Below are 122,377 nucleotides of genomic sequence, written 5' to 3' on the forward strand. Positions count from 1 at the left end.
ATTTATTCATTTATTTGGCTGTGTTGGGTCTTCGTTACTGCACATGGGCTTTCTCTAGTTGTGGCGAGCAGGGGCTACTCTTCGTTGTGGTGCGTGGGCTTCTCATTGCAGTGGCTTCTCTTGTCGTGGAGCATGGGCTTGAGGCATGCGGGCTTCAGTAGTTGTGGCTCTTGGGCTCTAGAGCGTAGGCTCAGTAGTTGTGGCACATGGGCTTAGTTGCTCTGCAGCATGTGGGATCTTCCCGGAGCAGGGATCAAACCCATGTCCACTGCATTGGCAGGTGGATTCTTAACCACTGTGCCACCAGGGAAGTCCCAAGACCCCATTTATTTTGAAATAAGAAATGTTATTCATACTTTCACCATAAAGACACCACAAAGGACTATTTTTAAAGAAAAATATCCAGAGAGGTTATATCTTTGTAAGCAACTTTGTAACAGTGACCTCATGAAAGAGCTTTCCGGTGGCTCCAAAATTGTGATTTATTACTAGGATACTGGGATCCCGGCATACATCACTGTTCCAAGTTGACATAAAAATATGAGGTCAACACAAATCTCTAAAATAAAAAACAAAATAAAACGAAACTGACAATTGCTAAGGAAACATCAAGATCAATTAGAGGTCAGAGGCCTTAAATTTATTAGAAGCCTATAGCTACCAGCAATGTAAAGGGAAACTGGAGATCTGTATCTCACAAGAGTAGATTCCAGAGTTAACTTTGTCTCTTTGGATGTATTAGAGATTTACCTTGAATTTTCATATGTGTAATTTTTATTTATTATGGTAAAACTCTATTTAAAATAATGAAAGTTTTAAAAAGTCATTGGAAGTGATTCATGTATTTGGGCAATTGAGTTTTTAATGCATACTTTCAATTCCTATTATGGTTAACTAACCTATAATAACTCTGCTGAGTTTGCTTTAGCCATATAGTATTTTAGCACAGGGAAGAGGTAATATTTGCGGTGCACCTACTAAGTGCTATGTACTTTGCATGATTTCAACTTCATTGCTAGACCCTGTCCTAGTTTGAGTTCCCATAAAAGCAGACCTTGAGACAAGATTCTAATGCAAATAGTTGTTTGGGAGGTGAAGGCAGAGTAGTGAAGAAGTGATACAGGGAAGGCAGCTAATAAAGGTTTATTTCCAAGCTGGCTACTACTATGAGTAACTGGATCTTAGTCTTGCTGGGAAAAAATCAAGAAATCATTGTAGAACACACTCCTGGGTTATCCCACATCGAGGGTAAGAAAGCTGGTATGTTGGTCAATGTTTAACAAACAGCTCTGGGAGAGGGTGGGAGAGTTTTGATTTGTAGCATTTGTTTATTCCCGTGGTGTAAATACTCCCATCATGGCCAATTTTAAGCTGTCAACGTGACATCACTGAACTTGGAGTTGGGAAGACATGTGCATTCCAGGTTCTCATAAGTTGGTGCAAACCACCTGTAGTAGTATACCCCTGCAACTTCCAACATTGGTTAAGGACCGCTCAGGATTGAAAATTGGGGCCCACTTCCAGCTGGCCACATGGTCAGCAAAGTGAGCTTCAGAGGCCAGAGAGATGCAGTGGCCAGCATGGCAATCTGGCTGCTGTGTTCCAAAGTAGTGGTAAGGGTGAGAGGAAAAGGGCGAGGTTCCAACAGTATAGCCCCGTATTGATGATGACTAAAGTGTGTACAGCTTGCCAAAGGTCACACAGCTAATAATGGAAGAGCAGAGATTCAAACAGAGACCTGGCTAATACTAGAGCCCTCTTGTCTCTATGGCATGCTGCTTCTCCTATAGAAAGCTGTAAGTATTACAATGCATTAGTGAACAAAGAAAATTATACTGTGTTACTTAGGGTAGATTAAACTGCTATAACAAATAGATCTAAACAAGTACACTAGAATTCTATTCCTTGGTCAGCAAAATAGATTTCTTTTTCCCTGGGAAGGAATTCAGGAGGTTGTCTAATGGGGCTGTCCTCTACCTAATCATTTGGGGACCCTTTTATTCTGTGGCTCTGCCATCCCATGGGGCATTATAGTCATCTGTATCCAGACAGTGCCGAGGCGCATATCCTATTGGTGAGAACAAGTTGCATGGCCATACCTAGCTGCAAGGCAGGCTGGGAAACATAGTCCCTGGCTGGGTAGCTGCTTCCCAACTACAACTATATGGTAATGGATGGAGAGAGGGAATTTGGTGGGCAGCTAACTTTCTCTAACACATCTTTCCAGAGAATATTTAGGCTAGATATTAATTTCCATTTCTTTGTATAATAAATTTAAAGATCTATAGTAATTCAAAGGTAATTTTTATGTTTGATAGACAATGATTTTTTTCAAATATAAGATTTGAAACAGCTTGGAACTTTGGGTTAAAAAATAATACAGAGTATAATATCCTTTTTCCCATTCAAAGGGATGTGTTAGTAAAGATCCCCATGGTAAAATTTTCACTTGAGATGCTTAAATCATTGGGGAATAAAAATTCCCCATTCTCACTGAGGCAAGAACTCTGAAAGATCTCATGAATATTTTTATGGTCACTAAGAGAATGATATCTAACCAGTGAAAATCAACAAATATATTTAATATGTTATATTAGTATATATATCCAATATCTATAATGGATATATATTGCATTTTTAAGATTTGAAGAACAGGCTGTGCAGCCAGAGCATATAAGTTCAAACCCCACCTCCACCACTTCCTGGCTGAGTAACCTTGGTTAAGTTGCTTAACCTCTCCATGGTTCAGTTTCATCTGGAAAATGCAAATGATGATAGTGCCTACTTCATAGGGTTATTGTGTAGATTAAATAAGTTAACATATATGAAGCACTTATCACCATACTGGCATATAGTAAATGCTCAATAAATCATTTATAACTATAAACTTCCTAGGATCCTGTTCCTACAAACTTTCAGATTTGTTTCATGTGTTACAGATATGGCTCCTTTTCTGCCATTCTCTTCTTCTGCATTTTAGATTCCCACTCCTCAGTTCTCTCTCATTTTCTCTCTGTCTCTCCCTTCTCTCCTTATGTCCCTCCTTCTCTCTCTCTCTCCCGCCCTCTCAATTATCCCCAATAAGAGACAATTAGAATGCATATAGAAATAAATTCTCACCTTCTTCTAAAGAAAGTGCAAAATTATATTTGCAGATGCATTCATATTCTTTTAAGGAAAGAGAACTTTTCCCCCATTAGGGATGGAATGTTGTGATTGAAGCTCAAATCCTAAGGAGTCTTGGACAGTTTGTGTTTTGTAACAACTGGAGTCAACTCCTTTTAATTGAGCATCTACTACATGAAAGGCACTGAGCTAGGGGCTCTGGGGAGACAAGGATGATGAAGAGGAGATGGTTCCTCTCTCCAGGGTCTCATGAGCTGGTGGAAAATGCAGACACGGACAAAAGTGGCTCTCCCACAAGGGCAGCCTCTGGAAGTTCTCTGAGGGAAAGGGTATCGTCTCACTTTCTCTACTCCCAGCACCTGGAACAGGGCCTGCTCATTAGCAGGTGCTTAGCAGTACCTCCCTCAGACCTGGGCTGGAGAATACAGTGCACCATGCATCACAAATCTGGAAAAACAAATGTATTAAAGAACACACAGCTACCCTGGTCACTCAGATCTGGTGTGCAGTGCTGGCTTAGCATGACCCATAACCCTAAACATCTGCTCGAGAGACCAGTGCCTTTCAGGCCCCAGGGAAACACTGCTTCACATGTCCTGTCCCATGACCTTGACGTGTCGAGAAGGTCTGTGGTTGTGCTCCTGCCGATGTTGGACATCAACATTAATTTGCAGTCGGGGAGAATTTCACTAGTTGAAGTGTTCAGTAAGAGAAGAGATAAGCTAACTTGTCAAATCTGCCCCTCTGATAACAGGAATGCAATAGATTCCTGTATAACAACGTGTCATATCCTCTTCGTTGGAGTGCTCCTGTTCTTGCTTCTCTTTTTGTTTTTTTTTTGCGGTACGCGGGCCTCTCACTGTTGTGGCCTCTCCCGTTGCGGAGCACAGGCTCCGGATGCGCAGGCTCAGCGGCCATGGCTCACGGGCCCAGCCGCTCCGCGGCATGCGGGATCTTCCCGGACCGGGGCACGAACCCGTGTCCTCTGCATCGGCCGCGGACTCTCAACCACTGCGCCACAAGGGAAGCCTTTGCTTCTCTTTTTGACCTATTTCATAGGTCCTGAGCTAGTCACCCGTTAGGCCAGTATTCACAACAGTTGCTCACAAATGCTGAGAAAAATTTTGCAGTATTAAGCAATATGTATGACTTAGACTTGTATTTATGGAGGTATAAATAAAACATGTGAAGTATGTTGCTATTCCTTACATTGGCAACTGTATGGATGTTGAATGCTAGGACTGCAAATAGTTTTATCCTAATAAAATATTTGATGACATTTAATTAAATTTTCAGAGTTAAAGGCTCAGCTTTATTTGAATAATTTTTATTTAACATTTTGATATTCATCAAATTTGTAGTTTAAAATAGAATTTTGCCTTTTAATAATAACAGATAATTGGATTGTCTCAAGTGATCAAATGCCAATTATGTGAAAATCCCAATTATAACAACATAATTAGTAATTTTGTTGAAATAAAAGTAGGAAGTTAATGTGTCTTTATTTTAGTCCTCATCCAAACACTCTCAGCCCATCAACGGAACACCAGATATAAATACAATTTATAAATATACAATTATATTTATATTATATAAATATAATTGTATATTATACAAGATAAAAATACAATTGTCTTTAATATTTTGTTGCCAGTCATATAAAAATCACAACTTTACATGTAACATTCAAATTTGTCTTTATATATATCCAGGTAGGAGCCTAGAACATATTTTATTTACTGTTGGTTTACAATTTGACTTTTAACTAATTTAAAATGTTGTATGGGGCCTTCATGTGTACTCACCCTGGCCCTCCAAATGTTAGGAATGGGCCAGGCCCAGGGGTAGTGGTGTCCAGACTTTGGGGGTGGGGTGGATATAAGGAAGTGTTTTCAGAAGAAGAGGGCTCATGGGTGAAAGCATGGAGGTAAGAGAGGGTGATCTGTTCCTAATCTGTGGCTGGAGCCCAGGCGCAGGACGGGGTGAGCTGTGTTGAGAACTGAACAGTCAATGGTGGAGGCAGAGGGACGTGGTAGACTGGGAGTGTGATAAGGGCAGATGGTAGGTCTACTCTGATCTCTGTGACATCCCTCGGCCTTGCATGGTGCCCAGCACATAGGAGCTAATGCATTTAATACTCACTGAATGAATGAAAGAAGGAATTTGGACCCTATACTGTATGTAATGTAGAACCACTAAAGAGTTTGAGGAGATGGGACAGAATCAGAACCGTAGTTTGGAAAGATAGCTGACAATGGTGCCTGAAATTTGTTTGAAAATTTAGCTGCTGGAAGTAGAAAGATTAATATACTTAGTTATAACTAAGACTATACTTAGTCTTAGTTAAAGACTAATATACTTAGTTAACTAATATATTAGTTATATGTTACCAATTTATATCTATTGTGATTCTTTATTTCCTGAACATATAAATGTGGATATTTAAAATTATACACTAATCTGGCCTAACCAGACATTTAATGGTCCATGAAACTCCTAAGTCTTAGGTACAACGGCTCTAGGGCTGTGCTGTCTGATAACACTGGCCACTATCTACATGTGCCCTTTTGAGCACCTGAAATGTGGCTCAAATGATGTTCAAGATGTTCTGAAGAGTAAAAAACACACCAGATTTCAAAGATCTAGTACAAAAAGAAATGGTAAAAGATCTCATTAGTAATATTTTACAATGTTGATTACATATTGAAATAGTAATATTTTGGATATATTGTGTAAAATAAAATATATTATTGAAATTAATTTCACTTGTTTCTTTTTAGTTTTTTTTAATGTGGCTACTAGAAAAATTTTAATTACATATGTGCCTTGCATTTGTAGCTTGCGTTATAGTTTATCAGGCGGCACTGTTCTAGTGGATGCCAATTTTGTATACATCTTTAGCAGTTTGGACCCCAAAACAATGCACATCGATTGCAAACTGAAGGTGCAAATGTTGCAAAAGATGCAGAAGTTGACTAAGCCACAGGAAGTGGTACTAAACTTCCCAGATTACATGCAAAGTCTTGTCAGCATAGGATTTAGCAGAGTTGGATCAGTGGACCACAAAGGAAGAGAAAACCAACAAGGACACTGATTCAAAGAAAGAAATTGAATATTACAGGAGGACCTTGGGGAAACACAGGAAGTCTTCAAATATTTTTTTGCAAAAATGATAGTCATGATTAAGACACAAAAGTTAAATGGAAAAAGAATATCTCATCATACATCAAAAAAAAGCAAGCAACACGGCTCATGCAAAGAATTCAAAGAATCAGTGCAGAGTTGTAAAGGTAAGCAGAATTTTGCTAACTGTGAGATAAATGAAACTTCATTAGTTGGAGTTGTATTTTTAAATATAAAAATCCCAATTCAACTGGCTTTCATTATTTACCATAAAATTAGTTTCTGATTTTAAATACAAGTAAATACATGCAAAATGTTTAGATGGCTGGTTAATAAAAAGGAATCTCATATATATGAATATATGTATATATAATATAAAATATTTTCTTTTAGCCTAAAACATAAATAACAGGGTTTTGTTTTGTATAGTTGGGGGGTTTTAACCAGTATTTGGCTGTAGGGCCTTCGTCTTTTGAGTGTGGGTCCACTATTCAGAGCCCTATGTATCTTTCTCCCATATCTCGTTGACAATTTTCACTTTTAATCTCTTTCAAGCAAAGTGAAAGCTGATAGATACGTGCAAAGTTCTTACAGATTTGAATGCTTTTTTTCCCCAATCTTTCACAATCATCATACCCACAACTAATGTGACAGAGATTCTTCTGTGTCTCACCTTCATTCATTCTTTCAAAGCATTTAACTTAATTTTCATTGGAACAACTTTCATTTTGCACTTACATACTCATGTTTAATAGTATTTAATTAAATTCCATAAGGATAGTTATAACAGGTATAGTCAGATTTGTGAAAAAATATGATGGATTCTCTTGGGGTCCATAACTCACCTGGTGTGCAGGTGTCATGAGCATTCATTGTGCTGTGGCATCCCTCTGCCTGCTGCACACCACACCAGGAATGACAGGTATCTGTTATTGGATGAGTCAGCTAAGTGAAGGCTTGTTAAGAAACTTTTTACTATAATGTCACCTACAGTGTACTTGTAGAGGGACAACTATCCCATAAATGACAAGATTTCCTGACTTAGGACATCTGGAAATACCTGGGAATTACGGCGTCTGGAAAGAGCACAGAGAAACCAAGTTCCAGCCCCAATTCTCCTGCAAGTATTCCATAATAATATTGATAACTCTGATAGGACACCAGCTTTTACTCTGTTCTCAAGGTTATCTTCTTACTCTCTATGACTACCTAAGACATAGATCTCACAGAGGAGTGAAACCACACACACTGATAGATCTGAAATTCTATCAGAGTCAGCCTGATAAATACCCACTAATAAAAATACTTGCAGATGGGAATGTTTTATTTATTTACTTTTATAAATATGAAAAACAACCAACAATATCCCCAGAGAAGAAGAAAACTTCTTGCATGTGCGTAATAGGTGTTTAATAAACACATGATGAATGATACATGGGCTGAAATATTTCTGCCAGTGCATATTAACTCCATTCATTCTAATATCAGTGATGTTTATGCACGATGAGGAAATGCACCAATATTAAACTGGATCCTCCAAATGAATGTGATGTAGGAACTGAAGTGTGACTTAGGGATCCCAGAAGCACTATGTGGAAGCAGTGATCTGTAAAGCACTGGCGTAAAGGTTACCATAGCTGTCATGGCATAAATGAAATCACTGCAACACGTGTACCTGAGTGAGGATAGAAACAAAGAAAATGAAATCACTGCAACATTTGTATCTGAGTGAGGATAGAAATAAAGAGCTTGGAAATAGGAACCGGAATTTTCAGTGTACAAGCAACCTTGGAAGAGACACCATTATGTCATTAAAGAAATCAAATTAAGGCAATTTGACATACGCCTTTATGCATTAATATAAAGCAGGCTCCTACAGCACCAAACTAGAACTAGAATCTTAACCATGCTTAAGCTGCAAAAACTATGGTAGCAATTCGATGGGTTAAAATCTCTTCAAAAATACGTTGTATCAACATATGGCAGAGGAGGAACACCCTTTTCAGTCAAGCATGTCCTTTGATTATTTTTCTACCTTAAAAAAATGTCTGGGGCTTCCCTGGTGGCCGCAGTGGTTGAGAGTCCGCCTGCTGAGGCAGGGGACACGGGTTCGTGCCCGGTTTGGGAGGATTCCACATGCCGCGGAGCGGCTGGGCCCGGGGGCCATGGCCGCTGAGCCTGCGAGTCCAGAGCCTGTGCTCCGCAATGGGATAGGCCGCAACAGTGAGAGGCCCGCGTACAAAAAAAAAAAAAAAAAAAAAAAGTTTGTCGGTGTATAGATGCATGATGACAACATGAATATTTACATAAAAGATTAAGGGGAAGGGTTTCCCTTGTGTCCCAGTGGTTAACAATCCGCCTGCCAATGCAAGGGACACGGGCTCGAGCCTTGGTCCGGGAAGATCCCACATGCCGCGGAGCAACTAAGCCCGTGCGCCACAACTACTGAGCCTGCGCTCTAGAGCCTGCGAGCCACAACTACTGAAGCCCGTGCACCTACAGCTCGTGCTCCGCAACAAGAGAAGCCGCCACAATGAGAAGCCCGCGCACCGCACCGAAGAGTAGCCCCCACTCGCCACATCTAGAGAAAGCCCGCTCGCAGCAACTAAGACCCAACATAGCCAGAAATAAATAAATAAATTTTTTAAAAAAGATTGATCTTCCCTGGTGGCGCAGTGGTTTAGAGTCCGCCTGCCGATGCAGGGGACACGGGTTCGTGCCCCGGTCCGGGAAGATCCCACATGCCACGGAGCGGCTAGGCCCGTGAGCCATGGCCACTGAGCCTGTGCGTCCGGAGCCTGTGCTCCGCAGCGGGAGAGGCCACAACAGTGAGAGGCCCACGTACCGCAAAAAAAAAAAAAAAAAAAAGATTAAGGGGAAAATGACTCAAAGTACCAAAAGCTAGATGAAAGACCAGCACTTAAGGTTTCTCCATGGTGGTGTGATGGATGGAGGTCAGAGAACTGTGGCTAGTTGATAGTGTTGTATTTGGTGCTCCTCTCACTTGGTTCCATTTTCATCACTGTACAAATGAAGAGGCAAAAGTAAATGTTTTGCTGGAATTCCATTTCCACTTTTCTACTGTGGCCAAACTTCAAAACTGGAACAATTTTGAAAAGCTGAAGGCGTCTACTTACTTTTCTCATTTACAGTTACCTAAATATGTGTGTGCAAATTTAAAGGTTTTCTGATCTAAATAGGAAAGAAAAAAGTTTATCCTTTCCAATGTAGGATTTGGTGGGTGTGGCAATCCGGGAAGACCTGGGAAATAACTACTGTTTTCTTTGGATGATACACTTGGCTACCGTTAAAAGAGTGTATAATTATAGCCTAAATGTAGACTTAAACTTTTAACAGATTTATCTAAAGTTTCAAAATTTGTGCCATTGGATGTAATTATCTAAAACTATCTTATGGCAGATGTTGCAGTACTCAAAACACTGAGCTAATATGAAATCTGAACCCGCTTTAAAAATCCCTCGGATATCACCATCCTCCTCAGTTACCATTTATAGCCAGGAAGGAGGTTTTCATTTTATCTATTTCCAAAAAAATCAAAGGAATTATTTTGTAGACAGTTTAGACTCCTGTCGAAATATATGAATACTGACAGGATACCGCTCTCCTTTCTGTTCCTGAGGAGCCCTCTGCCTCCCCCCCCAACCCAGCCCCCGCCTTAATTCCTGTTTCACAAAATAAATCTAGGGACTCTGCTCCCGGGTTGTGGGAGATTTCTCATCACAGACAAACCGGCTGGAGGAAGAAAGGGAGGGGAGAAATAAACGCGACACGGAAGCCTGAAGAAAGGTCGAAAATCATTAACATGTAAATGGTGCTTTTTCCATTCCAAAGCACCTTATCGCCAGACGCCCCCAGGGACTGGAAGGGTTCGGAACTCCGGGTTAGGCAGCTCGGGCACTGCAGGGGCGGGGGCGGAGGGAACCCGGACGGCGGCCCGACCCTGCTGGGAAGAGGGACGTGCAGCTAAAGGCATAGGATTCGGGGAGGGCCAGAACCTGGCCGAGGATGACAATAGCAAACACTTCCTGGTTCCTTCCCCAAACGTGCTCTCTGTGGTCCTGTATATCGCTGCCTTCCCCAAAGACACCGGAGGAAAAAATAGAAATCTATAGAGATCCCCCGGACCCCCGCCGCCCGCTCCTGTCTCTCTCTAGCCGGGGGCGGGATAGAGGGTGAGAAGAGTGTCCCAATCGGTGACTTCAGGTTTTGAACAAGATATTCCAGGAAACTTTTATTTGTAGCATGATTTGGGGGGTGGGGGGTGGGCAAAAGATGAGGAAAGCTTTTATAAAACTTGTTTTTTTTGGTGCGCGGAACTAGGGCCGCTGAACGTTGGGTTTCTTTCGCTTTGCAGCAGGCGACAGCCCTGGGCGCCACCTGCGCGCCCCGTACGGAGTGGAGGCGGGGTCGGGGGTGGGTTGGTCCGCGCCCGGGTTCCCCGACGCCCACTGCAACGAGCAATGCGAATGACAGGCTGCAGACCCTCTTGCCTGCGTCCTCTTCAACGGCCCATACACCGAAGTTTGAACTGCGGCTCCCGTGAGGCGAGCCCCGGCCAAGCCGGGCCGAGATTGCGGCTGAGAGGAAGCGGCGCTCCTCCACCGAAGCTCCTCCTCTCGCCGGTGCAGCCCGGGACTACCTGGCGGCGCGGCGGGTGCGGCGCGCAAACCGCAGCGCGCCCCCACGGCGGCCACCTCGGAGCCCACCTTGCCGGCCGGCGCGCAGGACGGAGCGCACAGCCGGCCCCCCACCAACCTGCGGCCGGCTGTCCTCCCTCCACTGAACCCCGCGCGCCCGCGCGTCAGTCCCTGCCGGGCGCCCAGAGGGCCGCGCTCACGCAGTTGGCGCAGGCGGCCTTACGCTAGAGGCGCAGCGCCCGCCCGTCCGCCCGCCCCCTGCACTCTCCCCGCCCCCTCCCTCCCTCGCAGGGGCCAAGCGAATGTAGCCCGCGAGAGAAAATGGCGGCGGCGGCGGGGAATCGCGCCTCGTCCTCGGGATTCCCGGGCGCCGGGGCGGCGAGCCCCGAAGCGGGCGGCGGCGGAGGGGCCCTCAAGGCAAGCAGCACGCCCACGGCAGCCGCGGGGCTGCTGCGGGAGGCGGGCAGTGGGGGCCGCGAACGGGCGGACTGGCGGCGGCGGCAGCTGCGCAAAGTGCGGAGTGTGGAGCTGGACCAGCTGCCCGAGCCGCCGCTTTTCCTCACCGCCTCGCCGCCGTCGTCCTCCACTTCCCCGTCGCCGGAGCCCGCGGACGCGGCCGCTGGCGGGAGCGGTTTCCAGCCTGTGGTGGTGCCGCCGCCCCACGGAGCCGCGAGCCGCAGCGGCGCCCACCCTACAGAACCGGCGGCCGCACCGGACAGCGGCGCCCCGAGCCCCGCGGGGGCCGAGCCCGGGGAGAAGCGGACGCCCGCCGCCGAGCCGCCTCTTGCGGCGGCCCCAGCCGGGTGAGCAGCGCGGCCGGGGGCGCGATGGGGACTTGGGGGGCGGGCGGGCGAGGGCAATGAATGAACCCCGGGCACTGCGCAGGGCGTCCCGGGGATCCGCGCAGCGAGGCTGCACGCCGCTCGCCGGGAGCCCTCTGGCACCCCCTTTGACCCTTCCGGCGTCGGGCGGCGCCCCGGACCTGGCCTGGGGTACGGGACGGGACGGGGGCCCGGGGCGGGGACATGCGGGAGAGTTTGTTATTGTTTGCAGACATGTGACAGGCGTGCGAGCCGCACTGCGGGTACCGGTTGAGATAAGGTGTGGGGGCCCGGGCTGGCTTTTGGGGGCTCCCGGAATCGGAACTCTCCGAGGAGCCCCGGAGCGGGACCCTGGCGTTGCCCTCCGGGTCGGGTTGGGAGGCGGGCAGCCGTGCAGCGGCGGCGACCTCGGACGAGAGTCCTCGGGGGCGCCGGGGTGAGGCCCGACCCTGCAGGCGGGCGGTGTAGGTGGGCGGGGTAGGTGGGGAACCCTGCCGGAGGCCGGGGGTGGGGGAGCCGGAGCGCGGCGGAGAAAGCGGTGGGGTCCCCGCGGCTGTGACAGGCAGAGTCTCTCGGCAGGTACTGGGGGCCGGGCTGGGCCGAAGGCTGCGCGCCCGGAGCGCGGCCGCAGGGGGCTCCGGGTGGACGGCTCCGTAACGTCTGTCAAAGCGGTGTGGGCTGATCGGCTGCAAATGCTCGGGGGCTTGCGGTCTTTTAGGACGTGGGGTTTTCTGATTGCGTCCCCCAATGTCCTTGGGAATGAAGACTGCACCACTAAGACTTGAGTGACTTCTGTTTGGAGTTTGAATTTGGCCTTTGAGGTTTGCATTTGGCGGAGTGGTGTAAGAGCCAGGACCGGATGTGTCAGCCATTCAGTTTCAAAGCGGTGGTGACTGCTCCCCGCAGCCTCTCCGGCGTGGTTGGGGACCGCGGCGCGGGTGCGGTACTTCCTGCTCCGTGCAGCTGCGCGGGCCGCCGCCGACTGCCGGCTTCCAGGGGACACAGTGCTGTGGCTCCGGCTCCGTAAGAGCCGTACTGCCTGTGCGCTACGGTGTTTATAAGGTAACTCAGACCAGCCGTTCCTGGCCTGACCCTTTTTGGCAACTGGAAATTTTTATGTTTAAGGAAGTTCTTTTGACTGTGACAGCCATCATCCTTGTTTTTAAAAGAATCTGACTAGTGTATGCAAAGCACAAGTTTGAGAGGTATTTTGAGTTGCTGGAAATGTTTTTGTGATAGTCACCCGTTTCCCTATAGGGTTTCCTGACCTTTATTCTGAGTATTTTAAAGACTGCCTTAGGTTTGTTTCCCTTGTGAAACGAATTTGACAGTAGGACTCATTGGCTTTGGTTAATTATCTAAAGTGATTTTGGGGGGAACTTGATTGTTTAAAACCACAGTTCGTTGATTCCTTGGAAGTTACCCCTTTCCCTCTCCTCGCCTCAACCCTCCCCCCCCAAAAAAAACCAACTAAAAATATGGTCAGCACTGTGCCATGGCAGTATTGATAGGAAAGATTTGTGACTGTGGTAGTTTTCTGTGTGCTCTTGTCCATGTAACTTAGTCTTACAGGGTTATTCCTCTACACTACTGCTCCTGGGAAGATTGGATTAAAACTTGACTAGGATAATTCGTTGTAGGCAATTGTTACTACAAGTGAGCTCCAGATAAAAATATTAAACCCAAAATTTGAGAGATTAATTTTGTCTGTTCTCATGAGACCGAATTTTTGGATACAGTAAATAGTTTAGCAAGTGTCAGCATTCTGGTCATCTTAATGAGCTATTGAATATAGCAGAAGAGGAACTACTGTAAAATTAACATATAGATGTTGTTTAGTGTTGTCTCCACACAAAATAAGAGGACGAAGGTGTAAGCAGATAGAATTCAGGTACTGAGTAATCCATGCTTAATTTTTGCATTTTGTAACCTAGGTTTTTCCCCCCTTTTGTTTAAGGGGTGGATAATAATTCCACAGTATATGAAATTATGGGCTAATCAGCATAATCATTTTTTAAAATGAATGTCACTAGCCAGAATGCTGTTTGTTCATCCCAAATCTTATACCTAAACATTTCATTTATAGTAAAATGTTGATTCCCTCTCCTCTTGAAATAGTGATTTTTTTTTTTTTTTACAATTTCCTTGTTAATGGGGTTGAAATTCATTTGATTCTATTGGTATAAACACTTTGATTGTAAGCAGTTAGTAAAATCTCAGTTGAACTTTACTTTTTTGACAGTAGTTGCATTCATACTTTCAGGAGGAAAATCTAACATTGAGATTTTGAAATATTTTTGTTTCAGTGGTACTATAGGTCTGGAGACCCCTTCTGTTTAAAGACTTATTGTATTCTTTTAAAGAGAATTCTGTGAGATTTTTAATTTCATAATTTCCTCCAATTTTTGATCTTCGGATGTAGAAATTTAAATTGTAGAAAATACATTTTTGTAGTATAACTTATATAAAGAATACTCATATTAAAACAAGATTTTAAGTACATCCCTCTTTTACAGGTTAGTAACTGAAATCAGTGGAAGTTTTTTGCCTGTAAGTGGCGCCCAAGGGTTTGGGATTTTTCCTTATATTACAGAATTAGGGGCTTTTTCTTCCTATTTACGGTCTTTGAAGAGAAATTACAGTGTTACTCTCCATTGAACAGGCTATTGTGAGTTGGTAGATATAATTACTCCATTCTATTTTTGTAACTTAAAAAAAAACTATCAATTTGCTGGCCCCATGAAAGAACAAGATATGCTGTACTTGTTAATGTTAGTTTTTGTGTAAAACTAAAGCTATTTCATAGGCTGCTTTTATATCCTCATAGAGCCCTTAGCTTTCACTTCCTTTTAGAAGCTGCTAGACTATAAATATAACTTAGTGAATTTTTACTAGAGGAGGTATAGGAACATTATTACCTAAAAACAAGTTTTTAAAAAAGTTAAGTTGGTGATTTTATAAAACAATAGAGGTAGTTACATAAGTTAGTCTTACATGAATTTGTAAGTTTTGTAATTATGAATTGTCTCCAAGTTCTGTTTTAAATTAGGTAAGGAAATTAATGCATTCTTTAAAGACTAACCTTATTAAATATTCTGAAAAAGAAATATCAGAACTAGAATTGTTGCCAACTTTTGTTGTCTTTTCATATCTGATTTTGGCAAGGGTGACTGGTTAACCAACATTCCTTAATATATTATCCCCAATACACTATAATAACTCCGTTTTGTTAGATACAAAAAACAGGAAGTAGCTCTGTTCATTTGTATTCTTTCACATCTCCTGTAGCACCTCAAGCATATGTTGCATGTTTTAGAAATGGTCGCGGACTTATTGACATAAAGATTCCAAAATATGGAATGAAAGGAGTGTTCTTTGGTTTCAACAAGAACAGAAGAACCAGCTACAGCTTGCCTAGGCTGTCTGCTGATCAGCCCTTGACAGTTGCTGTGAGCATTCCAGAAGAAGAAATGATGGGGTGGCAAGGCAGTTAATGGGGAGTGGATTCCCCTGAGGAAAAATGTAGGGCATTCAGAAGTGCTCTGAGTTAGAAGGCACAACTTTTGCATTTTGTACCCTATTTTCTTGGGTTGAGAGTTATTTCTTTATGAAGAAGGCAATAGGAGAACGTGGCATGGAAAAGTAATAGTCTCCAGAGGCTACTTAAGAGCTGCAGTATATTGCACTTCTAACCTTGAAATGCCTTGCTATATCAGATATACCAAGTATATTCCTTAGACTTGGTTGTTTTCCTCAGTCTTGGCCTCCTTTTATATCCTGAGTCAAAAATTAGAGCTACTTTAAAATGTAAACGGGTAAAAGATTAATGTGAGGAAATGTGCAGTATTAGGAATCAACCCAAGTTGTTTCTAAGAAATAATTTAAGAACATTTTTAAACACGAAAGAAATAATCAGGAACAGAATTAAATGTTCATTTACAAATGCTCATTGCAAAGCAGTGAGATGAGTTGGGTGTTCTTATTGCAAGAATATAAGAGGTTTTTTGCTGTGGCTAAACATGTACATTGAGCATAGAGATGCATTTAGATACCTTTTATATAGTCACTTTTTTTGCCTTCTGTGTGTCAGGCAAGTTATATATATTATCTCATTTCATCATCGCTGCAGCCTTCCAGTGCATTGTAGTTTCTGTTTTCAAGAGGTGGAAACTCATGTGCAATGCTAAAGCCCCATTATCATACAAGTAGAAGACAGGCTAGGATTCAAACCCAAGTTAGTCCCACTCCACAGTCCATTTCTTTTCATCACTCTCTAATGTCTCCATTTTCTTTTTCAAGTTAATAATCAGATTAACTAATGATTTTGAAGGAGAAAGTTGTTCTTCAAGAGTCAATAAGCAATTGATAGGTTTCTACCCAGTGCCACTGCTAATACATTTGTCTCCTGATGTGTATGTAATGCATAGCTTTCTGTAACCTGGCCTCATCCATGTAATACAAGTAAGCTGTGCTTAGATCACCTTAGCATGTTAGGCAGGGAGAATAATTGATTAGTGTTGAGTGTTTCTTAGGTTCCTTGATTTGTGCTGTTTACATCGTAAGTGGAAGGAAATAAAGAAGCTGAAATAATATCACATATTTATTTTTAATCATCACACATGGAGACAAGCTGTTGCAGTATAGCTAGACCCTATCCCTTTGTACTTGTTTTAGATTTCATGCATCCAGCATTTATGAACCTCTGCAAGGTGATGTTCTGGGTGGTAGAGAAAAATATCATCAACGCACAGCCTCTGTTTCTGTTGGCAGATTGTAGTATGAACATGTTTCACACCACCATGTTAAGCGTTGTAAGAGAGATAGGAATAGAGAGGGGCATCCAGATTAAAGAGTAGTGCTGTGAATCTCACCCATGACATTCCACACTGTATTCCTGCAGTGAATACAGTAGTACCTCACTAACTTTCTGAGGAATTAATTGACCTTCTAGGTTTGTAGTTAAGGGTGGTAGCTTTGTTCTGCTTTCTGCTTGTACATTTGGTCTGCTAGTTTTTGCTCTTTCCCTTTGGTCTCTTTACCTTTTCTTAGGACAGATATATGCTGTAGCTTTTCCATTTCCACAGCAATGGCAACAGGAATTCAGATACAGATTAGTTTCAAACTATTTCTGCCTACTCTTAGGAGGTATATGTATGGAACTGCAAGTTCAGACATGATTTTTGTCTTTCTTGAAAGAGAAAATTAAAATGGGGGTATAGGAGCAAGAAACCGAGTATCTACCAATGCTGGCTTTAGAATTGAGACTTTATTATTAGTAACAGCAACTCTGCTAGTTAAGAAAACAACATTGGGAAATGTAAAATATGCTCTAGGATGTAAGATAATCAAGAAGATACCCTTGTCTTCATTTACTCTATGACATATCCTGGTTGGTTTAGGTATGTTTGGTATGGAGAGGAGCTCTGTACTGTTAGTGATTGAGTCCTTTGAAATACTAGTCTGGTTAGTTTTGGTTTAATAGATTGAGATGTTGTAGACTGCCAAGAGCTCTTCAGGTTCTTAAGACCCACCAAGCATGTGTTTCTGTAAGTACAATCTGTCACCTGGGAATTATTGATGAGACAGTCAGACTTCTTGAAGACTGGAGGAAGTGCCCGGAGCTCACACAGTGCTGTAGTTAGTGTGTTTACTAAGTTTATCACATGTAAGCATGATGATGATGAATATATGCGGAGCAAGGAGAGGGTGGATACTGGGTGGTGGGTGGAGGTGGTACTCTTGACAGATAAGATGTGATTATTACCTTTCTTTATTGCTAAATAGCCATTCGACTGATATAGCATCAAATAATCTTCAAACTGGTCTTACAGCGTTCTGAATACTAAATATCAACTGCTAACAGACAAGGAGCTCTGTCTTATTCTTTGTCATTGCTCAGCACCTAGGCTAATGTCTAGCACCCATGAATATTGGATGCACATGAGTGTTAGGATGAATTCATTTTCCCAAAGTGGTTATTTTTACATAAGTGTATAAGAAGATACACTGACTCATGACTTACTGTGATGTGATGTGATTTTAATCATAATCTAGCTTGAGGCAGGTTTTGAAGGCAGGAACTATTTCTTATGAGTTTTTGTGCATTGCTTGGTATTTTGTAGCAGTAGTTGGTATTTAGCAAGCAGTAGTTAATAATAATGACCAGTTTTATATAATGTAAACCAAACAGTAATTAGTTCAATAACTAAGTGTAGTTACAAAATAATTGGAGCCATGTATAAACTGTCAGATATTGAGAAAATTGAGTTTCTGGTATTTGAGTGTCTAGTTATTTGGGCTGATAGGTAAGCCCTGCTGATTTTCTTCTTAACCCTGTGGCAACCCTTCCTGAATGGCTTCTCCTCATCTTCTTGAACATTAATATTAGAACATACTCAGGCCCAGGCCTTCTGTCATTCCCTGTCTTCCACCCCCACCCCAGGCTCATTAATGCATTTAGATCAATTTTTGGCCATTCACGAATGATTGCAGAGTTTATTTTCCTAGCCATGATCTCTCCTAAATGCCACACCTGTCTACATGACACATCCATACTCAGATATCTAAAACCAAATTTAGGATTTTCCCTGTACCTTGCCCTACTAATACATTCCCTGCTCATGAAATGGCAGAACCAGAACCTAGGGTTGTCCTTGACAACTTCTGGTCTTCAGGTGATTTCATCTATTATCACATCCCTAGTCCACCTTCCGTGATCTCTCATTTGGACTAATGTAATAGTAAGTAGCCTTCTAACTTGCTCACTCTCTCCTACTTTCTCCCTTCCAGTTGGTTCTCCATATTACGTGGCCAGAGTGATCATTTTACAATGTAAATCTTATTATAACAATTTTCCTCTAGAGAAGTAAATTAAATTGAATTTTAAAACTTTCAAATGCTTTCCATTTGGATAAAGAACACAGAATCCTTAACATGCCCCACAGAGTCCCTGCCTGGTTTAGCCTGTGCCTGCCTCTCCAGGCCCATCTCTGATCACGCTCGCCCTTGCTCTCTGCAGGATTGCCGTAAGTTCCTCAGACTCAGCACACCACCTCCTGCCATAGGGCCTTTGCACGCACCGCATGCGCCCTCTGCCAGGAGCACTGTGCCTAGTCCCGAGCCAGCTTCTCAGTGTTCAGGTCTTAGCTCACTGATGCTTTGTCAGGGAAGCCTTCCTTCCCTGATCTCCCAGACTGGCTTTGTAGCTCAGTGTCCCTACTGTCAGTGTTGTGATTTTATATTTGTTATGTCATTTGGTGAATGGCTGCCTTCCCTGGAAGACTGTAAAATCTGAGTGGGCAGAGCCTTTGGCTGGTAGCAACCCAGCACCTAGCAAAATGCCTGGCACAGAGTAGACCCTCGATAAATATTTGTTGACTAAATGGATGAGGGTAATAATGACATGGCAAGTTCAACCTAGTCTATGGATTATCTGTTCTTCCCCTTTGTCAGATGTAGTCTGGGACCTAGCTAAGACGGGGTTAAATGGCAAAAGCCTTGTCGGTTTGTGATAGATTCATTAGGCCGTATCTGGACTATTAAACACACCAAGTGCCTCAGGTGAAGTAGGACAGCTTAATGTGGTACAGAGGAAATAGCTATATTGCATGATTATATGCTGTAGGAAGAAGTGTTTGCTATGTGTATTTAGTTCTCCTGCTCTTACCAGGGAGTTGAGAGAGAGAGTATATGTGTGGGCTCATGTGTGTGTGCATATATATGAATAAATATACACCTGAAGGTGTTATGCATTAATATAATGATTCCTTCTTCCGAGTTCTCAGTGTTATCTAAACTTAGGGTACCACTTTTAGGATTTTTGTGCCAATAACCCTGCTTCATCCAAAATTTAATTTGTTATTGATAATAATTCAACTTGGGATAAATAGTTCACATTTGCATTAAAGAAGAGGTTTGCTAGACAAGTACTATATGAGATTTCAGGAGCCAAGAACCCACGTAACAGAAAACGATTTACCGGTGGTAACTAAACCTGGCAGCCTCCCTTATCTAGAACATGGTTTAGCACTAAGAAGTAAGTAAAAAAGGCTCTGAGCTGCCAAAGGGCCTGTAACAAAATCTGCACTTTGAAGTTCTTTGATTTTACACTTAGAAGAGTTCCAAGGGCATTCACTCAGAATTCACTGACATTTATTTAAGTTATTATTCTTGCAGTCTTGTCCATTTGGTGTCCCTAACATGCAGCAATTAAAAGCAGCCAATTAGAAGGCGAGTAGTGTGAGCAAGAGACAGGTTCCCTGAAGGCAGCATATAAGCAGAGACCTGACAGGTGAGGAGAGAGAAGGGAGGAGAAAGGGAGAGATAAGAGGACATTAAAACATTGCAGTTGGGGCCACCTGGTGTTTGAACGTTAGGTTCCACATACCTGGATTGCCTCTAAGATTATAAATTTATTAAATCACAGCACTTTCCAACATTACTTTTTGGGCATCAGCTTCCTTATTTGTAAAATGAGAGTGATCAGGGTTATATGATTGGCTTTGTTTTTTGTAATGCTGATTACTGTGGCTCATTATTGCAAGGTTGTTGTGTTTATAGTTTTAGAAAGTATTTTGATCCTGAGTGGTAAACATCTAAATTATCTGGAAGGGGTCGTCCTGTAGCCTTGATGATGCTGAATAAATACAGTGCTGTTTGGAATTACATGAAATTGGGTGCTGCTCATTACAAATGTCTTGTGGATTGGCTTTGTGGGAAAATCGTTTTGCTTTATTTGTTGGCCTGAGTCATTTTATATCCTGCAGTTTTTAAAAAATGCTTGATAGTTAATCACCACCACCAGTATGTACTGCCCTTTCTCCTAGCTAGACTTTGAGAAGTCAGGCAGTAAGCGCCAGCTTTGCAATGTTGACCAAGTTATTTAATTACTGCAAGGACTTTGGTTTAATAAGATGGCTACTTGTGAAAGGATTCTTGATGTTCACATGCTCTTAAGATGCTTAGTGTTTTGAAAAAGACATTTCACAATTCTTTTTTTCTCTTTCAAAATAATTAATTGGCTCTACCTGTTATTTATGGTCTGGATTTTATTGGTATTCTTAAATTCTTCTTGGGTAATAAATAAAATTATTTTCACTGAACCTTAGATTTTAAAAAAGATGTGACATATTAATGTAGATGTTCATATTCCTGGAGAAGGTTTAGTGTCTTAATATAAATTTATTTTGAATTTTGAAAATATATTTCAATTATTCTGGTACACTGGCACCTCCACACTGTTATACAAGGTCCTTATGATTTCTCTGGGATTCAGAATTTATAGAATTAAACTTCATTAATAAAATGATTAGACAGTCCTTTTGAAAGCAACAGAAGAATTTATTTTTTTACTTTATTTGTCTTTTAACAAAAGAACAGTATTATGTAGACTGCTATATAGTTTGCTTTTTTCTTAATAGTATTTTGTTCATTATCTTAATGATGAACATAGAGCTGTCATTTTCCATGACTGCGTAGATTCTATCATTTGCCTGTCTCATTAACCAGTTTCCTAGTTTTAGACATTTATATTGTTTTGTTGTTATATCGAGCTGTAGTGACTACCATTGTACCTACATTTTCATATGTTTGTGCATTTGATTTTGTAAAATAAATATTCAGAAGTGAAATTGCTGAGTCAAAGGACATGCATATTTAAAAATTTTATCATATAGCCAAATTGCCCTGTAAAACACTGCCAGTTTACATTTTTCTCATGGTGAGAGTGCGCATTGCCCCACGTTCTTGCCAGCGTTGGATATTATCAGTCTTTCATTTTTGCCAATGTGGTGGATGAAAGATGTTTTCTTATTTTAATTTGCATTTCTTAGCTTTTTAGCATCATAGTACAACTTGTGTTTATTAACAATTTCCTACTTCTTTTGTGTATTTCCTTTCACACATGGGAGAGAATTGTTTGTTTTTTCTTACTGATTTTTAAGCATCCTTTGTATATTAGAATATTAGCTCTGACATTTATTGGAATTGTTTTCTTCTACTTTTGTGTTATGAATTTCAATTATAGTATTTTTCTATAAAGCTTTAAATATTCCTTCAAATTTCAATCCCTTCCTTCCTTCCTCCCTCCCCCTCCTCTCCTCCCTCCCCCTCCTCCCTCCTCCTCCTCTCCTCCCTCCCCCTCCTCCCTCCCCCTCCTCTCCTCCCTCCCCCTCCTCCCTCCCCCTCCTCCCTCCCCCTCCTCCCTCCCCTCCTCCCTCCCCCTCCCTCCCCCTCCTCCCTCCCCCTCCCTCCCCCTCCTCCCTCCCCCCTCTCCTCCCTCCCTCCCCCCTCTCCTCCCTCCTTCCCTCCCCCTCTCCTCCCTCCCTCCCCCTCTCCTCCCTCCCTCCCCCCTCTCCTCTCTCCCTCCCCCCCTCTCCTCCCTCCCTCCCCCCTCTCCTCCCTCCCCCCTCCCTTCCTCCCTCCCTCCCTTCCTCCCTCCCTCCCTCCCTCCCTCCCTCCCTTCCTTGCCTTCTAGAGAGGGTAGGTTGTGTAGTGGTTCAGAGTACAGATGCCTGAGTTCTAGTCAGAGTTTCACCACTATCAAGTAGTGTATCTGGGAAGTTACTTAACTTCTTTGCACTTAAGTTTCCTCAACTATAAAATGAAGATACTACTTCAGAGTTGTTGTGAGGACAAAGTGTTTGTATAGTTCTTAAAACAGTGCTTGGTGCATGGCAAACACTGTATAAGTAATAGCTATTATTATTCCCTACTGCAAGATTATAAAAATTCACCAGTCTTTTCTAATACTATTTTTCTAGGTTTTTTAAAAAAAATCTCTTATCTGTATGAAGTTTAAGGGGTGACACAGGGCCCTAACTTAATTTTCTCCAAATGATTGGCTAGGTGTTCCAGCACTGCTTATTGATTAAAAGTTTCCCCTTTATCATATACTAGATTTTCAAATATTTCAAAGTTCCCAGATACATTTCTTTAGATCTTGTTCTTGCACCAAGGGCCTAAATTCCTATATAACCACATTTCAAGTTTTGTACGAAGATTCTAAAAGAATGTCATTGACTAGAGAGAAGAAGATCTATCAGAAGACTATTAGCTGTATCTTTGCTGAATCGTTCTTATTAATATTTTGGTGCCTAAAATATCTTGGCTTCAATGACAGAGCCTCTGGGATAGCTTCACCAGGAGGTACAGCTCTGCCAGGCACTGCAGCCGGCACAGTGTCCGAATTGAATCCCTGTCTTCCGCAGCCTCTCTGTCTTCCCCTTCAGATCCCCTGGTCCTTTGCGGTGCCGATGGTAATTCCTGTCACCATCTCCCTCATCACCGTGCTCTTAACTCCTCTGGCTTTCTCACCCTCAGCTTCCAGTCAGTGTCCAGTTCTATTGTTGCCAGTTGTCTGCTAGCCCTGGAATCCACCCACGCAGCTGCTAACCCAGGGTCAGGCCTCTGTCACCTTGTCCCAGTTCTTGCAAACCTTCTTCCTAACTAGCCTCTGGCTTTTGGACATGTTCTCCTCAGTCATTTCTCTACACTGCAGGTAGAGTGAGGCTTCTGTGATGCAAGTCTGATCTTGACACTTCAGTAGACAAAAATCTAATCTAGTCTTCTCATTTTAAAAATGAGGAAACTGAAACACAGGCTTAAACAGCTCGGATAGCTAATCAGTGGTAAAGCTGGGAAATCCCAAGTCCATCAGAAAGAATTGGCACTTTTTCTGGCATTCAAAAATAATTTCTTTTCAAATATATGCATAATAGATTTTGCACCTTGTGAGTGGTGGATAATTTATGTGATTTGAATTGCTGGTGTTCAGCATGCCTTCTACACACAAACTGAGGCCAGGAGAATGATGAAATGCTGTAGAATGAACTCCTGCTTACAGTATACTATACAGTTCAAAAGATGCTTTTGCATTTGCTGCCATCTAATTGAAATATATAGGTTATTATAATCTTTCAACCTGAAAATCAAGCAGTATCACTCAACTTAGATACTGTTAGTTACTTGTGTCATTAGTGTCTTAATAAATCTTAAAATCTACAATTGTTTCTCTTAAGATACTTATTCATGTAAAGGAAATGTAACAATTCAATTTAATTCCCCAACTTTATTCTGTGTTGATATTGTGTTCCACACTTTCAAATGGCTGTGTTCTATCTTTAGATAAATGAATTCAGAGAAAAAAAAAAAACAACAACTTTTCTTCATCCTGAGCATAAAGTCCAGACTCCTTAGTGTAGTTCAGAAGCTCTGGTAATTGGCTCTGCTCCCCTCTCAGCTCCCCCTTCCAGAACTCCCTGCTCCAGTCATTCAGTGCTATTTTCACATTTTTGTTTCCCCGGCTAACTCTTCTTTTCTTTCAATGGGCTAAATGTTGTTTCTTCTGTCTGGAACACTCATTTTGTCTCCGTTGTGAGATACTTTTTAATATGTTTTTATTCCCTCTGCAATAAAGAATTATTGGTATCCTACTAAATACAAATGTGTCTATTTACAGAAGTCAGTACTGTATTGTGAATTTTGCTGAACTCTTTGATTTAAAGTTCCTTGGTATCTGAGTTAGATATCCCACTTTTAAAACTTTTTAGTTTTTCCTCTGTCATTGCATACATAGTCATGTCTGACTGAACAAGTGTTTACGAAAAGTTCTTTTTAAATTATACATTATTGAAAAGTGAATCAGATTTTCTGTTAATTTGTGTTAAAATTTCAGAGGCAGGAAGATATTTTGGTGCCCAGCAGTGTACAGTCAGCCCTCCATATCTGAGGTTGCAGAACTCGCAGGTACCGAGAGCCGACGGTACTCAACAGTTTTATAGTATAAGGGCTTGAGCATCTGTGGATTTTGGTATCCGCAGGGGGTCCTGGAACCAGTGTCCCGTGGCTACTGGGGGACGACTGTATTGCTGTCATCCAGAATAATCCAAGACCATCTCAAGTCAGAGAACAAATATGCTCAAATGCTTCACGCACAGAGCTTGATTGTGGCCTAGGCACACCCATCACAAGGTTTATGTCAGCTGCGCAGCCTCCACGGGCAAGGTGCCGGGGAGCTGATAGGTTATAGGAAAACAAGCACATCAGATGGAGGGTCATTCCAAATCTTTTTGTCTGGTCTGTGGGTGCTCTTTCTAGAAAAACGAAAGGGCAGAGTAGTAAACATGCCAGGATGAATGCCCATGGTCAGTGCTGTCATCGCTTCTGACACGGGCAGGGTCATGCCTTCATGAACACTCTTGGAGTGACTGCTGTGAGCCAGGCTCCAAGGTGCTGGGGACCCAGCAGTGGGGAAGCCCATGAAGGAGTTTAACAAGGTAACAGACTGCCGGTGACAGCTGGGAACGAGGAGGGTATAGGGAGGGTTTTCTGGGAATTGGGAGGTCCACCAAGTTGTGAAGAATGCCAAGGAGTTAAACAAGTGAAAGGGACTTGGAGGGAGACTGTGGCCTGCGGGTGGGGTTGGGTGGAGAACACACACAGGCCCGGAAGTCCATGGTAGGCTTGCGCGCTGATAGGGAGAACTGTGAGTATAGTTCAGGTAGCCCTGTCTGGGTGGGAGCAGGGTGCAGACAAGGCTCAGCAGGCAAGCCTGGGGTAGGGTTCCTGGCTCTGGCCAGAGAACCATGCAGAGCTCCCTGCCTCCTCATTGCCGCCACTGGGCAATCCTTAGATCGCTGTGCCTGGGACAAAATAAAAAGCCTTTGTAGTTCGGTAAGTAACTACAGTGCCCTAGGAAGTCGGTCAGGAGGCCCAAAGGGGGAGTTACATCAAAGCTGGTGCAAGACAGTCTGAGTCTGAGATCACAGTCTGGGAGCTGTGTGGCTCTTGCATTTCCAATAGCTTCCCATAGTTTCAGAGGCTCACAGATTGGGAAATGTAATCAGGCAAATGAATTCCATCCACTCTGGTCATGAATGTGTTTTGGAACTGCACGATTACGTTTCAGGGGCAGCACAGGGTAGTGATGAGGATGCTGGACCCGAGGAGTCAGGTCCTCTTAGGCACTTACTGTCGCTGGACTCCAAAGAAGTCACTTAACTTCTCTGAACCTCACATTTCTCATCTTGAAAATGGGGTGAGTGGGGGTGATTAGACAGGATAATGAAGTCCGGTTCTTAACCCAGAAAAGCACTCAGTAAAAATTAACTGTCTATAATATAAGTGCAAGTAACTATGAAGACTCACTGCTTAAACCTTGACTGTACAGATGAGGATGAGGTAAAGAGACTCACAGTTCCCTTACTAGTTACCATTAATTTAACTAGTTACCATTAATTTATATAGATTGTGCATCATCTTGGGAGCAGTATATTTTCCTTATTATTTTGAAATTATTAACGAGAATAATGGAAAATGCAACTTTCAAAATTATGTGATGTGGGATAAAGCATGTCATCGGTAGGACATAATGAGGGTTCTCATCACTTTGTGAGGACCTAAGGCTGATCCCCTGGGTCTCTTTCTCATCTGTGAAAAGAAGAGGTTGGCTTACATAATTTTTTCGTTCCCTTCAAGCTCTAGCAAATTATATTCCAAAATTTTAATTTGAAAATTATTTCTTGTGGCTAAATTTAGTTCTAATTATTAAAACAAGTAGATTTTTGAACTTATAAACTCTTGAAATTTTAAAGCTGGGTACCAACTATAAAAAGAAATGCAAATGAAAAGCAATGAAGGCTCAGAAAAGAGATAATCATATTTATTACCTGACATTATATGATGAGAAGTATTTTTTAGAAAGCATATAACTGTCGGGAGAACAGTATTTTGCAAAATGGAGAAAATAAATTAGGGTAAGGTCATTTGCATGTTTGTGTTTAGCAAATATGCTTAGAGAGTAGTTTTGAAAATAACTTTTTACGCCTAATTTTTAGCAACTTTACTGCTGTTAAAAACTATCTTTTTTTCCTCAACTTTAATTATATAAGGAAAGGACATTCCCTAGGGATAGCCTGTAATAAGCAAAGCAATCCTTTGACTTTTTCCTATGTTTATAAAGACCTTTTTGTAAACATGCATGTGTATGCATACTCTTTTGTTTAACTAAAACTTTTAAAAGACAGTTGTATTGTTTCCTAATTGTGAAAATTCAGATTTCGTTCTGTTTCAGGAGTTCTTTTCACATGATTTATATAGAGTTGGCAGTTGCTGGAAAGTATGAATTTCACTATGAATTTTTTTTCTTTTTAATCTAGTAATTTGGGGCTCAAGTGGTAGAAAATCTTGAGTTTCAAATAGTTTTGGAATTGAACTTTTAAACTGATTTAATCATTGTGGTTACACCAATTTGAAGCATATTCACACAAAACTCTCTTGCCCGTCACTATTCTTCATATATAGAACTGAAGCTGCTTATAATTCATTGCAGAGCACCCGGACATCCAACAGTAATTACTGTTTTAGATTCCTGGTAGTGAAGAATACTTGACCCTTCCTCCTTCCATTAAAACCCACACAGCTCTCTAATTCTGATTGCTGTGATCAGTTATTCAGATATTTGGGAGCACTTACTGTATGCTACCAGCACGTGATTTCCAGACAAGGCTGTGATAAGAAATAGAGCAAAGTCCTTTTGAGCCTTGGTTGCCTTAGCACCATTCTTCCATCCTATCGTGACTGATTATGGTAACTGGCTATAGGTTTTGTCACCAATAAATACGGCAGCTAGACTGTCATTTGCACAATGCAAACTGAAATCATCCTGCAGTTTTATAAGTGGATAGTAGAACATTCCCTCCACTGCAAGAAGATTTGCTAGGAGAGTCGTAAATAATGCCCAAAACACATGAGAACAAAGCTTTCCCTTTTGGCACTTAGGTCCATAAAGGCAGTTTTGGCATCGAAGAGAAAAGGTTTATGTTCAAGAACTTCTTGATTTCTATTCTCCCTCTTACTTCCTAGGCCAAGTTTTGGTGATAACATATAAAACCATTAGTGTGTAAAGTCAGCTTATCTCTAAGTACAGCAACTTGAAAAAGAAATGTGTTCAGAATTACATTGTATAATATAATGCTTTATTCTTGTTGAAGATTCACCAAAATAATGTATTTTAATTACTAAAAACAAATTAGTAGAAATTTCTTATCTACGTAGAAAATATGGTCAGCCATGCACTGAGCCAAGATGAAATTGTTTTTTCTGAGTTGTGTTTTTGTTTCTTATTCCCCCAGTCCCCAACACATAGACTTGCCACCTCCCCCATACACACACACACACACACACACACACACACACACACACACACGTCTTGCTAAAGTACTGACTTTTCATTCCATGCTGACAAGTTGTGCTGGAACTTGCCATTACAGGGTCTTCAGTAAGCAACTTACACAGAATTCTGTGCTGTAGCAAGGCTCGTGTAGTGCCAGTGCATTCACACTTTTTCCTATATTTCTCTGTTCTTTATTAAAAATAAATCTCATTTTATAAATTATTTATTGAACATTTATAGGGTTTGCATTTTTTATCAAATCTGCTTTACACTTTAGATTACCTATACCATACTTTTACTCCTAGGCTGACTTCCCGTCCTTATACTGTTGGGTTACCCTTGCCCTGGTATATCATTTCTTGTGAATGTAGGGCATATACCCTGAAAAACCATAATTCAAAGAGAGACATGTACCACAATGTTCATTGCAGCCTATTTACAATAGCCAGGACATGGAACCAACCTAAATGTCCATCAACAAATGAATGGATAAAGAAGATGTGGTACATATATACAATGGAATATTAGTCGGCCATAAAAAGAAACGAAATTGAGTTATTTGTAGTGAGGTAGATGGACTTAGGGTCTGTCTTACAGAGTGAAGTAAGTCAGAAAGAGAAAAACAAATACTGTATGCTAACGCATATATATAGAATCTAAAACAACAACAACAAAAATGGTACTGATGAACCTAGTTGCAAGGCAGGAATAAAGATGTAGACATAGAGAATGGACTTGACACAGGGTGGGAGGGGAAAGCTGGGGCGAAGTGAGAGTAGCATTGACATATATACACTACCGAATGTAAAATAGCTAGTGGGAAGCAGCCGCATAGCACAGGGAGATCAGCTCGGTGCTTTGTGACCACCTAGAGGGGTGAGATAGGGAGGGTGGAGGGAGGCTCAAGAGATAGGGGATATGGGGACATATGTATGCATATGGCTGACTCACTTTGGTGTACAACAGGAAACTAACACAGTATTGTGAAGCAATTATACTCCAATAAAGATACATTTTAAAAAATACATTTTATTTAAAAGCCAGAGAGTTTTTAAATCTGTGGCAAAGGTTAGCCCAAAGACATAGAAAATTGCATACTATTAATTATTCATTTTTTAGATACCTAATCTAGGATTTTTTTTTTTAGTGTGCTGTGGAGATTGCCTACATTAAAAACATTGAAAATAACACACAAGTTTTGTAAAAAGTTTTTACGTAAGGAATAATATATTTAAAATGTTGATTCATTCTTTACCATATGCTTAGGCAGCCACGTGTCAAATCTTTTTAAATACAATACTGTCTTCTTTCCATAAACCATTGAAACTTCAGCATTCCAGCTCTGTCTTCCAACAACTCTTACCCATGAAAATGAGATAAAATTTTGGTTTCTTAGGATCATGTGTGTGAATTTGAGGTTCAGAGACTGTGGTCACTATGGTGATCTGACAGCCATCACCAGCTCTCCTCCAGGATTATGTCACCTGTAATTGTCATGGGGGAAATGGTGACATCAGCACTCTTAGCTGCTATAATTTCAGAATCACAGCCCAGTAACTATTTTGGAGTCACTCCTATAGGTCTGGGAAGTGAAACATCACTAGGCTCATGTTGGATCCTGGGTAGCAGAGGGATCCACTGCTGTGCTGCAGCTGAAGCCAGGGTGAATTCCTTGGCATGGATCATTTCAGATGTCTCTAAGAGCTGCTCCTCCTGAATAAGGCTGGCTCAACAGGATGCTGAACTGTTCTTGCCTGCTGGAGCATAGAAGCAGCCACCGGGACGTTTTTTAGGAGACAGGTCAGGAATGGGATGGAGAGCAGGAAGGGCGGGTTGTAGTGGCAGCTAGAAATCAGTCTCTAGAACCAGTGAACTCCGAAACCTCATCGGGCTGCTTCCAAGGTAGTTAGACTCTGAGAGAGGGAGGTGGGCCACAAAGACCTAGGCCTAAATTTGCTTTAACCCCTGATTTGTAACTTAAGTTTTCCTAGTTGTTCATTTTGTAATTAAAGTTTAATTCGACTAACCACCAAGTGGGCCTTTAGACTGCCATTTCAAAACATTGGTAGCATGCTAACTTTCACACTTATTAAATATTTAGAATCATTGACCATTTGTTTCCCTTAGAACTTTAAATATTAAAAAAAACACTTTTGAACTTTCTAGTCTATTCAAAATATCTATGATTGTTTATGTAGGACTAATAAAAAAATTAGAAACAAATGAATTCCATGAGAATTCTTTTTTTTTTTAATAACCATGAGAATTCTTTTTTGACCTCTCAGTAGTCAAGTAGCGCTACTTGAAGATGAGATAATGTGGATAATACTTTAAAAACCAAAATTATTCTGATGCAAAACTTCTGTCTTTACTGTCTCAGGTAAAATGAAAAGCCTACTCAAATTGCAGTCCAAATTCAAGAGTTCCTTATGGACATATCTGATTCCTTCTTTCTCCCTTGTAACTATTGGATAGGGAATTGCCAGGTGTCTTTAGTTCAAAGGTACTTAACCTGCTTTCCGACTGCTTATTGTGGTGGACTAAGTGTTGGCATTGGCTCAGGCCCATCAGGCCTGTCTCCAGTATTATCTTACCACTTCTGCAGGACATTGAGTAAAGTTATTTAACTGCTTTGAATCTGACTGTCCTCATCTGTGAATTAGAAATAATGATACCTTTCCTACTACCAGAATTTGAAAAGATCGAATGAGATGGTGGATATGAAATTACTTTCAAAGGGTGAAAATAAAGCCCTAAGGGACTTCCCTGGTGGTCCAGAGACTCCATGCTTCCAGTGCAGGGGGTGCAGATTCGATCCCTGGTTGGGGAACTAAGATCCCACATGCCACGTGGCACAGCCAAAAAATTAAATTAAATAAAAAAAATAAATAAAGCCCTAGGATTTATGGTCACAGTATTTTAGAATTCAAGAGTACAACCTCCTGACTCTTAGAGTGGCATTAGAGAGGTTCCGTCATTGAGCACTGAAGTGCAGTGTGGGGCTAGGGTGCCCCTGCGTAGCTCACCTTAGTCCATCCTAGTTTAGCTGCATTCTCCTGCTGTGCTTGTCTTATTGGAAATATCAATAGTAGTTAATTTCCTCTGTGCCTGGTACACTGGTACATTATATAGCTTGTCTCATTTTAAGCCTTGTACTATCCGTGTGAAGTAAGTGCGGTTTTTATTCCTATTTTACAGATGAGAAAACAGAGACCCTGAGAGGTGAGGTAACCTGGCACCTAGTGGGTGGGTGAAGCCTGGGTGTGAACCCTGGCAGTTTGACTCCAAGACTGTGCTCTTTAACCTTATGGTAATCTTTTATGCATATTTTAATATTTTTTTAAATCAGGAGATGGGTTTGAGTTATATCAGAGAACAAATTTCATTGTCTATTAACTCATTTTCCCTGTCTTGGCTGTTTAGGTCCTCCAAAATATACAGGAAGCATCAGTGAAATGTTTTAACATTTTTCATTGTTATGTGAAGTTCTTATAAAAGAAGACCAGTTGTAAACACAAATTTAGACTTCAGTATGTTTACTGTACCAGAAAAGAGAGTAGGCTCAGGGTGCAGATGTGGCTGAACTTCCTTCATGCGCACACCTTTGCCAGCAGAATGGGAGATGTGCTTGGAGTGCATGGTCAATGTTAACACTTGTGGAGCCTTCACCCTTTACAGAGTGCTCGCACAGGCTGTCTCATCCTCGCCCTGCGACACAGGCATCTTCCCATTTTACAGCTGGTGGGAATACCTCAGAAATGTTAGGGGGCAATAGGCAGAGTGAAAACTCCTGACCCTCTGCTCTGTATATACACACGCTCCCTCCTCTGGGCTTCTCCTAGGCTCACACCTGCATGTCCTATTGCATGCTCTGAGGTAGCTGCCTTGGGTAGCTCAGGCATTTAAAATTTGTTTACAACTAAACATAGCTGTTAGAGCTCTTAATAAATGGGTCATGAAAATAATAGCTAGTTTTCATTTCCAGTGGTTTCAAATTAAAGCTCAATTTAGACTTCGGCATTCTTTTAATTGGTGTGTTTTGAATGTTGGTTGTGCCTGTTTACTCATTAGAATAAAGATACTAATTTCTAAGGCACACATCCAATATAGCGTTATGCCTAAATGGGCTTCAGTTCATTTATTCTCTTACTGTTATTTGTTCTCTACTAGTAATATAAGTTAACGAATGCCTGCCTATCAAGTATTTTGTCTTCAGCAGCCATCTTCTATAATTAAAAGAGCTTAGTGGCTCTGAGAGAATTCAGTAATTTCCCTGACCCTATGCCTCCCCAACAAACAAAGGAGATTATCTTTGAGTTTAACTACAGAAAGGTCACTCAGGTAAAACTGAAATCTCCTTTAAGGCAAGATAAATATCTTTGCCCTTAACTGGGTCTCTAATATTCCATTATTTTGTTTCTTAAATAACAGTAGTAATGTGTTTGCAGTCCTAGAAATCTTACATATGTGCTGCTTCTGGAAAGTTTCACTATCATTCCAAACTCAGTAATGTTTACTGATATACCATGTGGCTACTACTGTTCTAGGAACTGAGTTATCCCCAGATAAGAGCTGGTAGGTAACAAGATAATTCAGTTCTTGTGTTCTCTAGCTAGTTACTGATTACCAGTAGCTAGTTTCATGAGAAACTCTTGGAGAAAACTGAGGAGTAGTTGTAGGTTCTACCTGGGTTTGACCATTTTCATGTACACGCTGGATATGAGACAACTTCATGAATGCTGCCTGTTGATTGTCCTTTTAGGGTACAAATGATGTAGGCAATGAAGAAAAAAGATGAAGAAAGAAATACTGTTGCGCTTTAAGAAAGCCCTCTTAATAAAAACGTGAGTTGACACCCCCCCAGAAAAAATCAAGAATGATTGTGTCCGACTCCTGAAAATGGTTTTATTATGTGTGTTGTATTTATATACAGCTTTTAAGAAAACAACTTGTAGAAAGTAAAATATGCTTAGCTTTATATCTTATTACATTGATAGTAATTCCACCTCTGGGATTGAAGCTTCCTGGCTGAGACGCTTCTCTTTAATGGTGCCTTTGCTCAGTTCAGTCTTGGGTTTCTCCGAATCTCTCACAATGGCCAAGAATTGAGGAATGAATGGGGACTTCCTATGGGCAATTTTGATTTCCTGATAGGCAGGCCCCGGCTTATATCCATACCTCTGAAAGGATAGTGGGGAATTCTAGCTCAGATTCCTCCGAGCAATGCCAGGATTTCCTGGAAGAGAGCAGAGAAGAACCTGCAGGAAAATGATACCTGAGAGGCAGAGGAGACTATTTTACCCAAGGAGAAAATGGTCAGCAGTAGTAATGCCACTGGGCAGGATGCAAGGGTAGCTGTGACTGCCTCAAGGCCAGAATTAGTGGAGTATTGAGCATTGGAGCCACTGAGCTTCCTTAAGGGATGGCAGGGCAGTGAGGAAGCCCAGGCTCCTCTTGAGAAGCTGGAGGAGGACGGAGTGGGAGAGAGGCAGAAGCCTAAGGATTTGCAAAAGCGGGGAAGCGTTTTGGGGTTGGTTGGGTTGGTTTTTGTTTTAAGGCAAGAAGGGAGGATGCTCATAGGCTGAAGAGACGGAGCATAAGAGGGGAGGTTTGTTGTTAAAGTAGTGAGTGTGCTTTCCTGGAACACTGACATTTCTTAAGGGAGGGGCTTGGAGGGTGCTTGACTGCATAGTGAATAGGAAGCCAGTCTGTGATGAAGTTTGCCATGGTTATGAAATACGTTGGTAGGGGTTTTCTCGGTGTTTAAATTATTATTGCTCATGGTGTAACAAAACATTCATCCACCTGGCAAATTTATTAAGAAGTGGCTACATGCCAGGCACTAGGAATATAGCAGTGATGAAACAGACAAAAATCCCTGCCCCCACAGAGATTATGTCTTCACAGAAACATGGTTGTAAGTATTCTTGGAATCCATTTCATGGTTTCTGCTTGCACTTTTTTTCATGTTTTATGGCCTTCCCTTAGAATGACATGAACACTAAAGTGACCTCCCTGCACCAGATGTTCAGAGGATTGCTTTCTGTCCAAGCCTTCCGGGTGGCTCTTGGATTTTTCTAACTTCTTCCTAATTGCTGTTAGTAGTTACCTTATGGAAATACTGTCCAGGTCCCATTTTAACTTAGGCAGCATGTGTACCTGACTGGTAGCCAGTCAGATTTTGATGTCGAAGGTGTGGGTGTGGCGATAGTCTGGGGAGGTAACCCAAGAGTACTTTCTTAGTAATAATAAAATATCAGAGTTTTAAAATGATTTCTTTTTAGAAAAATAATTTAGGACATATTTAGAAATATCCTTGTAAATATTGCTTATTATCTTGCATAACTGATAGACTTTCTTGGATGGAAAGTGGTAGAGATATGGCTGATGCTTTGGCACTTAGGCGGTTTATCTTTGCTTCAGGTAGAGGGTGACTTGTTACTTATATGTCGCTAGTGGTTGTGCCATTGATAAACATTTGTTTATGTCCCCTAAACAAATTTTTGAAGTTTTGTCATACATATGTGATCGTCAGGTTGTGGGAAAGTTGTTGAGAACAGCTGCTTTAGCTTACTGGTGAACATCCATTCGGCAAACTTCTGTTGAAGAGAAAGGACCCGGGAGCATGCTCTGCAGCCTGCCATTCTGGGAATGCTTACTTGGAACATTGAACACAATTGATTCAAGTCCCTAGTCTCATAGTTTACCTTAATTCATTTGAGTTTTATGTTTTAGTCATACTTGTTTTTTGTTTTTAGTTTCTTTTTGCGGTACGCGGGCCTCTCACCGTTGTGGCCTCTCCCGTTGCAGAGCACAGGCTCCAGACGCGCAGGCTCAGCGGCCATGGCTCACGGGCCTAGCCGCTCTGCGGCACGTGGGATCTTCCCAGACTGGGGCACGAACCCGTGTCCCCTGCATCGGCAGGCAGACTCCCAACCACTGCGCCACCAGGGAAGCCCCGTATTTGTATTTTTAACACAAAACTGTCACTGCACCACTCTCCCAAATCTTGGAATAAAATTGACATTCTAGAAGTAGATGCTTTATTTTTTTCATGCTTATGCTGTGATTTCAAATGCATCCTGCTAGCCGTATCCCCTCCAAACTAGGAGAATCCAGGTTTGAGGAGTCTGGATTGGGGGTTCTAGCGCTGTCCCTTCGCTGGAGACACCCCATTCATTGACCTCCTCAGCTAGTTCCCTTTCTTCCACTCAGGTTTCTTCCTAATAGGATGTAGTCTTGTCTTCTGCCTCGTCCCTCCCAGGCACAAAATCTTTTGGGATTTTCTTTAGAATTCTTTCTTCCTGTTAACTACAGGAAAATCAATAGGTATTAACAAAATTAGAGATATGGACAAGTTCCAAAGTTATGGAAAAGTTTTTTCCACTGAAATACATGTGTCTAAGCTTATGGTTTTGGGCTTCCTTTACTGACCATCTCAGTGTTTTACTGGGGGTGAAATCTGTCACTCTTACTACAGCTGGTATTCCCAGCTCTTCTCTCTTTCTGCAGTGTTCCTAAAACTTATGGTGGGGAGTTAGTTTACACAAAGGCCTCAGTGAAGCTTATTTACATCTTAGAGACCTTTCGTATTGGAAGGGTGTTACTTCCTCATCGCCTGCTGTGTACAAGTACCAGGCATTTCAGAGTCAGTACTGTTAGAGTGGTGGATGAGTAGGACATAGGCCTTGCCATCAAGAAAAAACACAGCCCGAGGGGAAAGATCAATCTGTTCCTTTATTCAGCACGTATTTATTGAGTGTCTGCCATATGCCAAGCTTTCTGCTAGGGCAAGGAGCATAAAGTTAAGACTCATTTCTGCTCTCAAGGATTTCACAGTCAAATGTTGGAGACAGACAAGTAAGAAACCATTATAACAGAGTGCTATTTGCTGAGTTGGGACTGAGGAAGGACCCCCCCGCCGCCCCCCCCCCGCCCCGACTGAGTTAGAGGGGCTGTGACCAGTGGGGAAGGCTGAAGGCAGCTTCTGGGATAGTTTCTCCAAGGAAGGGACGACCCTAGAACTTGTGATGAGGTGGGAACCACAGGATATACCTAAGGAAAATTAGACAAATTTTATTTTTATTTTTTGCTTCTTCTGTATACTAGATAAACTCACATTTTATTAATTGTCAACATTGTTTCTGTTTTTCAACGTAAAAGTTTTGAGTTTCAGCCAGAATGATAATGAATTTAGTCAGTTTTTTTGTTTGTTTTTTTGCGGTACACGGGCCTCTCACTGCTGTGCCCCTCCCATCGCGCAGCACAGGCTCAGCGGCCATGGCTCACGGGCCCAGCCGCTCCGCGGCACGGGGGACCCTCCTGGACCGGGGCACGAACCCGTGTCCCCTGCATCGGCAGGCAGACCCCCAACCACTGCGCCACCAGGGAAGCCCTTAGTCAGTTATTTAATTAAAAAGAATATTAATATGCATGCTTATGAAAGAGTTGCTGTCATGTTTTAAAACAGAAAACAATAATACAATTTATAAAGTACAAGTATAGTTCTTTGCCCCATTTGCATTCAGGTTATTCTTTTATAATTGAAGTCTTTAAAATTAGAAAATGGTTAGGAAGAATGGCTTTTGAAGCATATATTAGGCTAAACTGTAAGTCAAAACCTGCCAGTTTAAAATAAATGCGATTCTTTGGTTCTCCTAAATTGTAGCTTTTGCTACAGTGAAAAGAAATTAGCATATTTATGAACATCTGCAAAATTCCATTGAAATGAGAAGACATTATTCAGGTAGACAGAATGTAATGATTCAGACTGTATTTGGGACAGGATATCGGAATTAATGTGGCTTCTCTTTCAAGGTATTTGTGGGCAGATGACATCTTTAATATTAATAATTGCCTAAGTTACATTTTTAAGGAAAGAGTGCCACCTATTGAATGAAGGTTTTTTTCTCTCCTCCCATTCCATTCCTAGAATGTTCTGTTTCACTTTGAATCCTTGGTTTCTCCAACTGTGTACTATAATTAATTCCAATAGGTAATTTATGCCAGACAGTGAACAAAGAAGTTAGATTCACTCTTGATCCTATCTTCCAATGGATTAACTAGGGTGGCTAGTATTCTTAGAGGGAGTTTGTGCCTTCAAAACCAACTGTAGAAACAAAACCTAAACATAAGCATGATTCAGCTCTTTGCAAGTTTCAAAACCTTCCCATTATTTTAATGTATTCTCTAGCTGAAGGGTTTTTTGTTTGTTTTAAGATGGTGTATGGACACTCAGTGAATAGGAATTATTCCGGAATAATTGAAAGGGATTGAGGAATTTATGACATTGGTCAAGATCTACTGGGGAGACCTCAGTCTCCCAGGGGATATTAGTACAGAGATTGTTGGATCGCAACTTGGCCATAGGTCACTTGGGGAGATTCCTGAGGTTCAAATCCAAATACCTACTTCAAAATAAACCACGTGGTACTTTTCGGTAGTTCTTATCTGTGAAAGGCTGAGAACATGAACACTAGCAAACACACCAGTATCAGAAGTAAAAGATTTCATTTGAGAATTTACGTGGCCATTATTTGTAGTTTATTGGCACGTTTGTGGTATATCGGCTTAATACATTGCTAGGCATCGATTGTCTCCAGCTTTTCCACTTGTTTATTGGACTGTGCAAGTAGGGAGTGATTTTTTTTAAAGGAGGTGAACTGTATGCTAAATTGATTTATACTTGCTGATGTAGACAGATTAATCGTACAGCCCACTGAGGGATGATATTTTGTATTAAAATCCTAAAGTCAAAAACAAAAAAATAGGGCTTCCCTGCTGGCACAGTGGTTGAGAGTCCGCCTGCCAGTGCAGGGGACATGGGTTCGTGCCCCAATCCGGGAAGATCCCACATGCCACGGAGCAGCTGGACCCGTGAGCCATGGCCGCTGAGCCTGCGCGTCCGGAGCCTGTGCTCCGCAATGGGAGAGGCCACAACAGTGAGAGGCCCGCGTACCGCAAAAAAAAAAAACAACAACCAAAAAAATATATTGTGTAAGGTATTAAAATTCATTCCATATAAAATGTTTAAGTTGTCTAACCCAAATATGTCAAGCTTATGTCCTAAATACCAGATGTAATTAACCAAAGATGTCACTTTTTTTCAGTTTAAAGAATAAATTGCATCTAAGAGAGTAGATCTTAAAAGTAAAATAAATAAGTAAATAAATTGCAGTGACATCTATTCATGTTACTTAAATAAGGAGTACTAATTGGCTGAATGGCAAGCATTCTCTGAAAATATTATGATTTTCTAGTAATACAAAAGCAAAAAAATTTTAGCAGTAATTGTGTTTTCATATTAGCAGTCAGAATGACTCATTAAATGTTAACACTGTATCCCAGCTTTTCTCCATTTAAAAAAAGCAAACTCTCACCTCTCTGACTTGACACAGATTAAGCATTTCTGAAATGATGATACCACATTATGGGAAAAGCAGGCTTTGTGGCCGCAGAGAGCCCTGGACTCGGGAGTTAGAATTCAGATTGGAACATTGTCACAACTGAAGCTGAGACTTGGCCAGAAAGCCACCATGCTTCATTTCTCATTTCAGGCTACTACTTCACATCTTTTTGACTCAGAGCACTTAAATATGGAAAATGGTTATGTGTCTTTTAAGGAAGAGAAATCTGTGGTTCTTTCATTAAAAAAAAAAAAAACTAGAAAAGTTAATGTTTTCAGTGTTTAAAAAAAAACCCTTGAAATCCACGTTTTGTGGTCTCTCCTTTCTTGAATGTTTCTCCTAACGGTTGTTTTATCTTTCTGAGAGAGCTTTGATAGAGTCCCTTGTACATAATACATACCCTTTTAATAATTAGATTTGAATTGCTTTTATCATAGTGCCTATCGGGGGTACTGAGTCTAAAAGTTTAGTAATTTCTAGTCTGAGTTTTCACAGGGTCTGTGGATCCGTATTTGTTCTATGGTGTTGGTAATGTTGAGAAAGGATTCTCACATTTTAAAACACCAGGAGCCACTGGATTATAGATGTACAAAGAATATTTTATACAAATAAACTGTTGGGAGGTATTCTCCAGATACAACAATTAGAGGGAGTTTGTGGATCCTGTTGAGCTTTATATTTTTTGATATTATTTCTCCCTCACAGAACTATAGCATTTACATAGTGGCATTAATAAATGAATCATGTTCATTCTGGATGGCCCTGAATCTTGTAGTCTGATCTGATTTGGTAAATTCCTGAATTCCAGAAAGGTTGTGAATCGCTTAAAGATTATGTAGCTGGCTAATGGCCTAGTTATGACTTGGCTGTTAATCTCAAGACTCCCCAGTCCTGTTATTTTTCTTTGGTTTTGTGAAGCCTCCCACAGTGTAGAGAAGAGTAATTCAGTAGCACATGTTTATTTTTAAGGAATATATCAGCCATACAGAGGGAAAATATTAGAGCATAATATAACGAACAGCCATAAAACCGTTGCCTGTATTTAATAAATGTTAATATTTTATCATATTTGCTGCAATTGGGTATCTGTGCTTTAAAGAAACGAATATTAAAGACACAGTTGGAGCCTCCTCCTTTGTCTTCTCACCTCCCTCCTTGCACCCCACCGGTAGTGGGCCACGTAGTAGCCTTGTTTGGCAGTCTTCACATTCCAGATGTCTCTAATCAACATTGTTACCGCCTGTAACTAGAAAAAAATAGTTGTATTTTGCTATTTTCATCTGTTTTTCAACTAACATATTGTTAAAAGAAATTATGTGTAACATAGACTAGAAGGAAGAGCACAGGGCTTTGAAGCCAGAGAGACCTGGTTTTGAAACAAAGAATTCCCACTTACTGTGGATCCTTAGTCAAGTTACTTATCTTTCTGTAAGAGTTTCTTTGTCTGCACAGGGAGACAATGTGTCTTACTTAACGTTGTAGCCTCGTGTGAGAGTTGGAGCCCCTGTAAGGATAGCACCTAGCATGATACCCAGTTCAGAGGAGGTCTCCATAAAGAGTAGCAGATCATAAATAATGATCATAGTAATAGTTGTAGTAGTTGCATTTATTGTGTGCTTACCATATACTTGGCACTATTTTAAGTGCTTCATCCATGTTCATTCATTTTAAAACTGTGAGATGAGAACTATACGCTAAGGGCTTAAAACAGTGAAAGGCACAGAGAGGTTAAATAACTTGGGACAAAGCCATACAGCTAGTAGGCGTCAGACCTTGGATTTTAACTCAGACATTCTAGCTCCAGAGCTCATGCCACTGATCACCATGCCATCCATCTTGATGATGTTTGTGGTATGACTTCTTTATCCACCCTATCCTAGGAACATGTCCTTCAAGTTATGTCATTTCTGTTGAATAAGAAGCCCTTTTGATTTTGCTGTGTATACAACCAAGATTTTACTGGTTTGGGTGGCCATTGCCCCATCAATGCCCCTAACAAACCCCACCGCCATACTTTCTAAACTCCCCAGTGTGGGCCTGGCATGACTAGTGAAGGAATTTGGTCAGTTCCCTGTAGCCATCTCCGGACAGCTCTGCCTCCTCGGCCATTGCCCTCGCCTCTTTCAGCCACACTGGTCTCACTGCCTCTGCTGAGCACTGATGCTGCTTCTGCCCTCATCTGCTTCCCACCAGTCACTGCCAGGAGTGCTGTCATCAGTGCTGAAGACACACGAGTGCTTCCACTGTGCCAGAGCTCCAGGGGTTTGCAGTGAAGTGAGGACCGTGCCCCAGGCCCCTTTTTTATTTCAGATTCTGGGGCTTTCCTCTAGGCATATAGAGCTATTTAGAGCAAATGGCTTATCGGGTTTTTGGCTTTGTTTTTTTGGCTGATACCTTCTTTGTCCTCACCCCGGACCTAAGTCCTTGGCAGAGAGTGAGCAGACTGGGCCTGGGGCAAATCTTAGTGACAAACTCTGGCCTCTGCTAGTGGTTAGATTGGGCCACGTTTGTATGTCTGACATCCACTTCTCTTAAGATGAGTTTGTACCAGGTGAATTTACTCATCTCAAGCTGGCTGTCAGGTGATCTTTTTCCCACATATTTTGATTCTTGGAGGCTTAGTTGCACTAAAGACAATTGCTGAATTTTATGATAGCCCGTGAAGCCTTATATTAAGACATTAAAACAGCTGGTGTTAGTTTCTTCTCTGGATTTTTCTTCTTAGACCTATTGACTCATTTGAGCCAGAAAGGATATAGAGATGATCACATACACATTTCTCTCTAAGGACCACTACTACTCTGTCAAAGATGTTTTGCTTAAAGGACTTCTGTGCCAAATGAGTGCAAGGAATACTGTGTTACCTTCTTTTTTTTTTCCCTCTTGGAAAAATATGATGCACATAGGTCTTTAAATGAACGTGTTTATTTTAGTGTTTCCTAAACAGCAGAATCATAAACTGTTTAATATTCTATAGAACATTATTTTCACCAGAGCTGTTTCTTTTGTCAAGAAAATCTTTCAGCCTTCATTGGCTCCAAGCCTGCCAGTCCTGTTCTTTCATTAAATATTATTCAGGCGGGCTTCCCTGGTGGCGCAGTGGTTGAGAGTCCGCCTGCTATGCAGGGGACACGGGTTCGTGCCCCGGTCCAGGAAGATCCCACATGCCGCGGAGCGGCTGGGCCCGTGAGCCATGGCCGCTGAGCCTGCGCGTCCGGAGCCTGTGCTCCACAACGGGAGAGGCCACAACAGTGAGGCCCGCGTACCGCACACACACACACAAAATATATATATGTTATTCAGGCATCACCTCCTCTGTAGATCTTTCTAGGACTCTCCTAGATAAAATTAAGATGGAGATCCACTCCATGCTTGCAACTATTCATGATATATTAAAATACATCTATTATAGCAAGGTTGGCATCTGTTTTCTCTGTTCTGCTAGACTAAGCGCCTAGAGGGATAGAGATCCTGTCTTACTTTTCTTTATCCCACTTCGTATTTGTATCTCTGTTGCCTAGCCCAGAGCTTACACGTAGTAGGCGTGCCAACATTCATTGAACAGAGTGGTTTTCTAGCATTAAAAGCATAGAGAAGAAAAGCTACATTTGTCAGGAAGTCATTCTTCCTCATTCTGAGCATCCCAGTTAACATGCCTTTCCACCAGCTAGGAGGAAGTACTGTAGAAATAGTGCTAGCTGTTCCACGGGGTTTGAAAGAAATCATTCTCCTAGCAAAAAGGCTGTAAGAGGGCTTTGTGCTCTACTTCAGCACTATATGCCTTCTCATCCATTAATCTGGGAATGTTAAAAACAGTCCAAGGGTTTTTATTAACACAGAAGGTACTCAAAATGTTACATTTTTAACTTTAAACCACTTTTCTTAAACTGTGGGAGGGAAAATGTGCAGTAACATACCACTTTTGCAATTATTAGTTTTGTTCATTTGATCTTTTAGAATATTCAAACTGAAGCTGCCACATTTCTTTCAAGATAATTGACTTAGTAAAAATGTAATCACACACCCATTGGAGAAGGTTCCAAAGAAAAACATACATCAGAGCCCCCCATAACACTGACTTGGGAGCTTTTTGATGAAAACCAAAATGGTGAAGGAGCAGCCATCTTTTCCCCCTGGAATACCTGCTTTGTGCCATGGATTATGTACCAGCGCCCTTAGATGGAGGACAGGACACATTGCTTTTCTGAAAACTGCCCCAATAGTAGTAGTGTAGGGAGTTCCGATATACTTCTGTAATGTAGTATAAAAGCTCACTTACATTTATGCATCAGTTGTCTTTTACACATTCCCAACCCTAGGTTTGTCAAGTAGCATGAAAGAGGAATTCTTGAAAGCAAATACACCTTTAGCCAAATACTGTAAAAAATTAGCATCCTTTTCCTTGCTTACTGATCTATATTCAACAATTAAAGAAGAGGATGTTCATACGTCCCATTTTTTCCCCAAAGTTTCTAAAGGTTCTTCGTCAGTTATCAAGGACACAACAGAGGAAGGAATAAACAGTGGAATTTTTAGCACTGAATATTAAAAGAATACAGGCTTACAGAGTAAAAAGTATTTGAAGCTTTCATGGGTTTTTATTGGAAAGGAACAAATGAGAAATGCAACCATATTGGTTTTAAACTCCCCCTGTAAACAATGACTCTTAAAAAATAGTTTACATTAAACCTGTAGATTTTCTTGAGTTCATGAGTGAGAAGAAAAGAATAGTGTGAATCTTATCCCATAGGAAGATGGATAGAAGAATAGTACTACTTAGAAATTTTGTTACAGAAGTGATTACTTTGATGAGTAAATAAAGTATTTTTGTAAAATATTTAGTTTAAGTAACCTAGCAACTTTTCAGTCCATTTGTTTTATCATTGGTAACAGAACTGCATTCAGTTTTTCTGTCACTAAGATATTCATATATTTTGTGACACGATGAATCTTACAAAATCACAAAACTCATTTCTGTCTAGTTCTATTTTTATAATTTTCACTTGTCTGCATAAATATTGCCATCAAATTTCAGCTCATAATTTGTGACAAGTCAGTGAATTTCATTGAACTTGAATCATAAGACATTATAGAACTGACGTGTTGGTTTCACTTTAGTCTGATTTGTTTTCTTTTATGCCCACACATGAGGGGTGTTCACTTGAAGAGACACCTGCCCTCACCTTCTCTGGTTTTCCTCCTTGACTACTTTTTAAAAAATAATATTTTTTATTTCAAATTGCTAAATCTTCTAGGATATTCATTTCCTTACTAACCTAACTTGATTACTGACTTGATTCATCTTATTTCCTTTAATTTTCTTTAAATTTCTTATCAATTTTAATAGTCATTGCATATACTTGATTGTCTCTACATAACTACTTCCCTCCTGAATTTGCTGTATGTTTGAGCTGTCTGAATTATCTTTTCCTCCTGATGAGTTTTTTTTAAAAATTTATTTATTTTATTTATTTTTTGTCTGGGTTGGGTCTTCGTTGCTGCCCACGGGCTTTCTCTAGTTGTGGCGAGCGGGGGCTACTCTTCATTGCGGTGCGCGGGCTTCTCCTTGTGGTGGCTTCTCCTGTTGTGGAGCACGGGTTCTAGGCATGTGGGCTCAGTAGCTGTGGCTCGCAGGCTCTAGAGCGCAGGCTCAGTAGTTGTGGCGCACGGGCTTAGCTGCTTCGTGGCATGTGGGATCTTCCCGGACCAGGGCTTGAACCCACGTCCTCTGCATTGGCAGGTGGATTCTTAACTACTGCGCCACCAGGGAAGTCCTCCCAGATGTTTGTTGATTTGAAGTGATAACCAGCTGCTCTGACTCCAAATCATTGGTTGCTTATCAAGTCCGTGGCATCTGTTGCTCTGGGTGCTTTGTTTGTGGCTGCAGGACATGCCAGGGGAAAGGACCTGCCCTCAAAGAACTTGCACTTTCCTTGTCTAGGCTGACCTAGGTCAGCTAGAGAGCGAGTATTTGCAGTATGATTATCCACTAATTTTTTGGTTTAATTTTGGTTAATTTCAAACATACTTATCACGATTCTATACCATGTTCTACTTTTCAGAATTCTGTAATTTTTAGTGGAGAATAATTATAATCTTAAAACTCAAATTGGGTGATATTTTAATAGAAAGGAATCCTTGATATCAGGTAAGTTGATTTTTAGTATGTGCAAGACAATTTAGAATAATTTATAAATATGAATCAATCAGAATAACTAAGGTGGTATTAAACTGCTGGTAATCATTGTTGATAGTAAGCTATATTGTCATCTTTGTTATTTGACCTCCATATTATTTAATTTTTGATGTAGTTAACTAGAACGTGAGCTTTTTGAGGATGAAATTCTGTGCCTGTATCCTTCAAAGGACTAAATAGGAAGGTTTGCACACAATACTAGAAATAGTTTTTCTCACCCTGATGAAGATTTCTGATAGAGATTCAACATATTACAAAACTGATTATACCATGGCCATACCCATAGTAAGAAATCAACAGTCCTTTGTTGTGCTAAAGAGAGGATATTTACTCTGTATTGAGGGAAAAAAAAGTAGTTGCCTGTTTATTGGTAAAAATAAATAGGAGTTGTGCCATCTTTAGTTCTTAGGGCCAAACATTACTGAGCACAACCTGGAATGAAATCTTCTGGGGACTAATTTTCATAATGTGAGCCACTTTTATGTATTATTTCTTATGTAAAATTAGACATGTTGTAAATGTTGCATTACATAAAGATGGAAGGGTTGGCCTTACCAATGATTTTATCTAATCCTTCTTGCTCAGAAGAGGGAAAAGGCCAGCAGTTGCCAATGACAATATATCTCTGGAGAAATTATCTTAAGGAAAAACAGAGTTGTTCCACCACTGAGATACAGATTTTTTGGCCTCAGATCTAGGTGTATGAATTTTAAGCAGTTGTAAATACTAAGTTTGCTTTTGCCCTGGAAATCATTCATATCTGAGTTAAATCCAGTATTTTTCACAGACTTTATCACCTTGGACACATAACCTCCCTGCTTTTTTTCTTATCTGCCAGTGGGATAGTTAAGAGTCCCACTCTCATGAGAATTGACTGAGATGACCCACTGTTAGCACAGTGCCCTGTCGATGGTAAGGGATGGTTAGCCTCTGTTGTTAGCCTTCATGCTTCACCACATTCTCGTCATCCTTTCCGAAGTCATTCCTTCTCTTGCCTTTTGCCTGGCAACTTAAATTTTAAGGGTCCCAGAGTGGTCTAGTTTTGTTTTGGGAGATAGTTCCTCCCTTGCTCTCTCTCCTCTTGGTAACAAAGCTTGTGGGTTTTAGTATGTGAATTCCTGCTGCTAAGGTAACTTCCCAAGCAGACCTCAGTTGGGTGGCTCTGAACTGTGCCTGTCCCAAATAATTCAGTGCATTTTCCAGGGTTCTTTGAGATTGCTTGGACACTGAGAGAATTGAGATTCTCCCTAAATAAAGTTATCCATAATCTAAACTGTTCTGGAAATCTTTATGTATACTAAGGTTAAACCCCATTAATTTCCAGAAGGGTTTCATATAATCATTATACTCTTTGTTACTCCTATTACAGTGATGTACTCTACTAATGAATAAAATTAATGTGCTTCTTTAATTCTTATAACAAAAGTCACCATTTAAAAAACTTGTTTAAACTTCTTTGAATCCTCATCAAGTAGATATCAACTTAGATATCTGATGCTGACTCGCTGTAAAGACAAAATCAGATTTGACAGTGACCTGCTAGACCAGTGAAGAGCACAGGCTTCAAAGTCAGATTGAGTGGGGTTTGAAGCCTGTTCCTACCACTTAAAACTGTGTGACCCTGGGCTTGTAACCCAGCCTCTCCAGACCTCAGATGGTAAAGACCTGATAGGGTTGTCGGGAAGATGAAATGAGTTAATACCCGTAAAGCACCTAACACCTTGCCTGACACATAACATTCACTTTTTCTGTTATGACATAAGTCTGGCAGTTACTTCTCCAATCACTAGTTGTTGACTAACATTATATTTTCATGCTAAAGATGAACCATTTAAGAAATACCTTAAAGAAATTATAGTAAACTTGTAGGATTCTGTTTTTCAGTGTTTATCGAATGTCCTCTGTGTGCCAGGGAATGTGCTGAGTTAGTGTTTTCATCCGGCTCTTCGGGGTTGCAGGGAAGAGAGACATGTTAGGGTTTATTTCAGTGCAAAATAAAGGACCCGTGAAGTTTCTGCACATACATGTGGCCTCTGGAGAACATGGTGATTCACCACGTGGGGAGGTATGTGTAAAAGTAGCTCCAGCTGGCTGACATCATGGACAGGGACCCAGGTACAACTCTTAGGTTCATTGCTTATTCCCTTCTCCCTGTCGCTAACTACATCTTCCTTCTGACTGATTTCTCTCTTCTGCCTTATTTCTGTCTCATTGATCCTATTTACTACTTTGCTCTTTTTCTCTATTTTGATGCCATTCTTCCTGTCATAACACTCTCCATGTATCTTGTACTCAAACTCCCATAGAGAGAAGGTCTGGTGAAGATGTATAGCACCATCCAGCGTAGAGGGTGTTTGGATCAGGGCACATTCTTACACCAGCCAGCTGTGGACTTCAGGATGGGTTCAAATATATAAAGCATGGTGCCCCGGGTGTCAGACACCACCCTGGGAAGAGGAATTGGCTATGGCTGGATAGGCCCTCTGGCTTCTTGTAGGGTGCCTTTTGTGGCCTGTCCAGGACATTTGGCACTGATGATAGAAGAATGAATAAGATGTGGCAACCTGTCCCAGAAGAGCTCCCAGTGTGGTGAGGGAAGCAGATATTTAAACAAATACTTGAGTTTATGCTGTATGATAATTAATACTAGCATACGGGGAGGGAATGGCTAACTGCTGTAGAATGGCGGTAGGAAATTCTTTACTGAAGGCATATGAGATGACAAAAGGCGTATTCCTTTCAGGATATAAATCATCTGCAAAGACAGAGAGATGTGAAATATCTTGGTGTGCTTAAGAAGAGAGTATCTTAGTGCTGTGAGAAGAGGGCAATGGCTGGCATTTAAGGGGTTCCAGGAAGAGGGTTTAGTATATGATACCAGTGAGGCTAGTCAGAGTGTTAGAAACAGAACTAGGGAAAAATCATCTCCTAGAAAACAGGTGGGGGAGAGCTACAAGAGTGGCAGTCTCATCAACAATGGCTGGTACCACAGTGGGTCAGATAAAGGCAGGACTGAGTGGCTTCACTGAGAAGGGGCCATTGAAGCATCTCGTTTTATAGCAGGTAAATTCTGTAGGTCTAGGAAGAGTCTAAACTAGAAACCTAACCTCAGGGGAAAAAGGTTTTTTGAAGCTCTAGGTCAATCACAGATTCATTCTGAGGAATGTTTAGAAACCAAAAAATGCAAGAAACCTCATGTTTTCTAAATAAATAGGAAAGGAGGATAAAGCTTAATCTGTAACAATGTTAAGTTTCTCATAGTTATCTGAATAAAATTTTATTAGGTCTTCAAAGTAGTTTCTCAAAATATATATGTTTGTTTTGCTAAAAAGTCAGAAATATACAAGCTACTATTTTAGTTAAAATAAGAAGTATGGTTCTAGGTAATAGATAGGGCAAGAATAACTCTCTTATTCATGTTTAACCAAAATGGATTAGAGGCCCTCTAATCTCGCAGTGATTTTACAACTATCTGTTTAGATTAGTTTGTGTTTAAAAAAAACAAACAAACAACTTTCCTGCTATAGCTATGATATTAATTGGATAAGATGCCTAATCACTGCTATATACATGTAGACATACACACATAGCTGGTAAAAATAAAAACCCTGTTTATGTCTGATCTGTGAAGACTATATGTTAAGGTTATAACAAAACGGTAAGTATGTAAGAAAAACTTGTTTTTCTTCCCAGTTTGGTTTTCTTTTCAGAGATAAATGAAGCTAAGTAGGTATGATTTTTTTTTTTCTGGCATGTAGAATAGAATTTACTGTATATTTCATTGAATCTAAGATTCCATTGGTTATAAATTGTACCATTATTTTCTATACCATGAAGAAATTTTTAAAACCCTGTCCATTAAATTGTAACAGCATTTGATTCTAAGAGGCATTCAGATTTCAGAGATATTAAAATGTGAGGCACAGGCATGGGAAAGTTGAACTAAGAAAGGAAAGTTTATACAAGTTTATTGGAGATGACAATGGGGCCAGGGACCAGGTGCCCCCATGGCAGACTTGGAAGAGCCGGGGCTCCAGGAAGACACGCTGAGGGTCCTAGCTGCCTTCCTTAGGCGGGGTAAATTTTTTTTTTTAATGTGAAAAAATACACATTTTAGAATTAATGATATATAGTTATTACTTACGAAGACATTACAAAAAACACTTAGGTTTATATTTGCAGATCAATTTAGGAACAATAAAAATTGTTCTACTGAATAAGATCTAAATTACAAACTGAGTCTTAATTAAATACAGAACTGTAAAAAGATTAACATGAGTAATCATTAAATTTTAAAACTAGGAAGATCCTTACAGCTGCCAAAGATGTTAGTAAATGATCATTTAATATTTATTTTAATACCTACTGTAAGCCAACATTGTTAGATGGTTGTATAGCCATGGATGAAACGTGCCCTCCCTTTGTGGAGCTTACATTTTGGGGAGGGGGTGGTTTATAGGTTTGCAAATTGCAATGAGCACTTTAAAGCAAAAGTACAGAGCTGTGAAAGAGTGGAACTCGAGATTCCTAATTTGAGATTGGGAAGGTCTGTAAGGAGTTGAAGAAAAGCCAAAGAGTGGGTAGAAATGAACAAGGTAAAAAGTAGACAAGTAAGAAACAGCCTGTGCAAAAAACCCGAGCAGGAAAGATGTTGGAGCCAGTCAGTGAAAGAAACAACAGAAGGGGGTGGGCGGTCCGGGTGACTTCAGTTGAGGTAAGACTGGGTGATGCAGGGCCTCACAGGCCACAACATTCTGGATTTTAGTCTAAGCCCAGGGGGAAGCCACCAGAGGGTTTTAATGGGGGAGGTGACCTTGGCTGCTCTGTGAAGCCTGGATTGGAGTAAGATTCAAAGTGAAGAAGCTGTTGCTAGTTCAGACCAACTAAGTTGGCAACTTGGCCTGGGTGTTTTGAATGGAAGATGTTTTCTTGAAAATAATTTGTCAGTATTACCTGAAGGCTTAATTTTGTGTACATTTGGACCCAGCAGTTCCACTTCAGGGCATTTATTCTAAAGAAATAATCTTAGATGTGTGCAGAAGTTGAGCTACTAGTATGTTTATCCTCTATTATTTATAATAAGAAATTGGTTGGAAAGATGATAGTATTTTGAAAACAAGTGGAAAGGAAAGAGGAAAATCATACTGACTTTAAGGAAGCCACATCATCCAGGAAGATTTGTTTAGATAAGGAGAGTTCTCTGTGTGTTTGAGCGGGTACTAGGGAAAAGACACTGAAAATACAGAATTGAGAAGAGATGCTCATAAAACAAATTTGGGGGAGGAGAGACATCTAGGACCAGGGGAAGATAAGCATCTTTGTCAGGGAGTGCTGCACCATCTGGTGTAAAAATGCACTGCAGTTCTACAACGGGACTTACTAACCTGGGAACCTAAGCCATGCCTTGCAACATTGTTACAGGGGGGAAAGTGCTTTTCAAACCAGAGTTGTAAGTGAATTTGTAGTATGCAGTCAGCCCATGAATTTGATTGCCTATAAATCTGAGCTTCCCTGGGTAAGTACTGACTGAGCAGGATGAATTTTTGAGAGTATTGCTCTGTCTCTACCCTCCCCGCCTTCTTTCCCTCTCCCTTACTTTCCCCCTTCCCTTTCCTCCCTTCCTTCCTTAGCCTCTCGTCCCTCCCTATTCCTCTGACCACCCCTAACATTTACACTTCATGATATATTTAGGGAAGGAATAACAGCCAAACACTTAAGTGTTTTATTATTTAAGTAAATAATAAAATCAACTTCCTCCCTCCTTCCCTCCCTTCCTTCTTCCCTCCCTCCTTCCCTCCCTCCCTCCCACATTGCCTCTTTCTTTGTGACAGTTTTTGTACCTGTGTGGTGGAAATATTTTACTATACGGTCTTAATGCCCCTTTGCAAGTTTCAAATGTTAGTGTTCTTTGCATTACTTAAAAATATCTAGGCCAGTCTCTGGCACAGAGGTATTTAACATACTGGTTTTCACTCCCCTCACAGTGTTGATGCTTAAGTAAAACCAGTTAACTGTTACTTCCTTTCTAGTGCATATTTAGTTTTAAGTAGGTTTTTTTTGTCTTGTTCTTTGGGTTGTTTTTTTTTTCTGGTTCTTTGCAAATACTGCTGCTTTATGGTTATGATTAGCTGGAAAATTCCTAGAGGAGTTTAAATTTGACTTTTTGGTAAGCTTGCAGTTATCATCTCTGGTATTTCCTTGAGTATTTCCTTTTCCTATCAGTGTAAAGAAATAACTATTCTGTAGCTCTACAGAATTTCCAAAATAGTTACTGAAGTTAGCTTAGTATTTTTAAAATTGTTACTTCTCCCAGAATGCAGTTGCTTTAACTCTTTCCTTATGAACCAGTTTTAAAACCCATGGCTGTATATATTGTGTGTTGCATATATCCATGTATGGATATGAGTGTATTTTGAAGTTAGTGGATGTTTTACCTATTAGGCTTTGTAGAAATAGTTCTCAAAAGTTACCAGCCTGCAGGTTATTTTATTATGGTAACTCCACAATATATTATGGAGTAAAGGTCAAAATGTTTGTACCAGGTAATTTTTACTATTTATATATGGAGTACCCCAAGTACTATATCATGTTCTGAGAAAACAAATTTAATCATTGAGGTGTTGAAAAAATATTGTGGGATCACAGAAGATGTGGTTAGGTTTCACCTAGCTTATTAAATATTTAGCTGATTTCAGCAAATGAGCATATCCACCAGATTTTATCTATATTGACTTAAATTGTTGGAATTCCTGGGATAAATAGTAGTAAAATACTCTTCTAAATATTTGTCTGTTATATACTTGAGTATGTTAGAATGGTGTAATTAGAAACAGTGCAGTTTTCATGAATGTATTTGTTAATGCAATGCTTAATGTCTTAGGATGCTTTTTATTAACTACCTAGAAACAAAGGTCTGCAGTAATATTACTAGTAAGCCTGCACCTTCTAAATAGAACCTTTCTTTTTTTTTTTTTATAAATTTATTTATTTATTTATGGCTGTGTTGGGTCTTCATTGCTGTGTGCAGGCTTTCTCTAGTTGTGGTAAGCGGGGGCTACTCTTCGTTGTGGTGCGTGGGCTTCTCATTGTGGTGCTTGTTGCAGAGCACGGGCTGTAGGCACACGGGCTTCAGTAGTTGTAGCATGCAGGCTCAGTAGTTGTGGCTCGCGGGCTCTAGAGTGCAGGCTCAGTAGTTGTGGCACACGGGATTAGTTGCTCTGCGGCATGTGGGATCTTCCCAGACCAGGGCTCGAACCCGTGTCCCCTGCATTGGCAGGTGGATTCTTAACCACTGCGCCACCAGGGAAGCCCAGAACCTTTCTTTTTAAAGGCTAATATTATTGAACTCATGTTATCAGGCAACATTCAACACTATCCATGTTATAATTTCAACAATATAATGTGATTCACAATGGTATTTTCATATCTTGCTTAAATCATTTAGGGGTTTTAACAGTTATCTTTTTAGTTACATGTCCATTGAAAGTATGAAATAGAACCGTATTGTTCTTGGAAATTTTTTTTCATATATAAATCTCATTCTCCTTCCATTTTAGTCGTGAGATGGAGAATAAAGAAACTCTCAAGGGGTTGCACAAGATGGACGATCGCCCAGAAGAACGAATGATCAGGGAGAAACTGAAGGCAACCTGTATGCCAGCCTGGAAGCACGAATGGCTGGAAAGGAGAAACAGGAGAGGCCCTGTGGTGAGTGACTGTGGGTTACCTGCTAATAAGGAAGAAAGCATAGGAGGAAATGAAAAATTAAGCATAAATAGATCCTTTTGTAAGCTTTTTTTTTCCTTCTTCATTTTATATGCAGTGGTTTTATTTGCCTTGATATTTTCTAGACAATTGAACAAAACATAGCTAAAACTATTCTCATTAAGCAACTTAAACTGTTCTAAGAACTAATCCCTTTGGTTGAGTGGGAGAGGTAATGCTTAAAGCAACACTGCCCTCTAATGTTAGTATCTAAAATCCTTTAATTAGAGATTTCCATTGTACTTAAAAAAGAAAAGCAATTTTTCCAATTTTATTTTGATGTTTTATCTCTAAGGTAGGATCTAAGGATCTTAATTCCAAATCTTCTAAAATCATGTATGACAACATTTTAAAATGTATTATGTATTATCAACATTTAGTTGATAAAGCCTAAATGACTAAAATCTGTGTGGGTAAAAAATAGTCTTCATTTATGGCTTAAAGTAATAATAAAGAGAAGCTGATATATTGTCTGTTGTATTTGTATAATACTGCATAATAAAAAACTCACTGAGCTCATGCCTTAGTCTGATGTTCAAATTTACTTATTTTTTTAATTTTTTAACTAATAAAAATATTGGCATTTTAATTTAGGTGGTAAAACCAATCCCTATTAAAGGAGATGGATCTGAAATTAATACCTTGGCAGCTGAGTCTCAAGGAGAAGGCCACGCAAGCGCTGCTTCCTCAGCTCCCAAAGGCCGACGCAGTCCTTCCCCTGGCAGCTCCCCATCAGGCCGCACAGTGAAATCTGAATCTCCAGGAGTAAGGAGAAAAAAAGTTTCCCCAGTGCCTGTAAGTTGATGATTTAGCAAATATGTTAAGTTTCTACAATCTTTAAACTTATTTATAACACAGAAAAGATTGGCTAGCCATCTATTAGAACAACAATTCCCAAAGTATGGCCCACAGACCCTTCCTTGGGGGAACCTGCCCTGAGATGCTTCCTGTGGGTCCATTAGGTCAAAACTAATTTTGTAATAAAACTGAGATGTTATTTGCCTCTTTTACTGCATTAACATTTACAGTGGTGGGTAAAACTGCTGGTGAATTTGCCTGAATTAAAGCTATGACTGTAGAAACTGTATTCTTCACTTGGGTATTTGGCGAACATTTTCCTTAAGAAGAATTAAGTAAGACTCACTTCAAGGAAAACAACTGATATGTTTCTTCACTAGTGGTAAAATTTGAGATTTCAAGCAAAAATTAAGAGTTTTGGAAAACTCATATCCACCACTGTAAGCTTGAAAGCTTCCCAATACTTAGACTTTTCTATAGGCCAGTGATATTATCAAATGTGATTTTTTTTGTATATTGCACAATGAAATGTATGAACTTTTTAGAAGATCTGCATAACTTAGTGAACCAGAATTTTCCATATGACCAGTGAATGATGAAACAAAATCATTCTTTAGTAAATGATCCATTCCAAGTATATAAAATAAACCATCGAGATTTAATGTAACAGTAGGAAAAGTTTGTTTATGTGGTTTCAGATTCCACATTACAGCCTCCTTTAAGGAAACCACTCCTTTGATGTAGTATCAAAGAAGAATATTCATCATTATTTGAAAAGGATTTTCCAAATACATATCTGTGTGAGGCCAGATTTTCTTCATGTACTTTAACCAAAACACCGTTATCACAGCAGATTGAATGCAGAAGCATAGATGAGAATGTAGGTGTCTTCTGTATTGAGCCAGACATCAAAGAGACTTATAAAAAGATAGGTGCTAACCCCTCTGAGAGAGACAGACAGACTTCCACTGGCAGAAAGCAAGTTAAACATTCTAACCTTGAAGAACAAATGAGTGAATGGCAAAATGACTGAGATATAGTGACCACAATGGGAGATTTGGTTTTCCTCACATCCGAGGTTGTTAAAGCATATAAATACTTCAAAAAGTAAATTTTAAGTAAAAATTTTTACAGTAAAGCCCAAAATTCTCAACAGTATTTATTGGCTTTATGTGGACACACCTTTAAATTAGCTGCTCAAAACAGGATCTTATTAGCTCAAGAATCTACAAATTGGGCAGGGCTCAGCAGGAGTGGCTTATGTCTGCTCCCCATGGCATCTGCAGAAGCTGGAATATCCAAGACTGCTTCTTCACTCACATATCTGGTGCTTCACCTCGAACAGTTGGGGGCTGTTGGCATCTCTTTCTTACAGTATGGAAATTGGCTTGCAACAAGTGTTTCAAGCTAGGAGAGCACAAGGAACAGATTCTCTCTCACAGCCCTCAGAAGGAACCAACCCTGCCAGCACCTTGATCTTGGACTTCAAGCCTCTGGAACTATGAGACAATAAATTTCTAAGTCCAAAAAAAAAAAAAATATGATTCAAGAGGGCAAATCTCAGCGTGGAAGCTCTTATCAAGCCACCACTTGCATCATGTTTACTAATGCCTTATTACCCAAAGCCGGTTACATGCCCAAATCCAGAATCCACGTGGTAGAGGACTACAGAAGGGTGTAAATACTGGGAGGTGTCGTTCAGGGGGGCCATTCAAAGTAAAAGTCTACCACAAGTAAATACAGAATTGTGTCTCCCCTCCCCCTACACCTATTTTGGGATATGTGCTAGACAAAGTTACTTCCTCATTCTTTATAACAGCTACCTAACATTTCATTATCGGGATAAATCATGGCTTATTTGGTGAACTACATCCTAATGGACATTTATATTCCTTCTTAACTTCCATTACTAAAAACAATGGTGCAAAAATATTTTTTATGCATACATCATTTTGCACATCTTTGAGAATATCCATAGTCTGAATACTTAGCAAGTCCAATAGCAGATGCATGTGTACTTGTTTTTGGTTTTGTTTTACTTTTTAGTAATTGCCTGTTAAAAAATAATGGTTTTATTAAGATATAATTCATATAATGTACAATTCACCTGTTTAAATTGTACTGTTCATTGAGTTTTGGTATATTCACATAGTTGTAGCCATCACTACAATAAATTTTAAAACACTTTCACCACCCCAACAAGAAACCCCAGGCTAATTAGCAGTCTCTCCCCAGCCCTAGGCAACCACTAATCTACTTTCTGACTATATATAATTTGCCTATTCTGGACATTTTATATAAATGGAATCATATAATATGTATGGTCTTTTGTGACTGGTTTTTTGCATTTCGCATCATGTTTTCAAGGTTCATCCGTGGTATAACTCCATTCATTTTTAATTGTAGAATAATATTCTATTGTATGGATATACATATTTTGTTTATTCACTTATCAGTTGATGGGCATTTTGTTTCCACTTCTGGCTATTATGAATAATGCTACTGTGAACGTTTCTGTACACAGTTTTGTGTGGACATATCTTTTCATTTTTCTTGGGTATATACCTAGGAGTGGGATTGCTAGATCATATGTTTCACAAAGCAGCTACACCATTTTACTACACCATTTTACATTCCCACCAGCACTGTATGAGGCTTCCAATTGCTTTGTTTTCTCGCCAACTTTTATTACCTTTTAACTATTTAGTTAGGCATCAAAAAGAACTAGAATTTCCAGAGGGCACTGATGGAAAGACCAAGTTCTAGGGGAATCAGTGAAGTGGAGTGAGAGCGACATATATCACCCTCACCACAGGAGAGTTTTTATCAGCCTCCAGTGAGATGTCTTAATCTGGGAAGAGTCACTTGCCACTAGTTCTCTACAGAGTGTACCGTGGGGGGAATTCCATGGAGCTGTTTGTAAATTACCAGTCACAAAAGAGCATTTAGTAATCCCTTAAGTGGAAACCAGGAAATTGGATGCTTAATTTTTATCACTAGAAACAAATCATTTTACCTGCTTATAAGGCGAATTTTCTGTGCTTTTTATTTTGATTTACATAATACTTTTCAAAGAAGTCAAGTACTTATGTGGTAATTCGTAAAATTACCACATGGTTGTCTCTCTAGGCCAAAGATTTATTATTAGTTACAGGGATGACAGATTTTAGAAGTTTACTCATAACGAGTATATCAAACAAATGCATTTGCAAAATACATTTTGTCCCATCATATTATATATTAGGCATTTTTTCAGAATATGAAAATGGTGTCGGCTATGACCTTTTTTAGGTAACTTTTTTCTAATGGAGAAGTGAGCAATTTACCTAATTTTTATTTTTTTAAAGCATTTCTTAATTTTTTAAAAAATTTATTTATTTTATTTTATTTTTGGCTGCATTGGGTCTTTGTTGCTGTGTGTGGGTTTTCTCTAGTTGCGGCCAGCGGGAGTTACTCTTCTTTGTGGTGCGCAGGCCTCTCATTGCAGTGGCTTCTCTTGTTACGGAGCACAGGCTTTAGGCGCGTTGGCTTCAGTAGTTGTGGCACGTGGGCTCAGTAGTTGTGGCTCGCGAGCTCTAGAGCTCAGGCTCAGTAGTTGTGGTGCACGGGCTTAGTTGCTCTGCGGCATGTGGGATCTTCCCAGACCAGGGCTCGAACCCGTGTCCCCTGCATTGGCAGGTGGATTCTTAACCACTGTGCCACCGGAGGAGTCCCCTAATTTTTAAATGTTGTGAAGTTTCAGAGCGGGAGAATCACGCCACCTCGAAGAGCCCCTTCACCAGATGGCTTCTCACCATACAGCCCTGAGGAAACAAACCGCCGTGTAAACAAAGTGATGCGGGCCAGGCTGTACTTACTGCAGCAAATAGGGCCCAACTCCTTCCTGATTGGAGGAGACAGCCCAGACAATAAATACCGGGTGTTTATTGGGCCTCAGGTAGGAATTGTCACCATTTTACTTTTTATTGGGATGTGGTACTAACTCTATGCACTGTAACATTCTTAAATTTAGATCAGTTGTGTAATTCTCTTTAGTAAACTAAAGAGAATTCAAATTATATTTTGGGAACTAATAAACACTTTTACTTAATGTGTTTATGAAGGGTTTTACTATGATTTAATGTACTTCAGAATACAAATTTGGTCTTTTTAAGAAACCAAAAATAAGAGATTAATTCATGGAGATAGCTGTAGGCTTTTCTTGCGTATCCTTATATATCTTATTATATAAGGATAATGAAGAAAATTATAGAAAGTTTAGTATAATAAACTTGGAAATATTTAAAAGTGATCAACTTAGGAGTTCTAATAGAACACAGATTTATTAAACTATAGGTTTGTGTTTTTTTTAAACTCTTTAGAACTGCAGCTGTGGGCGTGGAACATTTTGTATTCATCTACTATTTGTTATGCTCCGAGTGTTTCAGCTAGAACCTTCAGACCCAATGTTATGGAGGAAAACTTTAAAGAATTTTGAGGTAATTTTTTAATAAATGCTTTATAGTAAAATTGTCAACAGATTTTTATGATATTCCTGACATTTTTCCATGAGCTTTAAATTTAAATAGACAGTGGTCATTTTAAAGGTGTGAAGGTATGTAAGGATTACTTGATGTTTGTAAATAGTTCTCTTATAGTCTATTGACTAATTAGTTTTTTCTTCTAGACTAAAAAAAAGTAAACACTGACCTGCTGTAAAAATACTATCCTTAGTAAGCTATATGTATTCTTATTTTTGAAGCCCTTAAATTGGCTTTGTGAAAAACTTAGAAAATAAAAGGCAAATAATTCAATCTCTAGAACTCTTCATATGTATATTATGGCACAAATGTCATTGTTACTGTCTTTTTTCAATGTTAGGTTGAGAGTTTGTTCCAGAAATATCACAGTAGGCGTAGCTCAAGGATCAAAGCTCCATCTCGTAACACCATCCAGAAGTTTGTTTCACGCATGTCAAATTCTCATACATTGTCATCATCTAGCACTTCTACATCTAGTTCAGAAAACAGGTTAGTACTTTTTAAGGAATTAAAAGCATTAATCCAGTGTTACTTTTTAATTTTAGGGATAATTTTTATATATATACTTGTTAAGTTGCTCTAAAATGATATAATTATTGAATCTTGGCTTTCAAGGTAAAATCAAGGGTAAAAAATAGTAAAGGTCATCTATATATATTTGGATATTTTGTCCTGAAAACTACAGTGTTGAAAACGGCACCTTAAATATCAGAATATAATAAATGTCCATTTCACAAGAAAAATCAGGTGGCAGGTATAAAAAAAGTGGCTACTGTTTATCAATCATTACTTTGTGCCAAACACCTTATATGTTGGTCTCATTAGGTAGGCTTTATCACTTTTGCAGATAATGAACCTGAGGCACTATATAAAGAATATGTCTATAATTTTTTGATATAAATAAATTATGTACAAGGCAAAGTGGTTATCCAGAATCACTTTCAAATATAGGATGTTTAAATTTCATGACATCAGTACTTCTCTCATATAGATACTCTCAGGGAATCCTCATTACAGCCTATTTTACATGTGAGAACATAAGCAGGCTCTTCTGAACAAAGAGACTAATAAGCTGTAATTAAGAGATACAGTAGTTGTTAATCATAGTTGTTAATTAAAATCTGCAGTGCTTCTCAAACTTTCCCATTGCTTAGTTGCTGATAAGAATACTCATGAAGGATCTGAGATGTAGCCCAATATGACAGGTGTGAAAAAATTAAGAGTATTATCATAAAAAGTCATGTCAGTTTTCTTTCTTTTCCAAGATTTCTTTATTGCTTTAATGAAAAAATGAGGTTCTTAAAAATTACTCCAGAACGGAGTGCTGCTTCTCTTAGGAGGGCACCCCCTGTGTGTTCCCAGGAACCTCAGTCTGAGAAGCACTGGTGTAAGTGCTTTTAAGTCTCATTCTCATCCCATCAATCTTTTAAGTATTGTAACTACTTCAAAATTCATGAGGAATAGAAAGTGATGATATCAGGACAAGGGCATGATGAAGTAAAGAATTGAGAGAGAAGTTTTTTCATCTATGGAAAAAGTAAATGTTTGAATTTTATTATTTTATATTAAATGAATTGATTTTAGAATGAGAATTTTATGAGTTTTTTTGGACATTAGAGATTTTCCAGTTTACATGGTTCAGTGATAAATAAAGCCAGAAGAGGTCATTTGAACAAAGGCAGAACTGGAACCTGAGTATCCTGATTTCTAGTTCAGGGCTCTTTCTCTTACCTGTTATCTCTTCTAAATAAATGAAAAAATTAGCTTTACTTCTCAAGCTTCCTTACCCAAACTTCTAGAGCCTTTCTCCTTTTGATTGATATTTCTGTAGCTTTTTATTTTGGAAAAAAATAATAACTGCTTAAAACCAGGTGGCCAAAGTTAAAATAGAAAGTCTCTCTCTCTAAGATGAAAAAAAGTACCCTTTCAATATGGGCTGGCCATAATTTGGGGGTTTTATTGATTCATTTGAATTTTTTGTATCCAAGGGGGGAAACCAAAGAAGTTGTAATCTTCCTAAGATTATACTGTGTAGGTAAGTAGGTTACTGTTACATGTAATCACAAATTTTTATGTCTAAAATAAATATTTTAAGACTAAAATTAATAAAAAAAATTATCTGGAGATCTTATTGCAGTATATTAATTTTAAATGGTATATAAGAAACAATGAAAAACAGAATTGGGACAGATTGAATATGCATATAAAAAATAATTAACAAAACCTTACCAACGAAATAAAAGCTGCAAACAGAAACCTATGGTCCAGGACATAAATGGGCAAAGGACGTGAAGAGAATTTCCACAAAAGAACAATTTCAGGGTGCTGACAAACATGAAAACTGTTCAGGCAACCTAATAACTAAGGAAATGCTCATTTAAAAAAAATATATATATCAGATTTATTTACAGAATTAGTAGATCCTTTGTAATGCGACAGTTCAGTTCTTATAAGATGCTTTACTGTATGTAGTGGTATAGCCTTTCTGGAAAAAAATAAATGTGACTTTTTAAAACGTTTATAGTCATTGATCCAGTAAATGTATTTTTTTTTTAAGAAAAAAATTTTAATTTGAGAAATGTACAAGACTTACATATATGGCTGTTTCTCACAGTACTATGGTGAAAAATTGGGAACAACTTAAATATCCAGCAAATGAATGGTTAAAATATACCTATATTATGAGTATTTCATGCAGCCATTAGAATTATGCTTTTGAAGAATACTGAGTGGCATGAAATAAAATCCAGATTATAATACTGTCATGCATGAACCCATTTTTTATATATAAAAGGTATTATAGGTACATAAATATTGAAATGAATAAAAACATTAATGGTTATTAGTGGGTGGTATTATGACAGGTGACATTTTTATACTTTAAATACTTTGGGCTTTGAGGGTCATTGGGTCTCTGTCACAACTATTCAGCTCTGCCCTTGTAGCTGAAGTAGCCGTAGACAATATGTGAATGAATTGGTGTGGCTGTGTTCCAATAAATCTTTACTTACAGAAGGTTGACTAATTTGATCCCCCTTTAGTTCACTAATCCCTGCTCTCTACTTAAGTGATTTTACTTCTGAAGAAACTGCTAGAAAGAAAATCTGAAATGTCAAAAAAGAGGGCACAAAGAGGTTTCTAACGGTTTCTTAAAATGTGGAAACAACTCAAATGTCCAGCAATAAGTGGGTGCTTAAGAAGTTAGGATCTGTCTAATCAATGAAAAATTATGCCACCACTTGAAGAGTTTAATAAGTAGAATTTTTACGATAAATCTCTTAACATGAAATTGTACATGTATATAGATAAATGATCTGAATAATGTTTACAAAATATGTACTTGGAAAAAAGGCAGAAAATACCCCAGAATGGAATATTTTTAAGTCAGAAAAGCATTTAAGAAATAAGTTGCACTTGCAATTTGACTAAATTGTGGAACTTTATTTTTCCTGTATTTAAGTCTTTTGAATAAGCTAATTTTGGTGTAATTATTTGAAAAATTATTTGATCTTGGGTCATCTTTGCCATTAGTATTTTTATTTTAGATTGTTGTGTAAATCATTTCTGCAGTGTTTCGTTAATTTTTGTCATTAATACATGCATATTTTAATAGCTTTTCCCGCCTCCTCATAGCTCCATAATTATGAAAAGAGATAGAGAGACAGGATAGATAAATGGGAGGGAGAGAGACTAGTAAGTGTGCTTCAGCTCAGGAATCACACATCGTGACATTGATGACATATTTGTTCAGCTTTCAGGGAAGTTTTTTGGGGAACTGTTATTTGCTGTCAGTCACTCAGACCTGTTTTTCAGGAATTATAGCTTAAGATAGTAGAAGTGTAATATTGAGCCCAGGGGAAAGCCTGAGCTTAGTAGAAGCACGAATTTGTAGGGATAAGTAGGTTATGGGATATTCTCCTCAGGTTAAAGCCAAATGATAGATTTGCCACGAACTGTTCTGTGATCTTGGGCAGCTTACTTATAATACCCCAGAATCTTGTCTTTATGTTGTAATGGAAATATTGTTATTTTATTTTTTTTCTTTTTCTAACATCTTTATTGGGGTATAATTGCTTTACAATGGTGTGTTAGTTTCTGCTTTATAACAAAGTGAATCAGTTATACATATACATATGTTCCCATATCTCTTCCCTCTTGCGTCTCCCTCCCTCCCACCCTCCCTATCCCACCTCTCCAGGCGGTCACAAAGCACCGAGCTGATCTCCCTGTGCTATGCAGCTGCTTCCCAGTAGCTATCTACCTTACGTTTGGTAGTGTATATATGTCCATGCCTCTCTCTCGCTTTGTCACAGCTCACCCTTCCCCCTCCCCATATCCTCAAGTCCGTTCTCTAGTAGGTCTGTGTCTTTATTCCTGTCTTACCCCTACGTTCTTCATGACATTTTTTTTTCTTAAATTCCATATATATGTGTTAGCATACGGTATTTGTCTTTCTCTTTCTGACTTACTTCACTCTGTATGACAGACTCTAGGTCTATCCACCTCATTACAAACAGCTCAATTTCGTTTCTTTTTATGGCTGAGTAATATTCCATTGTGTATATGTGCCACATCTTCTTTATCCATTCATCTGATGATGGGCACTTAGGTTGTTTCCACCTCTGGGCTATTGTAAATAGAGCTGCAATGAACATTTTGGTACATGACTCTTTTTGAATTATGGTTTTCTCAGGGTATATGCCCAGTAGTGGGATTGCTGGGTCATATGGTAGCTCTATTTGTAGTTTTTTAAGGAACCTCCATACTGTTCTCCATAGTGGCTGTACCAATTCACATTCCCACCAGCAGTGCAAGAGTGTTCCCTTTTCTGCACACCCTCTCCAGCATTTATTGTTTCTAGATTTTTTGATGATGGCCATTCTGACTGGTGTGAGATGATATCTCATTGTAGTTTTGATTGGCATTTCTCTAATGATTAATTATGTTGAGCATTCTTTCATGTGTTTGTTGGCAGTCTCTATATCTTCTTTGGAGAAATGTCTGTTTAGGTCTTCTGCCCATTTTTGGATTCGGTTGTTTGTTTTTTGGTTATTGAGCTGCATGAGCTGCTTGTAAATTTTGGAAATTAATCCTTTGTCAGTTGCTTCATTTGCAAATATTTTCTCCCATTCCGAGGGTTGTCTTTTGGTCTTGTTTATGGTTTCCTTTGCTGTGCAAAAGCTTTGAAGTTTCATTAGGTCCCATTTGTTTATTTTTGTTTTTATTTCCATTTCTCTAGGAGGTGGGTCAAAAAGGATCTTGCTGTGATTTATGTCATAGAGTGTTCTGCCTATGTTTTCCTCTAAGAGTTTGATAGTTTCTGGCCTTACATTTAGGTCTTTAATCCATTTTGAGCTTATTTTTGTGTATGGTGTTAGGGAGTGATCTAATCTCATACTTTACATGTACCTGTGTAGTTTTCCCAGCACCACTTATTGAAGAGGCTGTCCTTTCTCCACTGTACATTCCTGCCTCCTTTATCAAAGATAAGGTGACCATATGTGCGTGGGTTTATCTCTGTGTTTTCTATCCTGTTACATTGATCTTTCTGTTTTTGTGCCAGTACCATACTGTTTTGACTACTGTAGCTTTGTAGTATAGTCTGAAGTCAGGGGGCCTGAGTCCTCCAGCTCTGTTTTTCGTTCTCAAGATTGCTTTGGCTATTTGGGGTCTTTTGTGTTTCCATACAAATTGTGAAATTTTTTGTTCTAGTTCTGTGAAAAATGCCAGTGGTAGTTTGATAGGGATTGCATTGAATCTGTAGATTGCTTTGGGTAGTGGAGTCATTTTCACAATGTTGATTCTTCCAATCCAAGAACATGGTATATCTCTCCATCTATTTGTATCATGTTTAATTTCTTTCATCAGTGTCTTATAATTTTCTGCATACAGGTCTTTTGTCTCCTTAGGTAGGTTTATTCCTAGATATTTTATTCTTTTTGTTGCAGTGGTAAATGGGTTTTCTTGATTTCACTTTCAGATTTTTCATCATTAGTGTATAGGAATGCCAGAGATTTCTGTGCATTAATTTTGTATCCTGCAACTTTACCAAATTCATTGATTAGCTCTAGTGGTTTTCTGGTAGCATCTTTAGGATTCTCTATGTATAGTATCATGTCATCTGCAAACAGTGACAGCTTTACTTCTTCTTTTCTGATTTGGATTCCTTTTATTTCCTTTTCTTCTCTGATTGCTGTGGCTAATACTTCCAAAACTATGTTGAATAAGAGTGGTGAGAGTGGGCAACCTTGTCTTGTTCCTGATCTTAGTGGAAATGCTTTCAGTGTTTCACCATTGAGGATGATGTTGGCTGTGGGTTTGTCATATATGGCCTTTATTATGTTGAGGAAAGTTCCCGCTATGCCTACTTTCAGCAGGGTTTTTATCATAAATGGGTGTTGAATTTTGTCAAAAGCTTTCTCTGCATCTGTTGAGATGATCATATGGTCTTTTGTCTCCTTCAATTTGTTAATATGGTTTATCAGATTGATTGATTTGTGTGTATCGAAGAATCCTTTCATTCCTGGAATAAACCCCACTTGATCATGGTGTATGATCCTTTTAATGTGCTGTTGAATTCTGTTTGCTAGTATTTTGTTGAGGATTTTTGCATCTTTGTTCATCAGTGATGTTGGCCTGTAGTTTTCTTTCTTTGTGACATCCTTGTTTGGTTTTGGTATCAAGGTGATGGTGGCCTCATAGAATGAATTTGGGAGTGTTCCTCCCTCTGCTATATTGTGGAAGAGTTTGAGAAGGATAGGTGTTAGCTCTTCTCTAAATGTTTGATAGAATTCTCCTGTGAAGCCATCTGGTCCTGGGGTTTGCTTGTTGGAAGATTTCAATTTCAGTGCTTGTGATTGGTCTGTTCATATTTTCTGTTTCTTCCTGATTCAGTCTTGGCAGGTTGTGCATTTCTAAGAATTTGTCCATTTCTTCCAGGTTGTCCATTTTATTGGCATAGAGTTGCTTGTAGTAATCTCTCATGATCTTTTGTATTTCTGCAGTGTCAGTTGTTACTTCTCCTTTTTCATTTCTAATTCTATTGATTTGAGTCTTCTCCCTTTTTTTCTTGATGAGTCTGGCTAATGGTTTATCTATTTTGTTTATCTTCTCAAAGAACCAGCTTTTAGTTTTATTGGTCTTTGCTATCGTTTCTTTTTCATTTATTTCTGATCTGATTTTTATGATTTCTTTCCTTCTGCTAACTTTGGGTTTTTTTTTGTTCTTTCTCTAATTGCTTTAGGTGCAAGGTTAGGTTGTTTATTCGAGATGTTTCCTGTTTCTTAAGCTTGTATTGCTATAAACTTCCTTCTTAGAACTGCTTTTGCTGCATCCCATAGGTTTTGGGTCGTTGTGTCTCCATTGTCATTTGTTTCTAGGTATTTTTTTATTTCCTCTTTGATTTCTTCAGTGATCACTTCATTATTAAGTAGTGTATTGTTTAGCCTCCATGTGTTTGTATTTTTTACAGATCTTTTCCTGTAATTGATATCTAGTCTCATGGCGTTGTGGTCGGAAAAGATACTTGATACAATTTCAATTTTCTTAAATTTACCAAGGCTTGATTTGTGACCCAAGATATGATCTGTCCTGGAGAATGTTCCATGAGCACTTGAGAAAAATGTGTATTCTGTTCTTTTTGGATGGAGTGTCCTATAAATATCAATTAAGTCCATCTTGTCTAATGTTTCATTTAAAGCTTGTGTTTCCTTATTTATTTTCATTTTGGATGATCTGTCCATGGGTGAAAGTGGGGTGTTAAAGTCCCCTACTATGAATGTGTTACTGTCGATTTCCCCTTTTATGGCTGTTAGTATTTGCCTTATGTATTGAGGTGCTCCAATGTTGGGTGCATAAATATTTACAACTGTTATATCTTCTTCTTGGATCGATCCCTTGATCATTATGTAGTGTCCTTCTTTGTCTCTTCTAATAGTCTTTATTTTAAAGTCTATTTTGTCTGATATGAGAATTGCTACTCCAGCTTTCTTTTCGTTTCCATTTGCATGGAATATCTTTTTCCATCCCCTTTCTTTCAGTCTGTATGTGTCTCTAGGTCTGAAGTGGGTCTCTTGTAGACAGCATATATATGGAAATATTGTTATTGATTTTACAAGCTGTTCATCACATCATGAAGGTTCAAACAAAAATCTGTAAAATAGAAACAAGCCTCCTCCCACTCCAGTCTCGGCTGCACACAAAATGACTACTGTTAACAGTTTTTAATACATCTTTTAAAATTATATAAAGCAAGGAATATAAAACTCTTCTCTGCATTCTGGGTATGCAGACACACGCACATCCCAATACTTCTCTCATCTTTCCTATTGTTAAGCAATATAGTCATGACATATATTTTGATCTGCAACTTGCTTTTTAAATTAAAAAAAATTTTTACTTTATATATCAAGAACATTTTCCTCAATACAAAAAAATACACTACTTCAGCTATATAAGATTGTATGGATGTGACACAATATATTTTGCCATTGCCATAATTAATGGACATTTAGTACACCTAATTTTTTGTTGGCCTATTAAATGCAATAAATTTTATATTTTTTTGTTTACTTAAAATATTTCTGAAGGATAGAATTCTAGAAAACAGGTTTTTTTAGGTCATGGATATATACATTTAGTATTTTAAGAAATACTAGCAAATTCCTTTCTAAAAATTTCAGGGTTTTTTTTACTCCTACCATTCGTGTATATGAGAGCCTGTTTTCCTATGCCGTTATCAACCTACTTAATTTTTGTCAATCAGATTATCCCATTCCCCCCACAAAGACAAATAAAATAAGATAGAGCTTTATTAATTTAACATGTATTTTGTACTTCTGTTTTCACATTTATTGGCTATTGGTCTTTTTTATTTCAACTACCTTTTTATCTTCTTTGCTTGTTTCACTGTTGAGTTGTTAATATTTTTCTTACTGATTTTATATTCACTTTGTATGTAATAGGAATAGTCAAATATATACAGTATAATTCAGATACACATAATAAAGTTACAATTTTGCCATAAATGGAACCATTCTATACAAGTTTGAATTCTGTCAGGTTATCTGCTTTTTTTCACCATATGGTATATAATGGATATTTTTCTTTGTCATCATTTATGGATCTCTGATCCTTTTCAAAGGCTTCATAGTGTCTGGGTGTACCATTTTTTTAACCTTCTTTTGATGTTCCTTTGGTTGATTTTTTTCCTTATGCTAAATAGTTCTGCAGTGAACATTCTCACACATATATCTTTATTATGTCTCTTTATTTCCTAGAAGTCTAGTTGAAAGGTTGTGTGCATTAAAAATGTGACATACTTGTTTCTAGGAAAGTTGGACTATACATGCACCAAAATTGTCTGAGATGGGTCTTCATACTTAAGGATGTGGAATAGATGAGTTCTACAGTCCTTCTAATACTTGAAATCTTGAAACTGTTGGCATGTAGTATGTTTGTACATAGTCAAATCTTATAGCAGTTTGTTTATTCAAAAGGTACAATAACAGAATTTGGGGGATACATATTTCTCTAAGGTTGTAGTTCATATATTGAATTATATTCATAGCAAGGAAAGGTTAAACCATATCCACAACCTATAAATACGTGGTGGTATGAGTCTGATTCAAAATTACTGTATATGAATAAGAGAAATATTTCTCAAATAGTTCATATACAAGACGCTCCTAAACAAGAATTTCTAATTAATTTTTTCATAGTCTAAAGAAGCCACAATTGTTTTTAGCATATGGCATTAATTCTGTTCTTTTGTGGTTAATGCTTTTGTTTCCCCTTCTTTATAGTATAAAAGATGAAGAGGAACAGATGTGTCCTATTTGCTTGTTGGGCATGCTTGATGAAGAAAGTCTTACAGTGTGTGAAGATGGCTGCAGGAACAAGCTGCACCACCATTGCATGTCAATTTGTATGTGGCTCTTTTTCTCTCTGTGCTTACTCAACATGGTTACTCTATCAGCTAACTATATTATTTAGGATTTTAACGTGGCCTTCAGCGAGACTGGTGAGAGAAGAAAAGAAGTATACCTAGGCCCTGTAAGAAGTTTTCAACAAGTAGGAGTTTAGGATCTCTTAGGGATGAGCAAAGAAATGTTATAAAGTGTGACGCATGGTAATGGAAGGCGTGCACAGAATTAGAAACAGTTCTGATCTGGAAGGTGCACATGGAGGGAAGGAGGTGGAAGAAGGTCTGGGCAGGCCTTCCAGAGAGGGTAACGCCAAAGCAAGTTTTGGAATAACATTACCAGGTTATCAAGTGGGCAGAATGTTTTGAAAAACAGTAAACAAAGTACATGTTATATATAGCATGTTTAATAAAATAGCATTTGCAACAATTACAAGCATCAGAATAATTTAACCTTCCGTGTTTGCCTGCGTTTAGGTAAACATATAACGTTTTGAGGTTCCTTCCATATAAATCCTATACTAGCCATTGTGAACAATTATTACATAAATACTTAATGGTAAACATTTATACTTTTCTAAGTTTTTTTCCATAATTTTTCAGGGGCAGAAGAATGTAGAAGAAACAGAGAACCTTTAATATGTCCCCTTTGTAGGTCTAAGTGGAGATCCCATGATTTCTACAGGTAACAATTATGACTTAATGATTTGGGTATGTGTAATAAAGAATAAAAATGCTCTCAAAGTGTTATTCAAATCTGTTAATTATTTTTAGCAAGCTTTGTTAATTTTTCATTTAGCCACGAGTTGTCAAGCCCTGTGGATTCCCCTTCTTCCCTGCGAGCTGCACAGCAGCAAACCACACAGCAGCATCCCTTGGCTGGATCACAACGAAGGAATCAAGAGAGCAATTTTAATCTTACTCATTATGGAACTCAGCAGATCCCTCCTGCTTATAAAGATTTAGCTGAGCCATGGATTCAGGTAAGTAGTTCTGATTCTTCATTTCTCAAAGAAACATTTATAGACTAATTAATGTAGTTGTCTCCCCAGTTGTTTATAATTTAAGAAAGTACTTTTGCTTGCCTCCATCATGACTCGTATTCCATTGAAAATTTTAATTTTACCTTTGATGTTAATACTATGCCACTTATTATAGAGCTTAAACTTCAAAATTTCTTTGTAATCTCACCTCCCATCTCTAGAAACATCTTTCTAAACTAACAGACATAAAAGGTTATTCAAGGATAGACACTAGAACCATTTAATGCTAAGTTGCTCCAATGTTTAATCCTGCCAAGAATTTGTCATTTTCTTATTTGTTGCTATTTAAACTCAGTTTCTCCTATTCATATTCTCATGGCATATGTTAGGTACTCAGTAATTGCTGAGTGGATGAGTAAGAAAAGAATGTGGTATTTACCTTGTATTAGTAATTTTTATTTGTAAGGACAGTTTCCATTCCTTTACTTTCTCTTCTGCTTAAATACTTTTTCATCCTTAGTTAATCGGAATTTCGGTTGGTTGGTTGGATTCTAATGATTTTCTTTGTTGTTATCTGCTTAATCCATATGTAGAATCCAAAAGCAGACAACATCTCCAGATTATAGTGAAGTAAAATGTTTTTGATAATCTGGTAAATTCTATTAAATTCGTTAACAGACACAATAACTCATTAAGCTTATACATCAGAAGGATTTATCTCCTTTTTCTTTTTGTGACCATTATAGTCCTGCAGATTTTGAATTCTTAGCATGTTAACAGCCTAATAGGAATCTAATAAAATTTACAAACTTAATAAATATATTATTTATTTTATCTAGTTCATTAATGGTATTTAACATAGGCCCTCACCTGCCCCTTCATGAGTCCTCAAGAAAACTCTCAATTTGATACTGAGCTATTGGATGCCATTTTTTCAAGGCAGTGGTTCAAGTTTGTTTTGCTTAAGCTTTAGGTTGGCCTAGGCTATATATTCCTAGTTTTTTAAATTAGGAATATCATATAAGACATAATTAAGACTTATTGATATGCTGTTTAACAGTGCCAGGCATACAACAAATTCACTATACTCTAATTGATTTATTCTCCTTTACTATCACTTTAAAACAGAACACATAAAAAAGTCATGATTTATTTTCCCCAAAAATGTGTTTATTCATCCCTAATATTTAGAACTTTTTCAAATGATACATTATCTTAGATATTAAGTTTACTTTTGGCTAACTGGTCCATAATGTCAAGACCATGCACTCTTTCTTTTCTTTAGGGATTCTCTGGCTTTGCAGATGTGATAATGATGACTATAATCACATGCACTTTAAGTATTTCATTATCCTTTGCTGATTTGAACACAGTGTTTTTCTTTAGTCTTGATTTTTCCACTCCATTCATTATATTTTTTCTAATTAACCAAATAAGAGCCTTTGACTTACTACTATCATTGGTAGGAGAAATACTCTTATCTCTTGAACACCTGCCCCAGTGCCTTTCTTGATTTGGCTTTTTTTAATCTTCAGTTTTTTTTCTGTAAACTACCTTAACACAAATACAAATTTGAGGTTCTTCACAGATATGTTTATTTTGTTTTGTGGTAAGCGCCGGAGTACAGAAATGCATATATATCCATCTGATTATTTAATGGTGTTCACTCTTAGTTTTACTTGAGCTAATAAATGTTAAGGAGTTTTGCTAATTACCAGTTAAACTTGAGTATGTTCTTACGGACACAGTTGAAAATTGTATAGTATGGTGAAGACTTAAGAAATGTCCAATTTTCCTTTAGTAACCAAAAATCATACTTAATTCAAAACACTTCAGTTTTTCTTCACATTGAATTCATTTTGTTTGTCTGATTATAGGTATTTGGAATGGAACTCGTTGGCTGCTTATTTTCTAGAAACTGGAATGTAAGAGAGATGGCTCTCAGACGTCTTTCCCATGATGTTAGTGGGGCTCTGCTGTTGGCAAATGGGGAGAGCACTGGAAATTCCGGGAGCAACGGCGGGAGCAGCCCAAGTGCTGGAGCTGCCAGTGGGTCTTCCCAGACCAGTGTCTCAGGAGATGTGGTGGAGGCATGCTGCAACGTTTTGTCAATGGTCTGTGCCGACCCTGTCTACAAAGTGTACGTTGCTGCTTTAGTAAGTAGCTTTATTCTACAACCATAGCGTTATGGGTTTCTTGGGTTTTTTTTTTTTTTTTTTTGACGGTTGGCAGATATCATTTTTAAGATTCAGTAAAACTACTTTACCTAATTTAATTTTGGAAAATCCAAAATTTTTTTTTATTCCATAATCCCAGGAAATTGCAGTCTTCCATTTAATCTCTTCACTTGGATTTTACTCGTTTTAACCTGGTCAAGATTTCTTATATGCTGTTTACTTTCCTCTACTCTAAAGTAGCAATAGTAGGACTTCCCTCATGGCGCAGTGGTTAAGAATCACCTACCAGTGCAGGGGACACGGGTTCGATCCCTGGGCCGGGAAGATCCCACATGCCGCAGAACAGCTAAGCCCTCGAGCCACAACTGCTGAGCCTACGTGCCACAACTACTGAGCCTGAGTGTCTAGAGCCTGTGCCCTGCAAGAAGAGAAGCCACTGCAATGAAGCCCCTGCTCGCCACAACTAGAGAAAGCCCACACACAGCAATGAAGACCCAACGCAGCCAAAAAAAAGCAATAGCTTGCTATTCATACCTTCACGTTTGCCTTACATTATACATGACCAAATTAAAGATTCTTTATGGGATAGCAAAGTAACCAGAGTTACTTTGATTTTTTTTAAATTTGATATTAGACATTTATTTTTTATTAATTTGATATTAGACATTAAGAAGAACTGATTTGGGGGACTTCCCTGGTGGTCCAGTGGTAAAGAATCCGCCTTGCAGTGTAGGGGACACAGGTTTGATCCCTGGTCAGGGAACTAAGAGCCCATATGCCGTGGGGCAACTAAGCCTGCGTGCCACAACTACTGAGCTCACAGGCCTCAACAAGAGAGCCCATGTGCTGCAAACTACAGCTGACACACCCTGGAGCCCGTGAACCACAGCTAGAGAGAGAAAACCCACATGCCACAACTAGAGAGAAACCCGAGCACTGCAACGAAAGATCCCACGTGCCTCAACGAAAGATCCCGCGCGCCGCAACTAAGACCTGACACAGCCAAAAATAAAATAAATAAATATAAAAAAAAGAACTGATTTTTAATGAACGTTGTATGGAAATTCAGAAACCTTTTCACAAAAGAGGATTCCATGACATAGATTACTGAGTTGTTTTTCTAGTTTAACCTGTTAGAAGTTGTCTTTCATGAGTGAGATGGAATGACAAGGAGGCTGTTCTGTTTGTAATTTTGTATGCTAAAATTTGACTTTCTCCATTACGAGTATATATATCTTTACAACAGGGTTTCTCAACCTCAGCACTTACTGACATTGACACATAATTATCTGTTGGGGGCAGGGGTGCTGTCTTACGCATTATAGGACGTTTAGTAGCATCCTTGGACTATACCCACTAGATGCCAGTGGCCACCCTATCCTCCCGTTAGTCATAACAACCAATAATGTCTCCAGGCATTGCTGAATGTCCCCTGAGGGCCAAAACTGCCCCCAGTTCAGGACCACTGCTTTATTTATTTATTTTTACAGCAGGTTCTTATTAGTCATCAATTTTATAATTTTATCCACATCAGTGTAAACATGTCAATCCCAATCTCCCAATTCATCCCACCACCACCACCACCCCGCCCCCCTGCCACTTTCCACCCTTGGTGTCCATATATTTCTTCTCTATATCTGTGTCTCAATTTCTGCCCTGCAAACCGGTGCATCTGTACCATTTTTCTAGATTCCACATATATACGATAATATATGGTATTTGTTTTTCTCTTTCTGACTTCACTCTGTATGACAGTTTCTAGATTCATCCACATCTCTACAAATGACCCAATTTTGTTCCTTTTTATGGCTGAGTAATATTCCATTGTGTATATGTACCACATTTTCTTTATCCATTCGTCTGTCAATGTGCATTTAGGTTGCTTCCATGACCTGGCTATTGTAAACAGTGCTGCAGTGAACATTGGGGTGCATGTGTCTTTTTGAATTAATGGTTTTATCTGGGTATATGCCCAGTAGTGGGATTGCTGGGTCACATGGTAATTCTATATTTGTTCTTTAAGGAACCTCCATACTGTTCTCCATAGTGGCTGTATCAATTGACATTCCCACCAGCAGTGCAAGAGGGTTCCCTTTTCTACACACCCTCTCCAGCATTTGTTGTTTGTAGATTTTCTGATGATGCCCATTCTAACTGGTGTGAGATGATACGTCATTGTAGTTTTGATTTGCATTTCTCTAATAATTAGTGATGTTGAGCAGCTTTTCATGTGCTTCTTGGCCATCTGTATGTCTTCTTTGGAGAAATGTCTATTTAGGTTTTCTGCCCACTTGTTGATTGGGTTGTTTGTTTTTATAATATTGAGCTGCATGAGCTGTTTACATATTTTCTAGATTAATCCTTTGTCCATTGATTCATTTGCAAATATTTTCTCTCATTCTGAGGGTTGTCTTTTCGTCTTGTTTGTAGTTTCTTTTGCTTTGCAAAAGCTTTTAAGTTTCAGTAGGTCCCATTTGTTTATTTATTTTTTTATTTCCATTACTCTAGGAGGCGGATCAAAAAAGATCTCGCTGTGACTTATGTCAAAGAGTGTTCTTCCTACGTTTTCAGCTAAGAGTTTTATAGTGTCCAGTCTTACATTTAGGTGTCTAATCCATTTTGAGTTTATTTTTGTGTATGGTGTTAAGGAGTGTTCTAATTTCATTCTTTTACATGTAGCTGTCCAGTTTACCCAGCACCACTTATTGAAAAGACTGTCTTTTCTCCATTGTATATCCTTGCCTCCTTTCTCATAGATTAGTTGACCATAGGTGTGTGGGTTTATCTCCGGGCTTTCTATCCTGTTCCATTGATCTGTATCTCTGTTTTCTGCCAGTACCATACTTTCTTGATTATTGTAGCTTTGTAGTATAGTCTGAAGGCAGGGAGTCTGATTCCTCCAGCTCCTTTTTTTTCCCTCAAGACTGCTTTGGCTATTCGGGATCTTTTGTGTCTCCATACAAATTTTACGATGTTTTGTTCTAGTTCTGTAAAAAATGCCATTGGTAATTTGATAGGGATTGTATTGAATCTGTAGATTGCTTTGGGTAGTACAGTCATTTTCACCATATTGATTCTTCCAATCCAAGAACATGGTATATCTCTCCATCTGTTTGTATCATCTTTAATTTCTTTCAACAGTGTCTTACAGTTTTCTGCATACAGGTCCTTTGTCTCCCTAGGTAGGTTTATTCCTAGGTATTTTATTCTTTTTGTTGCAGTGGTAGATGGGAGTGTTTCCTTAATTTCTCTTTCATATTTTTCCTCATTAGTGTAAGATTTCTGTGCATTAATTTTGTATCCTGCAACTTTACCAGATTCATTGATTAGCTCTAGTAGTTTTCTGGTGGCATCTTTAGGATTCTCTATGTATAGTATCCTGTCATCTGCAAACAGTGACAGTTTTACTTCTTCTTTTCCAATTTGTATTCCTTTTATTTCTTTTTCTTCTCTGATTGCCATAACTATGACTTCCAAAACTATGTTGAATAATAGTAGTGAGAGTGGACATCCTTGTCTTGTTCCTGATCTTAGAGGAAATGCTTTCAGGTTTTCACCATTGAGAATGATGTTTGCTGTGGGTTTGTCGTATATGCCCTTTATTATATTGAGGTAGGTTCCCTCTATGCCCACTTTCTGGAGAGTTTTTTATTATAAATTGTTGTTGAATTTTGTCAAAAGCTTTTTCTACATCTATTGAGATGATCATATGGTTTTTATTCTTCAATTTGTTAATGGTGTATCACATGATTGATTTTCATATATTGAAGAATCCTTGCATCCCTGGGATAAATCCCAGTTTATCATGGTGTATGATCCTTTTAATGTGTTGTTGGATTCTGTTTGCTAGTATTTTGTTGAGGATTTTTGCATCTATATTCATCAGTGATATTGGTCTGTAGTTTTCTTTTTTTCTAGTGTCTTTGTCTGGTTTTGGTATCAGGGTGATGGTGGCCTCATAGAATGAGTTTGGGAGTGTTCCTTCCTCTGCTGTTTTTTGGAAGAGTTTGAGAAGGATGGGTGTTAGCTCTTCTCTAAATGTTTGGTAGAATTCACCTGTGAAGCCATCTGGCTCTGGACTTTGTTGGAAGATTTTTAATCACAGTTTCAATTTCACTACTTGTGATTGGTCTGTTCATATTTTCTATTTCTTCCTGGTTCAGTCTTGGAAGGTTATACCTTTCTAAGAATTTGTCCATTTCTTCCAGGTTGTCCATTTTATTGGCATAGATTTGCTTGTAGTAGTCTCTTAGGATGCTTTGTATTTCTGCAGTGTCTGTTGTAACTTCTCCTTTTTCATTTCTAATTTTATTGATTTGAGTCCTCTCCCTTTTTTTCTTAATGAGTCTGGCTAATGGTTTATCAATTTTGTTTATCTTCCCAAAGAACCAGCTTTTAGTTTTATTGATCTTTGCTGTTATTTTCTTTGTTTCTATTTCATTTATTTTTTCTCTGATCTTTATGATTTCTTTCCTTCTGCTAACTTTGGGTTTTGTTTGTTCTTCTTTCTCTAGTTCCTTTAGGTGTAAGGTTAGATTGTTTATTTGAGATTTTTCTTATTTCTTGAGGTAGGCTGGTATTGCTATAAACTTTTCTCTCAGAACAGCTTTCGCTGCATCCCATAGGTTTTGGATCGTCATGTTTTCATTGTCATTTGTCTCTAGGTATTTTTTGATTTCCTCTTTGATTTCTTCAGTGATCTCTTGGTTATTTAGTAACGTATTATTTAGCCTCCACGTGTTTGTGTTTTTTATGTTTTTTTTCCCTGTAATTGATTTCTAATCTCATAGTGTTATGTTCAGAAAATATGCTTGATATGATTTCAGTTTTCTTAAATTTACTGAGGCTGATTTGTGATCTATCCTGGAGAATGTTCTGTGTGCACTTGAGAAGAAAGTGTAATCTGCTGTTTTGGGATGGAATGTCCTGTAAATATCAATTAAATCTATCTGGTCTATTGTGTCATTTAAAGCTTGTGTTTCCTTAGGAATTTTCTGTTTGGATGATCTGTCCTTTGGTGTAAGTGAGGTGTTAAAGTCCCCTACTATTACTGTGTTACTGTTGATTTCCTCTTTTATAGCAGTTAGCAGTTGCCTTATGTATTGAGGTACTCCTATGTTGGGAGCATATATATTTATAATTGTTACATCTTCTTCTTGGATTGATCCCTTGATCATTATGTAGTCCTTCCTTGTCTCTTGTAACATTCTTTATTTTAAAGTCTACTTTATCTCATACGAGTATTGCTACTTCAGCTTTCTTTTGATTTCCATTTGCATGGAATATCTTTTTCCATCCCCTTACTTTCAGTCTGTATGTGTCCCTAGGTCTGAAGTGGGTCTCTTGTAGACAGCATATATATGGGTCTTGTTTTTTGTATCCATCAGCGAGCCTGTGTCTTTTGGTTGGAGCATTTAATTCGTTCACGTTTAAGGTAATTATCAATATGTATGTCCCTGTGACCATTTTCTTAATTGTTTTGGGCTTGTTTTTGTAGGTCCTTTTCTTCTCTTGTGTCTCCCACTTAGAGAAGTTCCTTTAGCATTTGTTGTAAAGCTGGTTTGGTGGTGCTGAATTCTCTTAGCTTTTTCTTGTCTGTAAAGCTTTTGATTTCTCCATCGAATATTGCCAGGTAGAGTAATCTTGGTTGTAGGTTCTTCCCTTTCATCACTTTAAATATGTCATACCACTCCCTTCTGGCTTATAGAGTTTCTGCTGAGAAGTCAGCTGTTAATTTTATGGGAGTTCCCTTGTATGTTATTTGTTGTTTTTCCCTTGCTGCTTTCAGTAATTTTTCTTTGTCTTTAATTTTTGCCAATTTGATTACTATGTGTCTCGGCGTGTTTCTCCTTGGGTTTATCCTGTATGGGACTCTCTGCGCTTCCTGGACTTGGGTGGCTATTTCCTTTCCCATATTAGGGAAGTTTTCGACTATAATCTCTTCAGGTATTTTCTCGGGTCCTTTCTCTCTCTCTTCTCCTTCTGGGACCCCTATAATGCAAATGTTGTTACGTTTAATATTGTCCCAGAGGTCTCTTAGGCTGTCTTCATTTCTTTTCATTCTTTTTTCTTTATGCTGTTCTGAAGCAGTGAATTCCACCATTCTGTCTTCCAGATCACTTATCCGTTCTTCTGCCTCATTTATCATGCTACTGATTCTTTCTAGTGTATTTTTCATTTCAGTTATTGTATTGTTCATCTCTGTTTGTTCTTTAATTCTTCTAGGTCTTTGTTAAACATTCCTTGCATCTTCTCGATCTTTGCCTCCATTGTTTTGCTGAGGTTCTGGATCATCTTCACTGTCATTATTCTGAATTCTTTTTCTGGAAGGTTGCCTATCTCCACTTCATTTAGTTGTTTTTCTGGCGTTTTATCTTGTTCCTTCATCTGGTACATAGCCCTCTGCCTTTTCATCTTGTCTGTCTTTCTGTGAATGTGGTTTTTGTTCCACAGGCTGCAGGATTGTAGTTCTTCTTAGGACCACTGCTTTAGAATAATTCTTATCTGGTCTGTTTTTATTTTTATTTTTTATTTTGGGGGTAGGAGTTTATTAATTAATTTATTTTTGCTGTGTTGGGTCTTCGTTTCTGTGCGAGGGCTTTCTCTAGTTGTGGCAAGCGGGGGCCACTCTTCATTGCGGTGCGTGGGCCTCTCCCTATCGCGGCCTCTCTTGTTGTGGAGCACAGGCTCAGTAGTTGTGGCTCACGGGCCTAGTTGCTCCGTGGCATGTGGGATCCTCCCAGACCAGGGCTCAAACCCATGTCCCTTGCATTAGCAGGCAGATTCTCAACCACTGTGCCACCAGGGAAGCCCTCTGGTCTGGTTTTTTTTTTAAATTCTTCCACTTCATTTTTAAAATTTATTTATTTATTTGTTTTTGGCTGCGTTGGATCTGCGTTGCTACACACACACACTCTCTCTAGTTGCAGTGTGCGGGCTTCTTGTTGCAGAGCATGGGCTTTAGGCGTGCAGGCTTCAGTAGTTGCAGCACACAGGCTCAGTAGTTGTGGTTCGCGGGCTCTACAGCATAGAGTCAGTAATTGTGGCACACAGGATTAGTTGCTCCACGGCATGTGGGATCTTCCCAGACCAGGAATCAAACCTGTGTCCCCTGCATTGGCAGGAGGATTCTTAACCACTGTGCCACCAGGGAAGTCCCTGGTCTGTTTTTAAAACTCATTTCATTTCTCTGCTTCCACTCTTAATCTTTTTCTAATCCATCCTGTAACAACTATGCCTAGCAAATCTTCTTTTTGAAAGGTAGTATAGTATAGTGTTTATGAACATTAGTTTGGAGTCAAAATTGAGTGACCTCATAATTTATCATCCCAACTGGGATACTGGATAATCTGCTAAACTGGGCCTAGCCTAGGCAATCTGGATATATGGTCAAAATCAGAGGGACTTTGATTTGAATTCTGGTTCTCCAGTTTGCTAGCAGTGTGACTTTTTAGGACTCTTAAACTTCATCTTTTTCACCTATAAAATAATGAAAATATGTACCTCTTAGGTTTGAAATGAGATTGTGTAGATACCTCTAACTGTAATGTCTAGTACATTGTGAGAACATTGAATATAATAGTCATCATTATTCCTTAAATGCCACTTTATTCCCCAGCTCAGAAACCTATAGAGGTTTCTGTTTCTTCAACAGCATTTCCTAAGGCATATTCTGTGGAAGTTTGGCTGGATTATGAAAAGTTCCTTCCCTTTCTTCCCTGAAGAAAGAGTTCTGTGTTCAGTTAAAATTGGTGAATACTAAATTACATGAGGTTAAATGGGTCTGTTCACTGAAAGTCTTCTAGGAACCTTCATAAGTTAATATACATTGGGAATCTCATCATGGCATAAGATGCATTATTTACCAAATTTATCTTAACCGTGGTCTTTTTTTTTATATAGCATCTTGAGGGACCAACATACTATAGAATACTATAGAATAAAGACCAGCATACTGTAGAATAAAGACCAGCATAATATAGAAAAAAGACCAGTGTTCTTGGCTCAACTTTTTACCTCTTTCTTCTTACTATTTTCCAACACAAACCTTCAGACATATTTGACTGTTCAGTATAATGCCTTACTATCTGGTTGTTTATGCCTTACTATCTGGTTGTTTATTATCACTTCACATGGTTTCCCAATGTGTTCATGAGCTCCTAGAGTGCAGGGACTCTGAATGATACTGTATTCTGATTCCTCTACAGTTGTTTAGCGTGCCAGGCACAGTGAGGGCAGACATGGTTCCTGCCCTTAGAGCTCTCCCTTCCCTTTCTCCCCTCCCTCTTGCCCTTCTTTGTTTTCCCTTCCCCTCCCTCCCCACATATAATTTTTTGCTGAACAATTTGAAAGTTATGTGCAGGCATCATGACATTTCACTTCAAATACTTTAGCATGTATCTCTTAAGAATAAATAACATTCTTCTGTATAATCACCATGCAATCAGCAAACTCTGAAAATTTAGCATTAATTACAATATTATTATGGACTATAAAGTCCATATTCAGATATCCCCAAACTGTCCCAACAGTGTCCTTTTCAGCTAAACTACAGACTTTATTCATATTTCACCCATTTTTCCATTAATGTCTTTTTCCTCTTTTAGGATCCAATCCAGAATCTCACATTGCACTTAGTTATCATGCCCCCCTAATTTTCCCATCTGTGACAATCCCTCAGTCTTTACTTGTCTTTTGTAGACCTTGACACTTTTGAAGTGTATTGGCCAGTTATTTTGAATGTCCCTCAATTTGGGTTTATCTGGTATTTTCTCATGATTACATTATGCATTTTTCACAAGAACACCAGAGGTGATGTGCCCTTCTCAGTGCATTGTTATCAGGGGGTATATCATGTCAGTGTGTCTTATTATTGGTGATGCCATCCTTCATCACTTGCTTAAGGTGCTGTCTACTGGGTACTGTAAAATTACTATTAATAAATGTCTTGGGGGAGATACTTTGAGACTATGCAAATATCCTGTTTCTATTCACAGATTTTAGCATTTGTCAGTGGATCTTGCCTATAGCAATGACTACTGTGGTGTTCTAATGGTGATCTTCTATTTCCCATATTCCTCCGTTATTAGTTAATTGGAATTTGTCTATAACGAAGAGCTGTCTCTTCTCTCCCATTTATGTATTTATTCAGTTTTTTTATTTCTATCACCATAGACTCATGGGTATTTATTTTATTCTATGGGTTATAATTCAGTACTATCATCATTTACTTTGTGCCCAAGTTATTCCATCTTTAGCCATTGGGAGCTCTTTCAAGTTGGCTCCTTTCCTCATTTTCTTTTTAAAATAACTTTTTATTCTGAAATTAATTCAGACTTTTAAAAATTACAGAAATAGTTGAGAGTTTCTTTCTACCTTATCTATTTATTTATCCAATTTTTTATTTGTATCAGTATCAACTCATGGATTCTTATTTTATTTATGGGTTATAATCTGTTCCTATCATTATTTTATTTCTCAAATTGTCTCAGATTAGGCCATTGTCTCTGATGCTTTTTAAATGTAGTTAAACTGACCTTCAGTTTTTTTCCCCCAGAAAACGTTGAGAGCCATGCTAGTATATACTCCTTGCCATAGTTTGGCAGAAAGAATCAAACTGCAGAGACTTCTCCGGCCAGTTGTAGACACCATCCTAGTCAAGTGTGCAGACGTCAATAGGTAAGGCCCTATAAATGAACTGCTTCAAACCGCCTTGTCCTGAAAGCCTAGCACAGAGCCTCAAACCTAGTGAGTATTTGATACATACTTACTAAATGAGGCTTTGAATACTGTTTTATAATGTGAGATTTGAAAGTAACATGTAACATTTAAAGCTCTTAAGGACTAGGAAGAGCTAATGGCAAGTAAAAACCAGGCTAACAAAGTGCGTGGACCTCCACATTATTGTATGGTGATTGATTCTCTTTTATTTTAAAGTAATATTCTTAAAACTGAAGTCCAGTTGATAAGAACAGCAGGTGATATATGAGATATTACTCATTTTAGAGAATGAGTTACACAGGATAGGAACCAATAAAATCATTATACATGCTTTGCATTATCAGGACCAAAAAAACAAAAACCCCATTCCGTTATTTTCTTTGTGATGGAATTTTACTCTGTGATAGTTGTGTCAGATAACAACAACAACAATTCCATATATCCCTGCAATACCCTTAAAAATCAGCAAGGAACGAGAACAGCCCTAACTGGAGGTAGAGAAATGAGGGTATGGTGATAGGGAAAATGAGCACAAGCTATGCTTTTATTAGACCGCTGGTTCTCTCTCTCTCTTTTATTTTTTCCCTTTCCATAAAGTGGGAGGAAAAGACCACTTTTCATATAATGAGCATAGCCACAGTAAACACTTTTTTGGCAGTTCTCATCTCTTCGTGTCCCAGCAGATCTCAGGTGGTAAGAAGCACTGACTCTTCCTTGGTTTGCCTCTGCCATTACCTCCTTTTGGAGCTCTTCTAGTCCAATTTTGTCTTCCTCCCTAAGTCACATGATGTAGTCTGTAGAGGATCTCAGAAATTAAGCACTTAACTTTGACTTGTTTCTCATCTCATAAAGTATGTCTTTTGTCTCCATTGTTTCTCTACACAAGCCTACAGATTGTAAGTATTAGAGGTTTTCTTGTTGCTTAGAGAGAATACTATAAATATCTGAAAAAAATTAACAAGTAATTTGAAAAATGCATAGAAAAATCATTTCATTTCTTAATATTATAATAGGGTTTTTTCCCCTAAGAATTTCAGTGCTTTTATGGCATTTGTTTTGTTGTCCACTTTCTGAAATTCTAAAGTTAGGTTGTTTACTTTGTCACTTGAATGACTGAACATCATAAGAAATATGGTAAAGAGATGTTATGATATTTAGAAGTCATTCTGGCTATATAAAGAGAATATAAAGGTTTTGCATGGGAAGACTTTGTTTTTAATTCAAGAGAACTTAATGAAAATTCAGAAATCAAAATGTCTTAGTCTTTTCTTTCTTATTTTAACAAGATATGATAATGAAAATAAAGCCTTTTATCTGGTTTCATATTTAATACTTGCTGTTTATAAGAGCCAGTAGTGAAGATTCTGTGCTTAACACAGAAGATAAGGTAAAATTTATGGAATTAGACCTAATAATAAATATTATTACTTACAGTGACATCATTAATGCAGTTTTAGTGGTTGAGAAGCAAACACTCCTAAAAACATTTTTTCCCACCTTTTCACAAGGCATTACATTACTACTCTCCTTTTAATATGTATTTTGTCCAAGATTAAAATCTGATGTTGCTTCCTTTCATTTTTAGTCGCACAAGTCAGCTGTCTATATCAACGCTATTGGAATTGTGCAAAGGCCAAGCAGGAGAGTTGGCCGTTGGCAGAGAAATACTTAAAGCTGGTAATAACTTTTTACTTAAAATTAATATAGTATGTTTTATCATTTTCCTTAGACGGACTAATCTCATAATCTCTAATAGGGCAGTTACAGGATTTTGAAATAATTTTGTAAATTGACTCAGCTAACATTAGAAATAGGAATTAATCTAAAAGGGAGATTCTTGAAATTAATATAATTCAAGTATTTTTGTTAACCTTAAACCATTTGATCATGTTTTGTTTTAGATTTTAATATCACTGTTTTTCATTTATTTTTACTTTCCTTTCTGTAGGATCCATTGGTATTGGTGGTGTTGATTATGTCTTAAATTGTATTCTTGGAAACCAAACTGAATCAAACAACTGGCAAGAACTCCTGGGCCGCCTTTGTCTCATAGATAGACTGCTGTTGGAATTTCCTGCTGAATTTTACCCTCATACTGTCAGTACTGATGTTTCACAAGCTGAGCCTGTTGAAGTCAGGTAATTTTTCTTCTGAAAATACACTTCTTTCCTCCTTTTACCTACCCCATCCCACCGCCCCCCGCCACACCCATCCAAGAAGGACACATTTTAGATGAATGAAAGACTCAAATTACAGCATACATGTAGGTTACTGATACCTTAATATTTGATTGGCGAACACCTGAAGTCTAGGCTATTTAATTAAAAATTTTTAGATCCTTTATACTGATTTTTTTAAATGTAAAAGTTGTGAATTAGTACCATTTTATTTGTATATATTTTGCAGTAATTTTAATTTGTTTCATAATTGAATGTGTTTTTTCTTTCAGGTATAAGAAGCTGCTGTCCCTCTTAACCTTTGCTTTGCAGTCCATTGATAATTCCCACTCAATGGTTGGTAAACTCTCCAGAAGGATATATTTGAGTTCTGCAAGAATGGTTACTGCAGTACCCCATGTATTTTCAAAACTGTTAGAAATGCTGAATGTTTCCAGTTCTACTCATTTTACCAGGATGCGTCGTCGTTTGATGGCTATTGCAGATGAGGTGGAAATTGCTGAGGCCATCCAGCTGGGCATAGAAGACACTTTGGATGGTCGACATGACAGCTTTTTGAAGGCATCAGTCCCTAACAGCTGTCCAGAAGCCACAGAGAACAGTTCCTTTGAGCGCACAGACCATTTAGAGAAAACTGGAAAAGGATTGTGTGCTACAAAATTGAGTGCCAGTTCAGAGGACATTTCTGACCGACTGGCCAGCATTTCAGTAGGACTTCCTAGTTCAACAACAATGGAGCAGCCAAAGCCAATGGTTCAAACAAAAGGCAGACCCCACAGTCAGTGTTTGAACTCTTCTCCTTTATCTCATCATTCCCAACTAATGTTCCCAGCCTTGTCAAGCCCTTCTTCATCTGCCCCATCTGTACCACCTGGCACCGTAACAGATGTCTCTAAGCACAGACCTCAGGGGTTTGTTCCCTGCAAAATACCTTCTGCATCTCCTCAAACACAGCGCAAGTTTTCTCTACAGTTCCAGAGAAACTGTTGTGAAAACAAAGACTCAGATAAACTTTCCCCAATCTTTACTCAGTCAAGACCCCTGCCCTCCAGTAATATACACAGGCCAAAGCCATCTCGACCTACCCCAAGTAATACAAGTAAACAGGGAGATGCCTTAAAAAATAGCTTGACACTTGATTTGAACAGTAGTTCCAAACGTGATGACGGCTTTGGCAGCAGCAGCAATAGCAGTAATGCTGTTATACCTAGTGACGAGACAGTGTTCACCCCAGTAGAGGAGAAATGCAGATTAGATGTCAATACAGAGCTCAACTCCAGTATTGAGGACCTTCTTGAAGCATCTATGCCTTCAAGTGACACAACAGTAACTTTTAAGTCAGAAGTTGCTGTGCTGTCTCCTGAAAAGGATGAAAATGATGATACCTACAAAGATGATATGAATCATAATCAGAAGTGCAAAGAAAAAATGGAAGCTGAAGAAGAAGAAGCTTTAGCGATTGCCATGGCAATGTCAGCATCTCAGGATGCCCTCCCCCTAGTTCCTCAACTACAGGTTGAAAATGGAGAAGACATCATCATCATTCAACAAGATGTAAGTATAGTCTTTAAGAGGTTAGAGAGTTTCCTCGGGCCGTGCTAAAATAAAACTAATTCAGAAATACAGCTTTTAACATGAGTTAACTGTTAGAAGCAGAGTTTTCACATAGAATTAATTATACAACAATTTTTGTATCATTATTTGAACAGAAATACTCATTGCCTATTTCAGAGGCCCTTCTGGTTGATTCTACAGTGGTGATCACTTATGCGTTTGACATTGGTCACCAACACTGTCCACTCTGAGGTCAAGTTTATAGGTGATTTGGGGAAGCCAGACTGAACAAGAGTAATATTTTGCCAGGCTGATTTCACAAACTCTTACTCTTTTAACTTAACAGTAAAAGGATTGCTCTCATTTAATATGCAGACACCAGAGACTCTACCAGGACATACCAAAGCAAAACAACCTTATAGAGAAGACACTGAATGGCTGAAAGGTCAGCAGATAGGCCTTGGAGCATTTTCTTCTTGTTATCAGGCTCAAGATGTGGGAACTGGAACTTTAATGGCTGTTAAACAGGTAAATATCTAGTGAGCATATAAATGATTACAATTATAAAAGTGAAAAATGAGCAAATAAAGGATATATCCCCATATGTATATATTTTAGTTTTTAAAGTTTTCAGAAACCTAAATTTCTTTTTTTAAAGTATTTATTCTATTTATTTATTATTAATTTTTTTGCTGCGTTGGTTCTTAGTTGCGGCATGCGGGATCTTAATTGCGGCACGTGGGCCTCTCTCTAGTTGTGGCTTGCAGGTTTTCTGTCTCTAGTTGTGGCACGCAGCCTCTCTCGTTGAGGCATGCAGGCTCAGTAGTTGTGGCGTGAGGGCTTAGTTCCCCGACCACAGATCAAACCCACGTCCCCTGCATTGGAAGGCAGATTCCTTACGACTGGACCACCAGGGAAGTCCTGAGAAACCTAAATTTTAAAGTAGATGTTGCCACAGCACCAAAGGTATCGTGAGTTCTATTTGAAAGTTGAAGCGTGATTATTGTCATGGTTCATCAAGATGAAACATCAGGATGGGCCCTATAAAGGTTGCAGTTTTTGTTTGCACTTTTTTATATTTTATTAGCAAAGTTACTTCAGCAAAGTTACTGGTGCAATGTCATCTTGGGATTTCTGTGGTTTACTTTTTATAATGAGCATGCTTATCAAGATATGACAATAGCTGGGAACTCCCTTGTGGTCCAGTGGTTAGGACTCGGCGCTCTCACTGCTGGGGCCTGGGTTCAGTCCCTGGTCGGGGAACTAAGATCCCACAAGCCTCATGGCGAGGCCATAGTAAAGTTTTCATGTTTAAGTCATGTTGGTTCTTATGATTGGGCTTTTCTCATTTTTTTAGTCTGCCTTCAGACAGTTTGGAAAGATTGGTTATGTCTCAGTCTTCTTTCATCTCCCGATATTTTACTGCTGCTTGTTAGATTCTTATTATTTTAAAAGAGTTTGATTTGGTTTTTTTATAAAGTATCTACATTGCATCCATGAGCATAAATGCCTTCTACTATTGATATATAAGTTAATTTGGGTTTGTCCATTTTAGATTAGATTGTTAGTGAAAATTATAAATAGAAACTCATCGGAATTCAAAAGTTTGTAAACATGTTTACTGAAATAGGTGACGTATGTCAGAAATACATCTTCTGAGCAAGAAGAAGTAGTAGAAGCATTAAGGGAGGAGATAAGAATGATGAGCCATCTGAATCATCCAAACATCATTAGGATGTTGGGAGCCACATGTGAGAAGAGCAATTATAATCTCTTCATTGAATGGATGGCAGGTATGTTCATGTTTTAAATTACAAATAGTGATACATAGATTTAACTTTTGCTTGATATTAAATTTAGGAAAAACCGTTTAATGAACACTTATTTTTATTAAATAGTTTAGATTCCTAAAAGTAAATTGCCTCAACATACAACATAGTAGTATGAACTGTAAATAGTTTGTCTTTCATTTAAATATAAATAAATATTCATTACCTCTAACTTTTAAACTTTTTCAGTGTGTCTTTTAAAATGATTGTGTACCATTGTTTTATAGGAATAATTTTTTTAAACCTGCCATGGTAAGATCCATATTTGTCCAGTTGGCCATCATTAATAGGACAGATTTAGGAAATATTTTAACATAACAATATAAAAATAAAATTAGTTAAGATCTAGCTTTAAAAACTAACAGGTAAACTAGCACTGAAGCGTAAAGTTGAACCTTGTCATCTACTTGAACAAATAGAGACTGAGTTTTATTTTGTATTATACCGTATATACAGTAAAATAAATGACTTGGGACGTAATGAATACACAAGCACTTGGTTTCTTATTTTTTTGTGTTTGAAGAGTGTATTTCTATTTACAAATCAGTTCTTTAGTACATTCTCTGATGTTGGTTGTTACCTGGGTTGACGGTTGTACATAGGTTGACTATTATAAACAATTTTAGATGAGGCTTATTGAGTTTGTGACTTGTCCTAGGTCAGAGCTGGTAAACAGTAGGATATGAAGCCTAACTCTGGGTCTTCTGGCTCCTCCCATTCTTTTTACAAAACTTCTGTTAAATAACATGTTACCACTGTTTACTTACATCATTAAGAAAGAGATTTTGTATATCTTGGTCAAAAAGACAGAGAGGTGAATTGTACATAAGAGGAAGAGTTCCATCCAAAATTGTTAACTTTTAAAGCTTTCTGAAATCTTGACCTTCCAGAAAACCAGTTAATGAGGGTTCCATGAAAATGTCTCCTAATTGATAGGTTTTAAGATTACTGGAATGTGTTAGTTTTTAAACCAGTTTCACTTCTGAAGCAGATGATAAATTTAATATTTCAAATGTGAATGTGAGCTCATGCAGTGCAAGCTTATGTAACCAAAGTGTAATGAACAATTTTAATTTTGGCTTAAGTTTATGACAAATTATTATTATTACATGTTTAGGGGGATCTGTGGCTCATTTGCTCAGTAAATATGGAGCCTTCAAGGAATCAGTAGTTATTAACTATACTGAACAATTACTTCGTGGCCTTTCATATCTCCATGAAAACCAGATCATTCACAGAGATGTCAAAGGTAGGAATTCTTTTAATTATTATCTTCTTATTATCAATAAGCAGAAAACAAATGTAATTTTAAAACTTAGACCTTTGTTGATAGTTTCTAACTTGAAATCAACTATGGGATTGTTTCTCCTGAGTAACTCAGATCACTAGAATTATCGGAAGTGAAAGGAACTTTTCAGGGTAATATATTCTGCCTTCCTTAGGCTGAGACTTCTTCCACAGTCTTACTGCTAATTGATGGCAAACCAAGTACCGAATCCAGGTCTCTGATTCCCCTGTCTTGGTCTCATGATGTACTTACTGCCTCCCCAAAGGTTCCTATTCCTGGCTTTATTTAAAATAACTGGGATACTGTAAACTCCTTTTAAGAAAAATCCTCTCTAATCTTTTGCAGTTTAGTTTATTAAAGAGCAACTTCGGGGAATTCCCTGGTAGTCTAGGTTAGGACTCTGTGCTTTCACTGCCAGGGTGCAGGTTCGATCCCTGGTCAGGGAACTAAGATCCTGCAAGCTGCGTGGCCAAAAAAAGAGAGCAACTTTGGTTTTCTGACATGAATGCCTTTAGGATTTGATATAACACATTCAAGTAATTTTATAACATTAATATTTTTAAGCTATAATTATGAAATTACAGTATAAAGTCTGAATTGGGCTAGGTCAGTATGTTTCAACAGAGCTTTGTCTCAAAGTGTAAACTACACTAAAATTGGAACTTTGAGTAAAGATTTTGCTAAGAATCATTATATTAAAGGTTTAACACTTACTATTTAAAAGTTTTACGAAATCTCTGCTTTTGTTCCTTATGCCTTGATGCTTTGTCTGATTTTCCCTCTGAGGCTTTGGATTTTTTTTACACTGCAGAGACCTATGTGCCTTTACGAATGAAGTGAATTGAGAGGAAGAGTAGATTTCTCTGACACACAGTCTACTTTCTTTTGTCATTATCCTATTTCATTAGTAGTATTTTACTGAGTTTTTAATCTGTTCTTTTGTTTTTAACATATAAGGTCTCTGTGTTTTGTTGACAGGTGCCAATTTGCTAATTGACAGCACAGGTCAGAGACTGAGAATTGCTGATTTTGGAGCTGCAGCCAGGTTGGCATCAAAAGGAACTGGTGCAGGAGAGTTTCAGGGACAATTATTGGGGACAATTGCATTTATGGCACCTGAGGTGAGAAGCAGCTTTGAGTGTGATGAAAAAAAATATTTTGGAGTTCTGTGTGACAGCATTACACCAAATAATTTTGCAGTGTTATCCACTGTGTGACTACTAATTAGAAGTCCACGGCCCTAAGACTAAGGTCTTAATGATATCCTTGATTTCAGACCCTTAATCCCTGCCTTTCCGTAGCCTTTAAGCAAATCTATTAAAACCTATTTCTAACACAGAATTATTCAGTAATTTATAGTAGTTGTTTTCTAGTAAACCCAAGGTGCATAATTGCTATTCTGAACTCGGCCTCTTCTGTTATGTTCAGAACTCTTCACGTTCATATGTAGTGATAATTGGTTGTCCTCTTGCTCTGTAGTTTACTGCGCGTACTGAGGCGGCTTTGAAATTCTATGATATGCCTCTCCTTCAGAACCTCACAATTCTCCAAAATATTTTTGTCCCACATAGGAGATTGAGCGTGTTAATGAAATAAATGAGACATCAGGTAGTCTGTGGAATTGTTCTTTGTACATTGTTTTGCTCTGAAGTAAAAAAACCAGAATCCATAACTACAGAATGGCTTTCTCTTTTTCTAATGAGTCATATTTCCAAATTAACTCTCTGCTTTATTTTAGGTCCTAAGAGGTCAGCAGTATGGTAGGAGCTGTGATGTATGGAGTGTTGGCTGTGCTATTATAGAAATGGCTTGTGCTAAACCACCTTGGAATGCAGAAAAACACTCCAATCATCTTGCTTTGATATTTAAGGTAATCATGAGATAAAAATTACTTCTTTCTGCTAAAATTGGCAGAAGGCAAATTTTCATGGGTTCTCCTTCCCTATCAATCTAACGTGAAGGCATATCTTCTTTGAAATAAATGTATGTGTATATATCTCCAGGAATTGATATGGTGTGGTGAATGTTGGCAGCATGAACAGTCAGTTCTCATTATTCACGGTAATCATGCTCTATCAAGTCACTGAGAACACTGAATTAGCAAATACTGAATCATTGCTCCTGGGTTTAATATGTACATATATATATGTATATGTATATATATATATATATACACACACACACACACACGCACACCAAACTTATAAATTAAAATACTTGAAGCTCTTTATGTATTGTACTGTCACAAATTTTTTAATCTGTTATTTCCTGTATTTAAAAAATTCACACCTAAGTCAGAGGCCAAGGCTGTTCTACCTTTCTGACAACTTCCAAATCCATTCTCTCCACTTCCACCAGAGAATAATGTAATGTTTGAGATTTTTAGCATTTGAGTTGCACATGTGCTCATTTAAAAGCTTGGGCTTTGTAGTTATACAGACCTGGGCCCAAACCCTGGTTCCATCCTTTAACAGCCATGTGACTTATTCTGTCTACTGTCCGTTTTCTTGTTTATAAAATGGGTGTAATAATAGCACCTCCTTGATGAATTATTTATATTACATCATATTATGAGGATAAACAGAATTACCTCTGGGCCTGAGAGTAAAGCACTTAAAACACACAGTCTGTGCAGAGTGGGTAGTATTAGTCCTCCGAGCTGATCCCCAGCGCCTCTCCCCTGCCGTAATCTCCTCCAGGTCTCCCCATGCTTATATAACTTCCTCAGTCACCTGAAAATAAAAAATCAGTGCAGTTGTGTTTCTGATATACTAAATTGACTGGCCAGGTTTAGTCTTACTTACTCTGAATAGCTCTCTGTGCTGAAAAAACAGAAAATGTGCAATGAAGGAAAGAGGACAAACCATTTTGGAGAGTATGAGGAAAGCAGAATTGATCTGAGTGACTATTTCACCTGCCTCATCATTGTGATGCACTTCGCCTTGTTCATTTGAGACAATAAAGAGAACTGTAGCTCCATCTGATCAGCATGTATTTGGTCAAATTCATGAGTTTTTCCATAGACACCGTGTTAGCAAAAAGTCCACCCACTTTTAATTCTTCTATGTATAGGATGCATATATAGAGGTTATGAAATATATGCACGTGTACTTCGGTATCAGAAGCTCCAGTTGTGGAGAACTTTAACCCTAGTGTTTTCTCTTACAGATTGCCAGTGCAACTACTGCTCCATCAATCCCTTCACATTTGTCTCCTGGTTTACGAGATGTGGCTCTTCGCTGTTTAGAACTTCAACCTCAGGACAGACCTCCATCAAGAGAGCTACTGAAGCATCCAGTCTTCCGTACTACATGGTAGCCAATTATACAAATAAACTGTAATGGAAACAGGATGCTCAACAAGAGAAAAAACTTTTGTGGGGAACCACATTGATAATCTGCTGGCCTTCATGCCACTGAACAGCTATGAACAAGATCAGTGGGGAACCCTTACCTAAGTATGTGATTGACAAATCATGATTTGTACCTAAGCTTAGTATGCAAAAGTCCACAATTTGTGCAGAAACTGTAAACTGTGCCTTTCAAAGAACTGGCCCTAGGTAAACAGGAAAGCAATGAAGTTTGCATGATTAATTAACAGAAGCATAATTTTTTGGAGCACTTTTTCAGCAATATTAGCAGCTGAGGGGCTCAGGATCTGTTTTAATGTTTCAGTTATTCTTCCATTTCATATTGTGATCACAAGCAGGGGGTTCTGCAGTTGGTTTTTTTGTTTTTTGTTTTTTTTGGTCACTGGCTATAAAAATCAGTATCTGCCTCTTTTAGGTCAGAATATGCTATAAGTAGCAGTAAATAAATATATTTTTAAAAGTTGATAACTTCTTTATGACCCACAATTGACCTTTATCTTTTTAAATGCCTGGGCAATTGTGGTTCATTGTGCATTTTACTGTTGGCCCATTCATTTCGTTTTTGGAAATTATGGTTCTATATTTTCATTTCACCTTCATTTATGTTTAATATTCAGGGAAAGGTGATCTTTTCAAACCAGAAAAAAAAAAAAAGAACTAGATGTGAACCAGAGTTTATTAAATATCTTGCTATTGCAAGAGTTTTTTAAAATATAGATGCAATTTTGTTTGTTTTTAAAATTGGAATATGATAAAATACTACCTTCATTGAGTCAGTCACTGCTCTTCTTATGCAGGTTAAATATAAATTAAGTGAAAATCAACTGTTCTCTCTGATGCAGCTCACAACCAAGATCAAGATGACCTTGAAATGTATTTGAATTTTTTTAATGTATCGGTTTCTTTTGTAGGAAACTTCACACCATTTAAGTCTTACTCTGTATGTAATTATCCATCATGCATCATCACCACTGATAACAACGTTAACTGCTGTTTTCCTTCTACCATGCATTATCTCTTTACAGTAGGCCTGGCTGATAGATAGATAAAGAAAAATTAACTTACTCAACTAGGAATGAGTGTTTCTAAACAATAAATTTGCTTTGAACTTGGAAAATGTGTTCAGAAAGATAAGTGAAACAATTTCATTTACACACTAATTCCTTGGATTTTGCACAGTTATCTAATGGTTTTTGTCTAAACTGAATTCAGATGCATGGAATCCTGAAGGAAAATGGCAGCTCTTTTACCCTTTTTTCTGTGAGTCTTTTAAATTAAGTACTGATTAAGTATTTAATACAGCTTTTTGAGATGTTAAGTTTTAACTCTTCAGAAGCCAGTTGAATTGTTGCAGAGTTAAATAAAATTGGTTATTCTCAAAGACTCAGGATAAGCTAAATAAGCTATATAGAGTACATTTTAAATGTACAACACAAATTGGAAGTAAAATAAGTTACAAGATAAGTTTACAGGGATATATTGCATATAATTTTTAAAAGGCAGTTTTTTTATATGAATGTGTTTCTTAGTGAAATTTTACATTCCTTTGGTTGGAAGATTGGCAATATTTGAAGAGTTAAACATAGTACAGAAATGTGAAGTTTGGTAGCTCTAAATGTGTTGTATTTTCTTTCTTTTTTTTTTTGACTACTTAGAATTTTCACAGTTCTAATAAGATTGTTTCCAAGTCTCTCATGTGCAAGCTTTAAAGGATGCACTCTTGCCATTTTATGTACTGGAAGATCATTGGTCAGATTAATACTGTGTCTGACAGAGATGTAAACTGTATAAACTGAGGAACCTCAGCTAATCAGTATTACTTTGTAGATCACCATGCCCACCACATTTCAAACTCAGACTGCCTCTAGATGTCAGAAATCCATTGTTTGAGTTTGTTTGCAGTTCCCTCAGCTTGCTGGTAATTGTGGTGTTTTGTTTTTTGTTTTGTTTTCAGTGCAAATGTGATGTAATATTCTTATTTTCTTTGGATCAAAGCTGGACTGAAAATTGTAATGTGTAATTATTTTTGTGTTCTTAATGTTATTTGGTACTCAAGTTGTAAATAACGTCTACTGCTGTTTATTCCAGTTTCTACTACCTCAGGTGTCCTATAGATTTTTCTTCTACCAAAGTTCACTTTCACAATGAAATTATATTTGCTGTATGACTATGATTCCTAAGACTTCCAGGGCTTAAGGGCTATTAGCACCTTACTGTGTAAGCAAATGTTACAAAAAAAATCTCTGGGTTAAGATAATTTGGCTTAAATGTATCCTTTGTTATTTTAAATATATCAAGATATTTTAATTAAAATTTTTACCCCATTGAACCACTTTTATAGTATTTGTACCTATTTTGGTGTTTTGTCTTTATAGTAAATAAAAGTTTTTGAACAAAGGTTGTTATTTTTATTTATTTTGAAATAATTTCATACTGACAAAAAAGTCCTAAGAACACCACAAAGTGCTCCCATATATACCATTCACCCAAAAGCCCCATTCAGATTTTGCCAGCAGCCCAGTTATATCCTTTATAGCAAAAGGATCCAAACCAAGATCAGCTTTGCTCTTGGCTATGTTTCTTGAGTCCCATTCAATCCAGAACCATTCCTTATGCCTTCCTTGACCCTGACGACCTTAATTTACTGTTTTATAGAAGTCCCTCAATTTGCATTTGGTGATTCCTCATGATTCAATTCAGAGTATGCATTTGTGACAGGAATATCTCAGAGATGATGGTGCAGGCAGTGTTCTTTTCAGTGTCTCCTATCCGGAGGTATACAAGGTCAGTTTGTCCCATTGCTGGTGGTACAAACTGTGATCATCTGAGAAGGCTTTGCCACTGTAAAGTTACTCTTTCCCTTTATAATTAATATCTACCTTTATATTAAATATTTTGTGGAGGTGACACTTTGAGGCTACATAAATAGCTTGTTATTCATCCAACTTTAGCTCTCTGCTCTTAACTTTCTTGCCTGAATTATTACTCTGATGGTTGCCAGACACTGGTTTTCTGGTTCCTGCACTCCTTCTGTATTCTCTTAATGGGCATTTTTCTATAAGGAAGACCTTTCTCTTCTTTGTTATTCATATATATCAAAATGGGTTTGTGGATTCCTATTCAGTGAGATAAAATCCATTACTGTCATCACATATTTCCTCAAATTGTCACATTTAGCCATTGGGAGCCTCTCAGAGCTAGCTTCTCTATGGACTGACAAGCCACCATTATTCTTTGAACACTTCTATACTTTCAGACCCATCTCGTGAGTTTGGTTCATCCCTGGGATCAGCCATTTTTCCAAAGAGCCCTGACTGGTATTTAAAAACTGGGTGCTAGATACACTCATTACTCCTGGGTATCACTGCTCCCAGGCCCTCTTGGTAGACAAAGCTAGAATATATGTTTTTTTGCATACGTATGCAGAATACATATATATATATATACCTACCCATACACACACATAAACCATGAGTTCACACTAACCTTTCCATTTCAATATACCACCATCCAGGTTCATTCAAGCTTTCCCTCTTTCCATATTTGTAACTCCTTTTCTGGACAGTAAGAAACCTGGCTCCCATTTGCCTCAATATGTTGACTGACTTGCTCAAGCTCTCCACCCACCCATGTAACCCATCTCCTGATCCCCGTTAGGCTGCCACCTCAGTCGGCTGCCTTCTCTGCATGGGCCCCAACCCCTGCTGGACTGCCCTTGTTCCAGCTTACCTAAAGCCAGACACACACGTATGTATACTTTATTTTTTAGGGCAGTTTTAGGTTCACAACGAAATGGAGCAGAAGATTCAGGGATTTCCCCCGTAACTCCTGGCCTCACATACTGCACAGCCTACCCCACTATCAACACTGAAGGGCTTTTTGACAAAATAAAGGAAAGCTTTATTTAAAATTGTTCTTTAAAAAAAAAATTAACTGAAAATTATACCTTTTTTAAAAAAATCTTATGTGGTTTGACATGTTATATACTTGCACATAAATACTACTACTGTTCCCAGACAGCACAGATTAAACTTAATTGATCCTGTTCATACAACTCTTTTTATATCAGACATAAAAAAAGCATAAAAACCATCCTCTTATGTTAAACTGTTGGGAATAGGAATAAAGATTTATTCAACAGCTACTATTTGTCAGGCATACTTTACAACAGTGATTATACTCCATTTCACAAATGAGGAAATAAGGCAATTTCAATCATTCTGCAATTCAGGCTGTACCAGGGAACTCACTTGGCCTACCCCAGAGTTTTAGTCTTAGATTGTACCTTGTGGTTGTGTGTTACTGTTTTCTACTTTCATCCTTCGTATTTCTGCTCAGTAGTTGTTTCTCACATGATCACCCTGCAAGATAGGTAATGTCACTGAAAACTGTGAGTTCAGAAGCTATCTTGTGTCTCTACATTGTTTTAAACTTTCTGTATAACGTGATTTAAAATGTACACCTTTTAAATAGGCTCTGGATATTTTCCCTAAAGGGCACACTTCAGTCATTTCAGGAAAATATTAACTTTGAGAAAAGCTTTCTGTTTCAGAGGAATTAATAAATTAATTCTGTTCCTTGATTTTACTTCAATGATATTAACAGTTTTACAAAATGACCAAATCTGCAGGTTAGATGGAATCTAGAAAAATGTTGGGGTATCATGCCCACATGGAAATGCCAATGAATGCATTTGTGAACTGATACAGTAATTCACTTGTTATAAAACAAAATGCATGAAATACTGCAGTCACTGGAGAACACAGTGACAAACGTATGCAAACTGCCATATTTCCATGTCATGACAATTTTTAGGTTTGTCATTTTAAAAATTTCTGCTATAAGCAAAAATCGCATGTTGAATTGAGACGTAAGGTAGGAAAGGATGGGTCTTTTAAAGTAGGTGATGATGATGGACTTCGTGACCACAGAGCCTGAGACATCACCTGGGTCAAGTCTGGCTCTGCCACTTGCTAGCCGTGTAACCCCACAACAGCTTTGTAAGAAGTAAGAGAACCTATGTAAATGGCTAAGAACAGTACCAGGCACAGTGGATGCACAATATGTATTTTATGAATGAATGAGTGACCCAAAAGTCACAGACTCAAATGCCTGTGGACCTAGAAGTGTCCTTAGCAGAGCTTTTGGCTAACCTGAGAGTTCATGCCAAATTCATGTCCAAGCGGGGTCCATGGTTACCATGTTGGAATGAAAAAAAAAAAGCCCAGTGTTTCCAAAGCCTCTGAATTTTCAAAAGAAGCTGGAGAGATCTGGATTTTACATGCAATTTCTTGTTGTTTACACATTGGAAACTAATTTTAAATTTTATAAGGAACAGTAGGCTAAACAAAACTCATATGCTTGATCTGGCGTGTGACTAGCTGCTTTTTGACCTCTGACCTGGGTCCAGGCTTATAAAACAAAAAATGAAGTAGAAAATCAGAGTGAAATCTCAGCTTTAGGAAACTGGATCCAGGACTTTTGTCTTCTGAGATATATGAGATAAGGGGGAAATGGAGATGCTGATTATAGATGCTAGAGAACTAACCTATGAAGAGAAAATTAATGTCTAGTTTTATGCACTAATGTGAAATGCTTACCGCTAAAGCCTAATTATCATGTAGCAAACTATGTATATAGCATTCAAATATGCAGGACTTCCCGGTGGTCCACTGGTAAAGAATCCACCTTACAATGCAGGGGACATGGGTTTGATCCCTGGTCTGGGAACTAAGATCCCACATGCCGCGGGGCAACTAAGCCCGTGGACCACAACTACTGAGCCCACACGCCTCAACTAGAGAGGCTGCATGCCGCAAACTACAGAGCCCACGTGCTCTGGAAACTGCACGCCACAGCTAGAAAAGAGAAAACCCACACACCACAACTAGAGAGAAGCCCGCATGCCACAAGGAAGAGCCCGCACGCTACAATAAAAGATCCAGCATGCCTCAATGAAGATCCCGCATGCTGCAACTAAGACCCAACACAGCCAAAAACAAGTAAGTAAAATCTTAGAAAAACAAACAAATATGCCATCACAGTATAGCTAGTCTGTGAGTTTCATTTTACAGTAGGTACTCTGCATGATCTGTGACTAAAGAACTTCATCCACAACTGAAACCGGTCTCATCACTTGAGATCAACCTGGTATTACTGTGGCCCATGCCCCATGGCCCTCAGTTCAGAACTTTGCCAAACCTGTAGAGATAAAACTAGGCTAAGCTGATGACATAAGAGGCAAAGTCTTCATGCCCCAAAGTTCCTTTCCCACAATGCTGAAATTCATATTGGAGTTTATTTTTGAGATAACTAAGTGCTATTTTCCCTTAAAGTCAATTTGCTTAATGAGATCTCACAACATCTACGTAGACATACTCAGAGGATAAAAGTTGTAACTAGGATGAAAGGGAAAGAAAGAAAAGGAGGAGGAATAATGAGGTATGGGGAAATATTGAAAAATCTTTGGCAGGGAGTAGCACAACTATATTTGCATTTTATAAAGATCACTCCAGCAGTATCTTGAAGAAGGAATCAAAGGGGTGGTACCAGAGGCAGAAAGAAAGTCCGAAGACAACTGCATTATCTAGATAAGAAAGTGTGAGGGGAGGGCTTCCCTGGTGGCGCAGCGGTTGAGAGTCCGCCTGCCAATGCAGGGGACACAGGTTCGTGCCCCGGTCTGGGAAGACCCCACATGCCGCGGAGCGGCTGGGCCCGTGAGCCATGGCCACTGAGCCTGCGCATCCGGAGCCTGTGCTCTGCAACGGGAGAGGCCACAACGGTGAGAGGCCCGGTACCGCAAAAAAAAAAAAAAAAAAAAGGAAATGTGAGGGGAGAGTGATGTCAGCATCAGGGCAGAATACAATGTCCCTAACAACACTGAATCATGAAGAAAGAGAAAATCTGAACAGACCAATAACAAGTAAGGAAACTGAATCAGTAAACAAAAACCTCTCAACAAAGAAAAGCCCAGGGGGGCTTCCCTGGTGGCACAGTGATTGAGAATCTGCCTGCTAATGCAGGGGACACGGGTTTGAGCCCTGGTCTGGGAGGATCCCACATGCTGCGGAGCAACTAGGTCTGTGAGCCACAACTACTGAGCCTGCACGTCTGGAGCCTGTGCTCCACAACAAGAGAGGCTGCGACAGTCAGAGGCCCGCGCACTGCCATGAAGAGTGGCCCCCACTTGCCACAACTAAAGAAAGCCCTCGCACAGAAACGAAGACCCAACACAGCAAAAATAAATAAATAAATTACTAAACTCCTACCCCCAACATCTTCTTAAAAAAAAAAAAGAAAGAAAAGGAAAAGCCCAGGACCAGATGGTTTTGCTGGTGAGTTCCATCAAACATTTAAAGAATTAACGCCAATCCTTTTCAAACTCTTCAAAAAAACTGAAGAGGAGGGAACACTCCCAAGCTCATTTTATGAGCCCAGTGTTACCCTGATATCAAAGACAGAATCGGACACTACAAAAAAGAAAACTACAGGCCACAGGTGGTCCAGGATGGCCGTGTAGGAAGATCCTGAACTCACCTCCTCCCACAGGTACACCAAATCTACAACTACATATGGAATATTTCCCTCTGGAAAAGACCTGAAAACTAGCTGACCAGCTCCTTCACGACAAATGATAAAAGGGCCACATTGAGGCAGAGGCAGAGAAGTGATCTCACTAAAACCCCACCCTCAGTGCAGCGACCCACAGTCAGGAGGGATGTCAAAAATGCAGAGCTTCTCCCTGAGGAGTGAGGGGTTTGTGCCGCACATCGGGTGCCCCGACCCTTGGGACCTGCAGTGGAGAGATGAGCCCCCAAAAGGTCTGGCTTGGGAAACCAACAGAGCTCACGTCCAGGGGACCCAAAGGGCTGTACAGAACTGAGACATTTCTCTTAAAGGGCTCATGTGCAGACTCACTTGCCCTGGGGACCAGTGAAAAGCAGCAGTTTGAAAAGTGCCTGTTCTCCACCGTGGCTGTATCAATTTACATTCCCACCAACAGTACGAGAGGGTTCCCTTTTCTCCACACCCTCTCCAGCATTTGTTGTTTGTAGACTTTTTGATGATGGCCATTCTGACTGGTGTGAGGTGATACCTCACTGTAGTTTTGATTTGCATTTCTCTAATAATTAGTGATACTGAGCATCTTTTTTTTTTTTTTGATACTGAGCATCTTTACACGTGCCTGTTGGCCATCTGTATGTCTTCTTTGGAGAAATGCCTATTTAGGTCTTCTGCCCATTTTTTTGATTGGGTTGGTTTTTTTGTTTTTGATATTAAGCTGTATGAGTTGTTTATATATTTTAGAAATTAATCCCTTTTTGGTCTCTTCATTTGCAAATATTTTCTCCCATTCTGTAGGTTGTCTTTCTGTTTTGTGTATGGTTTCCTTTGCTATGCAAAAGCTTTTAAGTTTAATTAGGTCCCATTTATTTTTGCTTTTGTTTCCATTAATCTAGGAGACAGATCCAAAAAAAAAATATTGCTGCAATTTATGTCAAAGCGTGTTCTGCCTATGTTTTCCTCTAGGAGCTTTATAGTATCTGGTCTTACATTTACGTCTTTAATCCATTTTGAGTTAATTTTTGTATGCGGTGTTAGTGAATGTTCTAATTTCATTCTTTTACATGTAGCTGTCCAGTTTTCCCAGCACAAATTATTGAAGAGACTGTCCTTTCTTCATTGTATATTCTTGCCTCTTTTGTCATAGATTAATTGACCATAAGTGCGTGGTTTATTTCTGGGCATTCTCTATCCTGTTCCACTGATCTATGTGTCTGTTTTTGTGCCAATACCATACTGGTTTTTTTTTTAACATCTTTATTAGAGTATAATTGCTTTACAATGCTGTGTTAGTTTCTGTTGTATAACAAAGTGAATCAGCTATACATATACATACATCCCCATATCTCCTCCCTCTTGTGTCTCCCTCCCACCCTCCCTATCCCACCCCTCTTGGTGGTCACAAAGCACCAAGCTGATCTCCCTGTGTACCATACTGTTTTGATTACTATAGCTTTGTAGTAATTTACAGTATAGTCTGAAGTCAGGGAGTGTGGTTCCTCCAGCTCCATTCTTCTTTCTCAAGATTGTTTTGGCTATTGGGGGTCTTTTGTGTTTCCATACAAATTTTAAAATTATTTGTTCTAGTTCTGTGAAAAATGCCATTAGTATTTTGATAGGGATTGCACTGAATCTGTAGATTGCTTTGGGTAGTATAGTCATTTTCACAATGTTGAATCTTCCAGTCCAAGAACATGCTATACCTTTCCATCTGTTTGTGTCATCTTCAATTTCTTTCATCAGTGTCTTTCTTTTTTTTTGGCTGCACCAGGTCTTAGTTGAAGCATGTGGGATTTTTGTTGCAGCATGTGGACTCTTTAGTTGTGGCATGTAGGCTCTTAGTTACGGCATGCATGTGGGATCTAGTTCCCTGACCAGGGATTGAACCCAGGCCCCCTGCATTGGGAGCACAGAGTCTTAACCACTGGACCACCAGGGAAGTCCCTCATCAGTGTCTTATAGTTTTCCAAGTATGACTCTTGTATATCTGTAGGTAGGTTTATTTCTAGGTATTTTATTCTTTTTGATGCAGTGGTAAATGGGATTGTTTCTTTAATTTCTCTCATATTATGTTGTTAGTGTGTAGAAACTAACAGATTTCTGTATATTAATTTCCTTCAACTTTACCGATTTCATTGATATGAGTTCTAGTAGTTTCCTGGTAGCATCTTTAGGATTTTCTATGTATAGTATCATGTCATCTGCAAACAGTGACAGTTTTACTTCTTCTTCTCCAATTTGGGTTCCTTTTATTTCTTTTTATTCTCTGATTGCTGTGGCTAGTACAAAAGTGGCGAGAGTGGGCATTCTTGTCTTGTTCTGATCTTAGAGGAAATGCTTTCAGATTTTCACCATTGACTACGATGTTAGCTCTGGGTGTGTCATATATGGCCTTTATCATGTCGAGGTATGTTCCCTGTATGCCCACTTTCTGGAGAGTTTTTATCATAAATGGATGTTGAATTTTATCCAAAGCTTTTTCTGCATCTATGATCATCTCCATATGAGATGATCATATGGCTTTTATTCTTCAATTTGTTAATGTGGTGTATCACATTGACTGATCTATGGATACTGAAAAATCCTTGCATTACTGGGATAAATCCCACTTGACCATGGTGTATGATCCTTTTAATGTATTGTTGAATTTGGTTTGCTAGTGATATTGTGAGCATATTTGCATCTATGTTCATCAGTAATATTGGCCTGTAATTTTCTTTTTTGTGGTATCTTTGTCTGGCTTTGGTATCAGGGAGATGGTGTCCTCATAGAATGAGTTCAAAAGTGTTCCTTCCTCTGCAATTTTTTAGAATAGTGTTAGAAGGATAGGTGTTAACTCTTCTCTAAACTTTTGGTAGAATTCACTTGTGAAGCCATTTGGTCTTTTGTTTATTGGGAGTTTTTAAATTACTGATTCAATTTCAGTATTCATAAAAGTTTTAGGTCATGAAAAACAAAAGCAGAGGTAGATTAAATTAGACTAGATTAACTTTGACCCAGTTTAAAAAACAAATAATAAAAGAACAGTTATAAAAGGTATTTTTGAAATTAGAGAAATTTAAATATGGGCTATATTCATGATATTGAATTACTGTTCACTTTTAAAGATACAATGGTAATGTGATTATGTAGAAAATGTCATTCTTATATATGTGTGTGTGGAGAGAGAGAGAGAGAGAGAGGAATTGTTACAAAATGTTAACAACTGGTGAACCTACATAAAAGATATATGGCTGTTCACTGAACTTTTCTGTAGGTTAGAAATTTTCAAAATAAAAAATTGGGAAAATATTTATGTTTGTATATTCTTTGGTTTGTTGTCATTTATTTTTTTGTATTTTACTTTGATTTCCTTTTTTTTTCTTTTTTTTTTTTCCTGCAGCTGGGCTCCTGGATTTCAGTGGCAATTCAGCCTACACTAATTGACCACCAGTGAAAGAATTATTTACGGAATTACACAACATCCAGAAGAGGGCAGCAGAGTAAAAGTTTTCTTTAATTAAAGGATGATCTTAACAGTGTACTGACTTTGCCAAATATCTGAAAATCAGAGTTTACATCACCTCTTTCTCAGGAATAAGCAGTTAGCTCAGTGTTCCTCTTAGAAAACTGAAAAAACTAAGGCAATTCACTGATAACTCCATTGTTCCAATCAAAAACTTAGACTCAGTTTAAGAATAAGAACAGGACATTCTTATTCTCCTATCCCCTTCAGACAAGAGTAACAGTTACAACCAAGGAGAGGCTCTAAAAAGACACCTGATGCCTTTTTCCTGGTTTCCTGTTCTCAAGACCACCTTGCTCTTGAATTGCCACCCACCCATCCATCCAGCCATTCACCCATCCATCTTGCCAACCACTGTTCGTCTTGAGCTTCCCAAACTATTCCTACATGCTAGTGCTCTGCTTAAGAACCTTCAATGACTACCTACCGCTTACCTCAAGATTTCCTAATGGTCTGATCTTACTCTGCCTAAAAATTTTATTTCCTACTATTCCTAATGCAAATTTTTGCTCTACTCAGATTGTTACACTCTTGTTCTCTGAACCCACAGTATTCATTCCCACCTCTGCAGTTTTGCTCATGCCAATGGTTCTCAAACGTTTTGATCTCATACTCTGGTCTGAGAAGCAGCTGAGAGCCAATGGCATAGAATCTTCCAGTTGATATATTCAAAACTGCCATAACGAACTGTGTACTAATACACAGCTCTCTGGGGCATCATTCCTAAATATTTGTATGTTTATTATAATCATTTTCCACTAGATGGCAGTAAAGTGGCTGGAGGCAGAGGTGAGTTTTGCTAATTCAGACTAGCAGAGACAATTTTTTTCTTCTCCTTTTTAGGCAGTATGTTATTTTCTTTTACTTTTACTTTTTTTTTTTCAGCGGAGAGCATGAACACAGTCCCCCACTACCACAAATTATGCAGTCGAGTTTTCCACATTTGGGGAAATCGCAGGAGTCAACACATCCGGAGTACAATGGATAAGCCTCGCCCTGGAAAAACCACCTTTGAGATCATGGTATCTCCCCTGCCAGGTAAGTATTTCATGCAGTATTTTATAAATTTATTTATTTATTTATTTTTGTCTGCGTTGGGTCTTCGTTGCTGTGCGTGGGCTTTCTCTAGTTGCGGCGAGTGGGGGCTACTCTTGTTGCAGTGCACGGGCTTCTCATTGTGGTGGCTTCTCTTGTTGCAGAGCACAGGCTCTAGGCGCGCAGGCTCAGTAGTTGTGGCTTGCGGGCTCTAGATCGCAAGCTCAGTAGTTGTGGCACACGGCCTTAGTTGCTCCGCAGCACGTGGGATCTTCCCGGACCAGGTCTCGAACCCGTGTCCCCTGAATTTGGCAGGCAGATTCTTAACCACTGCACCACCAGGGAAGTCCCTCATGCAGTATTTTAGACCCTAAAGCACAAAATAACTTTGAAATACATTGCGTCTAATTTTATCAATAGGCAATATACTACTGTAATTCATAGAATTGACATTAACTTCAATATCCAAAGTTAATGAAATGCCTTGTCACAAACTTTCCTTCTCAAAATTTTGCATCACAGTATGTGGCTCTAACACTCAATTCTCAAACATTTTTGTCTTCAGACCCCATTATACCTTTAAAAATTATGAGAATCCCCAAGGAGCTTTTGTTTATGTGGGTTATATCTATGGATATTTACTGTATCATATTAAAACTGATAAATTTTTAAATATTTACTTATTAATTCATTAAAAATAACAATTTAAAAATCTATTACATGTTAATATAGGTAACTTATCTTTATGAAAAATAGCTAACCCCCCCAAATAGTGAAAAGAATGGCATTTTAATATTTTTGCAAATCTATTTTATTTCTGGCTTAATAAGAGACAGCCAGATTCTCATATATGCTTCTGCATTCAATCTGTCTTACCACATATCATGTAACCCCTAGAAAATGCCACTGTACCCTTGTGAGAGAATGGAAATAAAGACAAATAACCTTTTAGTACTGTTATGAAAATAGCTTTGACCTTGCCAATCTCTAAAAAGATCGTAGGGACCCCCAGCGTCCTTAGGCTACACTTTGAGAACTGCTGATTTATGCTATCCCTTCCTTTCCACCTCTCTTCTACCTATTTCTCTTTGAGGCACTCCTTACTTCAGTAACTCATATTCAAATTCTATAGTAATATTTAATTTTTTCTAAATTATATGTTTTTCCAACTACACCATAATCTTTTGAAGCTGTACCTAGGCACACAGTTATCAATGAATAAATATTTGCCAGTTATGTTACCCACATTAGATGATGTACCTATTCAAATAGCCTCCAGAATACCCACTAACTTTAAACATCCACTCTCTTACAGCAGAGAACTGTGAAATCATGATTCATGCAAAGTAAGCCTGTCCTCCAGTTTATAGTTTGAAAAACAGTTCTTTCTTGAACAAAGTCAAAGCTCTTAGTTATTTACTGATCTTGCCCATAAAGAATATTAAGCGGATAAATACTGCCAAGAATTCATAAAATGTTTGAATATCTGCTCGTTTGTCAACATAAACTCAGTCTTTTCATCACTTTCCACAGAGAAAAAACCTTAACGCCCTCCTCTAAGGGTGGGAAGAGGACCCTTCCTTGCTTGCCCAGGAGCAGATAAACATTGGTGGGTTCACTCAAAGTAGTTCAGCAGTTCCCTCCTGCATTTCCCTACAAGACTGGCTTTCCAATTCTGGGCTATTTTAAATCTTACCTTCTCATCTCAAACCTCCAATATTCCCCTATAACTATTCTCAGTTGAAGATCTTGCCTCATAGGTCAGTGAGAAACTAGAAGCTATCAGATTTAGCCCTCAACTTTCTCCAACCAAATCCCCTAGTATCCACTGAGTACACATTCTCCGCCTTCCCTCTTACTACAGTTGAAGATGTATCCCTGCTCCTATCAGAGGACAACCTCTCCACTTATGCTCTAAATCCACTCCCACCTTTTCAAAAACTTTATTCTGGAAATTACTCATACATCTATATAAATTTCTTTCTTTCTGTTGGATCATTCTCACCAGCACACAAATATGCTATAGGATCTTTCATCTTACAAAATTTCCCTTCACCTTTGGCCCTATTTCTCTGCCTCTCTTTCAGTAAAACTTACTAAAAGAGTTGTGTACATTTGTTTCTCCTTCCTCACCTCATATTTTCTCCCCAACACACTCAAACTTTTCACCAAAACTGCTTTTAATCAAGTCACCATGGGCCTGCATCTTGTAAAACTCATGGTCACTGATCCATCTACGTTTTTGCCATCTCCTTTTTCTTCATGTCCTCTGGCTGAAGACTCTGAATTTTATCTCCAGCTATGGCTTCATTTCAAAGCTCCAGATACGGATATTCAACTAGTTACTTGTCATTTCTCACAGGTATTTTAAAACTTCACCCTCCCACATCCAATCTATCATCAAGTCTGGCCAGCTCCTCCAAAATATAATCCTAATCCACTCACTCTCTCCATCTCCACAGCTACCACTCTAGTCCAAGCTATCATTATCTGTCACCTAAACTACTGTACTAGCCTCCTAATTAACCTTCCTTGTGTGGTAACTGCCCATCTAATTGTCCATAAAACACTCACAGTGAGTGTTTTTAAAAACAAGAATCAAATCATGTTACTTCTCTGCTCATAACCCTCCAATGACTTCCCACGCACACTAAGAATGCTAAATCCTCACCCAAACCTGCAAGGCCCTCCATGATTTGGCCACTTCCCTGACATCACCTTTCCCCTCTCCTTTACTACCATGTTCCAGCCACGTGGCCCTCTTTTCCTTGCTTGAATATATCAAGCTCTTCCCCACCTCAGTGCCTTTGCATTTCCTATCCAGAGACTCTCCCCATAGATCTTCCCAAGTTTGGTGCCTCCTTGTCATTTAGGTCTCAGTCACACATGGCGCCACCCTATCTAGTGCTGCTACCCCTATTCCCACCCCAAGTGACCCTTAAGAGGGTGAAGTCCCAGGAGGAAACAGAAGACACACACAAAATTATCCACCCCACTCCCTTCTCAGTACCCTACCTCATTTTCTTCAGGGCACTAATCGCTATCTGATATTATTTATGTGTTTAATATCTGTCTCCTACACTAGAGCCTGGGATGCAGTAGGTGTTCATTAAATTATTTGTTGAAATCTCATTTTGAACTCTGGAAGTTACAATCCATTTAGGGACACTATTTGTGGATTTTAAGGATATTAATAATAAAGTTTATCTATCCTACATGGCATTTTTGTGATTAATAGCATAAATGGCCTTTAAATGAAAAAATACAGCACACATATCTTTAGTTGGGTAGAGTATTTCAAGAGACTGGAAACAATAGGAAGTAGGGGTAAAGAATCAGCAAAGAAGGCAATTTTGGACAGCAGCACATCTCTATACCTACCAATGCTAACCTTTTGCTTGTTGTATATTATATATTAGAAAATTGTCTGCCTGTCTGTTGTTTCTCATTTATTTGTATTTAAAATTTTATGTAAATCATTAAAGGCAAAACAACTACAAAATATACACTCTTTTCAACTGCATTTGGTATGTTCATCAAGAGAGAGCATATCCTGGGACATAAAACAAGTCAATAAATTTAAAAGAACTGAAAACATACTTGTTCTCTGACCACAACAGAATTAAGAACCAATTACAACAAGATATCTAGGAAAACCCAAAATATTTGGAAATTAAAAACACTTCTAGGGACTTCCCTGGTGGTGCAGTGGTTAAGAATCCGCCTGCCAACAGGAATAAAGACGGAGACATAGAGAATGGACTTGAGGATACGGGGAGGGGGAAGGGTAACCTGGGATGAAGTGAGAGAGTGGCATGGACATATATACACTACCAAATGTAAAATAGATAGCTAGGGGGAAGCAGCCGCATAGCACAGGGAGATCAGCTCGGTGCTTTGTGTCCACCTAGAGGGGTGGGACAGGGAGGGTGGGAGGGAGACGGAAGAGGGAGGGGATATGAGGATGTATGTATATGTATAGCTGATTCACTTTGTTATACAGCAGAAACTAACATACCATTGTAAAGTAATTATACTCCAATAAAGATGTTAAAAAAAAAAAAAGAATCCGCCTGCCAATGCAGGGGACATGGGCTCGAGCCCTGGTTCAGGAAGATCCCACATGCTGCAGAGCAACTAAGCCTGTGCGCCACAACTACTGAGCCTGTGCTCTAGAACCAAGCCACAACTACTGAGCCCGTGTGCCACAACTATTGAAGGCCGTGCACCTAGAACCCATGCTCTGCAACATGAGAAGCCACCACAATGAGAAGCCTGCGCACCACTATGAAGAGTAGCCCCCACTCACCACAAGTAGAGAAAGCCTGAGCACAGCAATGAAGACCCAACGTAGCCAAAAATAAATAAATAAATAATAAAACATAGTTATTAAGAAAATAATAAATAAAATAAAAAACACTTCTAAATAATTCATAGATCAAAAAATCACAAGGAAATTTAAAAAATATTTTATACTGAATGCTAATGAAAATACAATATATCAAAATTCCCAAGATTCAGCAAACATAATGCTTGGGAGGAAATTTTTAACTTTAAATACATATATTAGAAAAGAAGAGAATTACAGTAAATATTAAACTCGATTAATATCAGTGATGTTAAGGTTCTACTTTAAGAAGCTAGAAAAAGGGCAAAATAAACCCAAAGTAAGTAGGACATATAAAATAATAACAAAGAGAAATGGCCAAAATAGAAAATAGACAAACAACAGAGAAAATTAATAAAGTCAAAAGCTGTTTCTTTGAAAAGATCCACAAACTTCCAGTTACAATGATAAAAGAAAAAAGAAAACGTATCACCAAAATCAGGAATGAATTATCACTACAGATCATATAGACATTAAAAGGACAGTAAGATTATATTTATGAACAATTTTATGCTACCAAATTTGACAACTTAGATGAAATGAACAAAATTCCATGACTAAACTTGAAACAAGATGAAACAAATTCTGAATAACCCTACATCTTTAAAAGAAATTGAATTCATTATCAAAGAAAACTAGAAACCCACAGTTTCACCAGAGAATTCTATCAATATTTAATAAAGGAATAACACCAATCTTATATTAAAAAAAATTTTTTTTAGAAAGTAGAAGAGAAGGAAACACTTCTTAACTCATTTTAGGAGGTCAGCATAAGCCTAATACCAAAACTTGAAATAAAACTACAAACAAGCCATGAAACCAAAAATTTTAAAATACTTCAAAATAAACATGGGATGACAACAAAAGCATATAAAAACCGATAGGGTATGACCAAAGTGTTACTCACAATTGAGTAGGGTTATCTCAGGAATCCAAGGATGGTGCAACATTTGATAGTATGTCATTATAATTCACTCTATTAATAGGAAAACAGAGAAAAGTCATGTGATCATCTCAATAAATAGCAAAGAAAAGCATTTGATATTCATTATTCATTTAAAACTTAAGACAAAAATTCTTGACAAATCAAAAATAGAAGAGAACTTTTTAAACTCTATAAATTATACCTACCAGAAAATTACAGTAAATATTAAACTCAAAGGTGAAACCTCAGAAATAGAAGAATGAAGTATATTCATACAAAATAATAAGGGGAGATTCCAAAATATATCTTTAATAAATAAAAGTTGAATATACAAAACACACTCACACACAATTCTATGATTTTCTACAGGAACATACACAGATAGGTACATACACAGAAATAAGATTGGCAGAAAACACATCAGCCTGATAACCTCTGAGGAGAGTGGTAAGGACCAGGATTGTTGGAAGCACAGGTTACAGGGTGTGGTTATAGGAGACTTTTTAGCCTTATCTACCATGTTTCTATTTGTTAAAAGGAGAATGCTATTTTCATGAATTACTTAGATAACCAACAGGTAATTTTAACACCATAAATTTAAACTCAACATAGTATTGGAAGTCCAAACCAGAGCAATTAGGCAAGGAAAAGAAATAAAAGACACCCAAATTAGAAAGGAAGAAGTAAAACTGTCACTATTCGCAGATGACATGATATTATATATAGGAAACCCTAAAGACTCCATTAAAAAACTGTTAAACTACTAAACAAATTCAGTAAACTTGTGGGGTACAATTTCAACATGGAAAAATCTGTTGCATTTCTATACACTAATAAAGAACTAGCAGGAAGAAAAATTAAGAAAACAACCCCATTTACAATTGCATCAAAAGAATAAAATACCTAGGAATAAATATAACCAAAGAGGTGAAAGACCTGTCCAGTGAAAACTATAAGACATTAATGAAATAAACTGAAGATAACATAGATGGAAAGATATTAAATTATCATTGCTTAGAAGAATTAATATTGTTAAAATGTCCATATGACCCAAAGCAATCTAAAGATTCAATGCAATCCCTATCAAAATCCCAATGGCATTTTTCACAGAAATAAAACAAACAATTCTAAAATTTGTATGGAACCACAAAAGATTCCAAATAGCCAAAAGTATTGAGAAAGAAGAGCATAGCAGGAGGCAAAATACTCCCTGATATCAAACTATATTACAAAGCTATAGTAATCAAAACAGAATGGTATTGTCATAAAAACAGACACACAGATCAATAAAACAGAATAGAGAGCCCAGAAATAAACCCATGCATATAAATAAATTTACAACAATTAATTTACAAGAAAGGAAAGAAGAATATACAATGGAGAAAGGACAGTCTCTTCAATAAATGTTGCTGGGATAACTGGACGGCCAACATGCAAAAGAATGACACTGGACTACTATCTTACACCATACACAAAAATTAACTCAAAATAGGTTAAACACCTGAATGTAAGACCTGAAACCATAAAACTCCTCAAAGAAAATATAGACAGTAAGCTCCTTAACATCATTCTTGCCAGTGATTTTTTGGATCTGACACCAAAAGCAAACGCAACAAAAGCAAAAATAAATAAGTGGGACTACATCAAACTAAAAAGCTTCTGTACAGCAAAGGAAACCATCAATAAAATGAAAAGGTAAGCTGCTGAATGGAAGAAAAGGGGTTAACGTCCAAAATATATAAAGAACTCATCAACAGCAGAAAAACAACCTGATTTTTAAAATGGCCTCAAGATCTGAACAGATAGTTTTCCAAAGAAGATATCTAAATAGCCAACAGGTACATGCAAAGATGCTCAACATCACTAATCACCAGGGAAATGCAAATTAAAACCACAATAGATATCACCTCACACCTGTCAGAATCGCTATTATCAAAAAGACAACAAAAAACAAGTGTTGGTGAGGATGTAGAGAAAAGGGAACCCTTGTACACCATTTGTGGGGACTGTAAATTCGTGCAGTCACTACGGAAAACAGTATGAAGGTTCCTCAAAAAGTTAAAAATAGAACTACCATATGATCCAGCAATTCTACTTCTGGTTATGTATCTGAAGGAAACCAAATCACTGTCTTGAAAAGATTATCTGCACCCTCACGTTCATTGCAGCATTATTTACAATAGCCAAGACATGGAAACAACCTAAGTGCCCATCAATAAATGAATGGATAAAGAAGATGCAGTATATATATATATACAATGAATACTACTCAGCCATAAAAAAACACGTTATCTTGCTATTTGCAACAACATGGATGGACCCTGAGGGCATTATTAAGTGAAATAAGACAAAGACAGACAAATAGTGTATAATCTCACTTATATGTGGAATCAAAAAAAAAAACAAGTTCATAGAAACAGAGAACAGACTGGTGGCTGCCAGGAGTTGGGGGGTGGAGGAAATGCATGAAGGGGGTCAAAAGGTACAAACTTCCTTTTATAAAATAGTAAGTCATGGGGATGTAATGTACAGCATGGTAACTATAGTTAACAAAATTGTATTGTACACTTGAAAGTCACTAAGAGAGTACATCTTAAAAGTCCTCATGACAAGAAGAAAATTTTCTATATATGGTGACAGATGTTAACTAGATTATTGTGATCATTTTGCAATATATACAAATATCGCATCATTATGTTGCACACTTGAAACTAATATTATGTTATATGTCAATTATATCTCAAAAACGTAAAGAAATAAGTAAATAAGTAAGGTCTGGGCAAAACGGTCCTTTGTACCAGAGGTACATTGTAGATGATTAAACTATATGGTAAAAATTTTAAAAGCACTGTAAATATATACAAAAACTACTTTTTTGTTTTTAAAGATAAGTATATTACTATAGGTAAGAAGTCAACTAGTTCCTTTTAGTTCCTTTTAAGTTTGGAGACCTTAAAGTTACTCTTTGAATGCCATTTGTTGCACATCCTGGAACTGAATTGCTCCCATTTAGCAAATCAGGTAAACCTGGAGGATGTCAATTTACCAAACACAACACCTGACAGCACAGCCTCTAGAGTTTGCCAACTATCCTATATAGTAGAGTGAAATAGAAACTTTGACAGATATTTTTTCTTTTTATTCCTTTTTTGGAATACAACAAATTAGTCCTAAGGCTACTTGAATTTGCCTGAATTTTCACTAGATCTGACTAGTTCAATTTAGACGTTTAGGTTAGGATTTACCCTCACTCTCAGGCAAAGAACAGGAAAGCTGACTTTCCAGACTGAGGAAGCGGCATCAACACATTTATTTTTTAATAAACACCTGATTTGAAGATGGCTGAGTTATTCTAGTAGTTTACCCCTCCTGCAACTAAGCGTGGTCTAATTAATCCTCTCCTAAATGTGAACGCGTGTGTGTGAAAATACACGAGCGAATGGAGAAAGGAAAAGGGAACAAGGAGCCCTCCTACAGCTCTACGCACCTCTGTTTCAGCGAGCTGGGGTCAATAAAGCAGAGGCACGGAGACACGGCGACAGGAGGCCAGGAGGTACCGGGGCCGCCGAGCGCGGCACTGAGTGCTGAGACCGCGAAGGGGAGGGACGGCGCGGCCTCTGCTCCTCCTCGGGTCGGGGCGGGCCCGAGAAAACCCGCCTCCCCAGTGCCGTCCTCTTCACGGCACCACAGAACAGCCATGCCGGGCCGCCTGCTGCGCGGCCTCTGGCAGCGATGGCGTCGTTACAAGTACCGCTTCGTACCCTGGATCGCGCTGAACCTAAGCCACAACCCGAGGTGAGAGAGCTGAGCGGCTCGACCAGGGCCGTTTTCCTCTAACCCAGCGACGCCATCTAGACCGCTGGGACTTGGGTTAGAGGGCCGAGGTGGGCAGAGCTTCCGGAGGGCGAAGCCTCAAGCAGGCGGAGCCTAAGACGACCCAGGGACCTGAGTGGGCGGGGCCCGAGGTGGGCAGCGCCCGAGGTGGGCGTGGCGGAGGCTGATGGAGTCCGAGTTGGGCTGGGGGCCTGAAGAGGGCGCGGGGCTTTTAGGTGGGCGAGGCCTAAGGCCTATTTCCCGTCGTCCCCGGCGCGGCGAGGTCCGCTAGGACCTCATCGCCCGCGGGCTTTGGCTCGAGTTCTCGCTTTTGCTTCTGCAGGGGCTGGGGTTCCTGGGCTTGGGGGAAAAATAGGAACTTTTGGAAAAGAAAAGAACTTGTACAACGTGAGGGTGCGTGGCCTTCTCTCCGCCAAGGCAGTTAGGAGCTTGAAGTTCCTTAGAAAAGCTCCTAACTCCGTAGTTGGTATGGTCACAGCTCCGTAGTTGGTATGGAGAAAACAGCGCAGCTCGGCTGTGAGGATAACAGCTTGGAGTAGCTGATGAATAAAAACGAGCAAAAAGCCAATAAAAGCATGTCGGAATATTGGATTTAGAATACGGATTCAGCGCTTGAAGAAGGGGATCTAGCTGAGTGGGTGGCCGTAGGATCATTGTTATTGCCGGCTTTAGTAAGTGGCCTGCTTGTGGTCTGGAAGAAGTCAACGTAATGCTCACTTAAATAGGCAAAGAAGTCAACGTAATGCTCACTTAAATAGGCAAACGAGCTCCGCTGAAGGCTGGTTAATAATCAGAGAGCTTTCCCAGAGTTTCATACTACGGAAACGTGAATTCAGCTGCATCATTACTAGAATTGTGAGGCGGAAATTGGTTCAAGTAAACCGAGAAGTAAAAATAATACTTAAAAACTATTTACGGAAATAAAAAGTGATCTTTAAAGAAGTAATTACTGTGGTGGTGTGATGAATTGGGAGATTGGGATTGACATATATACACTAGTATGTATAAAATAGATAATAACCTGCTGTATAAAAAATACATAAAATTAAATTAAAAATAAAAAAGTAATTACTCCTGGGAGAGAATGTGACAAAATATATAATGTTAACTTAAATTTGTCTTTGAAACTACACGCGTGTGAAAAGAGCCATTGCAATATGAGGATTCTCATTATGTAATAACATTCACATAATGGCTTTGGGTGTAGTGGGAAACTAGCCCTGTTTCCGGTTCTGGCTCTCCCATTTACCCGCTTTCGGACCATGGGCAAGTTCCCTAACATCTTCAAGCTTGAGTTTCCTTGTCTGCAAAAATGGCGTAATGAATGTAAGGACCCAACAGAATTTGGTATGTAATGGGCCTTTCATAAGCATTAGCTGTTGTTGACTTGTGTAGGTATTGTTGGGAGTCAGGTAACTAGAACTAAACCTAAACTCTTTTCTGAACTTCTTAGTTTTATGCCCTTCAAACACATGAGAATAATCTTCATACAGGCCAGTAACCCAGAAGACATCAAGACAGTCTGGCTTTTATCAGTTGAGGGTAGTGAATAGAAACTTTTCCCATTTTCAGGACCCTCCGATACGTTCCAGAGGAATCCAAAGACAAAGTTATCTCAGATGAAGAGGTCCTAGGAACATTACTGAAAGTTTTCCAGGCTCTATTCGTAAATGATTTCAATAAACAATCAGATATCTTGACTGTGTTTCCAGAACCTGTTAAATCAAAATATCAAGACCTACTGTCAGTTCAGCATCCAGGGGTGAAACAGCTTGAATACAGACATCAACAGCAAAATACCTTTACACCAGAAGAAATTCTTTATAAGACATTGGGTTTCAGTGTCACCCGAGCACCTAGCACATTGATTTCGGCTGGAAAAGGTGTCTTCGTTAACAAAGGATTGGTACCAAAAGGCGCGGTTGTATCTATGTATCCTGGTAATGACATAATTAGTACTTGGCCAAGAGTTTCTTATAAAAAAATATAAGTTCAACAAAATGCCTATCCCTGTAATCCTTGGAGTAAGGAGTTGTATTGGAAACTCTGATTTCCACAGATTTTTCTTTTTTCCACAGATTTTTAAACCCTGATTTGGAAATTAACTGTTTGTAAATTATCTCATGTATTAGAAAGTATCCTGGAGTATTTGTTGGGATAAATGCATTTTTCTTTTAAGGAAATTTTTCTAATGAATGTTTAAATTTAGGAGATTATAGTATGGCCTACTTTGATAAGACTGATTACTTAGAAATCACTAGAGAATAAGTCAGTTTGGCTTAGCTAATTAATAATTAAAGGTAAAAAATGATATGGGTTAAAACATGAAAGATAAAATTTAAACCTATAAATCACTGAATAAAGATCTTCCTGCCATTTCTAAACTTGAAAAGTAAAGAAGCTTCTTTTCAAAAGATCATTGACTAGCATGCTAAGTAGAATGTTACTTGTTAAACATATTATTTGCTGTAGTGGAAAGTATGCGTGAATGTTTGTCAGATAGACCTATGTTTTTAAAAAGTCATTCTACTATTTTTTAATTCTGTGAGTCTCAGTTTCCTCCTACACAACTATCCTAACTCCATAAAGACTAAATAGGACAAGCCAGCAACAAACAAATTAATAGTAAAATAAATAGATTAACATGCCTGGAACATAGGAAGCACCCTGTAAGTATTAATTTTCTCCTTTCCTTCATTGCCAATGAAAGGAAAAACAACCTGAATGTCAGACTCATCTATTCCCGTATATATCTACATTATTTAATTATTAATAAAAACACTTTTCTTAAAAGGCTCTTTAATAGATGACAAATCACACTCTACTTTAAAAAATAAAAACACAGCTTTGTAAAACTGAACCTAAAATGTGGTGTTCACATTTTTTTAACCAAAATAGTCATATTTTATTTGGCTGTGTGGACAAGTTGGTTCTGTGCTCCTTCTGCTATTGGCCACTCTTTAATGAGGGAAGGTAGCCAAAGAGAATCTGATGGTCTAGACGGGAGGTGAAACTTTAGAAAAAGGCAGAGAAATTAAAACAAATTCTTCCATGTTATGTTTATGTTCCAGAGAAAGGTCCTTATCATGATGTTTATGATTTTTATAGGTTGCTATAATAATGTCTTTGTTTTGTATACTAGGTACAGTATATCAAAAGTACGAGCCAATCTTTTTCCAGTCCATTGGAAATCCATTTATTTTTAGATGCCTGGATGGGGTACTCATTGATGGAAATGACAAAGGAATATCAAAAGTCGTGTATAGGTAAGTTGGTGCCATGTTCAAATTTAATTATAGGAGGTAGAACCGCACCACAATGACTCTGACCACTAGCGTTTGTACTTTAAAGAAAAATCATTTAGGCAGCTGCCCTATTGATCAGACAAAAGTTTTTTAAGAAAAATTTCACTGTTCAATTCTAGGGTTAACTTTCAATTTTAAGATACAGAGGAACAATGTCTTAGCTAATGCTTTCACCTGTTTCAGATCTTGCAATGGGAGGGATCAACTTGGCCCTTTAAAAATGAGTGATAGTACATGGCTAACGTCAGAAATTCATAATCCACTGGCTGTAGGACAGTACGTCAACAATTGTTCAAATGGTAAGTTGGCACCTTGGAGCTGTGAGATATAAATACAGCAGTGGTAATGCTCCTCCTTTGCCATGTGACTGAGTGCCAGAGGCAGTTGAGTTAACATTTCAGCTATTCTAAGCCCTTGAGTAAACTCTAACTTTATAATAGCTGATATCAAAGAGAGAGTTCGGGGAGATAATGATATACATTAACTGGAATTCTTTAACTTACTATTTTTATTCTGATTTTTCAGTAAATATAGGCAATTGATAACTGCCCTTTTGATTATTATTTTAATATTTTTTAATACTTAACTTAGAGATTATTTTGTCAGTGCCTCAACATAGCCTTATAGATTACTCACTAGACACTAGACTGGTATCCTCTTTCTGTTGCTAAGTTTGTGAGTTACCTACCTTCTCTAGGACTTAACTTTCCTACAAGTTTGATTATCTGGCTACATTTAACATAGACTTTGGTGTTAGGGAGACATGAATTTGAAGCCTGATTCTTCTACTTAACCTTTACCCTTTCTGAACCTGTTTCCTGATCTTCAAAATGTAAATAAAACATCCAAACATATGTATATAGATATATAATCTAGCAGTGCCTGGAACATAATAGTGATTATTAATTTGAACGTTTTCTGAAAATTTAGAAAACCATACATCAAGTGCCATAATTCAGTACATAATTCATGACCTTATAAAATGTCTCTGTTTCTAAAAAATTCTGTACTTGTTCCTAGACAGAGCAGCTAATGTCTGTTATCAGGAATTTGATGTGCCTGCAGTTTTCCCTATAGAACTGAAGCAGTATCTTCCAAACATTGCGTACAGCTATGACAAACAAAGGTTAGTCTTCTGGAAGAGCTTTTCCTATCTTCTGTCTTATGCTGTACCTAAAAATACATATATTTTCTATGAAAAAACTATATAGAGATTGGGGTAAGTTTTTTAGTGAAAAATTATAACAGATTTTTATGTGCATCACACTTTAGTGTGTTAATGTAGGTTATCTGAAATTTAAAATTTTCCATTAACTTAGCTTATTCTGCTTATTATTACCCACTTTTATTCTGTGTAGTATTTTATAAGTTATCAACCTTAAAGTTTGTTTCAGGTGACTCTTGTTTTTCCTACCTACAAAATCTTCAAATAAATTTTACTTTATTTTAAGGATCCTGTTCTCCATTTTACATGGAAGCACCCAGTTGAAGAAAGGGACCAAATTAGACTATTACTTCTTTTGCCTACTTCACTATTAGGTTCAGAAACTTAGTCAAAAAAAGGGAAATATTCAGAAGATATGAATTTTTAAATCTGCTTTTGTTTTTACCATAATTTATTTATTTTTTATACAATTGTTAAAGGTTACTTTCCATGTACAGTTATTATAAAATATTGGCTATATTCCCCATGTTGTACAGTACACCCTTGTGGCCTTACACCCAGCATTTTGTACCTCTCATTCCCCCACCCCTATGTTGACCCTAGTAACCACTAGTTTGTTCTCTATATCTCTAAGTCTGCTTCTTTTTTGTTATATTCACTGGTTTGTTGTATTTTTTAGATTCCACATATAAGTGATAAGAATATATGTATTTTTTTAAATAATGTTATTTATTTTGGGCAGCATTGGGTCTTCATTGTTGCGCATGGGCTTTCTCTAGTTGCAGCGAGCGGGGGCTACTCTTCGTTGCAGTGCGCGGGCTTCTCATTGCGGTGGCTTCTCGTTACAGAGCATGGGCTCTAGGCGTGCGGGCTTCAGTAGTTGCAGCACATGGGCTCAGTGGTTGTGGCATGCGGGCCCTAGAGCACACAGGCTTCAGTAGTGTTGGCACGCAGGGTCAGCAGTTGTAGCTCGCGGGCTCTAGAGCACAGGCTCAGTAGTTGTGGTGCACGGGCTTAGTTGCTCCGTAGCATGTGGGATCTTCCTGGACCAGGGGTTGAACCCATGTCCCCTGCATTGGCAGGAAGATTCTTAACCACTGCGCCACCAGGGAAGTCCCTGTATTTTTATTGTAACATTTCTTCTCTGATCAATCATTAAGTGGAAAGTCTACCGAGAATACTCAAGTAACAATTTTTAAATATAAGTAATTCTGTAGAGCTAAGAGTTCTTTATTAACAATGCTATAGGAAGATATTGTCTTTATATCATTTCACTGAGCTGCCAATTGCTAGCAAACTTTATTTTGTACAGGTCCTATTAAATTGTCTTTTGAAGATGAATGATATTTAAAACTTAGACTATTCCCTGTACTTAAACCTTGATAACTTTCATGTCTATGTGTGTGTATTTAACAATGAGGTTTTTTTAGCCTTATACTCTGGGGCATAATATTATTACTGTTCAACAAGTACAAGAAAAGTTAAATGAGTAGGAACATTGAAGGTGTGCATTATGTCTTGTGTCCATAAAAACTATTTTTTTTAATTCCCATAAATTATAAAGTAATGTTTCCAGCTTTGCAGAATACAAAGATACAAATTAATTTTTTTAAGTGTTGAATTATAATAAATTATAATAAATGTCATTTTAAAATGCTTTTTGTGATACCAGTTTTGAGGGCTTGAACATAGAAACAACATTTTCAAAAGAAGTAGTCAGTTGTATAAACAATTGACTTGTGGTCTTTTTAAATAATACAAAATAAACATACTCTAAAATGCCTTCATCAGTGATAAGAACTATTTCCTCATGGAAATCAAATACATAAAGTAAGATGATAGTAAGGAATCTGAATAAAATTCTCTAAAATCCATATTGGTTGTATTAAAACATGAGCTTGTATCTGTTAATACTTCTAATTTTGTCTGTGTTTCTTTTTGTTTTCAGTCCACTTCGATGTGTCATTCTTGTCGCACTCAGGGACATCAAACAAGGAGAAGAGCTTTTTTCAAACTACTATACAATTGTCAGCTAACTGTATGAAATTAGGTTTTCTATTCAGCTACTGAGTTAATTCTAAATGTTTTTGTTGTTTCTCTGAGTTCCACCTGCAGAGCAAATATTTTGAAACCTAATTGGAGTGGGAACTTTTTAGTTTTTATTGATATTTGTGTTTCAGTTCCATCATGAAAACTATTTGCTTCATTACAATTTCAAATTTGTAATGCAATTCCAGTGTTAATTGGTTTTCACCTAAGTACACAGTAGTTTACTAAATTAAAACCCACTGTCTGAACTTACAGTTTCAACTTTTCTTTTGTATATTTTGATTATCTCTGTGGTGGTTTATCGAATTTTAGCCAAGTCATCAGCAATTCTTGTACTATTGATGTGTACTAACTTCCATAAAGACTTAATTTTTCCAGAATATTCTAAAACCAAAAATATTTGTTGTGTTGTCATGAGTTAATTGGGGTGTGTTTGTGTGTGTGTGATTTAAAGATTGTTTTAGGGACTTCCCTGGTGGCACAGTGGTTAAGAATCTGCCTGCCAGTGCAGGGGACATGGGTTTGAGCCCTGATCTGGGAAGATCCCACATGCCGTGGAACAACTAAGCCCGTGAGCCACAACTACTGAACCTGTGCTCTAGAGCCCGTGTGCCACAACTACTGAGCCCACGTGCCACAACTACTGAAGCCCGTGCACCTAGAGCTCATGCTCCACAACAAGAGAAGCCACCACAATGAGAAGCCCGTGCACTGCAATGAAGAGTAGCCCCGGCTCGCTGCAACTAGAGAAAGCCCATGTGCAGCAACAAAGACCCAACACAGCCAAAAATAAATAAAATAAATTTATTTTTTAAAAAATTTAACAGAAACAAAAAAAAGATTGTTTTAGCTGGTTAAGGGAAAAATGGGGGGTCATCATACTATTTACTGTATGTGAACATTTACACACACACACACACACACACACACACAGTTTAAGAGTGTAAGATTGTTTTGGCATGGAATTATAGTTAAAAGATGGTGGTGGGAGGAAAACCTATCCCCTATTCCACACTTCTCTTATTTGGACAGCTTCCATAAGTAATTCTCCTGCCTCTTTCTCCACCCACTGGCGAAAGAGTGATTTTCTGAGATTATCTTTAGGGAAGAACTAGGCACCCATGGCCCAAACCCCTCTAGTTCCTTTTCTGTGGACTCTCCCAGCTGAGTCTGTTCTGGGCTGCTCTCTGCCCTGTGCAGGGAGTAGCCTGTAGTCAGCCCAGCCAGTGAAGGAGTGAGTTTAGTTCAGAGGTAGAGTATTAGTGAGCTGACCTGGCCTCAGCTCTGAAGCCACATTCTCCAGTTTTATTAGTAAGAGTTACTTTGATCTCCATCAACCTGACTCCTGCATCCAACCCTCAGTTCCAAACTTGGATAGGGAGGAGGGTGTTATTTTTTGGGCCCCTCAAATCCTAACATGGCACCTATACAACCAGATTCTGACCATCTCCACTGCTACACCAACAGCTTTTCTCAGTTTATTGCAATTTCAGTGGCCTCCTAATTGCCTTCCCTGTTTCCATTCCTGCCCCTTTTACAGAATAGAACACCAAAAGGGATTCTTTCAAACACAAATCAGATCCTAACCCGCCTCTGCTCAAAACTCTTTGATTACTCCTGCTTTGGAGTAAATGCCAGTCTTTCATTACCTCTGATCTCACGTCCTGCTCACTCCACCCAGCCGCACCTGCCTCCTTGCCACTCCTAGAGCCTGCCGGGCACACTCCCACCTCAGGGCTTTTGCACTAGTTCTGCCTCCAGAAACCTCCCCCCAGATAGCCATACAGCTCATTCCCTGTCACCTTGCCTAACCAACCTATGGAAATTTACAATCCCCAACCGCCAACCCCTAAAATCCCCATCCATTTCTTCTCTGTAGTATTTATCATGTATGTCCATGTAAATCCATGGAAGCATCTCTTTTTCTCAGGCTCATTTGTTTTTTATTTGTGCCGCCAAGATTCTGAGATGCCGGGGGACTCATATTATTAAAAAAGCCAAGCCACTTGATCAAGAAGATCCTATTGGGCTTCCCTGGTGGCGCAGTGGTTGAGAGTCCGCCTGCCGATGCAGGGGACACGGGTTTGTGCCCCGGTACGGGACTATCCCACATGCCGCGGAGCGGCTGGGCTCGTGAGCCATGGCCGCTGAGCCTGCGCGTCCAGAGCCTGTGCTTGGCAACGGGAGAGGCCACAACAGTGAGAGGCCCGCGTACAGCAAATAAATAAATAAATAATAAGATCCTATTACTCAGAACTTTATGTAAGATACAGAAAATTAACTCCTGTGGCCATATTAGGTATTTAGGAGTGAAGTATTGCAATGTAAAAGACTTTTTAAAAATAAGTCAGAGGACTTCTCTGGTGGCGTAGTGGTTGGGAGTCTCCCTGCCGATGCAGGGGATATGGGTTCGAGCCCTTGTCCGGGGTGATCCCACATGCCGCAGAGCGGCTGGGCCCGTGCACCACAGCTGCTGAGCCTGCGCTCTAGAGCCCGTGCTCCGCAGCTGAGGCCGCCGCAGTGAGAGGCCCACGCACTGCAACAAGGACCCAACGCAGCCAAAAATAAATAAAAATAAAACAAATTTATAAATAAATAAGTCAGAAAAAAATGCATATTATATAGAAAGAGAACAAATATGGTAAAAAGTTAATTGTTTAATCTGGATTGTTCTTCATACTGTTATTTTAACTTTTGTCTTAAAAGTTTTATTATTTTAAGTTGGGAGAAACGTCACCATCAGCTTAAGAGTCATCAAACATTTAGTGAATGCCTACTATGTGAAGGGTCCTGGAAGATTCAAAGAATAAAACACAGTTCCTGCTGATAAAATGCTTACAATGGGATTATAAAGCGTACCCAGTACCATGACTTGGTCTGGACTGGAGAGGTGAAGATATTTTTAAAAAATAAAACATTGATTTTTTTTTTAAAGAACCACTTTTTCCTTACTAGAATTTTTTTTAAGGTTTATAAATGACATATCATTTCTGACATGCTTATGAAATGCTTTTATTAATTCTACACCAGGAAACAACTTTGTGGCAGTATTGTCTTTTTGTGTAAAAACAATCTCATCAAAATCGAGGTACACTATAGAGCATGTGTCTCTCTAAAGTGAATATGCCAGCTATAGTATATTAAACCTTGAAAAATGTGAGCATTTCTGGTCTAGGACTATGACTTCACCGCCCTGTGCACTGTTTTGTCAGAGAACCCAGATAGCCACAGAGAAGAGAATAAAGATCAGAGATCACTTACCTGGGTGGGAAACTGTAAACAGTGCTATATCCCAGGGACTAATTTAAATTAAAAATGAAAGTGTGGGGCTTCCCTGGTGGCGCAGTGGTTGAGTCCGCCTGCCGATGCAGGGGACACGGGTTCGTGCCCCGGTCCGGGAAGATCCCACGTGCCGCAGAGCGGCTGGGCCCGTGAACCATGACCACTGAGCCTGCGCGTCCGGAGTCTGTGCTCTGCAACGGGAGAGGCCACAACAGTGAGAGGCCCGCGTACCACAAAAAAAAAAAAAAAAAAATGAAAGTGTGTATAATGAAATACCCAATTTACAGATGACATGAAATCTTTAAGTCAGAGAAGCAGCTGGCTCAAAAAGTATACCATTGATGGAAATTATGGCCAAAATGGGTAAGGTCTACAAGTGACTAGATTATTCTGCTCCCACAAGGCTCTCCTCCCTCCCCTAAAAGACTAAAGCGCTATGCTCTTATATGGCGTTTGGCTGACCTCTTGGCTGTATTCAAAACACTGGTCCTTGTACCTCCTTTGAAGGCACTTCTGTGTATGTGTCCACCAGATAGCCCTGCACATTAAGGAAGAAATGTGGTTTTAGATAAGCAACTGAAGCAGAGACGTCAAGGTTTTTATCCTCCTCTTGTCCTTGTACAAAATCTGGACATTATGTGCAATCTGATCACTGCATATTAAGAATGGAACTACAGAGAGAAAGCTCTGGTCAGAGCAAGTGAAATATGGGGACAGACTTGTG

The 122,377-nt window shown here is 38.7% G+C and overlaps 2 protein-coding genes, 1 long non-coding RNA gene and 1 other non-coding gene across 5 annotated transcripts; 2 read left to right on the forward strand and 2 right to left on the reverse strand.

The window, feature by feature from the left end:
• The first annotated feature begins 11,166 nt into the window (after positions 1-11,166).
• Positions 11,167-93,000, forward strand: MAP3K1 (mitogen-activated protein kinase kinase kinase 1). The gene is made up of 20 exons (XM_030843555.3): positions 11,167-11,710; positions 52,058-52,208; positions 52,860-53,060; positions 56,800-57,000; positions 57,425-57,541; positions 57,924-58,072; positions 67,387-67,508; positions 68,109-68,190; positions 68,305-68,488; positions 70,366-70,644; positions 80,222-80,343; positions 81,971-82,062; positions 82,334-82,523; positions 82,835-84,116; positions 84,492-84,644; positions 85,747-85,909; positions 87,063-87,194; positions 88,212-88,354; positions 88,972-89,103; positions 90,402-93,000. The coding sequence occupies exons 1-20, from the start codon at positions 11,229-11,231 to the stop codon at positions 90,549-90,551; spliced, it is 4,527 nt and encodes a 1,508-aa protein (XP_030699415.1). The 5' UTR covers positions 11,167-11,228; the 3' UTR covers positions 90,552-93,000.
• LOC115845545 (uncharacterized) lies at positions 39,315-111,934 on the reverse strand. 2 transcript variants are annotated; one of them, XR_009563380.1, is made up of 5 exons: positions 111,506-111,934; positions 108,001-108,069; positions 89,824-89,965; positions 52,907-53,058; positions 39,315-39,551 (listed from the first exon to the last, which is right to left on the reverse strand). It is a non-coding gene; the product is annotated as an uncharacterized lncRNA (long non-coding RNA). The 2 variants fall into 2 exon arrangements; XR_004036513.2 differs by lacking the exon at positions 39,315-39,551 and adding an exon at positions 51,887-52,178.
• On the reverse strand, positions 102,556-102,717 carry LOC115848636 (U1 spliceosomal RNA). The gene has a single exon (XR_004037778.2). It is a non-coding gene; the product is annotated as a U1 spliceosomal RNA (small nuclear RNA).
• SETD9 (SET domain containing 9) lies at positions 111,553-119,096 on the forward strand. Its single transcript, XM_030843573.3, has 6 exons — positions 111,553-111,813; positions 113,425-113,792; positions 114,995-115,118; positions 115,341-115,456; positions 116,178-116,283; positions 118,271-119,096. The coding sequence occupies exons 1-6, from the start codon at positions 111,716-111,718 to the stop codon at positions 118,356-118,358; spliced, it is 900 nt and encodes a 299-aa protein (XP_030699433.1). The 5' UTR covers positions 111,553-111,715; the 3' UTR covers positions 118,359-119,096.
• The last annotated feature ends 3,281 nt before the right edge of the window (positions 119,097-122,377 follow it).

Source organism: Globicephala melas, chromosome 3, assembly GCF_963455315.2.
Source record: "Globicephala melas chromosome 3, mGloMel1.2, whole genome shotgun sequence".
In the NCBI taxonomy this organism is placed as follows: domain Eukaryota; kingdom Metazoa; phylum Chordata; class Mammalia; order Artiodactyla; family Delphinidae; genus Globicephala; species Globicephala melas.

Bases quoted from the DNA above. Each gene is read 5' to 3' on its own strand.
- SETD9 (XM_030843573.3), top strand. From the start codon at position 111,716: ATGCCGGGCCGCCTGCTGCGCGGCCTCTGGCAGCGATGGCGTCGTTAC. The intron at 111,814-113,424 runs GTGAGAGAGCTG...TCCCATTTTCAG, and splicing joins AACCTAAGCCACAACCCGAG to GACCCTCCGATACGTTCCAG. The intron at 113,793-114,994 runs GTAATGACATAA...TTTGTATACTAG, and splicing joins GGTTGTATCTATGTATCCTG to GTACAGTATATCAAAAGTAC.
- MAP3K1 (XM_030843555.3), top strand. From the start codon at position 11,229: ATGGCGGCGGCGGCGGGGAATCGCGCCTCGTCCTCGGGATTCCCGGGC. The intron at 87,195-88,211 runs GTAGGAATTCTT...TTTTGTTGACAG, and splicing joins CATTCACAGAGATGTCAAAG to GTGCCAATTTGCTAATTGAC. The intron at 88,355-88,971 runs GTGAGAAGCAGC...GCTTTATTTTAG, and splicing joins TTGCATTTATGGCACCTGAG to GTCCTAAGAGGTCAGCAGTA.